A 144,179-nucleotide genomic window follows, 5' to 3' on the forward strand; every position below is an offset into this window, starting at 1 on the left:
TACGATTCACTCGTATTCACGATACGATGCGATTCAAAAATGATTTCATAACGATATGACTTAATTACAAAGAGATTTGGTTCAATATGATGTATCAAGTTTGGTACAGTTGTGATACGAGAGTTTCTTAGCCCATATCAGTATTTCAAAGGAGGTTAAATCGAAAGCAACTGGACTTAGTTATTTGTCTAGGAAGACGTTTCACCTCTCATCCAAGAGGCTTCATCAGTTCATGTACGCAACTGACCAGGCTGGGACTGGCCCAGCCTGGTCAGTTGCGTACATGAACTGTTCGATTTAACCTCCTTTGAAATACTATGACCTGGGCAAATGAGAATATGCACCGGCCTAGCCCATATCAGGTTTCTTACCTCAATACCACTATTCTGTTTTACTCTCTGTATCAATTTGAGGGATGTATTTAATATTTGGTTAATTTTTATGGGGCAAACAACTCATATTTGAAAGGTATAGTCTAGAGCTTTTTACTCAAAAATAAATGCTAGACTTATACAAATGAAATCCAGTTTACTCATCACAATGGGCTTCTAGACTGTGTGGTGGTAAGTCTGCATTTTGGTCTTTTGCTGTTTTAATAATAACTTTATTTATATAGCACCTTTAATGTTCCCACAGCCCTATGTTCCCTCAGCCCTATGTTCCCTCTGGACTCTCTCTACCTATCTGGACTCTACCTATCTGGCCTGTCTAGCCTCTACCTGGTCTTTTTACTAAACTTAACCAACTCCTTTCTTCATTGCCTAAACCCAACCAATGGTGGGACCAAAGGGCTGAGGGAACATAGGGCCTAATTTTCAGTGACAACAAAAGTTAGAAATGAGGGAACATAGGGCTGAGGGAACATAGGGCTGTGGGAACATAGGCATGACCCCCCTGCGGCTAGCTGTCCCAGATGCTAACCGCAACCGCGGCTACCACCGCTTCCCAGCTCTCTACAACCAGAACATCTACCACGGCCCTCCTCCTAGTTACAGCCGCTGACGGCCGATTATTGACCTATTGACCCGCCGCTTCCCTCGGACTGTTTACTTTTCTTGGCGGCTCTGACTACAGCTGCTGCTACCTGTCAGGGGCAGGACTCAGGAGGCTGCGCATGCAGCCACGCACGGCTTCCACGGTGGTGCATTCAGGTTGCCTCGGAAAATGAAATGATCGATGTAACCACGGAATTTGCCGATGTAGAAGGCTAGAAGAGATGCATCGCAAATTCAACCATGAATTTTATCTGATGTGCCCTGAATCTACCGGTGCAGTTGCATCGCAAACGTTTGTATTGGACCACCGATATGAATCGGTGAATCTCCACATCCCTAGTAGGGACGTGTCCCTATAGCGTCCCTACCCAATTCTACGCCCTTGCCTGTGGAACGAACAAGCCTGGCAAAACATGATTCAATCATCTTGAACGCCATGTTCAAGATGATTAGATTGTGATGAGCTAGTGATCCAATGTACCATGCTGAAGTTTGGTAGGTGGCAATGTAGCTCTAAGCTTGGTGCTGATGGTTTATTATGATGTCAGGTGTTTTCTTTTACCTGAATGAACCATGAGAGAAAGTTGGCGGAAAGTTAGCAGTGCTGTGCAGTGTCACTCCGCAATGGCGATACCTTCGCGACACGACTCAATATAATCCCAATGTGAGCGACGCGGCTTTCAACGTTGTGTGTAGCTTGGCCTCACCTTGATGTGAACCCAACTCCCAACAAGCGGTGTGTGTTCCTGCGCTATGGAGGCGTGGCTTCAGGGAGAAGTCTGAGGAAAGGGGCTTGGACTTTTGACTTGTGTATTTTCAAAATGTGGCCTGCTAGAACCGTTTTTCCAGGATCTCCAGCCCGTTTAAAGATCCTGTTTGCAGACCATCAGAGCCTCCGATGCACAAAAACAATTCATACAGTTTCATACAGGTCGTATGTTCAGTTTTATTTCACTCTACAGAGGGTCTGACTGAGCAGCCTCGGTCCTATAGATTATCACATTGTAAACAGGCAGTGCGGCTCGGGGGTGATATGTTTCTGTTCAGGAAGTTCCCTGTGACCAAAACCCACAACAGAGTGATTCCAGCTGCAACAATGTGCGGCTGTAAAACGCACTGTAAAAAGTCAAAACAGGAAGAACTTCTAGATCCCAGCACATCTGTGTGTTCGACAAGTATTTATGAGAGTTGGTGAAAAACACCAGTCTGGTCTAAGACTTAAGGAGCCCACTGTGGGGCAAACTTGTAAGAGCACACCAGTGGCAGGTGTACCTGTCCTTTGTTGTTATGGTAACAATAATCCGGTTGTTAAGTCCTGATCACAACTTTATTTCCGGGTCCAATATCGGGCCCATCGCAAACACAACAAAGTAGCCTACCGCATAGTCATGGTCCCATGAAAAACAATGAAAACCAGACATTTCCATGAACAGAGACGTTATTGATACGTATTAAGTTTATTTATCTGCTAATCGATGTAAACACAGTTAATGCTAAGTAGCCGCTCAGCTTCAGCGTTAGCTGCAGTTAGCCAGACAGCTTCCTTTTTTCTTTTTTCAGCCGAGTTAAGACTGAGAATTGTTGCTAATTAGACGGACCACGTCGGGTCCGGTGTTCAACACCCGCAGGTCAGACCTGGGTTTTAATTTTCAGGTCTGTTTATAACTGTAGCAGGCAGCAAAGACAGGAGCAGCTCCTGAATGGGGAGTGTGGCCATGAAAAGCTATGATTTCTTTGGAGGCACCAGAGTTGAACCAGTTAAGCACGGCTACTCTTTCTAGGCCTACTCTTTTTGAATTATATGAATTTAATCCATGTTTTACTCTCAGAGATGTGTCATGGAAGAAAGAGGTTATAGATTCACCGCTTCTGCCATTGTTTACAACTTGTAACTGCTGCCGCTTGGACCCGGAAATGGAATATTTGCCGTCACGCTTAACAGCCGGATAAAGACTCCTGCAGCTTTTCCTTGCAAGTAGCTTCATGGGTAACCACCATCCTGATGGTGTAGACCAGGGTTTAACTGCCAAGAAAATGATTTTATGTTAAAAGCATTTCGATCAGACTCGGCCTCTGTCTCTCTCAAAGCACTTACTTTGACCTATAACGACTGTGCGCGTCCTGAAAAGGATGAGCACCTCAGTGATAAAAGAGAGCAGATTTAAGAAAAGTCATAAAAATACAGAGATTAGAACTTAACTTAACTGCACCGTTCAGACTTATCTTGTGACCCGCTGCTGGCTGCTATCAGCAACCACTGATCTACAGCATCAGATGGAGACAGTTAAACCTCTTTAAGGCCCAGCTTGAGTGGGTGAAGTTTCACACATGCACAAAACCAGATCATTTACATGAAACTGTGATGAGAGAGATCAACGTGCAAGAATCTTTAATATCAAGTTATAAACTTAAAATCTTGACTTGTGGCTTTACAGCTGTAGCCAGTAACACCATGTTGGCGCTGAACTCTGCAGGAATGAAGAGTCTGAATCAGAGTGAGCTATCGTAGCCTTTAGCTGTGTCACCACCCCGCTGTGCTGCAGTATAAGCAGCTCCACAGAAGATGAGTGGTTGGGAGCAGAAGTCAATGGAACAAAACAACTCTTGAACTGTCACTGTTGCATTAGTGATTGAGCCAGTGAAGCTTACCTGACCACTGCTGATTCAAGCTTGTTAGCTTTGTGACAGTGTATCTTACAGCTCTAGTATACTGTGATTCGATGAGCTATGGGGTGCCACATGTAAAATTTAGACATTAGACTAAACATTTATATTCATATTTAACATCCCCATAGAAGATTAAGATTTATGTTGTATACACATTTAGAACAATTGTTTATAACATGTTGTTTTACATGAATTTCTGTCTCAAATGATAAGCTAAATGTGAGAAAAGTGAGCTACATGTAAATACTTACAATATATCTGAATGACTCCCACAATCATGCCTTACACAAAAGAGCTATCAAGGGGCGGTGCGTGGCGCAGTGGTTAAGGCGGCCACCCCATGTAGAGGCTACAGTCCTCAACGCAGGCGTCCCCGGTTTGAATCCCGCGTCGGGCAGACCTTTCCTGCATGTCATTCCCCCTCTCTCTGCCTCCCCCTTTCCTGTCTATCTCACTGTGTGCTATCAGATAAAGGCAAAAAAAGCCCCAAAAATATACTTAAAAAAACAAACAAAAGAGCTATCAATTGATGACAGCACGATAGCCTATTATGGCAAGCGTGGCTGCAGGCATATTATCAAGGGCAAACCCAACCAAGTTTGGGTACAAGTTGTGGAGCTTTGCTCCACCCACAGGGAACATGTTTCACATTTTGTGGAGTCCACACACATCTGCCTGAAACTGACTTAGGACAGGGCCCAAGTGTAGTCCTTGGTCTGGCTGAACAAGCAGAGGCATCTCCAGGATGCACATTTATGCATGCCTAGTTATAATTTGTTACACCATAGTGTTATTTTTTTTTATTTTTTTTTTTTATGTTTAAATAAGTCAAAGTAAAAAAAAATGTGAAATTAAGACAACAAATGTTACTGGGTCTCATTCATGAAACGTGAGCAGCACGGATTTGCGTGTAAACCCTGAGCAGCGCAGATTTACGTGGATTTCAGCATTCATCAATCTTTTAGTAGTGCTGATTTTTTTGTAGCTACCCACGAAATCTACACCTGCTCCGGACTGTGTGTAGCGCTTGTGTAAATGTAGAAATGCAAATAAATTCAGCTTGTCACTGTTGAAAATTACAATTTTAATCCGTATTACTCTCTCTCATGTTCAAAATACGCCGACGCCTTTGAAACACGTCATTTAAAACATGACAAACAATTAGAAATATTTGGAGAGAGAGACGTTTTAGGGATCGGACACGCACAAACACGTGAAGGCTTCATCTAATGATGAAAATAATCTGATATAAAACCGGAAAAAAAATGTTGTGTTTTTTCATATTTCATATTGAACTATTCTGGTTTTACTTCTTAAACGGTTCTTTAATAAACCAAGGATACTTAATTCACTAAATCTGTTTCTTCCCTCCAGCCTTTGACCTGCCCCAGTCACACCACTACTAACAGAAGAGAATTAAATATTTTGTCTGGACTCCACTTCACCCAAAATGACTTTGATCTGCGATCTCTCTCTTTTTTCTCTCTCTCCCTCTTTCCTCGTTTGCGTCATGGCCGCAGGTGAACAGGATGCACCTACCTCCTAATATGGTGGTCAGGATCTCCTTATATGGTTATTCATGTATGGAGAGCTATGCTAATTGCTGATCAAGGGGGCGTGTTGTTAGTTTACGATGGGTTGGGATTCATCATCTTACACACGTGTTTACGATCAAATCTGAGTTTCCCGCACCGTTCATGAATCAGGAGTAGAGTTTTAGTAGAGTGAGCTTTTATGTGCAAATCTACACACAGATTTACTAACGTTTCATGAATGAGACCCACTGAGTATAAAACATTAACATAACATGAAATTGAAACAAATTATGTGTGTTAGGGTGGTTTAAGGAATGAAATACATACATACAAATTTTGGGATCAATGCTAATGTGTTTTTTTATGTAAACCAAAATTTGATACAATAATAAGATACAATAGTTAACCAGCCAGCGTACCGTGTGAGTAGGCTATTGCAATATGTGGATAAACATTGTTTGTACACTGTAGACTGAAAGCTTTTATTTTTTGAGACATTTCAGCCTCATTTTATTCTTCTCTTTCAAAATCACTTATGTTTAATGGTTTATTTGTGTAACTTAGAAATACCCAAAATGTTATCTTTGAATTTTCTGTGCGCGTCATTCATGTAAAGGTGTCTGTCAAGAGTTTAACTCTGCAGACACCTGTGATCAGTTGTCACGACTGCAGGACCTGTCTGTTTCTTGCTCTGTTCACCAGCCAGTGTGCTGGTGGTTTTTTAGCACTTCTTTTGAGCTCTCTAATAAACTCACACATGTGTCTGCTATTAGTGTACTGAAGGTTTAAATATGTGTCATGATGTATTGTTGGGAGGAAACATGTCGTTCACCCAGAAAAAACACTGCAAACTGGAGCAAAACCTTTTCGCACTCAACACCACACATTATCTGTCTCTTCATGTTGACTTTTTTCCCACTGTTTCCTCAGGAGGACCCATTGAGATCCTGAAGTGCCCTCTATGTTTAGGCTTTTTATTATAGGGAAAATAAATGAACTAAAAGTCCAAACAAACATTGGACCTAATGAGGCTTAAACAGTTAAAGACAGAGCAAACACAACTGTCCAAAGTGGGGCTGGGGCTGCAGTGATGTAATTGCCAGTTTAAAAGCTGCAGCTCAACGGGCCAGCTGAGAATCAGGGTTTATGCGCTCCTGTTAAATATTGAGATGCCTTCTTAAGTATGAACCCTTAATTATCAGCACAGTGATTCCCACAGATCAGACTCCAGACTGCTGTGGTTTCTCTGACTCTGGTAAAAAAAAACAAAAAAAAACAACAACAACCACACCAGCCACACGCTGCAACTGACTTTCTTACCAAATAATGTTTATACGTTCAGTACTACAAATCAAACAGACACAAGCAGGGTGCTGATATTTGAAACATGTTGGAAGAAAAAAAAAAACTTGTTTCAAGAAAATATGCTCTTTTGGTGAGCACCAGCATCGCCTCTGCTAATTTAGCTGATTAAAGGTCCCATATTGTATAATGGTAAATGTACGTAAGTTTTTCGTTTCTGAGTTTAGATTCTGTAGGCTATTAATACTGTGATAGTACCAAAGCACTCAGAGGTGTATGCAGCCTGTGTTCTTACAGTAAAACAAGACGTCAGGAGTTCTTTGTGGTGTCACTACCATTTGCCATGCTGCAGTATGACTTTATCAACAAATGATTTCCTGTATTTTTATTAATATCAGTTCACTGTTCAGCTCACCAGCAGCTACTGGCATTTTTTTTTTATGTAGAATATTTTCTTGCTTGTTTCTCGATGTATGACTGACATTTGGAAATGAGTCAAAACACCATACATTTTATTGGTAATTTCATTTGTGTTTACTACTGTAGCTCTTCATGTCACACACTTTAGTGATGACTGAATTTTTCAAGTACATAAACATGAATTTCAGTCACAGTACATAACAGTTTAAAATAAAACACTGTAAAAGAGTAAACTATGGAAACTTTAAGTGTTGTGTGCTTAATATGAATGTTTCAAAACCTTAAGACAGTCATTTAAAAAGACCAATATAAAATTACTGCCACGTTCCTAAAAGAGACACTGCCACAGCAGCTCAGGACTTTTTCAGAGGCTCGGTCCTTTTCTGTGGTATCCCTGACATTTGCAGACCCTTAAGCAGCAACCAGGCTGCCAGATATTTAAACATAGCCTACAGCAGTTAATATGCAGTCTGCATTTGTGAGAGGTTGGTACTTGAGATTGTCGTCAAACCTCACTTTGACTCCTCCCATTAACAATAACATTAGTTTAGATTCAAAAGACATCACTGCAAAGTTTGAGCCTGGGAGACTCAACACAATAGTGTTTGTTCACTCAAAAGGAGGAACATCCCAACTAATGGTCATAAAGCAACATAAAGACTGAGTAAACAAGTCTATCTTTTCTTTCCATATAAAGCTGCTTGTAAGACACTAAGAAACAGAAACATCCAAAATCATTTTGTAAACACAGATGATTCATCTCATAGATGGCTATTCATGTTTGTTTTTCTTTACTTGTTGTTTATTTTGTTCATTTATTTTATTGGCCAAAAGTTTTTTTTGTAAATGTGAAAATCAATTTGCAAAGACTAAGTTGCAGAAATTGAATTCTCATTGTATAACTATTGTATTAATAAATATCACCTTAAACTGTATTATCACAAAATTAATTGATTAAATCATATTAAAGGGATAGTTCACTCAAAATTGAAATTTCACTCATTATCTACTCACCCTCATGTCGACTAAGGGTTGGGAGAAGTTTCAGAGTCCTCCGTGTCTTCTCGGAGTTACAGTGGGGCTCGGTGCAGCACTGCATGTCCATATGACGGTCGCAAACAGGGCTCACTTTTCTTCATCCAAAAAGACACACCAAAAAACATCCAAATGCCTCCATACTGCTGGTCTGTAATGTTTCTCTTGTATTGAAGCCCCAACATGAGAAATTGTCCTGAAAAAAATTAAATAAGCCTATATTTTAAGATTGTTTGTAGCGGAAGCTCCCAGTGTCTCAGTTCAAGTTCAGACGAGCAAAGACACACCAAAAAACATCCAAATACCTCCATAGTGCTCGTCTGAACTTGAACTGAGACACTGGGAGCTTCCGCTACAAACAATCTTAAAATAAAGGCTTATTTAATTTTTTTCGTAACAATTTCTCATGTTGGGGCTTCAATACAAGAGGGACATTACAGACGAGCACTATTTGGATGTTTTTTGGTGTGTCTTTTTGGATGAAGAAAAGTGAGCCACGTTTGCTACTGTCATATGGCAGTGCAGTGATTTTTGAGTGAACTATCCCTTTAATATATCCTGTACCAAAGTTATTGGTACAGAATCAACTTATCAGCTGTTCCAGATTTGATTTCCACAACTCCAGTCACTGCTCCAGTTACTTTGTACCACTTTGTACTAATTCTACTGAGCCAGTGGTCAACTCCTCAGTGACAGGTTGAGCATGTGTGTGTGTGTGTGTGTTTAGCTGCGTGTTGTAGAGCTGCCCTGTCTGTGAGCCGGCTCCTGGGATCTCATACAGTGACACTGTTGTGAAGTGTGTGTCTGCATACAGTAACTGTGTGTGTGTTTCTGTGGCTTTGTGTGTATGTGTGCGTGTGAGTGAGTGTGTACCTGAGTAGCAGGTGGCCCCCTGAGGCCCCGGGCTGGGAGAACACCTGCCTCTGCACCGCCTGCAGCTCCCTGCTGTCCCATGTGTTTCCGCTTCATGTTGTTGTTGTGTAACAGTTACTGTAACACTGTGCTGAAGGCTGAAGGAGGCATCACTTATACTACAGAAACGCACTGTTCCTACCACTAACACATCTAATGTTACATTATCAACATGTCTCTATGGATTCTGGACATCAAAATGAACAGCTCTGTGTTAAGTCATAAGCTTTTAGGGTTTTTTATTATCATTATTTTTATCATATCATGGGTGATTTTTTTTTCCTGTGATCATTTTTCCTGAACATGATCACATAACATTTTTTTTAATAATCTGCAGAACCATAAGAGAGCTAGGTGCCCTGCAATGTGAAAGGATACTGTCAGTAGGTGCGTTTCCATTACCCCTAGAAATGCGCAAAACCTGAATATCGATGGAAACACCTACATTTCGAAAAAAAAAACTCTCAAATATCGCTAAAAAGTTTTTACACTCTCATGAGGTGGTTTTTCAGACGTATCGGTATAAACGTGTATCGCCAAAGTGTAATAGAAACACTTTTTTTCGCATTTACACATCACCGGCGTCACCAGAGTTGTGTGTGTCCACGGTGTGTTGGTTTATGTGACTGGAGGGGACGCTGCCGGCGCCACACGGCCTTTGTCTTTCAGCAATCAAGCACTGCCTTCGTCTTTGTTAAAAACAATAACAGCAGAGAACGCTGTGCCGTCACCATGGAAACGCAAGCCGCTTACATCCATCTTCCTCAAAGTGAAGTCTCGCGGGGGCGAGAATTATGGGATATCGCGAGACTAGATTACGGCTCATTCGCAAAACACCTTTCAATGGAAACACCCGCAAATATCAAATGCACTTTTTCGAAGTTTCAGATTGTGAAAATCTGTAATGGAAACGCACCTAGTGATCACTTCTAGGTCAAATGAATCTGCAGCAGTAAAAAGTATTTATGAGCTCCAGCTGCAATCAGCAGTGATGTAAACACCACTTGTGGGCAAACACCTTAATTTTCTCTTCTTTTCCATGCTGTGATGTCTGTAAGAGAACAAACGCTCACACATCTGTCACCTTCCCAGTGCTGTTACACCAGAAACACAGCAGCAACACGTTCAGGTGAGAGCTGCTGCAGCCCCGAAATGAATTTCACAAACAAACAATCACCGATCGAAGCGTCTTGCACACAGGAGCTGCTGCAGTGTGCATGGCAGCTTAAAGATCACTCTTCAAATGTACATCTGTGAAGTTACTGCATGTGATGACATCAGTCCCAGCAGGTTTGTCTGTCTCTTCTCAGTCCCACTGTCTCCTCCGCTTCCATTTGCTATTTCCATAAATCTTGGTATGCATTTATTGTTGCCTTCAAGTGGGATTGTTTTTTATAGCGTTCATGAGAAGTCAGTTTCAACAACAATGTGCTCCTCATAAGTTTGCACAAGAAAAAGTTTATGAAAATTCCAAGTTCATAATTTGCGTGTGGAGTAATCCTGATAAAAAGCTAAGTCGCCCAGTTTAGCTAAGAAACAGTGCAGCCTCATGACCCTAGTATTCTGGCTGTGAGTCAGATGTTTTTCACATTTGATTTTAGATGCCTTTGATTTACTGAGTTACATTTGTTCAGAGAACATTTTTTCGTAACGGGTTGAACAATACTCTCCTGCACTAGCCTGTATGATTCTTTAGATCTTAAGATCTAAATGTTCTCTGAACAAATGTAACTGTCGTTTGATGGGTTTAAAGTGTTTTTTTTAGCCAGTGGGAAGTATTACCTACAGTATGTCACAATTGTATTTGAGCTGTTTTTATGTTTTTTCATCGTTAGCTGCTCTTTACTGACCAGCACAGGAAAACGTTGCAACCTTTACAGTACATCAAATTTATTCCTTCTCCTGCAGTTGTGGAAAGCAGCTCTTTTGTTTTGCTTATATTTCTTTAACTTCTTTTCTTCTACTAACTAGCTAACCCTAGCGCAGTTAGGCCACCTTTTAACTTTCCAATACAAAGTTACTGTAGCATCTAGTCTGCCTTTAAGTAGTGCTGTTCCGGGCACAAATGAAAAAGTTTTGGAGTTGTTGGATTTGATGAGTTTGATGAGGGAAACCAAGAAATCCCATTAGCCTCCGTAGCGTAGCTCTAAGCAGCTGCACTCAGCGGTTCTAAAAATACCTTACACCGACAAATAAAGGAAACAAACCTACTGCTGTGACTATACTGTAGCAATTATGGCAATGGGTCAATTTGCCAAAATGTTGAACTATCCCTTTAATAACAAGTGGTTAATGCTAAACAGTTATGTAGCAATAGCAAAACTTAGAAACATTAAAGGAAAAAAGAGGTTTAAAAGTTATTTATCTGTTGCACAGCCTCCAAACTTCACAACCATTTATCTTTCCTTCACCTTTTACGCAGATGTCCTGTTGCTAACTGCCTGAGAGCAGCGCTGCACTCTGAACAGTCTGACACACAAGTCCTAGTGACAGTTTAGTATGAGTTTAGCCCCTTAAAGTTTATCACCCACAAAATACAGCCACAGACGTCATCCCTGCTTCATTTATGCAGAAACACACAAAACTGGCTCAATGATTTAATACAAAAGATTCTTCAAATGTGCCACAATACATTAGCTCAAACGCCGAGAGGAACAATTAATTATCAATCATGATGCTCCACACTGTGTTGCACCAGGACATTTTGCCAATATTGATTTTTTCCCCCCCCCTCTAAGGTACGGTCTTCACGCTTCAGTCCTGTATGTGTCTGAATAATAGATTTAACCCTCTTCACCAGCCTTGAGTCAATCACAGTGCCGTGCTCTGTGTTTTCTCTGGCTCAGCTCTCTCTCCTTTCAGAGAGCCCATTCAGCTCGGAGCCATCTACAGCCGGAGCAGAGAGCAACGAATATGTTCTATTCCACTCAGCCTTTATTTTTAGGTTTGAGTAGACTTACAGATGGCCTACATAAAACTGAATAGGGCTTCATTTTAACAGCGGGGCAGAGAATTGGCCGACGTACCATTGTGTGGTCTCTATTATCAGAATGCGGGGGGAGTTCAGTAATACAGCCAGTCCTTCGCTGTCCACACACACAGCCAGCACGATTTTTCCATGATGATGTCTGAAATGGGTTTGTCCTCAGGGTTTGTGGCTGCACTGCTGCACTGTCGAAGGTCAACATCTCTGAAGAGGTGGTGCAATTGTTTGGCTGCTGATATTACATCTTGCCCCCACCTCACACACACACACACCAAAATAAATAATAAAAAAAAACAACGTTTCATTTACCAAGACCGTCGACCAATTCCATCTGCTTGAGTCTTCAGCTAAATTGAAAAAGACAGGAATAAAAGTACGGAGAGGAAGCGTTGAGAATTAAAGTGGAGATATTACAGAGGGCTCTCCCTCTGAGAACAAATTAATGCGAGCCTCGTGAGACGCTCTAAAGACCAAGACGACAAGAAAATTAATCAGGAAAATGAAGGATTATGAATTAGAAGGTGTCAAACTGAGTCTGTTGAGTGAGCTGGATATTTCGAGATTCTCACATCTCATTTTGACCAGTAACTGATCCCTGTATTCACCTCTGATATCTTATTTTATAACACTTAACTACATTTTTATTTGGCATTAGCTCTTCTCCAGCCATGAGATGAGATTTACATGATAGTTTTATCTTTAAAGATTGTCACTGAGTCGAATTCGGCTTCACAGTTATAATTCCATGGTTTACGGCTGACAACAGCTGACTGGGAGATGACTTCACTTTTCCACATTAAATCTCCAACAACTGATGTTTGCATATCACTCTTTAATTACAGTACACCCAGAGCTGTTCATCATCACTTGGAGGCAAAGTCTCTTTCTTTTTCCTCTCTTTGATCCTTCCCTGTCTTTTTCCAGTAGAAAGTAAGCGATAGTGTGGAAATGCAGCGTGTGTAGGTGTATGCGTGTGTGTGTGTGTATTGCACCTGCAGGTGTAATTAATTTACATTTGACCTGAGTAAAAGTCAAGTGGACACAGGTTTCTGAAATGAAATCACCTCTCTTTGCTCTGGTGTGTTTACAGCTGTCAGACTCCATGAGACTCTGCAAAGAAAACTCTGTCCTGTCTGTTTGTCCTCCACTGCTGTGAGACACAGCTCAGAGTAAAACAAGCATATTGTCCTGTCCTGTGACCGGGGCCTTTATCAGCCAGATACGTATACTCGTATAAACATTCGTGGGATGCCCTCGAACAGGGGAGCCACATTTTAAGTGCAGTTTAACTCTTTATTTTACTATTTAATTTTTTAGAATCTTATTTAGTTGTTGGTCTTGGATGCTGATTGTTGATTGAATTCATTTTAAGTCAGAAATCAATTTTTCATGAAAAACTGTTTTTTGATTGTAATTGTCCTTTAAATTCCCTGCTATCCTTCACTCATTTGTAGGTTTATTTTTACATCTCTGATGCAATCTAATGACATGTCTGCACACAAGTAGTTACACTATACAAGGCCAAAAGTATGTGGACACACTCAACCATGACAAACATACTGGATACTATAGGTTCCCCATATTTTTTGAAATATATCTGAAATGTTTAAACATAACATTTAATGAGTGGATACATGCTGAATGAGTCTGAGTCATAATGGCAAAATGTGGAGACACCTACTGCAGTGGGAAATACCTCGGAGGCAGTTTTGAGTAGTTTGGCAGCTTTTATTACCTTTTAGAGTCAAAAAGAAAGAAAGCTAAGTTTGAGAAAGTAAAAGAAAAAAGTTTTGTGTAGCAGAATCCGCTCCCAGAACAGCCGTCTTTTTGCTGACTTCAGACTTTCCACAAGATTTTGGATTTGCTCCTGTTCAGCCGCAAGAGCATTAGTGAGGTCCAGTGCTGATGTTGGGTGATAAGGCCTGGCTCACAGTCGGTGTTCTAGTTCATCCAAAAAAGGCTTGGATGGTGTTGGAGTCATTGCTCCGAGTTCCTCCACACCAGACTCTGTAACTCATTTCTGCATGGAGCTGGCTTTGTGCACGGGGGAACTGTCATGTTGGAACAGGAAACGGGCCTTCCCCGAAAAATGTTGCCACAAAGTTGGAACAACATTAACACGGATTCTGGGGACGGGATCCAGATTTGCCACCGCAGCACTTAACATAATCATCATTATATTATATTATTAACGTCAAACTAAAAGTGTGTCCACATAGTGTAGTGTCTTTGGAGGTGAAGCTAGGCTCAGACTTTTTCACTGTCTTTTATCCATTTCTTTCTTTTTTCCAGTAGAAAGTGAGTGAGTGAGTGAGTATGTGGTTTCCCAGTGCACGTGTGTGTACACTTTTAATTATTATCATTATATTATTAACATAAATCTAAAAGTACAGCAGACATATGTCCACATAGTTTTGGCTACATATATGCAGTGTCTCTGGGAGAAAACAAACCCGCTGCAGCTGCTGTGTCAGTCCTCACTTTATCTCCTGCTCTCTCAGACGAAACAACAGCAGCCAGCCGACTCTGCTTCCTGCCGCTGACATTTTCTCAAGGTGGCAGGTTCCTTCACAGCCGAGTTAATGAAAGAGACGCACCTCGCACCTCCCACTAAGGCGTCCGCTGAGTGAGGCGCTCTGCAGGTGGAGAAAAGTGACAGAAAACAGCTTCCAGGCCCTTTGGCTGTTTTAAAGAAAATGATGGAGCAGGTTACCTCCTCACCCTCAATCTCTCAGGTGGTTTAACGTAGGATTACACACAGATGCTCAGCCCTGAGCTCACGCACAACACTCCCATGATGTCACGCCGCCGCCGCCGTACGGGGTAAAAACCATGTATCTACCAAATGAGGTGCTTTGGAAAGGATTACATGTTTTTTATGAGAACTGAAATGTCTTCCCAGGGTAGTAAAACCCCTCAGAAACTCTCAGAAATGCTTGAAACAAAGCAGCGTTTCGTAATTCAGGAAAAAAAAAGTCATGAAAGTGTGGCAATGAGCTGTGAGGAATCCATCCCACATGATAATCAGCAGCTTTTTTTGCAGTCTTAAAGTTGATCTATCTAACAGCAGAGCAGATACAGTGAGTCTGTCTGCAGCTAATCCCGCTACTGTGAAACAGGTTCCTGGCTTTATCCTCCATAATCACACTGTAAGAGTTTAAACACAAGAGGAATCGCTTATACACACTGATTATACTGTATCCTCTGCGGAGAAGCAGATAGCTCTGATTGCATGTTTATTTCTTGACATCGGCGGAGCAGACAGCCCAGGAAGTAGACGTGTCCCTCAGACCGAAAACACAGATAACAGAGAGAGTATCAGTTATCGGTGAGAAGCCCAGGTCAACACATTCCCACAATCCAGTGTGGGTCAACATGAAACACAGTAGTCAGAGTGTTGGAAACAGCTCAGGCTGAAGAGACAGCGTGATGCCACTTACCAAACTTTTACTTTTATATAAATTTGCAGTTATATATGGGCTGAATTGCACCAGTGTAAATCTGTAGAGATGACAGCCATTGGTTTAATATGTGAGTTTCCATAACAACAGGAGACAAGAGCATAAAACAGTGAGGATAACTCATTTGTGAGGCGCAGGTGCATCAGTCTGACACATTAAAAAATGTCACTCTGAATATTATGGATGCTAAGTTTCTGTTTTTATGTTTGCTCACTACATAATTTTACACTAAAGAACTCATTAAGTTTTTCTGCCTCAATTATCTCAATCAATTTATGTTCTTTCTTTCTGTGGTTCCATGGCTTTTTTTTTTTCCTGATAACTCCCATATTTATTTCTGGCAAAGTACAATTACATTAGTCTAACTTCAATGCAACACTATATTGCAAGTATTTTTTATTATTTTATTTTAGTATTTATTTTATTCATCATGCAGGACTCATTGGGAGGAGAGGACATGAAATCTCTTGACTTTGACACTGCAGACTGGGGTTCACATCCTCCTCTGTGGGTTAAAACAGCACTTTAGTTAAGGTTAGAGAGTTTTAGCCAAGTCAACACGTCCTGTCTCGTGCTTCATGCTGCTGTGAGTTTCTCTGCAATAAACCAAGATTGTGACCTTTATCTAAACCAAATGGCTAAACCATAAGAAGGTTTATTAAAGCTGTGTGGTACAGCAGAGCGGAGCAATGGTTTACAGATATGCCCAGAATCAAAACTTTGTGGCTCGTATGTTATACACAACATTTCCCAATTATCCTCCCAACATAAACTGGGCAGCATTATCATTTCAGCCTGTTTCCAATACAAATAGACATTTCCGAATTTGTTTAGCAATAAGTGTAAGTATCGTGAAACATTACAAAGTGGAGCACATCAGAAAAGTAATGTCAGATCTGAATTAAAAACAGGAATGACTTCACTAAATAACTTTTTGAAGTGTTTCTTTGAGGGCGCTGTGGCAGGGAAGACATTTTGGATTCAAGAAGCGACTGAAGCGACTCACTGTGCCTGTCGTGAGGAGTCTTTAACCACCAGGGCCTCTGTTCCCTCTTTAACCACTGCTGCACTGACTGAGAGTGAAACCAAGTGTGTCCTTCAGACTGAGAATAGACACCGTCGCTGTGTAGGACCAAGAAGGAAGGTGGTGATGGAACAGAAGAGGAGGTTGATCAGCAGGAGCTTCTCTCCACATCACTGGAGGTAGATTTCCACATTATTCACAGTAGGAAAACAAACTTTATTCCATGTTCCTCAGAGAATAGAAAGATTACTCACAAAGTCTCCAACATCAGAGCTGCAGACAGAAAGTAAGTTAATACTTTTACAGCACATTCCACATGTTCTAACAGGCCTGTCATTACCTCATAATCTTTCCAATGGATCTATTTTATTTGTACAAGACATTAGATTCTAATCAAAGTTAATTAAGTTTCCACACTAATGTGAACAACATCAGGACTGATCTCACAACAGAGTTTGCTCAGTCAAGGACACACACACTTTCTACTGCTGCTAGTCACCCGTCAGAGATCCAGGATTATCACCTCCAAGAAACAATGCTCTGACCTCTCAGCTTGGCCTCAGCCCTCATCAATGGCACATCATGTTCAAATGAAAGAATGTGTGAATCAGTGATTAGCAAATCATGGCCCACTTGAAAATGTTAAACATAATGTAATACGCTGCCCGTCCCAAAAAAAAAGTCACACTCTAATATTTCATTGGACCACCTTTAGGTTTGATTACAACACACATTTGCTGTGGCATCGTTTTGGTTTCTGCAATGTCACAACATTTATTTCCATCCACAGTTGCATTCATTTTTCAAAGATTCTCAATGGGGTTAAGATCTCGACGACATTGGACCACGTTTCTTCCTTGAAGATGATGGTTCCCCACTCTCCTTCCAGTTTTAATAATGTGTTGGACAGTTCTTAACCCAATTTTAGTCTCAGCAATCTCATTGAATGTTTTATTTGCTTGATGCATGTCAATAATTTGACCTTTCTGAAACAGATTAACATCTTCTCCATCTTCCGACGTGGTTGTTGAAGAAATGAGAAGCTACTGACTGCATCAGTTAGGGTCAAATAAGTTGTTGCCAGCTGAAACATCATCCAAGCAGTAATTACCTGACCTATTAGCTTAGTGAAATCCGAGTGGCGACTTTTTTTTGGATGGACAGTATGTTTGAGGCCCACTCTCCTGACTCTCTTTCCCTTCAATTCATCCTGTTGTTAACCAGGTACATTTCGATACTGAGGTTTTTACCGTGTCGTTTAGCAGCAATCACGCAGATGGAAGGGAACTGTATAAGTGTATAATGTGGTTCACTTTGCTGCCAAAGTGCAGACATGTTTTTATGTGAATTGGATTAAGCCACATGATCCATCATGATGGGACGACCTGGGGCCCATCCTCTAGATCGGTAATAAATAACATGAACATGAATCCTTCATAGACTAATGCTGCTCTGAGATCAGACGTGAGGAGAGATCTACTTCAGAATACTAAATTACATCTACTGTTTGCTTTAGCTGGGATAAGCACCGCTCACCTCGCCTGCCCCGATCACACACCACTCTGTCTGTCCTCTCCTGTGTTTCTTTCCCCCGACAGTGAAACTCATCTTCCCCTGTTTGTAATTTTACTTTTGACACTGGAGTAGATTTGTGTTTATTGCTCTTTACTTTTACTAGAGTTGAGTTTCAGACTGAAGGTGTGGAGTTTAAAAGACAGAGGCATGTGTGGGTGTAATGAACAACACTATCAGGTTGCCGGACGGAAAATGAAGGACACATGTTGTGGGAGCAGCCGGATCCTTTTTGGGAGAATAAAAGTTTGGATGTTTCAGCATCTGCTGCTTCGATTCAAACCATTGTTGTTTTTCTAATCCTCCTTTTGTGACTCTGCTAACATGGTGGAAGTTTCCCCTTCAGTGAGGAGAAGATTTCACCCCATCCCACCCCCCAAGAATTCACGGCTCATCCCAGATCTGCACCATCACCATGCACTTTTGATTCAGACGCCTCAGCTGCACTTTATTACTGGTGATAAAGCAGGTTGTTACATTTGACCAGGGTACAGTGCGTTCTTGACCTTTCACTGCGCTTTCCTGCATGTTCGTGACAACGCTGTCGAAACGCTACAGCGTGACGACTTTTAAGTTGTTGCATCAGGTTGGCAAAGTCACCGGAGAGACGGAGGGAGGGAGGGAGGGAGGAATGGAGACAAAGGGGGAAAGACAAAAAAAAGAAGTGAGAAATTGAAGCAGACAGCAGGAGAGGCAGAGTGGAGCGAGGAGCAAGAGAGCGTGTGAGACGGAGTTTTCTTGGCAGAGCTCCCTGAAGCGCTGTACATTCCCGCAAGATTAATTGAAGCTGTTTCTGTTTTTGTTTTTTCAGCCTGTGAATTACCTCCAAGATTATAGAGAAACAGCTGTTCACCCACTTCCCCCGGACTCAGGCTGTGTGATTATGCATCGAGTGACAACCAAGACAAACATCACATCACAAGCGGCTCGCTGGAGCTGCTCCGGCGCAGCCTTCACGCCTTTCTGATGTTCGTTCCGTTTCACAAACTGTCACTCATTTACATAACTATTAATAAAACAAACCAGACAAGATGATTACAACGACAAAGGAATATTTATTAAATCTTTTTTTTTTTCATGTTTGTTTTGTTTGTTTTAGTTAGTCATAGCTGCTCCAACACGTGTATTTACAAAGAAATGGCCTTTTTGTAGAAAAGTCTAGTGAGGGGACTGAGCAGGAAACAGACATTAGAACAGTTTAGATGAGTACAGGAGAGGACGGGGCTCATATAGGCACAAGGTACAGTTACTACAATGTTCAAAGAAATGTGCAGTTTTGTGGCACATCCATGTCATGTTTGGGAAAAAAGGAAACAAAAACAAAGTTGTGGCTAAAGTAAGAAAAATTCCCAATGCAAGATGCACTGACAAAAGCACACATCCTTTACTTTTTTCTTTTTTTTTTTTCTTTTCTTGTTTCAAATACAAAGGATGGAGAACAGATGCTGCAAGCCAGGGACACAGTGCTGTTAGCTTCAGGCTACATGGTATCAAAAAAATCATGTGAAGAAGAAGTCCTCAGAGCACATCATCGCCACCGCCCTCCTTGTAGCACGGTTTATTCCAAAAAACATGAAACATCAAAATTTGATGTGGGGAAAAAAACAGACTTTCTCCCGCTGCCATTAACAAACAAACACATCGAGCGTCTACACCAAGAAAAAAGTCAATCACATCTTCCCGGATCCTTGCAACGTCGTCACAGCAAACTCTTAACCGCAACAAGCTGGAGGTGAAGATTAGCGAGAGACCACAAATGGAAACAAAGATCGTACACTGCACCTTGAAGACACGTTGGATGCAACAATACAATAAACAAAAGCAGTACTTTTTTTCTTTAAAAAAAAAGAGAGAGAAAATGGATTTTCAAGCTCTTGGAGATCCATCTGTTCTTTCTTCAGGCCCTTTGATTCATGATTGTTACCCGACCACACTGCATGTTTGATATGTGCCATGTCTGCACGAACACATGTACCCTCACAGGGTGCAATGTTGATCCTGTGTTTTTTTCTGTTTCATATAAAAGACATATAAAATGAAATAAAGCGTTTTTTTATTACAAACATTGACTCTTTTTTTCTTGCTAAGAACATTAATGTGTCAGTTCATCGCCCTTCAAAGAGGTGTGAAAAAAGAGAGTATCTAACACTGTATGTTACAACAGGCTAATTGTTGGATACACAGTATCCACAAAACTAACTGATTGGATTTTTTTTTCTCATTGTGGCATGGCTAAAAGGCAAAGATGTCAGTGACAGTGGACTTTCATATTGAACTAACTTTGTGTACGGAGGCTGAAAGGTGTCAAGAGGAAAAGCTTTTTGATAAAGTAGAAATTATTTGTGCACTCAAATTAAAAATGATTCCCTGATAATAAACATGTTAAGTTTAACTCATTCATTCCCAAGTACACTTACTCTTAACATGCTAATCTCCAATTATTTACCTTACTAATTATAAATGTATGGACGGAAAACGTAACGTAATTGAAAACAGTTTTTCTCCTAAGCTCCAACAGTTGAGATGTAACTTCATTTTAAATATATTTGATACTAAGATGTGAGAATGTTTTGGAGGTTAAGGTATAGAGGTAAATCAAATATGAGATTATCTCCTAAAATTCAGCAGTTAAAATGGAAAAGATCTTGATGTTGTGAATTTTTTCAATATAAATTGGGAGGGTGAATTACTATTTAAAGGGGCACTCATCAGCTTCCTTTAGTGAAAATGTCTGGAAAAAAATGACATATTCTATATTACTATATTCAGCTGGTTGAGCTTGACCTCACTGACACCAGTCAGTCTCACTACTGTGGCAGAGTGGTAGGGCCACCATCAAGGGAAATAAAAATCTGATGCTAGCTCAGAAAACATTTTTCTTGTAATATTGTTTCTCATAAATTATGAATGAAATTATAATTAAACTTTCATAATGATGCAACTTCTTTTGTATATTTATCACTTTATATTGTTATATTTTGACACTCTTCATAAAGTTAAAATTGTATTCTTCTATTATTGTCTTTACTATTAGAATAAAATTAGAAAATTCTGATTTACTTTTATAATAGCCTCTTTGCAGTTACATTTTATATTGTTGCCTTGTCTTGTAATTTGAACTTTCTGCTTTTCAAAATGATTACTTTCTTCTCATTGTTCTGATTATGATCATCATGTCTTTCATCTGATTATTTTAATCTCAGTCGGATATGTTTTTCCCCATAAAGTGGCCCGTTCCTCCTTTGCACTGTACCGTATGAGCAGGTACTGCAGTGGCTCTGTAAAACTAGCAGGGTTGTGGTTTGGTTTGGTTTGGCAGTGAGTGCACGTGAAGGTACAGTAACAATGCTGCTGCGGCTGACGTGTGAGGAGGATATGTTTACCGCAGATATCTGTTTTAAAAAAAAAAACAAAAACAGAGCAGAAGAAGAACACGAGCATTGATCTCAGCAGGAGCACTACGAGGCTTCACATCTCAGTCCGTCCCTCTTCGGGTCCACTGCTGCTAGAGTTTCAGTTTTGCCCTGGAGAGAACAGGACACCTCGCTCCATTTATTCCATCCCTCCTGGTGGTCGATTTTTCATTCCAGAAATAACCGGTACGAAGGAGGGTGCCCCTGGTGTATTTTCTGTACAGACGCCACTTTACACAACATCAAAGAATGCAACCCTAGACCAACACGTACACGCTGCTACCGCCACCTGCTCTGTGACTCAGTCACTGTCTCACAGAAACATCTTTAGCCACAGAAAACTTGTGCTGCTTTATTCGGGGAGAGTGACCCCCCCGATCAGAAAACAAAACAAAACAAAAAAAGACTAAAATCATTTCTTACCTCATGTTAAGCATGGACACATCCCTGAACTTTGTAGGAAATTTGCCTCTATATACAATAGTTGTGTTATGACAGTGATCCACAAAAGCAATAGTGTAATAGTAAAACTACATTTGTGACATTCGTTAATGACAAAAATTGGAAACACAAATAATCTATGATTTCTACGCCCTGATAGCATATTAGACTTGTTTTTTTCTTCTTCCTGGACAATTACAAAAAACCTCCATCAGCAATCGATCCAGACAGATACATACAGTGTTTTCGTATGATTGTATCAACTGAACTGTGTGTAATATGGACTAACTTGAATGGGACGTGTATTTGTTTTTTTATTGCCTTTCTGCTGTACTAACAGACTAAACCAGAACAGAAAAAAAGCACGAGGACTTCACAATAAATAGGAAAATACATTTTGCCTGGCAAAATACCATATTGACTTCTACGCTCCACTCAAATATTTTACTGTACACTCGTGTTGACTGCTACAATTGAATTATGTGATTTATTTAAAAAAAAAAAAAAAAACATACATTATTCAATCATTAAATCGCCTCTACCCAAACACTAAAAGATGAGTGCTTCTTTCTTTTCTTTTTTTTCCAACTCTCAACAGGGGTCCTCCACAGTCTGAGACGATGCATCCTTTTTAACCTGAGAGGAAGGTTAAGTCATCAAAGACCTGCCCTGTAACTCCGCTTGCCCTCGGCAACAGTCTCCTAGCAACAGCATCCCTCTTGTTTTTCCTTTCCGCTGGCCCGCTCTGTGATGTGTCGCTTCCAGATCTTTTTCGAAACCTTCTTCCACTTGGTTGTGAGATTTAATCATGATACATGTCGGGGGTTGGGGCATTTTGGGGTTTGGGGGGGTTGGGGGGTTTGGGAGGGGTGGGGGGTGTTCACGTGATCCTCCTGAACACAAAAAAATGTTAAAAGTCTGTAAACTTCAGAGGGATCCTGATGTGCTCCTTTGCCATTCGCGCCAAAGTGTGTACTGATTGTGTAGTTTGCGTTCAAATGTGTGTATATGTTTAAAAGCATGTATGTGTGCTTTTGCTTAAACACAAATAAACGTGTAACATCTGCGTACTGTGAACAGCAGCGAGGCGAACGGGTAAGAGACTCTTTCATCTCAGGTGGGGGCAGGGGGGGAGGAGGGGGCGCGACCATCAGCACCCACTGGAAAGTCAAGAATCACACTAGTTGGCATTTTCCAAAGTCAAAAACAACAACAACAACAAAAGGCTTCAGCACAGAAGTCCCATCCTCTCTCTGCTCGCCGAGAGAGATTGTCAGTGTTTCTTTTTTTTTCTTTTCTTTTTATGTTTTTTTTTTTTTTTAAAAAGTGCTCCTTTAGGGGGAGGGGTTGTAGGGTTAGGGGCGGCCTGTGGTCCAATCAGGACAGTCCATTCCTGCGGGGATTCCTCACACCAGGCGCTATAAAGACAAGATGGCGGCCAGGAGCATGAGGGCGGAGCTGAGCAGGAGGACTGAAGTCTGGCACCGGCCGACCGAATTCACATCCCTCCGAGCCGGCTCCGGAGACTCGTGACTGATGCCGTCTGAAGAGGAGAGACGGAAATGATTAATATTCACAGGCGGCATAGGAACTGAAGTTTTTGTTTTCTGTGTGAAAATATTGAAGAAATGAGACTCTGGAGGGGACTGCTCAATATGCAGAACAACACAAGCACACAGACATGTAGAATAAGGCTGCATTGCCAACCAGGAGAAGCCTGTAACAGGCCCCGGGCCCCCCTCCACCTTCATATTAATCATGTGTCAGTTGGTTTGTGGTAAATTGAATGAGTGCTTTGGTTAGGAATATGCACCCCTACAGCAGAGTAGAACGTGAAATGAAAAGCACTTTAAAGAGCAACACGACACCCAGTATTAGCTCTGACGCACGCCCCTTCACATATTCAGATAATACACCGAACCCAAGGGTCTGTGTTAAAATTACAAGCTGCTAAATACAATCCAGTTTAAAGGAAATTAGGGAGCTTTGGAGGCGCTGGTAGGTGGGGAGGCTGCGTGTCTCCTGGCTGCAGCTTCATACGTGATGGGCAGACTCAGCAGAGGCCTGAACAAGCTTATTTTTCAAAATGTCAAATTATTCTTTCCAGACACTTATCGTAGATAGTGGGGTCCATGGGGGCCCGTTGCAAATCTTTGCCCCGGGGGCCCCCGATGTGTTAATACAGCCAGTGGTGTACAGGCAAAAAAAGAAAACCGAACAAGCTGTCGACAAAAACAAAACCCAGAGAAATGGGAAAAAAACAAAAATGTTGACACAGTGGTGACAGAAGGATGGTCGGCTTCATCAGCTGATAATGACACAGCCAGGACTAAACACGAGGTGGCTCTGGCCCGCGTACGGCTCAACCCGCGTGAGCCCAGGCTCCAGGCTTCAGTCAGACCCAAGTGCACGTCTGTTTGAGTTTACACAAAGTACCATTTCCTACATATACAGTTCTTGGGATAATCCTATCCACAGTGCATCAACAGCACAATTAAAACTCACATCGATTCAGTCTCTGTGATACTGTTTCCTTCGCATGTTTTTTATTTTGCTGCCTTTGTTTTGATTTTTTTGCTCCAAACCTCATTAGATTAGAATCTAAAAGAGTCATGATGTATGAAATGGAAGTAAATTCTCAAGGAAATGAAAGGAAAAGGGAATTATCTGCAGACACAGCAGTTATGGGACACTTAAATCTCTCTCTCGCTCTCTCTCTCACGCACACGCACACACACACACACACACACACACACACACACACACACACACACACACACACGCGCGCGCGCACACACACACACACACACACACACACACACACACATAAACACACATAAACAGACTACAGTATGTGCTGTATATTCCCACCAACCTCTGGGTTCTAGGGAGTTGTGACTGTTGTCCTCAAAGTCGACCCCTTCCTGCACGCTCCCAGTGTTTTTCACACAATTGTCTTTGAGGAACAAAGAGGGGAGAGAGGAGATGTGAAGATTAGAGAAGTGGAACGTCACTTGTTCGACAGCCCGACCGCGAGCTGGTAGCACAACGGCACGGAAAAAAAAAACTTGGGCAGAGCGCAGACACAACAATCTGTGACTTACTTTGAGGCCTGACGAAGACTTTGAGTCGAAGGCAGCTCCGTCTTCCCTTCTCGTCGGTGATGGAGGCTGCGGAGACAAGAGTCGAACATGTTAAACACGTTGCCCACACTTTTCCGTTTGCCTCACGTGATCTGATCTCAGGCTGCGTGATTAGAGACTGAAAGGACTGGCAGCGTTCCCTGCTCAACAATGAGATCATGATGATTCCACCATCACTGGAAACAAAACACTTTTACTGCACACATTTTCATTATTTCACTTCCACCTTTTACGTCACGTACGGACAATATAAGAAAATACACTGAGATTAGATAGACAAACTCAAGACTCATTCTACCTGACATCTTACCAGCTTTAATCGAGACAATTTACTATAAAAGTGTCCTTGTACTTTTTAGGCTTTATCTGTGGCAGGTAACATTTTGAATTAGCTCCTGTTGAATGACAAAAGAACAAATATGACTGATTATGTTGAAATATGAAGCTGTTGGGCAGAATATCGTCTTATTATGACAGTACCATGCTTTGATGTCTGCCTGCACAACATCTTTTATTCACCATTATTTTCAAGCTAAAAAATCAAATCTTGGTACTTGATTAGATTTGCATGTACTCTTTTATCCAAATAGCTCCTGATTTCAAAGGCAATTTTGCCAATTTTAGTATGTTGTTTTTATTTCAGCAAAGTTCTTGGACAGATGCTTGTGTTTAGAAGTTTAGCATTTAATATTCAACGAGGTCTGGCTTTTTTTGATAGATGAAATAAATGAGCTCTTCTGGTCAATAAAGTGCAGAGGTTGCCAGGTTCATCCACAGCATCAGCAGAGTGATAATCACAGGCAACATGTGAGCAGTATGCTGACAGAACATATCATTACTTATTTTTATCCCATATTGTAATAGAGAAGAGAGAAAGAAAAAAGCAAGAAGAAGAAGAAGAAGAATCTTTCTCTGACCCACTTTTACAGCGTCTACAACATGTTATGTGGTGTTAAACTGCTGTTTAGCTACAGTGTGTTCTGTACATAATGGATGCAAACACCCTACGGTACATGTTGTCTCTCTGTGTCAGGTCACAGTCTGAGCTGCATCGCCGAGACAAAACTCTCCTTTTTGTATCAAATTAAGTTTACTGGTTTCTGGTAAAAAAGAAAAAAAAAGAAAAAGAAAAAAAAGAAGCCCACTCAACATTCTCTGCTCACATTCGCCGGAGCAGAGACCTCTTGACTCTGTGAAATCCATCTTCATTCATAAACATCAGCTCGGCGGCAGAAAGGAACAATACGACAAGGTTGGTTGTTTCTTCATCAATGGTATTCCACTCTCTCTTCCTCTGAACGCAGTCTGAAGAGCTTTATCTGTCTTTACCTCGCTCTGCCTGAACCTCACTCTCACACTGCTGTGGAAGCATCTCTGCCTTATTTTTTTTATTGTTGATATGAAACAACTCAATGTCACCCTCAGATTTCCATGTCTAATTTGGCCACAAGCTGCTGTTTCTGCAGATGCGTGCTCACCTACAAAATCTCATTTCCTCTGTATCCTGATTGTGAAAGGCAAAGATTAAAAAACTTTTTTTGTTTTTGAGTTGGTGTGATTATTTTGCAGAGCTAACAAAACTAATTAGTTTTCAAGTAGTGCTGGGGACCAAGTTGCTAATAGAGTGCTGAGGGTGTCTCCAGCTGTGACGAATGACTTCAACTTCTGTCTTCACTTTCGTCAAGAATATTTTGTCTCCAGCCCTCGGTGCGTTTTCTCCAACTGTTTTCCTCATGTGCATCCACACTCTGCTCTTCCCTGCTGCCAACTTGACTCACAAACACACACACAACCTGGAGTGTGTTTGGATATTCGTGACTGAGTGTTGGGCATTCATGCGTGCACGTATGTGGTTGTGGTTTCCCCGAGTATGTGCATCTGTGCACAGACGTGTCCGTAGATTGTCCACAGACACTCGCTCTTCTATCCTTTCACCCAGACGCTCCATGTGATGGATTCAGGCCCCGGCGGTGAATTCCGGATAAAAGTAAACCATGTCAGTGTTTCCACTGTCGCAGATGACTCGGGCTCTTATTTCAAAAGGCACTTTATCAGATGCCACGTGGCTGTGAGAGGAGATAAAAATCGTCTTTAAGACTCCTCTATGACGGGAATATTGAAAGCGAAGCAGCAGAGGGAGGAACGCGGTGTCCATCATGCTGCTGCTTCTGTCTGTGTCAGCGGGTGTCCAGTAACTTACCTCACGCCCCGACGGTGGCGGGAACAGACGGGACAACTCACTGTCTCAGTTTCTGCCTCTGAACTCCACTGGCCAAAGCTCTGTCTTTATCTCTCTCTGCCTCTCCTTCTGTCTCCTTTTCCTCTCTGTCGTTATCTCCCTCTAACTTTTTTTTGTTCTCCTCCCCTCCATTAAAAAGCCTGCGCCTGCAGTCTTGCGTGAACGTCTTCAGGGGCGGCAATATCAAGACGTATTAGTGGAAGAAATAAAGAAACAATTGTCCGGAGCTCCCATCTAGAACATTAGATCCATCTAATGTAATTATTCAGATTATGACTGCAGCTAACCAGTGCTTTGGTTATCAAATGATCCCCTGAAGAGTTCTTGATTAAATGATTAATCATTGAGTGATTGAAAAAAAGAAAAATGTTGTCATTGCAACAGTAATCCACATGGTTTTTCCCGATTTCTTGTTTTTACAACAATTTTAGAATTAATTAGATCTTTTTTTACCCATCCACTAAATAAGAGACCAAGCAAACTGCAGGTAACCATAGCAACGACGCATATGCTTCACATTACATTTCCTGTTTACAAGGAGGCTGAGGATGCAGAGCTCTACTCAGGGAGAGAAAACACAGCAGCTTGCTGCAAACCTGTGAAATGACTGTTTAGGAGTGAATTTGTATGTGACACACATCAGCCAATGTGATTAATATTCCACTGGTTAATGCCAAATGAGGCCACATGGTGAGCTTCACACACTGGGATGGAAATGACCTGCATGTGTCAAAAAACATGAGCAGACCCCACAGTGTTATGTTAGCATTAGCATTAGCTTGAGAGTGTGACCGATGTTGTTTGGCCTGCCCTGAGCAGGTTTCAAACCGGGTCTCCTGCACCATGGGTGACGATGCTAAGCGTTTCGCCAAGAGGCCAATGACCACTTGGCAAGTGAGTTAGCACGTCTTTTATGGGTGAGTGGGTTTAACTTCAGTACAGCTAGCCGCCACACGCCGTCACTGTCTTCTCCTGGTACCTCGTGACTGCGACTATACCCGCGGACCTCTCCCACAGCCTTATGTTCCCACAGCCTTATGTTCCCACAGTTCTAAGATTTTTCTCAAAATTAGGCCATATGTTCCCACTGGACTCTCTCTACTGTACCTATCTGGACTCTATCTATCTGGCCTGTCCAGCCTCTACCGGGTCTTTTTACTAAACTTAAAGGTACAATATGTAAGAATGTGGCCAAAAACGGTTACTGCAGTCAAATTCAAAACAAAGTGATCTGTTTTTTTCTCCCAGCCGTAGCGGCAGCTCAGTGGACCAGACCGGAGGCTGAAATGCCACTGACGCCGCCGTGACTGGGAGAGAGGGCTAGGTGGCGCAACATGTAAACACGTAAATTCAAAACATAAACATGATTTGCAGTCTGCAAAAAAAGATTTTGAATGCGAATACTCTGGCTGTACTATTGTTGTTGGTGAGTTCAACATGTTGTATGAACATTATTCTCTCTGTGACATATTGGGAGGATTTTACGGCCAGTTGCTTTAGATTTCTTACATACGGTACCTTTAACCAACTCTTTTCTTCATTGCCTAAACCCAACCAATGGTGGGACCGAAGGGCTGTGGGAACATAGGGCCTAATTTTCAGTGACAACAAAAGTTAGAAATGTGGGAACATAAGGCTGTGGGAAAATAGGGCTGTGGAACATAGGATGACCCCAGTTGAAACATGTATATTAACCTACAGGTATGTTTCCTCAGGATGCGCCCACACTGGAAAAAGTGCCAACATTGCCATTAATGTGCTACATTAAAAGCAAATGCCTCACTCCTGATAAAATGTGTCAAATCAGAATTCAGTGTCATCAGAGTTGTTGGTGCAGACAAACTTATGAATTGAGACTCCTGTGTATCTGTTTTAATTTTTTTCTTTTTTTCCTCTCTGGAAAATAATAAGCATAACAACATGACACATTTTCCATCCAAAGCCATCAGCTGTCACCCATTCCCAAACTGAAACCCTAAACGCGAGTCAAACGCGGAGCCTCGGCAGCAGTAGCCTCCTTCATCAAACAGCCTTTAACACGCAGTAAGAGTGTGAAGCTGCGTGACCTTAAAAAGCTGAAGTTAAACCATCCAGCGCCTCCGTCCATCCTCTGACCCAGACTGCCCGAGCTAACGGCTAAAAGCTAGCTCAGCTCAGTGAACTAACAGGCAGATTAATGAACGTCCTCCACTCATTACTTCTGTCAGTTTTGTAGTTTCAGGAAGAAGGAACTCCTCATAAGCTCTGTGTTATTTTGGGTCACTTTCCGTCGCCTGCCTCGCTGATGATGACGTCTCTTTAAAAAGCCCCCCTTTTAATTCCCTGTTGAAACAAACACGGTTTAAACTGACCACATGTGTTAGGCGGCACTATATCAAACTCACAGTTATCAGCTAATGTGGCAAACAGGCGGCTCTAATTATTTTCATGAATCTATTACCGCTAACGCCCAAAACCACAATCAACTGCAGATGACACCCATGGCTCCCTGTTAACGTCAAATCTAATTCTTATAGCAGCGACAGATTTATCAGAGGTGCAGATGTCAGTCAGACGTTACATAGGTGCAACTGCATCAGGTGGATCTGTTGACCAATCACAGACCGACCTGGGAGCAACAGTAAAAGCAGTTGTTTTTAGATCATAAAAGGAGAAATTAAAAGTATAAAACTATTTGAGCCTCTGGAGGAATGAAACACAGCTGCTCTTGTTTTCCTTTGGTTAGTGACCGTGGTGTAAGCAGCATAATGCACCCCGCAGGTGTCAAATATCAACAGAGCCCGTCTCTTACGGATGACCTAGATTTTTTATTTTTTTTTGGTTGATTTGTCTTGGTGCACGGTCGATCATTACTGTAAGTTATTGTACCTACAGTGTATGAGATGCATGTTGTGCAGCTGTTACAGGATCTTTTTCTTCCTTCTTACTCTGTTCTTCTTGCATCTCGTGTTCTCACCCTTATTCCTCTCTCTCCACACCAGCAAACCTTTAAAGATCTCAACACACACACACACACACACACACACACACACATACACACAATTATCCAACTGTCTCTCCTGCTCTGTCTCATGTCTGCCACTGAGGTCAGAGTCTGGGTTTTCTGTCCCGGAGCAAACGTGGCCGAGCTTCGCCATGACTGTAACTCCAGCTCTGCCGCGCAACTTTAGACTCAAAGAGCGCTGGCCGGGTCATCTTGACATCGCCTCGTCATGACGACAGGGTAAGCCTCCCAGTAACACGCTCATCATGACACACTGTGCACGTTCGGTCTTGTGCCGAATGAGCTGTGTGAACCCTGCGATTGTGCATTCGGCAGCACATGTCACCGCAGCGGCCTGGGATGGCGTGTGAGGCCGGGCTTTAGTGTAGCTGCGAGGTGAATTACACTGATTCCGATATAAATAACTACTGTAGGATCAGGTGTTTTTCTTGTGATGATCGGTTTATCTTGGGGGACAAAGCCCTTTGTCTTTGCTTTTCAGCTGCGAGAAGCCAAAAGGAAACCGTCGGGGGGAACTGGTGCTGGCGGGGTTCATGTCATTATCGATGTAGATCTGCACTGGCTGTACGGAGCGGGACCCGGGCGTTTGAAGCGCAAGGGCTTTACAGGGAGACAGTCATCCCTCTCACACGGGGAGAGCCAGACTCTCAACTGTCTCCTCTGAAAATTGGATTTCTATCCCCTGAGATTAGGATCAGGCTTCCCCCCGCTCCACTGCGGCTCTATTAGAAAAACATGCCGCCCTGCGAGACCATGAGAAGCTTGCAGCGCAGACCTCGCCGTCATCTCGGTGACCTTTGACCTCCTAGGACCAGCCGCCGCACTGATCCCACACCAGGCTTTTCCCCCTCCTCCCCACGGGTGTGTGTCAGTCTGCCAGACGGGGGGCAGGCCTGTAGCCAACTGCAGGTGTCATCTATTTGACTTGACCCCGCCTCCTAACCCCCCTCCACCTCCCTCTGCCTGGGGCGCATGACAATCACCAAGAAGGAGCACAAAGGACTGTCTGTCTTCAGTGAGACAAGCAGACATGAACCCCCTTTCTGTGTCATTTACATCGCCACTTAACAGATTCCCAAACCATATTATATGTACAACACAGGTATTAACTATCGCCTATTGTCAGCCGCTGCTAGAACAGGACACTGCTAACACACAATTTGACACTGATACCAGCAGCTGATAAAACTTACAGTAGTTTACTGTGATGCAGCCAGAGTCTCTGGACCTGGATGATGCTAATGGGAAGAAAAACAAAAGGGTCCATCTGGAAAAACATGTTGTTCCTGAACTACAGCAAGACATTTTCTTCTTCCGCATTGATATGAACTTCAAGTTTCCAAATGAAAGAAAACTTACATAGGCCCGAGACAGAGTCCTGTTGTCTGCACAGACAATGTTAAGTGCTAAGACAGTCGGAGTGCCGCGGGGCTTGGATAGACATCAAACTCTGGTACAAAACTTACACAGCTGCTTTATAAAAATGTCTTATTCAGAGGCAGAAGGTTCAAGGTCTGTGGAGCCTCAGTTCAGTCAGAAACCTGGTAGGAGACCAAGCAGCTGCACTGATCAACATTTTGTTATTAAAAATGGATTAAATGTCTGCGTGTAATGTGAATGGGGTCATACAGTAATGAAGAACCTACAGAGTCTAATGAACTCGGCAGTTGCCCCCAGGTCTGCGCAGCATTTTAGCCTTGTTAAACTAATTGTTTTTTGTTTTTTTCTCCCCGCTGTCCTCGGCTTTAATATTTTTTGGTTTTCTCTCTTCAACCTAGTTTTCAGTTACAAAAGGCAGCTACTTTCAGTGAAATAATATACCCGGTCTACATCCACACTTGCACCAAAAATCAGACAAAGGATCGTTTTGCATTGATTTGTTTGATTAAGGTTCTGACAGCTTCTTCTCAGCAGCAGCGGAGGCTCGTGGGTATTGTAGTATTTAGAGCCATATGTCATGACTGACAGAAAAAATTCTGACTTCTCAAAAATCAATCTGGAACAATGCAAACTAATAGCCATGAGATAAACTTACAGTGTTGTTACATTATCTGGGCGACTCCTGTGTTGAGGAATGAGGGAAATGGAAACTTCCACATTAGAGTTCAGGGGTAAACATCACTTCCTGAAGCAGTCCTTTTTCCTTTTTTTTTCAGCTACACAACTCTACACAATGAGGACAAATGTTGGTATTATGTTAATGCTCTGACTACAAGGCCATGGTATGTTCCCTCAGGTATCTTTGTCTGTTATGTCGTACCATACTCGGATCCCATGTCAGGAGGAAAACAGTGTCTTTGGTGAACAACGGTCTGATGGATGAGTCACGAATCTGAGTCAGCGAGAGATAGTCCATATGGCCTCAGACTGCTCAGAGCCATATGGGCTGTCTCCCCTCTCTCTGTGTCTTTCTCTCTCTCTCTCCATGAATGATCAATCATCATCCAAGATTGCAAGAACATCATCTTCACTAAGTCTCACATCAGCCAGAGCCAACCGCGCAAATGAAGCGGAATTAGGCAATCAGATTTTTCTTATCAACATCCAAAGTATTGCAACAACATCAGTAATTCTCTGGCAGGGCTAACAATAGACCGCAATTTCCCTAAACAGTCAGATTTTTATGCAACGGAGTCACGTAGACTGGCCAGCGAACGCAGAGGTCCAACAGAAACATGCAGTGAAGGGTGATACATCACCACAAAAAATACTGCAACTAAAATACAGGTTACGTGAGGACAACTTTGATGATCTTGTGAGTCCAGATGCTCGTTTATCGGACAGCCTGAGATCAATGAGGCAAAGACAACAGCGTGTGTTAACAATCAACCACTTCATCAAAGTTCACTGAAAATATTTCACGGTGATCTTAAACCTGCCTGTGTCGCAGCAAACCCACAGATCTTCATTTCAGTGTCTGGAGGAGACCACACAGACACAAAGTGGATATTGGCGGAAGAGTTTGGCTTTCTAATTTTAAAGGTCCCATATTTTAAAAGTTTGTGTGTTTTAGGTGTAATCAATAAGAAGACATGTTTGTGCTTTGAAAGGCCAAGAGGTACTTGTCTGGCTGCCTGATTTGTGAGTGATGGAATAAGGGCCCATTCACATGGAGCGTCTTTTGCGCGAGCGTTTTCATTGTTTTCAATGTAACCACGCGCCTTGCGCGCAAAATCCGAAGCGACGCCTTTTTTTCCGTACGTGTCCGAGGCGCACCGAGATGAAAATATCTCAACTTTTTCGAATGCCGCACGCGCACCGCATGTCATGTGATCAGAATCAGCTGCACGGACCTGCTTCACCAGCAGCAACAAGCAGCCCGGCTCTCAGTGCTTGCTGCTTTCAGAAGCTCCCTCTCGGCAAGCAGCAGCTCAGTTCTCCCCCGGTCCAGCCCGGATCTCTACTCCATAGCTGCCGTAGCAGCAGTGTGATACCACTACATTTAACCGCATTTTTTAACTTTTATTACACACAAGGTAGGGAGTTCACGTCTCGCCTGCCTCCCTCCTCTCCACACGGCAGTGAGTGAGGGATTCACGGTGCTTGAAATCTGATCAGCTCTGTGTTTACTCAATTCCTGGTTAAATGACAGAAGCACACCACTAAATGTAAAAATGTGACAGGCGCTTTTGGTTGCTTAGTAACGGCAGACGCGACCATAGACGCGAGCTCAGAAGCGCTTTGAAAAACGCATGCAAAACACTCCAGCTGGCGTTTTGCACGCGTTTTCAGGCGCTCCATGTGAATGGGGCCTAAGAAGTTGGATGATCTGAGATTGGAAACTGCTTTGCTGTGACATCACAAAGTCGCAAAAGTCCAAACAGCTTGTTTTAAGGCTCAGTTTCAGTGTCTGACTGAGGCCTTGATACTTTCTCAGTCCTAACTTCCTTTCACACCGATCAGATGAGCCAAAGTATTTTTCACATGAATTGTCTGAAACACCTGCTCTGGTTCTGGAGGCTGAAAAACTAAATGTTGTACTTTGTTGTAAAGCCAAAATAGTTCTCCTTTCCACTGACACTTGCTCTCCTTATTATTCCTGTTCTTGCTCCTGTTAATACCCATGAAGCTCCTCTGACCACAAGTGTCAGCTAAATTCCTAAAAATCTACCACAGAGCTGCGTGTATCTCTTTTAGTCCCTCTCCTTCTTTACCTTCAGGGCATTGACTTCACTTATGAAAACATGACTTCCCAGCTGCTTGTTTTCCCAAGTCTTCTCACGAGGAGCAGAAAGCTGAGCTTAACCAGTTAGCAACAAAAGATGCTTCAGACGAGACCTCGACAGCAGAGATGTTTTGCTCCCTCTGGCTCATATTTTGGCTCGGCCCTCCTTTCCAAGGGCTTGCAAAACAAAACCCAAACATTGCTGCTGTCTTTTTGCCAGATTGAAGAATGAAGCTGATATTGATCTCCTGATGTGGGTCCGATAGAGCTTCTTCTCAATGTGAATGTCTCTTAGTAGTCCTGATATTATGCCTGACTTCCAGCACTGATAACAAAATGACACATTTTGTTTTGGGTACCTTTTCCTATGGGTATCTACTTGTTTGACAAAAGTTTTCTTCTTTTTTTTCTTTTAACAAAATAAGCAAAGTTTTCCAGTGATGAATGTTATTTGCACACAAGAGGCTAAACAAGAACCTTGCCAAAATTAAAAACATATTTTGATTTGAATGTGAAAACATTTTATCTGAAAAAAGAAACAAAATGACAAATCTGACTAAATTCAAGGCAATAGCTGGCATATTTCAGTCGGTATCAAAAAAAGTGAAATAAATAGCTTATTGAGGTTGGTGCGTACTCACAGATATAATAATACTCTCTGCCGGGGCGAAACTCAAAACCTAAGGAGAAGGGAGTGAAGAGCTGGAACTTCTCGGAGAATTTGAGTGGTCCATTCGGAGACAGAGGCCTGTTGCACTCCCAGCGTTTGAAGCCCTTGGCCGTGTAGTCGCAGGAGCTGTAGCCGTCGTAGTTCACCATGTAGAGGATGTAGCGCTCGGCCCGCTCATCAGAGACCGGGCCTGTGTAGTGTGGACAGTACACGTCAAGGTAGTCGTTGATGCAGACGTCGATGTGGTAGTCACCCCGATAAAACCTGGAGGAGAAGACAAGAAGAAAGAAAGATGAGGTTAAGGATAAGGATCAGGTAAAGCATTCTGATTGGCTGGAGACATATAATAAAAGTACAGCTCATGTAAACACTCAGAGAAACCAAATCTTTCAAGGTTGGACGGTGGATCAAAAGTGGGTGGGGCTGGAATAACAGTTAATTGTGGTGAGTGTTTCCTTTTACAGAAGTCCTGTCTGCTTATTTTAAAGCTGAGTTTCCTAATACAGGCTGTGTGCATTATTCTGCAGATTAACCATTTGATACTTTCAGTGTTAATATAGAACCAAAACGAACGAAAACCTATAATCAAACAACATATTGACATCTACCTTTATATACGAGACCTTTAATAGTGCTATGGAACAATGTTTTAATGTATGTCTATATTTTGTTGCACAGAGACAAGAACAAGGTCACTGCAAGACATATTCCTACCAGTGGTTTCACACTATTCCAGTGAAGGCTGTGTGGCCTGGTGCTAACACTGGAAACACTTGTCCACAAAGTGGATCGAGTGCATCAACATAAACACCCGCGTTGTGGTGATAAACAGAGGACACACACAAAAACTCTTTGTTTACAGTGACATACCACAGGATGGATTTAAATCTGGCTTGAATCTAGATTTCAGGTCAACGGCTGTGACAGATATTTTCACAAAAATCGTGATTTCATTCTCACCACAGAAGCTGTTGACCACTTGTGGTTACATGACTGGGACTGGTTGTGTTTATAAACCACAGCGGGGGCAGTTTTTTTTTTTTTTTGTCTGTGTCAGCAATAACACCACCATGATTAATCTATGATGGGATGAGGTGATTGTTCTACATGCAAGCATAATTCCCACCATGGCGTCAGCGCGAGGTCATGTGATCGGCGATCTTGACCTTTCTAATGATTTATTTATCCAGTGAAAACACGCTGAGCATGCACACTCTGTGTCTGCAGCAGCCTCCTGCGGTTTGAACACATTGAACATTCAGACACCCTGAAGCGGCGTGTTGCTCAGGGGCACATCAGCCGCAGCTGTTTGAGTGTGCAGATATTTTCTCATTGATTGGTCCGTGGACTCTCTCACCGTTGTGCTCGTCGAAAATGCATTCTCCACAGTGTTAGGCGTACTCCAAACCTTGACAACACGTGATACTTTGAGTTTCGTAGTAAGGCCACGGCTGAGGGAAAATCTGCCTTACAGTACAGTACAGTATGTGCTCTGCAAAACTGAGGCCGGACTTTGAGAGACACATTGAGGCTACGACTCCTCTGGTTTTGTTTACAGACTCTCATCATGTCAGTCTCAATCATCCTGACTCTCTTGTGAGACTAAAATGAATCCCCACCCTCCCCTGCAACAGAAACCTCTTACGACACACGCTAGTCAGTCCTAAGCCATATATCAATGTTAGCGCTCTGCAAGTGATGACTTATACTGGTGCTGAAATTAAAGTCCCCTAGCGTTACAGGGCTAATCCCCTGGTTAGCATGTGCCTTTAGCAGCTTTAAGAGGATCCCTCAGTAGAATGAGATTTTCATTAGCCCAACATGACAGCTTGATGTAGGAGCCCCTTGTGGAATCTCGGAGTCTGGGAAAATGAGGCCTGTTCTCAAGCATCGCCTTGAAAGAGCCCCGAGATCTTCCGCCTGCTGTTTACTGTAAACCGAGTGGACAGGAGAAAAGAAGGGAAAGGGAGTGCGGCGAGGAGATATGCCAGGTATTCATTCCTGGGGAGCGTGATTGGAAGCACATATTCCCATAGGCGCCGTATAAGGTTGCATTTCTGAGGCTTTTAGCGGAGACAGATTAGGCCTGGACGGACGGATGGTTATGTCTCTGTAGCTGCTAATGGCCCGCGGTCCGGTATCACTGACATACTGACATACTGCGGATGTCTTCAATACTCCACCTCTGTTCATTGACACAGTGAGGACCGTCAGGGGAGACAAAGCTAGAAGTTTGGAGCACGCAGTGGGGCTGACGATCCGATACGAGTGACCTCATTGGAGCAGAGGAAGGAGGAGGGAAGGAGGGGGGAGGGGGGTTACCCTGACATTTCACTGGGCTACACCGGCCACGGATCAGATATTATTATCTACTCCTGCTCTTCTTCATCTGAGAGAACAGAGGATACAAGTCAGCTGATCTGAGACCAGGTGTGGCAGGAGGGGAGGGGTGGAGGGAGGCGCATGCAGCTGACATGTACGTTCTTGGTGCTCGGGGAGGCATGAGCAGCATAAAGAGAGGTGTGTGCTGGGCTGGCTGCGGCCTGCCGGGGGTATCAAGTTGTCATTACACAGATTGTAAATGTGCTGCAGGATTAGTGGCAGTCCTACTGGGTTTGCAGGGGCCACAACTGAGCGGATGTGTGTGCGCGCACATGATAGTGGGGTGTGTGGGTGTCTTGTGGCACCGTCAGCCGTATTCTAATCTTTTTCTCTCTCTAATTATAGTCTGGTCAAACGAGAAACCAAAGCTCTTGTTTTCTCTCCCACTTCTTTTTTTTTTTTTCTTCTTTCCCCCCCTGCAGCACCAGCTGAGCGCGTTGGCTCCAGGCAGGCACAGCATGGCTTCCCTCAGCCTCAGTTTCAGAGCTGCTGGCTGGATATTTTGTCTACCAGGGGTCAACCGGCTCCACGGTATCATGTCCTCAGCCAGCAGCACTGTGGGACAGCCTGTTTTGTCCTCCCACGTCTGTCCTAAGCCTTAAATGTTTAACTTTAACCTTGCGAGTGTCAGGGGCTGTCAATCAAACCTGACCCAGGAGTAACAACTGAGATTAGTCCGGATTAAGAGGAATCTCTAACTAACACCTCGGAGCGAGAACTGTGGGGGAAAAAAGTTTTCTGAAAGTGACGACGACCCCGTTGAGAGCTGGATATTTATATTCAGATACATTCAGATTGTGACTGGAGCGGGGGCAGTGTTTACTCGGGGCATCAACCCATCCTGTAAGCACTGTTGACACTTCTGGGGATTATCCAGAGAATTTTTCGGGGGGAAGACAAGTTGTTCTTGAATTTAAAAATATAATTTGGAAACTTTTAATACCACAAAAAAAAAAAAAAAATCTCTACAGCTCCTTTATATTGGGATGGAGGCAAAAGTTTCAAACTCTACCCAAATAAAACCATAGAAAATAAGTAAAAAATAAAATAATATCAGGCAGATATCAAAAAGTAAGACAACTAACATGTGATGTCCCAAATACAAGACATTTGTCAGGCATCTGACATTTTTTGGTCTAACGAATCATCCCAACACCTGAAACAACATTTATCCCTGTTTACATGCAAATAAACTGTATTTTGTAGAGTTGTCAATTTCCTATTCCATTCCTTTTTCTCCCCCTGCTATTCATTTATGATCACTAGACGTGTCAAACATTCGCAGCCAAGAGGCTAAAATATGGACTGGAGGTGTTACAAAAGATGATAAAATGCGCAATAGGAGTAGCAAGAGAGGACCAACACACGCTCCAGATGTTTGCCAGATGGAGGCTGCAACAAGCTTTTTGAGTGGCAGAGATGAAATATTGCCGAGGCGCAGAGCTATAAACACATGGCTCCGCTCAAGATGTGAGGAGATGACATTTCCACTCTCGCTGTCTTCTGGTTTCTTCTTTAAATTAGGCTGACCAAAGACTTTCTCCCGCTGATCTCCGCTCTGATCTCCACACTGAGGCTCTGATCCACACATCAACACCCCCAACACCCACCAACCAACCACCCTCCTCCCTCCGTAGACTGGCCCAAGGCGTGAGAAACCCTCGTTCATTTAGCGAGCAAGAAACCTTCAGCATTTCTTCATTTTCATTTCCAGCAAGATTTATTCACCTATTTTTTTTTTTTTCCCTGGATACCGTTGCCATTATGGGCTGTTTAGTGAGTCTTTAAGCCTTCCATGGGGCTGATGGAGGCAATTTCAACAGTTGTGTTTTCCTGTTGGCGTTGTTCTGAGCAGCAGGTGGTGGTTTGGGGGGCTTAAGGAGAGTTCAGGGTTTTGATCGGAAAAAAATAAAAGCAGTTCAGCAGTTCAACTGTCAGGAAAAAAATGTGTCGCAACGAGCCATTAACAAAATAAAAGCACCTAAATCCTAAATCCATTTGTCCTGGGGATTAATGATCCCTGATTGGCTGAATTACTCAGCCAGTTAGTGGAGGCTTATCAATGAATCAGGAGCTGGAGCTCTTAACAAAGCACACATCTATGGATAATCCCTCTTTTCAGTCAGTCACCCCCCTCCTCCCCACACACACACACAGACACACACACACACACACACACACACACACACACACACACACACACACACACACACTTGTTTACTTTCTTCAGCCCCATCTGGTGTGTTTGGCCCAACGCAGGTATGGCAGAGCCAGTATGGAGAGAAACAGAGAGAGAGGGGGGGTGGTGATGGTGATGGTGACGGTGGGTGGTAATGAGCAGAAGAAAAGAGGGAAAAAAAACAGGATTACTATTCTCTATGGTTTTTCAGCATTTGGGTTTTTTTCAGCCTCTTCCATTAGTGGTAGTAGAATTTATTCTGAGCAAGTTTCCTCTGGTAATCAACAAGTGCTTAAAAAACACAACTCCAGTCACTAAACTCTGAGTGAAGGAACTTTGTCTTCAATTGCCAGATTATGAAGCTCTTTCCATGAAATGTTTTAGGAAATTACTAGAAAATTGCAGAACCACAAACCGTTTCATTTCACAACATGAGGGTCTGAACGCTGTTTCAAAGACCTCTCTCCATGTGGCCGACAATTAAATTTGCAGAGGAAATGGTGATTATATTTTTTCTTGACATGTATGAAAAATAGTCTTACTGCTGGTATATACTGTATGTTTATTTATGGTATTTTAGTCAGTGTTGTGCTTTCTTCTGACACACCTGACACATATTCAGGTGAGTCATTTTTAGTTATTTCGCTGACATTAAAGCTGTCAAATATAAATATATAGTAAGGATAAAAATACTGGAAAATACAGCGAGAAATAATTAATCCCCAAAGGTCGGTAAAACCTACAAATTCCCAGAAAAAATACAACATCTCAGTGTCCTCAGTGGCAGCTATGGTCCTGAGAGGAAGGAGGAGAAGTGAAGAGAGGGAAGAAGAAAAACTAATTAGTTAGTTTGTCCGTGACAGTTTTGCAGTCCTAACAAGTACAGCTGAAAACAGAAAAGAGCGGAGAGGAGAGGAGATGGAGAGAAGGAAGTAAAGAACAAGAGGATAGAAAACAGAGAGAGAAGTAAAAATTACAGAATCGGGGTAGAAGAGGCTCTCCTCGCTCCCAAGCACAGAGTGAGTGGAAAAGAAAAGGAGAGGAGAGGAGAGGAAAGACAAGAGAGCAAGGTGAGAAAAGGAGAAGTACAATAGAAGAAAGGGGGAAGGAAGAACAAAAAGAAGCATGAGGGGAAGAAGAAAGGAGAACAAAAAACAGAGGAAATCAGAAGGAAACAGAAAAGATTAGAAAATAGGAGATAAATGAAATGGAGGAATAGAAGAGGAGAAGAGATGAGCAGGAAGAAGAACAGGGACCAAGAAAGGGGTGGAGATGCAAAAAAAAAAGTTGAGAGAAGAAGAGAAAGAGGATAACACCCTGTGGTTGTTTTCCTGGTGAACACAGCTGGGTCAGGCGAGGGGCAGCTTCCCAGGGTTATTCCACAAAGGAAGAAAAGAGGAGATGCTTTGAGCCCACAGAAACACATGAAGCTCCTGTCTTAACACACACACAGTGATAATATCTGCACTGAAAGACAAGAGAGCACATAAACCACAGACCTCATGCTGCTTCTATATCAAGCCCCTCTATTTACTCCTCCACACACCAATGTGTACTAACCCCAGTGTAGAAAAACAAGCTGTTAGAAGCTGCTCTTCCAACTCACGGCCTCTAGGGGGAACTCTTTATGGGGCCAAAAAAGGGGGGAGTCGGGCCTTGATCATGTGACATGATGTCACCAGATGGGGTCTGTCTGTCTGTCCATCATCCCGTTGCCCTCGGGGTTGGGATATCCCGCTCACCCTCCCCTCCACATGCACCATCATTCAGGGCTTTTTCGCCGCTGGCAGGTTAAAGCCATTATTACTTAGTTGGCTAATTATATACACACATCTGTCTGTGGAGTCACAAACACACACACATACACACCGAGCGTATTTAAATGTGCCTGCCAGGGGGCTCGGTCTGGACTGGGCGTTGACAGCAGGGAGATGGGAAAAATGGAGCCCGTGAAGTATAGACAGTTCTCTGTTTCTAGGGGTTTTTTTTCTTGCTGGAAACCGAATCAGAGAAGGCGAATAAATGGGCTCAGATTGGAAACACATTGCTGCTTGTGGGAAGGCACCTCAGGTAGTTAGAAAATAAAACAGAGGCTGGAGAGAGAGAGAGAGAGAGAGAGAAAGAGAGGAAGCAGAGACAGGAAAAGTGGGAGCGCGCTGGTCTCAGGGATCCTGGTGGTCCGGACTGTGCCAATCGCTAACTCGTCCTCCGTAACTCGTGCAGCTGCAGACGCTCTGTGTGCCAGGCGGACACACAGGCACAGTGTGTGTTATGTAAAGCTTCATGTATAGGCCGATCTCTGTCTGTGTGCATGATTAGCTCCTGTTGTTTTTCTACTTGGAGCACCAGCGCTCGGGGAGAAAAACACTGGGAACTTGGTGAACTGAAGCCAAATGACTACAGTTTGAGAGATGTTTTGATGTTTGCAATGTTACTTTTTTTTTTACGTTCCTTTTGAATGTAAACACCAGAAATTCAATCAAAGGTCCATCATTTACAAAACGTTTCAAGACGAAGTTTCTATAAAAAAACATATTTACTTAAGTTTTCCCAAAAAAATATGAATGTTCTTGTAAAGTAAAGTAAAGTAAAATAAAGTAAAGCTACAGTATACCCCTGGGCTTCGGTATTGTGCATGTTTCCATACAACAGGTGGATTCAGCTGAGATATCCTGACTTCAGGCCTACGGTTCCACTGATGCAACTAAACAATTGCCTTCATTAGACCCTTCTGGGGCGGCCTCATGTTTTTCAAACCCATTCCATGGATGTATTACAGGATCACATGACTCATGGCTCCCGGTCATTAGAATGAAAATTTCTCCCTCCTGATGCAGAGACGAAGAATGTTTCCTGGCGTCTGGATTTGTGTTCATGTTCTGAGTTTTGTGTTTTTTTTTTTTTGCTGCTGGCAACTTCTGTTTTCTTCTACTCCTTTACATTGTGATGACGAATCGCACGCAAATAAAACAATTATAATCCTACATGGGGTAAAAAATTCACAACTGACCTTGTTTACTGCTCCAGATGTTCCACAGATGTCTCTTATAGTGGTGGTTTATGGGAAAAGTATAGTTTTTTGGGGGGCGCAAATCTGCATCTGATTTCCTAGTGTAAAATCTGCGGCATGGCCCTTTAAACCCAACTAAATACGCATTTATTGGTATTTTATTACTGGAAATGAGAACCAGCAGACCGTGAGAGTTTTGAGTGAACTGACCCTTTAAGGTGAATATTTCGGCCTGTCTACGGAGTGAGTGAGACAAGTGATGGTCCCCCTGTCATCCTGTCCTACATGGACGGAGCTGGTTAATTACTGACAAAGCTATTCTGGTGTTAAAGAGGTCAAAGCAGCAGCAGCAGCATGGGGTTAGTGTCAGTCAACACACACACACGCGCACACACACACACAGCAGGGCTCCGTCATTCAGTCAGTGTAAAACCCTGAGGGGCCGACAGACTGACTCATAAAACCCCTCTGTGCCAAAGATGGTTGTTCGGGTTGCCATGACGCCGGTTTACAACAACACGTCGTTCCGACCACAGATTTTGCTGCTTTTTGACAAACAAGCGTTCGTATCTGCGGGTGTGTTCATGCAGAAACACATGTGGGAACACACACACACACAAAGACCTCCTCTAACGGCACAATGTAGACCTGCAGGAGTCCAGGAGCAGGTCCTGTTAAAATAACCTCACTGAAATAGTCCCATCAGCACCTGCCAGGCAGGTGTAGGAGCGACACACATGGAGCTACGTCTACATCTCACTGTGTTTACATGTGACTGCTGATGATGGTTCTGTATACATTACTGACCTAATAAGAGTTTAATTAAGCTTAGTGTGGACGATCCTGCAAGAGCACACAGACAATCACAGAGCGATCGGAGCTGCCTGTCGTCAGACGAGCCGCCGGCCGGCCGGGCTCGAGCCGATATCGATCTGACACCTTAGACTCTGAGCTGAGGTCAGAGGTTAGTGACAGCCCATTATTCAGCCTGAGAGCTGCATGGTGTTTGGTCAGTGTCTGAGCGCAGGTGATCGTCTGTCTCAGCAGCTGCCGAGGGACGGAAGGTGAAGTTTAAGAGGTCTATTAAAAAAACTCAGTTCCCCATGACAAACTTCATGCTTCATTCATTTCACTGGACTAAACTGGATTCGTACTCTCTCGCTCTCTTGCTCTGTCGTCCTGCTCTGCCTCTCTTCATCCTCTTTTTGATTATTTACTAAAAGTTCCTTGTTTGGTACAACTGTGTCTGTAGTGTTCTATGAAGTCACTAGAGCCGCAACAATTAATTGATTAATCAAACAATAATCGATCATTAAAATAATCGTCAACTATTTTGATAATAGGTTCAGGTAGTTTTTATAAAGAAAAAAAGTCCAAATTCTATGATTTCAGTTTCTTAAATGTGAATATTTATGGTTTCTTTGTTCCTTTATGACAACTGAATATCTCTTTGGTTTGTGGACAGAGTAAGACATTTGAGGACCTCATCTTGTGGTTTGGGAAACATTGATTGACATTTTTCAACATTTTTTAACATTATATTGACCAAACAACTAATCGATTAAACATTTACATAATTGACAGATGAATCAATAATGAAAATCATCGTTAGTCGCAGCCCTAGAAGTTACTTAAAAGAAGTTGTTTTTCTAAACAAGTAGATAAGTTTAAGAGCTATGTAATCAACTCAGCTAAAGTCAGAAGCACAGCCAATGTGTTTATGAGGGTTGTATTTGCTCACACTTATTGGGCTTGATCCACTGTTCTTATTTAATGGCTTGAGAAAGGAAAATCAAATGTACAGAGCCGTATAACCACTCTAACTACTTGCCATGTCTTTCTAGGTATAGATGGGACAGTCCTTTTAGTAATCAACATTTGTTCATTCTTTTTTTGTGATGCTGCATGCTGCACACAGCCTGTATTCAGACACTGAGACTTAAAACCCCTTAGGATTTTTGTAACTTTGTGATGTCACAACAAACCAGTCTGCCACGCCCCAAGCCCCGCCTACACAGACCCACCATGGTTTCTCTGCAGTAAGTGTTTCCCTGAAATCTGCTCTATTTTTATTAAACACAGCCAACCAATCAGAGGAAAGCTACAAATATATCTCCTTATGAAATAAAACTTCTAGGAAAACACCAAAAATGAGAATTCAACCAGAAGAACAATATAATTTGGCCCCAAAGAGGAATGTATAGAGAAATGTGTGGAGACATCCGGTGTCTGAACATCCACACACACACACACACACACACACACACACACACACACACACACACACACACACACACACACACACACACACACACAAACCCAGATGTGTGCTAGTCTAAGCAGCAGCAACAGCAGGAAGGCCCCACCTGAAGCATGTTTGACTAACATGGCCCTGATCCTGGTTCTGCAGGGCCTAGATTCTCACCTCTGACCTCCGTCTCCAGGGGCGATCCCAGCCCCCTGTGCTGCCCTATCACTTTACTGCACCCCAGGGAGCCGTGGCCCCGCCCGTCCTGGGTCCAACACACTCTGAACCCACAACCAGAGAGAGAGAGAGGGAGGGGGCGGTGAGGAGAGGAACCCACAACGTCTGGACTCAATCACCCGCCCATGACAAGCCTGCAAAGCTCTCTCACACACCAGCTACACTGCGCACACACACACACACACACACACACACACACACACACACACACACACACACACACACATATGCACACACCAACACCAGCACTTATCCACCAGTGAGGTCTCACACACATCAAAGTGTGGTGGAGCTGACTTGGTTGAGTAATAGGCATTCTGTGGGGAGATGGTGAAATGCTAAAAAGTCAGACTCGGAAAATTTGTTGTGTTCAAGGTTCTGAGGAGAGAGTGGGGGCGAGAAAGGGCGAGAGAGGATTACACTCAAGGTTTGGGGAGAGAGAGACAGAGAGAGAGAGAGAGAGAGAGAGAGAGAGAGAGAGGGAGTAAAAAAAAATTTCAAGTGACAAAGTGAAAGATTGACTAGTGAAAGAAGAAGCCAAAATGATGTGAGAAAATTTGAGGGATGTGAAAGAGGGAGTGGGAAAGAGCACATCTTCAATTTAAAACTCCCATAGGTGCCATAAGAGCTCGGAGGTCTGTGTGTGTGTGTGTATGTGATGGCTCTGTGTTTATTTTTTTGGCCCAATTTCACTGACAACGTGTCAACTGCACAGTCCTGCTACATCTATGGCTCCCAACCCGACACAAGCCTTTGAATAAGACACCCTGACAAACACAGAGAGTCCCTCGGTGTCCACTCACACTGGGACGTGTCACTCTGGACTAAAATGATTTTTTTTCTCTTTTCTGTGTATTTATATGGACAAATGCAACACGTAACTCTGCAGCAAGGCAGCGCTCCCACATGGCAGCACAGTGGGGGGGGGTGACAACAGGGAGTCTCTCAAGGGGCCTTCCTGCCAGGCAAGGGTCAAGTAATTGAGGAGGAGGAGGAGGAGGAGGAGGAGGATGAAGGCCTCAGCAGGCTGTTTGTATTATATACAGAAGATAAAAAAACGGAGGTGGACGTTCCAGACCTGCTTGAATTTCTAGATTTAATAAAATCAGTGAGTGTGTCACAGAAAAAAGCAGAATACGAGAAGTGTTTTAAACAGGCAGTCAGGTTTCCCTGTTGTTTCACCTCTGTAATTTTGTGAAATGACTGTGACTCACACATCGCGGTGGTCCGTCAAGAGTCTGCTGCCGAAAAAAAAAAAAAGTTGAGAACACTTAAACATTTTAGGAAATACTCTGCTGATCTGCTGTCAAGTTGTCAGCTGAGTGACAGGAGATCAGAGAGGACCGGACTGTATTCCTGCCCACCTCTCTACACACAATAGACTGTGTTTACAGAAAAAGCCATGGAGTTGTGTTGTGTAGCGTTGGTATGGGCATGTTGCTGCGGATACAGGTGTAAGAGGACGACCTCTGTTGTACTGATGCTTCTACTGAAAGGATCACAGTGGTACGGTTTGACAAGAGGGAAAAGACTATCGCAAAACAGGAAGGGGAGGTTTTTTTAGTTTTTAAGATTGATACAAATTCAAAAGTTTATAATCCAACAACAAGCTGTGAACTGGTTTATATACTGTAGGTTAAAATGTGAGTTAGCTGAACTTAGCTGATGATTGTCTTAGGAGCTGAGAACATGAAAATAAAGTGAGGCAGGTTAAGAACAAAACCTTTAAATTAACTCATATAAACCTGGTTTATGAAGTCGAATCAACAACATATTTCAATAAAGGTGCGTTTTTTTTCGCTGGCGATGAGTTTACGTATTAAGTCAATGCAAATGGGCGATGGAGCGAATATTTGCTCAGGCTCATCGCTCGAGATGATAAATCCCAAGTCGACGTCATTTCTCTGGTCGTCAGTCGCTTGCCGCTCAACGCTGATTGGTCCCGGTGTATACACAGAGACATGGCAGTGGACACCGAATAACTCAAGTCTGTTGATTTGTGCCAAACTGACGAGCGTTTGCAGCTGAGCGATATAGTGATAACAAAGGGGGCGATAAGAGCCACAGCGGCCCGGTGTGAACGCATCTTCAGTTAATTTCTCTCTGAGCGCACATAAACATCAATATTACCATCCCCGCTGACTCACATCACTATTACAATATCTGCTAAAATAATCACAATGTGATTTTTTCCCAGCAACAGCTTGAACAAAGCTGTTGTACGAGGCTGCACCCTGGAACTGTTATCAATTAGAGCTGTTTACAGGGGCAGGGATTAAGGTGGATACAAACCTTCATCATGATTCATTATGTTTTTATTACTATCAGAGGAAACATCCATGACTAAGCTTAATGGTTTATATATTAAAGACAGACACCGTGTTTCCATATTGAAAGTTTCATGGTTTGAATTAACGAGATATTAACACGACTCATGTTTTTACACAAAGTTTTCTGTGTGATGTGTGACAGCGTTGGATTATATTAAGTGTGACACTTAACGCACATACTCACACTACTGGAACAAAGCCAGTGAAAGAAGTGTGTGTTGCACAGAGAGAGAGAGAGAGAGAGAGAGAGAGACCAGTCAGGAGCCGGACAGCAGGCCCAGGAAAAACAGCACATGTAACATCATGTAAGGGCTAAACTTAGAAGCGCCCTCCGAGTGCCCCGCATGCCAGCGCCAAGCCGTACCACCTGGTCTGCTCAATCTGCCCCCGCTGGGCCCCCATAACGCCCCTCTGCCCCCTTCCCCATGACACAGAGTGGCTGTCACAGTCTCATCCATCAGGAGGCAAACCGGAGAGCCTCAGATCTGCACATATCGCCTTAAGAGAGGCTCGGCTCGGATTCACACCAGCCGCCTTTAGAAGTTCCTGGGCTCGGATTCAAGCGCTCCACCTTAAGAGGCCGTATTTCATATTCACACCCGCCGCAGCATTCCGGCATCAGCGCCGGCGGAGGCCATGTTCCTCATTCACATATTCAGCGCAGTGCGAGGCGTGCAGTCGGGGAGGTGTAATGGCCTGTCTTTTGGGACGTCCAGCCGGCGCATTTCAATGCATATAAAAGCGTCTCCTACTGCTGAGGAGCAAAAAAAAAAAAAAAAAATCAACCTGAGAGGCTCCCAAATTTCAAACACGTGTTACAGAACTGTTATCACACACACACACACACACACACACACACACACTGTGGAGGAGGCAGGAAGGTTTAGAAGGTGGCTGCTGGTTTGAATCCCTGTCTGAGCAGGAAAATGTGGAAGAAGAATAACAATCCTCTTCGCTGCATGCTCACTGCATGTAAATCCACCAAATTTGAATTCTTATGGACGCTACATCAAATCTGTAAGGATTATTTCTTTTGATTACTCTAAGTAGAAAAAACAAAACATGAATAATCAACTTTTCTTTTCTTAAGATGTATAAAGAAATAAAACTTATGCCAAAAGAGAAGAAAGGGAAAAAAAATATGGAGATACAGAGATTATTTAGAGCAGATATGGAGATTTAAAGGGACAACGAGGAGTTTTGGAAAAGCGAAGCGTTTTCACACTACATATATGAGCCTCCGCGCACACCGTAAAATTCTTTTGACCGGCGCAAGACAGACTCATGTTTTCATTCATCAATAATTAAAGTCAGAGGTTCAAAGAGGTTCACATACCGACGTAGTTCTGACCATGAACGGCGATTCTGCTGTGTTATTCTCATGACTCGTTGCGAAACCGAAAGTAAAAAACACTGGTCGGCTCGACCAGCATCTCCGCCACCACTAATAATAACAAAATAACGATAGAGACAGAACGATATATTCATCGAAAATGGGCCCATTAACAAGTGTGGGTAGCGGAGATTCATCCACATTAATGTGAGACTTTTTTATAACAGAATAGAAACTCCTCGTTGTCCCTTTAATATTGGAGATTTTCAAGACTGAGATTCATTTAAATTTCACCCAGTATGTTTTTCACTGAGCTGTCTGTCAGTATCCACAGGGAGTGTTTCTTTAGAAGACAGTAGATCTGTTCACAGTGTTCTTGAGATTGTCATATCAAATGTTTCCAGCACCGTTCACCTCCATCTCAGAGACTCATCTCGCTGAGTGAAATTCTACAACAATACAACATTATTTGGGTGAATTCGCCCTTTAAGTAATTGATAATTGGAAGAATTTAGGAATTGGAACTAACACAAATTCTCAGGAGTGTGTCTAACAGTTGAAGGCCGTAGTGTAGGTGGTGATGTGGTCAAAACTGTGATCTTAAAGCAGGGCGTTGCCAAAAAAAAAAAATCCCATGGATAAATAAAAGTTAAGAAAAACAGCAACCATAAAAATCTATCCGCCCACATGGACATGGACTTTGCCAACACAGCTCGTATTATTCTGAGCAAAAGGCCGCAGAGAGCAGCAGAACTGTGGATGGGTCGGGACGGGGCGGACCGACCGGCCAAGAGAAATATCAGCAGCTGCTGTCCGACAGCTGAGCAGCATTAAACCAAACCGAGCCCACTCACAAACACAGCCTTCAAACGGTTCCAGCAAACTACGTCCAACTTGTATCTACTCATCTATACGCCCTTCCACCTTGTGTGTGTTAGAGAACCTCGCACACACCCGTCAGCCTTGTCCGCCGCTCTCTCAACTCCACCGCTGACCCCGGATCGGCTATCATTGCCGTTTCCCCCCGCCACGATTAGCGTCACCTGGGCTGAATCTGGGCTGTGGGATCGGTTAGATGGGAACCACATGTCAGCGGCTGTACGTCGGTTTGAGGAAGGATTTACTGGCTCGATGTGATGATGGAGTGGGCCATAAAGGAGAGATAGAGCCGTTGTTGATAGATCACCTCACCGCCGGCCCGATCTCCATCTCTGAGAACACAGGCGGGCGGCTTTTTTACCTCCACACCTCGGCCCAAAGGGAAGGAGACATGAGACAGATGTGTATCTGTTTTTGTGACAATCTCGGCGTGTGAAACTTCCTTTTTCTTTTCCTTTTTCGCCCAACACCAGCGTGTGTGCTTTTTACACGTAGTACGTGTGCGCCTGGGTTAAATTAAGCATTTCACGGCAACCAAATCCACCCCTCTGCCTGCGTTTCAGGGAGCAGACTGCAGTGATTAGCCCCAGCCGCTGAACCTTGGGCCACCTCATTTAACACACCACTTGATGTAATTGTTATTGGAGTAGAGATACTAGCCTGCTATTCAGACTGCAACACACAGCAGCAGCAGCAGCAGCAGCACTCCTCTCCTCCCTGCCTCACTGTTTTGCTGGCGACTCTCTCATCGCCTGCCCTTGTTTGTGATTCAGAAAATGAGAGGAAGAAAAAAAAAGGGGGAGAGAAATCAAGATTTGGCAAAGGCAACAGAGCTCTAACAGAGAGAGTGAAAAATGTATGAACGGAGGCCAAAAGTAGAGATAAAGAGATGATTTGTTGAGCCAGAAACATGGAGAGAGAGAGAGATCTGAGCAGGCCACTCCTGACTCCTGATGTTCAGGTCAGAGTGTGTGTGTGTGTGTGTGTGTGTGTGTGTGTGTGTGTGTGTGTGTGTGTGTGTGTATGTTTGAAAGGGGCCACGTCCAGGTTACATACGCCAAAGATGTTGTTCCAACAGGTTTTAAATAACTGTGTTTAAATGTAAATCAGGTCCTAACTACATTTTACAATGTATTTAAACACATAATGTCATTACATACGGTACTTTTACTCTAAAAAAAATCAACACAGGTTTCTGTTGCTATATATAACCTGTGACGTCTGGATTCAAAAAGCATATTATGCATGTAGCCTGGCTCCAGGCTACATTCATAATTGTGTTTAAGTCGGGTGCACATTGTCCAGATTTAGAAACATGATCACAAATATTTGGATCAGAATGGGGATGCCATTTTTATACTGACATATTTATTTACTTTACTACAGTCATGGAAAAGGAGTGGAAAAAATAAAACAGAAACAAGTGTTTAGGAGATGGATGGAGCTGTACAGGTTGTTGTAAGTGAATCAAAATGAATTGTAAAACACATCAGCAGGGTGTTTATGTTATTCACTATTGATTGGTCAGGACGGCATAAGCAAACAACCTCTCTCTAAAACACAATTTAAAAGGGATTGTATGAGGTGAAACCAACTGGAAACTGTCAGAGGTAACAGACAGCGGTGATCTTCACAAATTGTTATTCCAAATTCTCTCAATAAAAACAACCTGACAGAGGGAACAATGAAGCTGTTTGAGGTGTGGTTTGTGTCCACAGTGGTGAACACTGATATTTTCATATGGAAATCTGGGAGCAACGACAAAGAACTTGAAATGCCGGTCAGGTGACTGTTTTCATTATTGTTGTAACATTTTGAGATTAATGATTCGAGTAAGTTGATTATAAACCAACAGAATGAGTTGTTTTATAATAGATGCTCCGCACTTTTGCCATAATTGTGACATACTGTACATCAGAAAAAAACACCCATGTTGTAATTATAATACTTGTATTTCATTAAATCTGTAAATGACTTAGTTGAGAAAGATAAAGAGACAAAGGAAGATGTGAGAGTGAAAAGAGAGAAGAAGGGAAAAAAAAAGCGAGCAGAGAGAAAATTGAAAATGAAAGATTTAAAAGAGGAAAGAGAGGGCAAGAGCTCAAACAGGGATAGAAACATGTTCAGTGGGAGTCTCAGGGTGGAGGGCTGGATAAATATACTCCAGTGCTCTGAATGACAGGCATTCTCATCTCTCATCTCCCCCCTGGGGAGACACAAAGAGCAGAGCGGGGCCGGACCTGCCATCTTAACCCTTCCTCTGCGCTCATTTTACACTACAGTACTATTCCACTTTTTCATCTTTCTGCCTATTTTTCTTCCCCCTCGCACCATCTTGGGCTGCCATCTTTATCCTCCGCCTGTAATGATCCTAATACCACCCCTAACCCACCCCTTCCCTGCCCTCTCCCTGCTATTACCAACCCCTCTCTCTCCCGTCCTAAATGGCATGTGACCGCCATTATCGCCTTGTGGAAAGAGGGGCGTCATCATGTGCGCCATCATTTTCATCCATAACCATTAAGGGACGTTGTAAAAAGATACGACCACTCACACGGTATACTCAAATAATGGACTGTAGGCACACGGTCGGACCGGAGCTGCTCGCCGGCATCGGCAGACACTGTCATTACTTTTTATGACTTTGAGTACTTTGGCCCTTAATGTACATCCTTCCTGTCCTTCAGCGTTTGAACCCAGAGGAGGAGGAGGAGGAGGAGGAGGATGAGGAAGACGGCAGCAGAAGAAGAGACCATCCGGTTATCACAACAGCCACAGGTTCAGCCTCTGCACCAATTAGCAGCGCTCTGAATCAGTGTCAGTGTTTGTCATGCAGAGTAATCACATCCCATTAGAGTCATGTGATGATGATGATGCAGGACTGTTTTTTTTCCTGTCAGGATGGATCTAGTAAAAGTCTGTACCAGGTTCAACGGCAAGTCGCACAATACTAAAAAATGTCAGTAAGATACATCATCTGAGGACCATGAGGTGATGTTCTGCCTCTTAATTAGGGTTGGGCATCGTTTGGATTTTAACGATTCCAATTCCGATTCCGATTCTCTGTTTCGATTCCTGTTCCAAACGATTCTCGATTCCGATTCTTTGAGGTGCAGGTCAACAGGTCACAACTTATTTCACAGGATATTTTTTTATTTGACAAACTCTTCACACAGGCTGCATGCATGCTTGGACTTCAAACATACATCTTACACAGCTTCTAAGACCTCCAAAAGGCCTCCAAAAATAGATTTTGCCAACTATGGTATTCAATTAAAAGGGAGGGTCCCTAACTAACTATAAAACTGAAACTTGGCAAGCAGTCTAACATACAAAGAGCTGCAGAACATTTGAATGTATATGCAACAAAATAAAACAAACACTGGAGCAGTCATGATGACAAATCAAAAACAGTTTTTGTTTAAGAAGATAATCATGTCTGCCTTCTCAGGCTGAGGAGGTCTGTACACTAGTGACGCGCGGTGCGGGTCAAGAAATGTTTACTTTATTTGCGGTGCGGGGCGCGGTGGGGCGGGTCATTAAAAAAACTGATGATGAAGTCCAGAGTGTGTTATCAGGGGCGCGCTGATGTTGATGGGAAAGCCGGCGGAGGTGTGAGGGAACCGGGTGAGACGGCGGCTGGGCGCATCAGCAGAGCGGGGTTGGTTTCACTGAGAGCAGAGAGCAGACCGGGGAGAGAGAGAGGTGGCGGCGGCGGCGGCGGCGGCGGCGGCGGCTGCTGCACTCGTGCTGCACTGTGACTCTCCCGCTCCTCACGAGCTCCACACTGACAAGCTACCGGCAACACAGCGCCTCTGTCTGCCCTTTCAAAGTAAAAGGCCGCTGTCTGACGTTTAATAGCAGCGGGGAGGGTTGTGAAAATAGATGCGGTGGTGCGGGGCGGGTCAAATTACTTAAAACTAGTGCGAGCGGAGTAAAACAAACAAACTAGTGCGGACATTTAGGAACCGAAAAAAAGGATCGAAATTCAAACGGCTTCTTAACGATTCCGGAACCGGACGTTAGGAACCGGTTCCTATTTGGAACCGTTTTTCGGTGCCCAACCCTACTCTTAATGATATAATAATAATAACTTTATTCATGGAAGACTTTTCTTATATAATATTCGGTGAAAAATAAGACTAGATAATGAGTCGGAGCACAGGCGACGTGAAGAAGTAGAGCTACATAAATCAAAAATATATACATATAGAATATTCTGCAAAATGATCTAACAATCTATGAAAAGAGAAATAAAGTATGGACATATCATACCTGGAAGAGCTGCACAAGTAATCAAAGCATATCTAAAAAGTGTTAACATAAGCGTTGTGGTGCTTAACGCCTACAAATCACATTCAAGTGTTATTTTAAAAATATTTCAGTGACATTAAAATACAAAAATCCATCATTCTAAATGAAATTGTGACTTATAATAACAAAATATGTGTCGATTGTTCAGCCTGATTAAAACCCTATCAATTAAACACCTATCAAACATCACCAAAGGCTGGTGTGAGTAAAGAGCTTTAAATAAAGATGTGAGTTCCACAGTGAGTTCCACAGTGAGTGGGCTCTAATAGCAAAAGCTCAGTCAATCTTAGTCTCAGACCTTGACCTGGGGGCGACCAGCAGGCCTTCTACCACAGCCCTCAGTCCTCGGGGGTGGGCACATACCGCACGTCTTTTGTGTAAACATATCTTAACCGAATCAACGCCGAGCTTACAGGTTGAATGTTGGACACAAAATCTATAAAGTATATTAAAAGTTGACTTTGACTGGTCTTCATATTCCTCGTGTTTACGCACAATTGGCAGATTTGATGAACGCCAACAAGAAAATGATGTTGTTTCCATGGTGCTTGACCTTAGGCTGTGATCCGTGAAGCCTTTGTGATGCTTATTCTGTTCTCCCTCGCACGTCCTGAGGCTGCGGCAGACAGGAATGCATTTCAATGGGAGACAAAAACAAAATAAAACACCTCAAAAATGTGCTGTTGACTCAACATTTACCGAATCAACAGTTAAAAGTTGGAAAGGAAATACCCCGAAGGAGTCATGGAGTGACACAGCAAAGGCAGAAACGACAGTAAAAATCTATGAAATGCACTGAAATACTCGATACTCCTGAAAAGTCAAACACGTCTGCCACTTTTTCAGGCTAAATTCATGAACGCAGCTCCACCCCAGAGCCGCTGAGGCTGGTGTGACACATGCTGGACAAGTGTTTCTGCTGCCGGGCTAACCTTCAGTGACCAACAATCACCAAGCGAACCTCCATCACTGACAGAGACGCAACGTGTGTGCGTGAAAGAGACAGTTTAGGTAAGAGGGCCAGAGTTTAAAATCACTCTGAGCCAGCATCAGTCAGCACACAAACACACACACACACACACTGCTCTCAGCACTCACCGCTTTAACACACACACACACACACACACACACACACACACACACACCGAACACTTCACAGGCTCAACACTTCTCAGATAGTGTTTACCCTCTGAACAACAGCCAATTACGTGGACAGGGAGGCTTTCAGCGGCTAAACCAAGGCCATTATAATCACACACACGCAAACATTTGGACATTTTTCACGTTATTCCACACACACTGCTGCCGGGGTTAAATTAAATAGAATCAACAGGGCCCACATCTCAGCGTAGGAATGAATACACTGTTAAAAACATTTTTCAACTCGTCATTTCTCAAACCGACCATTTCCTCCTATTTGTACAGTTTTTTCTGAGGCACGCCGGTGAAAACTGTCACACAAATAAAAGTGGTAGCATGGCCACATTAACCTCTATAGGGGCCCCGGGCTCCTGTTAACAGTAACAGTCTGCTCCTCACTCTCTCTCTCTACAGTGTTACTGTAGTCTTTTTCTATCTTGAGCGTTCCATTTGATGCTGTGTTTTTCTGGTGCATATTACTAACAAAATTAGACCAAAAATGTTTACATATGTGTTTAGGTGGACTTTCTGGTTGGTAACGAAGACTTTTTTTCTCAACTATTCCAATAATTTTGTATGTGTAGTTTTACGTTGAAAGTCTCAAATGGGTCTATTTTTAAACTTAAAGGTCCTATATTTCTTAATGCTTTTCCGTAAGAAGATATATTTGTGGGTTAAGAACTAAAAATCATCTAATTTAAAATGTACAACTCAAGAAAGACATAATCATAATCAAAAGAGAACTCTCACTTGACACAATATGGGACCTTTAAGTTCTTATATGCTATGGACTTGTTCAGCTGAAATGAATTAAAGGGCACTTTGTTGTCTGCGTCCCATGAGATGGATAACTGTTGGTCCATTTGCAGTAAAATGTCAGTCAGCAAAGCTGAGAGGTGTACTTAGGCTTTATCTTGTTGGTGCTTTTTATTATATAATGTCTAGATCTCCCATTTGATCTACTGTCGACTGACCATAACAGCCTTCAGAAGTAAAGATCAAAGCCCAGCAACGTTCAGCTGTTCACCACAGAAGAAGCGGTCGTCTCTGGATTTCTCTGACTCACCTTCCACTCCATTCATCATATCAGCTCAAAGTGTGTCTGCTGTGCAATTGTCTGTAAAGCTGTATTTAATGGGCCTGTAATTTCCCAATAAATTCCTGCGCAGATTCCTTCAGAAAACGATGTAATTTGAAACTAATCACAGGGAAAATGGGGACTTTTTCTTTCTGGATGGATTTCCATAGGGAATCAACTGCAGAAATCAATTCTCAATCTACACTAAAAATAAATATGTATGTTTAAATAAATATGTATGTTTAATATGTATGTAAATCAAATCTAGATTTGTCGATTTATATACATGTGAGTGTTCACATTTCAGCTGACTGACTGCTTTGACTTAAGACTTCTTACAGTTGCACATGATTTTCTGTTGAAAATTAATGGAAAAGAACCATAAGAATGACCCTGTAAAGATCCTCATGTGCTACTTTAGATTTTAGGTTTACATTGAACATTCTCACTTTGCCAGTGTCACAAAAACAGTAATTCACAGTTCTACCATTAGTGCAATCACATAAACTCAAGCGCTGCTGCTGTGAGGTCATTCACACGGATAACCAGTTGTGCGCTGAGAGTGAAGATGTCATCTCACACATTCAACCTGTCTGATCGCAGAGCCGGGTCATCACAGTTTAGAAGAGGTCTCAGTTTAACACCTACAGGTCACAAAGTGCACCTTTCCTCTGTCATTAGGCGCTAGCTGAGCCTAACCCAGGGAGTAACCCGAGCCCAGCCCTGCAGGCGGCTAATCCTCTCCAACAAAGCCTTTCTGCCGCTATGACAGCCTGAACCATCATCAGTCAGGTAAAGCAAACTGCTCCGACCTGACCACTATACACACAGGTGGCTTTGCTGACCGCTGTGTGTTTGACTAGGTGTGTGTTTGTGTGTGTGTGTGTCGGGGTGGTATGAGGTCTGAGGAAGCACATTTGATAAACAGAGTGTCCCCGCCCGCCTGTGTGGTTCCGTGTGTGATTCATTCAGAGTGTGTGACATGTCCGGACCTGTTAGGTTTCATCTGACATGAGACGGTGGGGCGCTGCGACCGAGGCCGTCGCCGTCACGAGCAGACAGACTGATTAGGTCGACTTTTCTCACGGCAGGTAAAAACTCAAATCCCCATAATCCCTCAAATGATTAAGCTCAGGTCAGGAGTGACAGCACACACACAGGCACTGACCTCCAGGAAAAAAAAAAAAAACCTCTTAATGAAGCTTGGCAGCTCATTTCTGAAATAATAAAGATGCTAATTTCTTCAGTTGAATGGCGACATGTTGATCGATAATGTCATTAAGTTCTTATTCTAAATCTTGGTGAACAGTATCATATGTTATCTCATAAATGTCTTGGCAACATGTAAAACTAATAATGGTAATATCAGGTTGCAGATCATCATAGCAACGGCTAACGTTACTAGAAACTAATGGGTTACCGTGACTACAGGGAGGGCTGATGTTTGGCTCTAATCCCATGAAACGACCTCCCTATAGACTGTGTCTCAGTCTGTGATTGAGAGTGTACATCTGTAAAAAAGAACAGGCCATAAACATAGAAATAAAAGGTTTTATCAGGTTTTTATCAAACGCCACTTATCAGGAGCAACTGTGAATTTGTTTCGGGACTATTTTCAGTGGTGGATTAATAAACATGGCGCTCTGGTGCATATTCCCAGCAGCCTGCGAGAGTGTATTCATGGTAATAACAGTGCAAGAGTGTGGTTCACTGATCTATTTGAAATTATTTTTCACCAACAATGGAGTGCTATGACACAGAGGAATAAGCTGTATCAGCCTTTACATGCACAGAGAATGAGTCACAGGATCAATTCATCGCTGGTTTCATGGGATTTTGCTGACAATAATAAACACAACATCAAAAGACTCATCCTGTATGTTTAAGACATTATAAGCCACAAGGTTATGCGGCACGAGTTTGATAATGTACTCTGAGGTGTTTGGTATAAAAATATCTGCATCTTCTTTAAAAAAATTGGAACAATTTATATTATAAACAAGTAGCTGAGCATTATGCTTCACTTCAATGTTATTTACTTAACTGGCGACCAGACTAGTCGAACCAACCTGTACTTTACAGCGTCTTACAATATTTGTCCTTAAAAAACATTGAGCAAGCTGGAAAGGTTTTGTTTTTTTCTGTTAAGCCTACCCAAGGCACTGGATTTAAATGTCTACAGTTTTTGACATAGATTAGGGTGACACTTGCATTTTAACTATGGGCCAGTGTGCGAAGAAAGAAATTCCCTCCCTAATAAATAATAATTACCACATTTAAGGAAGTATAGGCAAGAGAACAACTAGTGTGACATAAAAAGGAAGTGAAAGGTTTTTGTTATAGCGGGGCTGGTTGAGATTCTCGAAGAGACGCAGGTTCGCCAGAGGCAAACAAACTAAGAAAACAACATGAATTGCCTTCAACAAGCCAGTGAGAACAATTCTTCCAGTGTTAGGCGAACAGAGAGCGAGCTACGCATACACAGACACACACACATACACACACACATACACATACACATACACATACACATACACATACACATACACATACACATACACATACACAGAAAGTGTCTGCTACATTCCTGTGCTCCTCCTGGCTCCTGTCCCTCCACACTTGTCACCAGGCAGCGCTGGGCCCAGTGTGCCTGCGGCCTGAAGAGCCTCTCAGGCCTGTTAGCACGCAGACGGTGTCAGGTGACGAGAGCCGGCGCTGCAGGACGCGACTGCTGCAGCCTGAGGACTCCAAAAGTTTGCTTCCAAAATGCTACGGCAGCATGTCGAGGTGGTGGGGGTAAAGTCACATCAGCTCAAGGCTTTAATTGAACTGTTTTTTATACCCTGGTTAAAGAGGGTGGAAGAGTTCTTTTAAAGGGCATTTCCAGTCGTAATCTATGTTTACCTCAGATATCAGGTCACCTATGATCAGTTCATTTCATACCATCCATACTCCCAACTGAAGCGTGTGGACGTTTAAATTTGTTTTTATTCAAGAATCTATTGTTTTTTCAATGTTCATTAATGGGCTCTGGACTAATTTTAAAATTGTTCTGTGGTTGCAAGTAACGCCCTTTTGACTATCATTTAAATTTTAAAATTAGCTTTACAATTAAATGAAATCAAAATTCGGACTTACCGCAGCTTCTGCATTGTTCCTTTCCAGGTCAGAGAACACAACAGTAGAGGGACTCTGAGGCGTTTGTTAAATTGCGGATAAGGTGATAAAAAATTTAGATTTGTTGTATTTATCCTGATTTCATATAGTGAGGTTATAAGAATGCACTCTTCTTATTGGCTTAGACGTGTGTGACCTGATGTGTGTGTACTTTGGTTTAGTTGTGCACACTAGTTTTTGACCGTGCTCATGATTATTGGCCCTTTTTGGATTGCTGCACAGTTTTTATTTTGTTGCAACTTGAAGAAAGGTTTCAATAAACCCTTGTAAGAAATAAGAACTGTGGAGTTTTGTGGCCTAAGACACGCGTCAACTACATGCTCACACTCCATAGTTTTAGTGTGCGTTTAAAAGTAAAAAGAGACAGAGCCACACTAACAAAAGCATTTTTCACATTATGCAGAAATTAGATGCAATCTGGTTTTATACCCACGTCTGATATTTTTGATTCTGCCATTGTGAAATTTGAAATTGTATCCTGTTTTGTAAGAATTGACAAAAGACAAAAATAGAAAATAAATAAAAAAGGCTCCATGTGGTAAAAGAATGTATTCACACCCCTTGTTAGCCGTACAGACTGACAAACCGTGACATCTGTGTGGATGAGGCCAGAGCGCTGACAGTCAGACTCACAGCGGTGAGTGTCAGCACTGGCGGTGCTGGTGCTGGTGCTGGTGATGTTGGTGATGGGTAGGTGGGGGTCTTAATTGGAAGGAACTACATTTGCTCTTTTCAGCCCAGCAGCTGACGTGGAGCAGGTCTCAGACAGACAGACAGACAGACAGACAGACAGACAGACAGACAGACAGACAGACAGACAGACAGACAGACAGACAGACAGACAGACAGACGGCACCTGAGGGGAATGTAAATGACCTTTCTGACCTTTTTCACCTATCAGACAGCGATCTCTGCTTCCTCAAGATGGATCATTTAAAACAAAGGAAATAACGTTGTATTCTGAGGTTATGGCTTTAAAAAAAGAAAAAGCATGGCCTCTTTATCTGTTATCTACAGTGTTATGAACCTAAACTTAAAGGGATAGTTCAACATTTTGGCAAATTGGCCCATTGCTATAATCCCTGTAGTCATAGCAGTAGGTTCGTTACCTTTAATTGTCGGTGCAAGCTATTTTTAGAACGGCGGAGCAGAGCTGCCAGTTGCTCAGAGCTACACTACGGAGGCTAATGGGATTTCTTGGCTTCCTTCATCAAACTACAACAACTCCAAAACGCTGTTGTGACCTGCACATTCACCACGCTATGAGATAGCGGAACGTAACGAGACAGAGTTGTATTTGAGGTAAATGCGGAGACTGCTTACCGAAGAACTGCTCCCGACAGCTGTCTGAACTATCCCTTTAATCTAAATAACCCAAATCACACTCCTGGCACCTGCACACGAGTGTCTGACTTCACATGTCCATGTACTGCACTCGTTTTTGAATGGTTTCCCCAGCTGAGGTACGACCAGAGGGGGGATTCCAGGAGAGGCAGAGATCCCAACTGAAGGGTCACAAACCAGCTGTGCTCACTTGGCTTCGTTTCACTCAGGAGGTGGAGAAAAATGATAGCAGATAATAGATGAGGGAGCAGGGGGGGTAATTGACTTCTTGGTGGTTTGTGTGCACACAAATACTTGTCAGCTCTCGTCAACTAAAATGTTTATAAAATCTGTAGTAAGTACAAAATCTACACAGTTAGAGAATATTGAATATTTAGATGTAGCAGTGTATGTATAGTCTACACTGAATGGAACAGTATGTCATGTCGTGTCTTTGTATATCGTATTCGGGGTCCTGTTTATATTTCGCCACATGTTTCAGTGTAAACTGTCCCCGTGGCAACGGCGGTGAGACAAATCTTCCCTATTTAATGTTTCCTGGTGATTAATTGATTCTCTACTCCCACGTCCGCCGCCTTGCCAAACACTCTCTATGCCGTGCATTGTCTTCAAATGTGGTGCAGATCAAATAAGACAGGAGATCACAACACTGGATGATGAAAACAGGCAAAGTACCATGTGATAATAAATGCTAATGAATCTTGGAGATGGTTTTTAATTTTGAAATTCTTTCCGGCGCTGCATCATCCTGTATTTGTCTTCATGAAGAGGAATTTCCCCTGTTTGCAATAAATATTCACCTCCCTGCTTCCTCTCTTTCTGTCGATGATCTGACACCGGAGATGAGAGCTCATACTTGTACACACACACACACACACACACACACACACCTACACACACACACACAGATAGACGCACTCACACACCTCCAGGCTGTTCTGCTTCTCATTAACACCGCAGTAAAGTTCACAGATGTATGCACACAAAAAGGCACGCACGCACATCCTGAGGTATCTGCACACACGCTCGTCGTCGTACTCACAGTTGCAAATGAGGCTTCTTTCAGCGCAATCAGTCAGCGTGCACATCGGCCGATATTTGACACAAGTCTTTGTTTCTGACACACATCACAGCGGGCTGCGTTCAATCACTCACTAACGTACTCTGGCAAACAGCGGCGGGCCGTGCCAGCTCTGCCTCTGGGCCTCTCGTCATGACTGAAGCACTCAACTGCCTCGGCCGTAAATGGAATGGGAGCGACCGGGGTGGCCCGGCGGTCAGCGGCGGGACCAGCCTTTTGCGAAAATGACATGTCACAGATTCGGTGCCAGCAGCGACGGGGGCGGGGGCCGATATGAGCATCTGCGGCGGCGCTAAGTGGATGGTGCTGACAGTGAACGCTGCACAATGGGATGATGTTACAGTCGATGAGTTTTTAAATGGCCTCCAGTGGGTTTCTCGGCGCGGAAGAAAATCAGCGTGGGTCTGAAGGTTGGCGTGACACCGTTTCGGAGCTATGGCCGCGCGGCTGAGGCACGGCGCATGCGCCTGCGGGGGAGGAAACAAGTCGAGGCAATGAAAAGCAGTGATTCAGCACCATATGAATTATGATATCAGTATTGATTTAAAGACATAAAGACCTACTGAAAAGTATCCAAACACTTAAAGAGGAGGCAACGTGGAACAAGAACTGCCTGAGCTGGGATGGATCTGGAGATCAGAGATGCAATAAAAGTGCTGTTGAAGCCTGGAGATGGCTCTCCTTACCATTTCACTTATTGATTTTTGATTTGCACGAGCCATTTTGAAATGCCCTCTGGTATGATACCATTAATGGAAAAAAAAAGGGAGGGGTCAGGGTCTGAGGGCAATATTTTCATTATTGATTCATTTATTGATTACTTTTTCATTAATATAGTACATGTAGGTAGTTATGTATCAAACAGAGACCATGGTGCCTTCCAATAAACAGTCCAGCAGCCTTGAACTGAGATTATTGATGGAGATCATCATCTCCTCTTGATTTGACATGACATATTATGAGTCTTTTGGTGTTTGTGATGGAGTAGAAGAGGGTTTAAGGAACAGAAGTGTATCTGACGCTTTGTTTTGACCAACTTTAAACTTCTTTTGGGTATTTTTTGGGCACCGCAAAATTTCCTGAGCCACCGTGCCACGAGGTGTCAGCTTCAGTTTCTATTCAGCTGAAAATCACCAGAAGTTTTTGTTCCTCTTTTTTTTCAAATAGTGTGACAGCTGCGATAAGTCCTACTGTACCCTCCGAAGAGTAAGGAGCAGTGGCTGGTTCATGGCAGAAGGGGAGGAGGACAGGGAGGGAGGGGGCTAGTGAGGGATGATGGGAGGAGTGGGGGGGGGGGGGGGATTCACAGAGGAGGGGCTTTGTGGCCCTCTTCGCTGAGGCTCTAATCCGCCTGAGCTCAGGAGAAGGTGTCGGCGTGGAGAGCCGGCCTGTCAGCACCCACAGACTGCATCCTCTCCCCTTTTTATCCCTTCTCTTCCCCTCATCCCTCTCTCTCTCTCTCTCATTCCCTCCATCTCTGGGCTCCGTGCATTCCCACATTCCTCAGATAAAATGGCAGGTAGGGAGGAGGGGGAAGAGGAGGAGGAGGAGGAGAAAGTTGAAGGGGACAGCTGCGGCTGAAGGCGGCGGAGGTGCGTTGGGTAAAGCCCATCACTGAGGCCCTGATAAGCGTATCTCCCTGCCCCATGTGTGCCAGACAAAACCCATTTGTTTCTCATCGGTTCCCCTGATTTGGACCTGACAGCTCAGGGTGAGCTGTGGACGATCAGGGACAGAGACACGGAGCGCATTCCTGTTTCTTACCATGCATCAACGTTGCTAATGTTTTTGTACGTGACCGGATTTCATAGTTTAAAAAATGATATTATTTAAATCTTTATTATATTCACTTGTGTGTTTCAATAAATAAAGGTATAGTTCCCACACTGACTTTGTTTATGTATCATATTTAAAAATGTGAGTGTGGACTCTTTTTTGTTTTACGTTCATATTAAACATCCAATAACTATTTCATGGCCGCCTAAGGGCGGTAGAAACAATCTGAGAACACAACAGTCACAAATTATCACCTTTTACGTTGATGTGATTAAAATGTTGGTGTCTTATTAACAGATCATTTGGTCTGGTGTCTCTGTACAGCCGGTTTCTTTCCTTTTAGCTCTGTTTTAGTCTCCACCAGCGGCTGACTGAACCTCGTGGCTCTTTAAATGCTAAATGTTCTCACTTTATTTACTCACTAGCGATTTGTTAACTTTGTTGTACTGTTGTTTAGTGGTGCTGGGAAGGTAGAGCAATGAGAGTTTGCTAAAAACACACACACACACACACACACACACACACACACACACACACACACACACACACACACACACACACACACACACAAAATAGTGAGAGCAAACTGGAACAGTAAGACCAAAACAATCAGATGAAAGATGCTCGAAAAGATAAATAATTCATGCCTGCTGCTGCTGCTGCTGTTATTCGCAGTCAATGGATCTATTATTATTATAAAAAGATGAGATTGTATTCGTTATAACCAGATTTAGGTAATCAACCAAAAGGTGCCAAAGATTTGGAACCTCTCACCTACTTTTTTTTTTTTTTTTACTTGTGTTAGTTCAATCTGGGTAACAGCTTCCCTAATGCTTTCATGAACTGTCCCCTGAGAAAAATACCACCCTGTGTTCAGTCACATGGCTCCACTCACTCGAAGCAAATGACAATATGAATGAGACGTGTGCAAACAAACCTCAGGCTACATCCATTATAATTTGTGTATCAGATTTGCTAAAGTTTGACACCTGACGTCCACTTCTCCAGGGTTCGAGCCACTAAAACAAAGATTTTTTGAAATCTCTGCTGGAGCCACTTCAGTTCTAATACTATAAATAAATATAGAAATGCCAGAAATATAATACTCTGGAGTGGATATGCAGAAACTGAAACAAAGACAGACACTCTCCCTCACCTCCTGACTGGCTCTTATCAGTAACGACAAATCAACGCCAGGTAACAACCAGCTGTTTACTCACACGCATTGTCCTATCCAAACACACATTACAGTGCTCTGCTGTGAGGCTGAAATCCTTCCCTCTGTATTAAACTCAAATGTGCAGATGAAAGCTGGTCATCAAACAGCAAGCCCCCTCCGCCGCGCACAAATTCCAAAGCACTCAAAAAAAACAAAAAAAAAAAAAAAAAACATGTGGTGCGACCGTGACCGAGACAGCTGTCGCACAAAGCTGGACGTTATTCTAATAACTTACAGAAGTGACTGCACAGGCCGAGGGCCTAACGAGCAGGAAAAGAAGTGTGTGGTCGTGCAATTGCTCAACTGGCAGAGCATGGCACCGCCGCCGCCGCCGCCGCCATGGTGTCGGTGGTGAGGAGAGGAAGGAGGAGGTGAGGTGAGGGGAGGGGGGGGGGCTGGTGGTGGTGCATTCCCAGCGGAGCCACCGGTGCTAAAAATGTATCCACGCATGGTACGGTGAGGCACTTTGGATAAAAGAGCTTACTAAATGGCACAGGAGAACAAAGGAGAAGGAGAGACAGGAGGAGAACACGCCTGCTGTTAGTAAATGGACTCTCTCTCACTCCCTGTTCTTCCCTTCATCCTTTCTTTTTTTTTTTTTTTGTTATGTGTGTGGATGTAGGTCTCTCATCCCTCATAATCCCTTCCCCAAACACTGATGAGTAAGTCCTGACACACAGACTCATTGCCAGACTGGGTCCTGCCTGCCGGGGGGGATTTACTACCTAAATAAACACGGTGCACGAATACACACAGAAACACGCACACATAAAAATTAAATTGAAACAATAAATTCACACTGTCATCTGTTACCAGGGATGGATGTTGCTGTGATTTTTTTTTTCTCTCATTCTTGGTGCTGATTCAGTACAAGTGGCGAAAGATTACACCGCTATCTCACACCACATCCATTTACACAGACTCTACGGCATCGGTTTTAAACTGGTCATTAGTTAATCTCCGTCTTGATATTTGAAACAAGCACCAAGTAGGTGTTAAATCTCTGCTCCGTGCGCGGTGTGTCCAATTAAATCTGCATTCCACATCCTCTTCTTTTCCTACTACATATCCCCACTTTTAGGTGTAGCTACAGTTTGTGAAAATTAATTAGGCTACCACTCAAAAACTGCAGTGTTTCTGCCTTCTCAACCAAAAAGAGCTGATAACACATCGAAGTTATTTATATTTCTTTGTAAACTTTAAACGCGAAACCTAATTAGATTGGTTTGGAGGGTAATTTTGGAAATTGATACTGGATTTGATTATTGCAAATCCCAATAAACCCCAATCTAAGTAAAGATATGTCAAGATTATAACTTTCTGGTGCCAACAAAGTACTGTGGTTCGATACTATCCGTTTATTCCTACAGATGAAATAGCTGCACGTGTTTTCTCTGTGTCACCGCTGCCTGGAAGAGTTTCATTAGCATCGGTCTCGGCCGAGATGCATCAACTCGATGCCTGCCCGGGGACCAGTGTTACTACCGGGGTGAGACCCGGTCTAAAACAAAGTTAAAAATCTCATCTAAGACATTATAAAATTTTATGTTCCCTCCTAATGTGATACACAGAGCCTGAGAGACGAATAGCCCCCGGGAGGTTTTTTGGCTTGCCTTCACCACAGTGTTACTTCCTTCTTCCTGCCACGTCTTTGCCTCTTTGCCCCCTCTCTACCTCTCTAATGAGCGTGCTGCTTGCTGGAACATGGCCCACGTCCATCTATAACCACCCATCTGGGCTGTACGTCTTGCTTGTGTGGGTATGTGTGTGTCTGGCACACCTGCTCCACATACAACCGTGCGCACGGCCTGTTAGCTCCTCTCAGTGCTTTGCATTGTACCGTTAGCCAGCGTGGCGTTGCTAATCCGCGCTGTTCGGGGTTAGCTGGAGTCTCCTGCGCCGCTGTCTTTGCACTTGTGTGAATGTAGAGGAGAGGAATGTAGCACAGATGTTTCGCTGTGTGGGCCTGGATGTTGACTGACTGCATGCACGTTTGGCTCAGATATGGATTGTTAGTGCACCTACAGTACCTGTGTCCCTGCATTTCTGAATGGTGCATTTTTAAAACGGTATTAGAGCCACAGCAACGCTATCTGTTTGTGCTGCGTGTGAGGCGACAATCCCCTTGTTAGTTGTGTGTTAAGATTAACTGCCATGCCAGATGAGCTGTTTGCAAGACTGCTACCAGTGCTCCCTGCCTGTTGTGCCAGATGTTTTATCAGTTATTCTGTTTATTTCATATTTTAATCTTTTTTTATGTGTAGTTTTTTTTTATTATTTGCAGTTATTATTTGTATCTTTTAATGTCAGCTGAATTCTATAATCTCTGTCATATTTAAATGTGCTACATTACACAGCTGCTTCATCTGCAGATTCATAGCCTAGAGAAATGCACTTATTTAAGAAGTGATTGGATTTTTCTGGAACAGTCACCCATGATTTCTTTCCCCAGCTTTTAATCCACGACTGATAATTATTTTTGTTAACACTCATTAAAGCAGCGTCCTGTGACTTAGCGGCGACGCGCAGCAGCAGTGAATGACTACGACACCAGGGCCATGTTGTTCACTCTCCGTCAGCAGCTGTCATCATGGGTTAACATGTGACAGTGTCACCGCCGACACAATCTGATGATCGCTAGAAAACCAGCAATTTTATCACATCGGGCACATGTACCTTGACAACTTCCTCGGCCTGTATGGCTCATCCAGTGTGCACTGCAGGCGTGAAAATGACATGATGCTGCATGACACGGCAAGTGTGTGTTGTCCTGTAACTTCTGGCACGCTGTCGAAGCCTTATGGGGCTGTTGAGTGCTATCAGAGTCCTTTTTTTATATAAATACTTCCGAAATACAAGTTTTATTAATTTTAATGTCATTTTTTGTTTATTTTTAATCCTATCATTCTCATTCTTATTTACATTATAATTATTATCATCATTTTTTGCACCTACAAGTGGATACAATCTCATCAGAGACAGAGCCAGGAGATGTGATGGGGCTAAATCACTTATTTTAAGCAGAGGATTATATCTGGGCCTGGTCTCCAGTGTCGTGGTCAAGGACACTCACACATGAGTGGACACAGTGGCTTTTTGCAGGAATCAAACCACATGACGTGACACTGCGGCCACGAGCCATCACTACCAGGCCGCTCGGCGCAGTCCTTACGTAAGCACCCAAACCTGCGGCTCTCCGAGCTCTCCGAGAGGAAGACACGCAAACAACTGCAGCAAGAAGACAATGAGGCCATAACTCTTCCTCCCTGAAAGGATTGTTATTATGACAGCAGACCCATTAGCTAAATGGAGAAAGAGCATGTGCAGCATGTAACTCCGGCTATATAAATCTGCATCCCTCACCCTGACCTCTAGCCGTCCCTCCCTAGAGGAGTTGACCTGGGATAATTCCAGACACCCCCAGCGCGGCCTCCCCCGGGTCAGGTCACCGTAAATCTCCCCGCTGATCAGGAGGACCGAGTGACACCCAGGGAACGTCCCTTTTTCCCTCTGACGTTACGCCGGGTGGCGTCAGCGGTCGCCGAGGTATGTCAAGGACTTTATCATGACCAAAAAGTGCTGAGCTGGTCAGCTGGTGGCCGGGACGGAAATGACCCGAGTCACGTGTCCCGCTTTTGGTTTTTCCGCTCAGGATATTTATGTATCCCTCTGCAGGCCCTCGGCGAAGACAGAGACAGAGAGAGAGAGAAAAGCATTAACTGTGGCTAATAGCCATGTTAGCTAACGAGTCACACGTGCGCAGGGGTTACCGAGCGACTTCCCCTCCCTGCTTTAAAACAGATGAGGGCTGCGACCGCACAGACGCACAGTAAAAAACAGGGCGTAAATTAAAGCCTTCTCTTTCTCCTCTGCTGGAGAAGCGTAGGGTGAAAATAAAAGTCTTAAATCAAACGCTGCAGCCGCCTCCATCCACCTCTGTGGAAGCCAGACCTCAACAATCCCACAGTAATGGCTCTGAGCTCCATATCAAAGCTGGTTCACAGAAATCTCGGCAGCGTGATGTGCATGATTTTTATTTTTTGCTTTTCTTCGTTTAATAGATTCTAAATAATTACTGGTAGGAAAACATGTTTTACACAGCAGACATTTGTTGTGCGCTTTGAGCTACAGAGCCATTGTTTGCACAGTGAACAAAGAAGCGTAATAATTCGCTGTAACAACTGAAGTGCAGTGTAAACAGTAAAAAGTAGCTGAACTGGTTGAGTGTAAACTTTGTACAGAGGCAGCAGAGTGATGCTTATAATGACAGCAGATTAGTCTGTGGGTGTAAATGTGCAGGGAATTGAAGAAGAAAAAAATCCAAATATTTAATACTCAAATTATGTCCATTTTAATTGGTGTCACAATTCAGTGTATCAGTGTGTTTGGCTTTATGTCCTCAGGTCGATACATCAGGAGGAGCCAGCACTTTTTATTCACTTGCTAATCACACTTCTCTGTCAGAGTATTGATTCCAGCACTTTGGTTAAATGTAATCTACTACTCTACTCTATTTGAATTACATCTCATAATACAAACTATTGCACAAAGGAATGTGACTTTTTGAATACTTTACGTATTATTTAAATGCAGCACTGTGGTATACAGCCCGACCAGGGACAAGAGTTGAATATTAGCACAGCTATAAACACTCACAGAAGTGTCAAGCTTTGTTGTGGATGTAAACATCACATTGTGTCCAACCTGAGCTGTGGAAGAGAAGGATCCTTCCTCTGGCAGTTAAACCATCTTACACTATATAAGTACAATATAATACAGTGTTTCCGCTAGGATTTTTTAAGGAGTGACGGTTGGCTTATCTCCCATCATTTCTACTGTTCTGGAGACAGGATGTGGTATACACCGAGTATGAAGAAACATGGGCAAACTACGGCCAAATGCGGCCTGTTGGGCTTTTTAATCCGGCCCATCAAATATCGGTACAAAATTGTCCAAATTATAGCAAAGACCTCAAAATTTGATGCACTGGGAAAAAGGGTGACCAACAACTCTGCTCTCACTGAAACTGAATGTAAGTTTTCTTTTACTTTTGGGTAATGGCTTTATCATGTAATTTATATTAGTTCACACAAACAGTCTCAATCCGTCTGATACTGGCCCGGCCCATCCGTCAAATTTTGGAACTCATCATGGCCCCTGAATCAAAATGCATTAAAGAGTGGGTGTTGACTCTGACCTGTACACGTCCACAGGACTGTATCAACACACAGAGCCACTGGAACTGTGTCTGTCCCCACTAAGTGACCACAGGTCAATGATGGGACCGTCCTACTCCCTCCACCATATTGACGTCTAGTGTTTTATCGACATGGGCCGTCTGGACGTGTCACCACACACTGGCAGGAATCCTGTCCTTTCAAAGGGGAGTCACTGACAGATGTATTGAACTGTTTTGGAACATTTCCTCTGATCTGCTTTGTTTGGGTGTGTGTGTGTGTGTGTGTGTGTATTGATGATCTCAGGAGCAGAAGGGGAGGATGGGACGCAGGAGGTGGCAGAGACTATGATAAGGTCAGACCCCCTTACATCTCTGTCTGCAGATAAAGCAGGACACACACTCACACACACTCAGACAGCCATACCAGAGCATCAAAGACTGATAACACACCTCTGTGTTATCTTCCTGTGGCTTTGTCTCCGGCCACGGCACCACACACACTCTGTTGCGGCATCGTGGGGCTTCAACAGGGCGAAACTAGCTCAAAGTGTTTTACAGGAGCTCAAACACATTTAATCAGACTTTTGTTCTGATTAAAAGTTTTACTCCAAAAAAAAAGGAAAAAAAAAGAGATTTGTATCAAAAAGGTGCTATCATACAGTGACAAGAGCAGCAGGAGATACTGATAATGGTGCATTTCAAAGAATTAACTTCACTCAGCTCCTTGGGTAATGTCAGACGTGTCACCTAAATATCACATTTTACCAGTCGCACTGAAACAGAGGGCGGTGATGTGACACGTTTCAGAGGGAAGCAGACTAAGTGAGCAGGGTTTAGCTACAAGATGGATTTGAATCAATTTCAACAGGCAACCTGATCTCTCAAAAGTGGGCGGGACTTAGTGAATAAAGCAAGATGATGCATGGTGGAAAAGAAAAATTGAGCTGAAGGAGCTGCAGAGAATTAGCTGATGGCCTTGTCCCTTAGGATGAGCATTAACCAATCACATTAGACCTCAAATGCACGCTTTGTCTAGCTGCTCCGCTAGCCACCTCTGAGCTAATGGTAAAATACAGTTCCATGTGATGGGCAGGGTTAAATTACAAACACTCACTGGGTAAATGATTGAAAATATGTTTCTATTGCGAAACACATGCAAAATACAGTTCAGAGGGTTAAAGAATGATTTTCTTTCCCCGTGTTGAACATTTTGTTCACAAATGAACCATTTAAATCCATCCTGCTATTTAAAACTGCAGCCGACACAAGATCTTTATTTGCATCAAAAAATTCATAGAAACCCGAGACTGTTTGTCTCAGCGGCGGAGACCCAGCGACTCAAAACTCAGAGACAAGGTAAACTGAAAATCCTTGGGCATTTTGACAAAAGCTAAATCCAAACAATACTCTTATCCCTCATCCAGTACAAAGCCCATTCAGTCAGCTCTTTCATCTGTGCAAACAGGGCAGGGGGGAACAGAAAACATTTGATCAAGTCAAAGTTAATCTTCTAACAGTTTGAACTCACCGAGCCTTGTTACAATGGGACCCATCGAAGGATTTTGACTCAAAGTCTTAGAAAAAAGAAAAGGCAAACGTCCCTGGGTGATGAAAATGCATTTTTTGAGGCTGTTTCCATATCAAAGTCTCATTGTCTCCTCCTCTGTTCACCATATCAACACACACTTCTCCACAGCTCCTGGAAATTCCGTTTATTAAAAGGTGATAATGTAAAATGACAAAACAGATTCTGGGTGATTCTGTCCTCTCCGTCCCATGAAGAACCATGGGGTTATCTTAGAATTTCAAATGAATTTTACTGTCGTCAGACGACCAGATTTACAAGACGATGCGAGGATTCTTTGTGTTTATTTTGGTGGTTGTTACACATGTACAGTATGCATGGAGCTCAGAGATCCTCCTCGCTGCGCTCTCTGCGTATGTTACACCCTTCAGTCCTCTGTTAAGTTGTCAACACATCTCTTTACCAACGGCAAAACAAATTCCTCTGCAGCTAATATGATTTTTCACTCTGAATATCAAGTTTGTGCTTGTGAAAATAACTTTCCTCCAACTAGTTTTTACAGTTTCGGATGGAGCTCTTGAGTCAGACCTTATTATTTTTATACCGCTTTGTTTGAAATCAGCGAGAAGCGCATTTTAAAAACTGTGAAATCTTCTGCGTAATACAGCCGATATTTACTGAGTAACCTGAGTTCTTTCTTAAATATGTGTTGAGACAGAAGCCATCAGGTATCTGTGAGAAACTCGACCCTGAGCCGCATGAGGAAAAAAAAAAAACTGTTGATAAGGGCATAAACTTAAGTTATTAAAGGGCATTAAGTAAACAACCGGGCTGAACTTGACTCTTCGGGCCCTTGGCTGGCACACTGGGCAGCGGCCACCCGATCCTGGAGCCGCGGGGCCTCGTCACCATAAATCAAGAGGCACCCGAGACGCTGAGCTCGCTGGGTGAGACGAAGACGAGACCACAAGCAGACAGACAGGAACGCTGATGCACGTCTCTGATAACAGATCTACACACTCATATAGGACACACGCTCGCACATACACACACACACACACACACACACTGCATGTCCCTCAGCGTTCCCACTCGGCTCACAATAGAGCAGCACAGACAGCCCAACACAAGAGGAGATCACAGGACAACTGACATAGTTGTGTACACACTAATTAGGCACATTGGCCAAACCACAATGGGCTTTTTCATAGTCCCCATGCACGATTCGCACACACACATACACACACACACACGGGTATCAAGGATGGGATCTCTGCCATGTTTGCTATGATACCCTCTTTGATCTGGGGTGAGAAGTTCTCTGCCCTCCATAATAATGAAAAAAAAAAGAAAAGAAAAAGAAACGAGACAGCCGCGTTCTTGTGGTGGCAGCGTTTGTTGAGCGTTTGACAGTCGCAGTGTGAATGGAGGATGCTGTGTTTTGTTCCGGCTCTGTATGAACAGGCGTTTTGTTTGCAGGGTGACATTTAGACAATGGCAGCAGGACGGGTGGAAGGAGGGAGGGAGGGAAAGAGGGCGGGGAGCGTGAGGGTGGATCTGTTGTCGGCAGCGATCATATGAGCGACGTCTGAGGCTTTTGTGGACCGCTGAAGAACAGAGGGGTCAGTAGGTCGAGACCGAGTGACCTCTGCTGACATCAAGGCTCAAAACTGACACGAGGGGAGAGGAGCCGGCCGTGGTTCCTTTCTGATTTTCCAACTCAGCTCTGGTCGGTGTGTTTCATAGGGTTTATAGTGGACTAGGGCTGTCAGATCCAACTTCGCTATTCGAACAGAATTCAAATTGTTTTCAAAATGAGAACATTAAAAGGTGAAAACTGACATTCAAATGTGTACCTTCCGCAACGACGCAAATTCACGTAGTCTGTTGCGACGTTCAGGGTAGTAAACAATTTTTCTTTGGGAGTTTGAGTTTTTTTTAATTGCCCGTTTATTCAGCTGGAGTGGTGCACCTACGTGTTCCCACAGTACACGCACACATTCTTTTTTTCTTTTTATCGATCGATCCGCGGACCACTTTTGTGCCGATCACGGATCAACTTCGATCCATTGCACCACTATTTAGAATATTTCAATTTCCCTTCTTGAAGTTTTATATTGAGTTGGTAAAACTCAAGTATAACTTACAAATGTTACATGACAGATATGGTTGGAGTGCGCTTTAGTGGACTGTAATAAAAAAATTAAAAATTTGAATATACCGTATTTCCTCTAATAGAGGCCGAGGCCTTTATTTACTTTAGCTGCCCAGGGGAACCGGCCTGTATTGGAGACTGGCTTATATTTGAGAGAGGCTATTATTTCTTCCTCTGTTTCATGCTGGTGCTCAAATTTGACAGTTACCGTGCTCAGTTTTCATTCTGCCTACAATTAATTATATTTTTTTACACATTACTGTAGCAGGTACCGCAACAGCAGCGATCAGCTGGACAGGATTAGGCTAATAAACGCTGGAGCACAAGTGGTCAGAATGAATGACCATGAATGACCATGAATGCCGTGAATTTGTCACAGATCGGGTAGCGTCGCAAATCGGGTAGTGACACGCCATGCTGCTAAAGCTCTCTTCGGTCGAGTTGTCAGTGACTGTTTCCTTGAAGCGTGGGTTCATGTGGCACTTCAGATCTAGCTACTGCCATCTGCTGGCACTTGTGGGTTACTGCATCCGTGTTTGGCCGCCTGAGACCAGTGCATCCACAGTGACTGAAATTCAGGTTTTTTCTGTTTGTTTGTTTTTTTCCCATTGACCCGGCCTGTATTTGGGGCCGGCCTTTATTTGTTCGTGTAAACCACGCCCCCGGCCATTATAACAGACCCGGCTATTAAATAGATACCGGCTACTATTAGAGGAAATACGGTAATTCGAATATTTAAAATAAAATGCATTAGAAATTCGAACCTGATTTAGAGGGAAGACTGACGCTGTAATGTAAGTCGCTCTGTGCAGGAGCTTCAAATGTGAATTAAAGTGTGATTTTGTGTGATTTTGCGTTGAATGCTTTAAATCATTTAGTTTTGTGACTTTTTATAATTTATTTTTTTCTAAGACATAATTTTAAGAAAAAATCATCATTTTAGGAGTTGCACTTATATGCTGTTTTGTTGAAACTAGAATGAGATGATTGCAGCCACTCTCAAGAGTCTCATCATCAATCTGTGATGTTGCCAGGCAACCAGCAGAAGCTCCAAGGTGTCACAGGTCGAGAAACTCTAAAAAAATAAAAATGACGTCTTTACAGTCTGAGGAAACAAACTGCGTGTTAATTAGTGAGGTTTTCAGGTGGTGGTAGGTGGATTTGGTTCCAAGTTCTGTTGATACACCTGACCTGTCACCTACACCCACTCTCAGCAGGTGTAGCTGGAATATGGAAGAAATCTGTGGATATGGTGTTCTCGATTGGTGTTTTGCTTAAAAATATCTACAAGATGGATTCAGTGGCATAGAGAGATGAATGGAAAGTTGCGTGACACTTTGTTGTGATGAACTTTTTCACATTGGAGGAAGAGAAATGTTGGAGGAGAATGTTTTACAGAGCAATTCTTTGAACGCGGCTGTGGCTCCGCCGCAAAATTAACACCACGCAACCACCTGAAGCATCACAATGAAACACAATGTGAGCTGAAGTGGCAGAAAAACACAAGAGAGCCTCAGACTGGTGTGTGTGCGCACGGCGGGGGAAGCCTCCGACTGCGTGTGCTGAGCGACTTCCTGCCGGCTGTTTGTCCTCTTATCTGAGAACCAGAGGCCGATTGGTTTGTGATAAAACACACAGCGAGTCATTACACACACATGTAAACACTCAGGTGACTGCAATCACTCCTGTTTTGTTCTGTTGCAGTTCTTCACCACAGGTGGTGAGTCAGGTAAGAAGAGCTGCTGATACCAACAGACACACACTCACACACGCAGGCTGAGCAGCGTGAGAGGAGACAGGAGATTACAGGACCCTCTCTGACCATCCGAGCCCAGTGTGACTCAGCGTCTCAGTCGCAGTTTGAGAAGATGGAGATGAAGATTTGAGGGTCTTCACTAGGGGTGTACCAGAACCCCAATACGGATTCGGAAGCACACAAATAATGCTTTGATCCCGAATAGTTTTTCTGTCCGAAGTTTCTCCTCATTATTCGGCAGCAACAGGTGGCGGTAATGCTCACCGATACTTCCAGGGTCACCGTTCAACAACTTAGCATTTTTCATAGACAACAATTGGAAAAGAAGCGGCTATAAAACGGTGGATCATTTATTTTGAGTGTCACAACCCCCACGAAACGACTCGTTTCACTACCAGAATTTAATCCATTCAGTCCGATTACGTTTGGAAAGTCTAGAAGAGCCGCGCGATTAAATTATTTTATTCCCGTTCTAGTTAGCCGAGAGCTAAAGCGGAAGTTAGCCGGCTAGCTAGGCGTAGCACTAGCTCGGCTGAAGCCAGTGCGCTCACTTCCGGTTTCTTCCTGAATACGAATACGGATCCGAAGTTTTTTTTAAAAGCCCAATCCGAATACAAATAGTGCACTGGCTGTACACCCCTAGGGCCCTAGTTTGCTGGCGCAGCGCAGGTGGCGCAAGGTAGCGCAGCCGGTCTAATGCAAGTTTCGACCAGCGCAGCCTAGCGCAAAGTCAGATTGGAAGATTGGCAGATCGCGCTGCGCTGAGATAGGCGTGGCCGCGCAGCAGGGGGAGGCGTCACAGATTCAGCTTGGTGCAGTGGAAGTTTCGTCCGAAAATGTCCCGCCGAGGTTGCGCTGAAAGCTCGCCACCTCCAACCAGGTCTAATCTCAGCGCAGCGCGAAGCGCAGCAGGTGCAGTGGAAGTTTGGCTGACTGACCTGCAGTGCACACACGTCACCAAGACCTCACAGGCAGATCTCCACAGTTCCAGACACATTTCAATGCAATAAATATCCACAATAACCACTATTTAATGCAACTAACGGAATCAACACGTGAATTTATATCTATATAGATTGTCCCGTCACATCTGACGTCAGATCAAAGCAGAGATCAAAGGCTGTGGCACGCGTAATGGAAACTCCACCTGAATTAACACAGCAGGGACGAACTGGCACTGAAAAGCAGCTGTGGATGTCCCAAAAGCAGGACTGAGGGTGGATGACTGCATGTCGCTGCCGTGTCGAGATACCACTCTGCCCTTGTGATGATCGCTGTATTTATTTATTTACTTATTAATTCATGAGCGGAGAGCGACCGCATCACGCAGCCGTAATGAAAAACAAAACACAAATCATCATCTCTCTTAGCCCACCACAACAGCCTCGGTATCAGATAGTCAGTATATAGCCTACTACAGTATACTCAGCATCTCTATCACAGAAAAAAAAGAGAAAAAAAGAGACGGACAGAGAGAGAGAGAGAGGAGGACAGAGAGAGAGAGAGAGAGAGAGAGAGAGAAAGAGAGAGAGAGGGAGAGAGAGAGAGCGTGTCCTTTACATGGCGTGTGTTTATGTTGTGATTAGTGTAGCCTACACCTCTCATCTTATACACAGAGTTTGAATAAATGTGAGTTTCTTTATTAGTTTATTAGTTGTTGTTTCTTAGATTGCGTATAGGGGTTCTCAGTGTATCAGATCAATCCTGGTTAAGTATATTAGTAAACTCATTATTGGTCACTCTGAGCTCAGACCTCCGGACCAAAACAGCTGTTTCCTCCTGGGAGAGGTTCGGCCTCTGGCGTCGCTGTTTCCTCCGTCCATGTCCAAGTATAAAATGACAAACTTGCAGCGCGCATCACCCGCCGCGCAGTTAAAGGTGAGGAGAGGAGCTCCTTTGATTGGTGAAGATCTGACTCGGCTGTGTCAAACCCACTCCACGCCTTTCTCTCCTCCTCCTGTCTCCCTCCCGCCCTCTCTCCTCCCTCTTTGCCGTTTGCGCCGGTGGGAGGGACGAGGGGAGGGATTGCGCCGGTCTAAGTCTGACTGCGCGGCCCACCAATCTTGCGAAATGGACCTGGGCCCCACCCCGTTGGCGTGGCGAAGCTGCGCTGATCACAGACTTCACCTGGTCGACGAAACTAGAGCCCCTAGTCTTCACTCTGCTGGAGCTGCTCTGCCTGCCCTCCTCCTCTTCCTCACCACCTCCTCCGTTGGTTATCTGCTCATCCTCAGTCATTTACTGCTATTAAACGCTCAGAGATACTAGATTAAAAGTATTATCGCTTCTTTAATGTGCAGATTTCCTTTTTCAAACGGAACGCTGGAACATCAGACGGCCTTTCGCTTGGAGATGAAAAGTGAACATGGAGAGAAAGCTGCTTTCATTTGATCATTTATTTCCCTTCCTGACGCCGCTTGTCTGTTTGACCTACTTATATCAGCTTTCACTTGAATGTAGGGTGACAACTATCAGCTGCTGTTTCAATAATGGATTCATGTGTAAGTTATTTCAAACGCTAAAGCCACGTGTTTAATGATTCCCTGAGGATTAGCTTTGTTTTCCTATATTGAAGCATCTTATATGATAAATCGACTTCTAGTGTTATTAACCAATCAGAGTATATAGCAACTCATGCTTTTCTATCACACTCATGCACTGATCATACATCAGGTGCAACTTGTGGTTCAGTATTTTGCCCGAGGGCACGTGGAGCGGAGGAGCTGGGGATCGAAACATCAACCATCCAATCAGAGGACAGCTTTCTGCTTTCTGCTGTTGTATATGCACCTATATGAGTTTCCTTTAACGCGGAGGTCCTATCAGATTCCATAATGTTGCTGTGGGAACCAGTTTTTCTCTTCATCATGTCATTTATATTAATCATCCAGCAACGAGCCTGTGAGTTCAGTCAACGTGCAGCGCCTGTTTTCACTTCTCTGACCTCCTGTCTTCATTCTTTCGCCCACTTAAACCCCCCGGTCCATCGCAGGGGCACAGACAGGATATCACGGCGTCCCAAGCTTGGCCTTTATCCCCCTCCTGCCAGATTTAAGCACCTCATCAAGCCGGACTTACACCTCACCCAGAAATAGACACTTTCCATAGATAGTAAATAAAATAAACAGTTGTGTGTCTGCGTCTGCCTCCTCCTCCTCCTCTTCCACTGCTGCTGCTGCTGCTGCTGCTGCCCCGACCGAAGATCAGCTGCTCCAGGGCAGCGGTTAAAGAGAATCACATGTTTGGCCTGACATGAGAAAGCTCTGTCAGATGAGGGAAAAAGAACGACATTGAAAAATATGTGTGAGGGAAGAGCAGTGACTGGTTGCACTGGTTGCCTTCCAGCCCCGACTTCCATTTCCCAGCTCTGACCAGCTCGGTGAGATAAAGAGAAACACATTTTTGTGTTGAGTTTTTTTTTTTTTACTGTGTGTAATATATCGGGTGTTGATAAGACAGCGTGCAGTTGCCGGTCTGAGAAAAAAGAAGAGAGAAGTCTGGCGCTTCAGTTTTATTTTTGGGGTTAGTTTTCCCATCAATTTCACTCAAGTCTCTAAAAGGTCCATTAAGGCGAGCAGAGTAGAACAGCGACAGAGGGCAACCTGACATCCATCACCTCCGCTGCTTCACAACACTCACACTCCGAAGAAAGCTAATGAAAAAAAAAAGTTGGTGATGTTGTGTGTGTGTGTGTGTGTGTGAGTGTGTGCGTGTGTGTGTGTGTGTGTGTGTGTGTGTTGCGCCTGCGAGCACAGGCAAAGCGGCTTCTTTTGTGTACAATCCTATCAGTGTCACAAAGGTTACGCTCCCTCAAGATAACCCGCCGAGATCGCTGTGGGTTCCGGCTGATTTTTTTTCACTCCTCTCTTTTTGTGATTAGGTGTCAGCAGAATTTCCTTGGTGCGCGGACGACGGCTTTCATGTCAGGGGTTTCTCATGGTCTCATAGTGTCGAGCCGCCCATTCAAACACCATGCAAAGCGGCTGCAAAGCAAAGTACACATGTCTTTTTGTAGTCTAGTCGCACAAGCATGAATCCATATTTATCCAGGCTTTACTGAGCTCACTTTTGCACTTTCTATTGGCAACTGGGAATGGCCCTCTTTTTTTTTTTTTTTTAAGCACCATAAAGTTTAGACCCAAAGTCAAAGCTGCAAAGTGCAGTTCTCACATGCAGTAGCTACATAATTTGAGAATTTAAAACCCTGGGAAAATCTCTGCTCCATCAGAAAACTGATAAAATCATAATCTTATTGTATCTGAGCTCCATATCCTCTGATTGAAAACATATCTGCATATTTTGTGTCGAAGAATGTAGCAGAAAAAAAAACTTTGAGTGGGCACAGATGTGGCAGTGCTGGCAGAGTGCTCTTTGGCAAAGACACGCAGTGTCTGGAAATGAAGGATTTGTTCCTCAGCCACCACTTGGGTGGACTGTGGTTCGGTTGGTATGTATTTTCATTTTACACTAACTTCTCATTTAGAGCAGTAAACACGCCGGGAGGATCATCGAGGCAACTCGGGGCTCCTGAGACCCAGCTCATTGTCCTTCATGCCTCCACCTGCACCAGCGAATGAGTCAAGGATTTTGTTTCAAGAGTTTTTCAGGGGATCTGTATCACATCGAACATGTCGAACGAACTTTATCACTGAGACTGAGTATTAAAAATGCTGAGTTAAATTTAAAAAAAAGACTTTAACTTGGAGAGTCCCTTGAGTAACTGGGTTAGAGACCTGCTGTATATAACAGCACTTGCTGCAGGTTTATAAATAATGATCTTGAAATCCCAGCTGTTAGACTGAGATCTAATGGCAGCATAGAGAGGCTAAGAGCTGGGATTGGCAAGTGCAAAGCCAGAAGAAACATATCATCCTTACAGTTAATTTACTGGTGACAATAAGCTACAGGGTTTAAAATTTCCATCTAAATTATAAGATTCACAGACTGATGGGAAACATTAACAGTTTTTGGGGGAATATAATTTACTCCACAGTGACATACAGAAAATAAACAGCATTTTTATGTCCAGTGGACCTGAGTTTCACCTAAATTTCAAGGTTCCCAACCTGATGGGCCACAAAGGTATTTGCAAGTGGGCCAAAAATCACTTTCAAAACAGTACAGTTGGTGAAAGAAATGTTATTATTAAAAACAAAAATACGGATGAACAACACGTCTTCTTGCTTCAGAAGGGCTGTTACTTCATTAATCTCAGTGACAGTGCAATGCATCATAGCAATATGTCATAAATTTCCCCATCGTAGGACGAATAAAGACACAACCACAGCAAAAAAAAAAAAAAACACAGGTTCATCATCTGCAAAAAAGCTGAGCCTGAGCATCATCTACAAACACTGCAGTGTCGGATCAATCCTGCAACACTGTGCATTATTACTTTGTAGCATGTGGCTTGTGTCGAGCTGTAGAGCTCTTTTTGTTTTGTTATTTATGTTTCTTTATGGCTATCTTTTATTTGACTTATCGTTCCTATTTACATTTGTTTTTCTTGTATTTGTTGACGCCGTATCTCTTAGGTGACTGTAATTTAAGATACCCTACTGTTTACCTCACCAGCACTGAGTGGGAAGGGGAAATTATTGCTTCCATAACTTAAACCAAGTTGTAAATTCATGCCTCAAGAGGAGAATAAAGCGCTGTAAAATGTGTTGGTTTTTAATCTTCTTAACGTTACCTATGGCGACACCAGTGCATTACGTTATGTTTTTTTTTTTCTTTTTTTTTTTTTTTGATGCAGCCACTGTGGGTCTGAACATAGCCTCTCCCATGGTATTCACTGCATTCTGTTTGAGGCCTAAAATGTAAATGGGAATGTGATTTACCATGGGAACTTCATGGCATTCTTCTTGTTTTGGAGGACTGTGAAAGGAAGCGAACTTGAGCCAGCTAAAAGGAACAGTGAGGCCTAACAGCCCAGAAGCGGCTGCAGTGAAGCTAAATTGAGAACGCCGTATAAATCTTGGCTTTTTTAGAGAGTTAACATTAACACGCAATCACATACACACACACAAATGCGGACACACATAAGCACAGCAGCTCTGCAGCGAACAACTGTTTACAGCTGATATGTTAATAGTTCATCCCAGGCTGGTTTGCAGCCAGGGTGTCCACACACTGGCCTCTCCCAAAAAAAAAAGCTCTGGTTCTAATGAAGACGAGTTCACAAAACTCATTTACACATGGAGGACAGAGGAGAAACGCTGAAGGGTGTCCTGTAACTGAACAGAAGCCTGCCAGCTCGTCAGTATGTGTGCGGGGATGTGTGAAATGCGTGTGTGCAGCATGTGCAAAAGAGAGAGAGAGAGAGGAAGGAGATGGTGGTAGACAGTGAGAGACAACGAGAGAGAGTAAGAGAGAGAGCAGCACATGTCAAAGCCAAAAAGCCATCCCAGCACTAATACACACCTTGAACAGAAGTGTCACAGGAGAGGAAAAAAAAAACGGGGGAGGAAGGAGTATGGGAGTACGGGTGAAGAATGTGGGAGAGTGTTAAGAGCAGTGTGCAAGTGAAAATGGAGTGAGTGAGTTGGAGAGACTTAACTAGCAGCAGAGGAGACGGCAGCTCATCTCACGGCTGGAGGAGCGTGGAGCGGTGGGTGTCGAGGTGAGAGAGAGCCGGGGGGCTGCTGATGTGAGGATGGAGGAAGCTTTAAGAGGGCGAGGAAAGAGGTGGTGGGGGTTTCCTGGACTGTGATGTCACAGCGTGGAGACCTGCAGCTCTAAAAAGCTGACCCCAGGCCTGCCCGGCCCGCATCTTCCTGATCCTTATCAGAGCCGTGGTGCTACTAAACTACCGCCCTGGACTCTGTCACACAGAGTAAGCAGAGCCGGTGCTGACACTCTGTTAAATGCCTATATTTGGAACACCTTCTTTCAATCAAAGCTGTTTCTGATGTAACCTGAGTTTTTGGATCACGAGGCAGACCGTAAATACGAGCGTCCAAAATGAGATGACTTAGCCTCATTGTACCAACGGAGGAGCGTGAGATGTTGTAATTTTCTACTTGGCATAGCATAGCAGATGGTTGCCATAATAAATAAATAAAATTCCTTATTAACACTTAAGTGTAGAAATTGTGTAGTGTTAATTGATGTACATAAAATGATGTCAGTAACACACAGGGGCCACACAGGGGAAACACAACAATTATTTGTTGGTGTTTCAGTGTGTTAGCCCACCAGAGCAGGCATATTTCACATGCTGAGAATGCAACATTAAAGGGATAGTTTAACATTTTGGCAAATTGGCCCATTGCCATAATCCCTATAGTTTTAGGTGTAGGTTCGTTACCTTTATTTGTCGGTACGAGCTATTTTTACAACAGCCAAGCCGAGCGGCGAGCTGCTCAGAGCTACGCCACGGAGGCTAATGGGATTTCTTGGTTTCCCTCATAAAACTTATCAAATACACAATCATACAATTCCAAACCACTCTTGTGGACAAGTTGTGACCTGCACAATCACCACGCTATGAGATAATAACGGAACGTTACAAGACGGAGACAGAGTTGTTTTTGAGGTAAATACAGAGACTGCTTGCTGAAAAATTGCCCCTGAAGGCAACACGCATCAGCGGTTTTACATGAATTTACCTCGAAAACAACTCTGTCTGGTAACGTTCCATTATTATCTCATAGCGTGGTGAATGTGCAGGTCACAACTTGTCCACCAGAACGTTTTGGAGTTGTAGGATTGTGTATTTGATGAATTTTATGAGGAAAACCAAGAAATCCCATTAGCCTCCGTATCTTAGCTCTGAGCAGCTCGCCGCTCTGCTTGGCTGTTCAAAAAAGAGCTTACACCGACAAATAAAGGTAACGAACCTACTGCTATGACTATAGGAGTTATGGCAATGGGCCAATTTGCCAAAATGTTTAACTATCCCTTTAACACGCTAAACTAAATACTGATGGAGCTCAAGCGCTACGGACTTTATATAACATCTGTTGTGCACCTCAAACAGCAGTATCAATGCGCTGGAAGTATCTAATAGTGAAAAACATCCCGTGTGTCTGTATGGAAAGTGACTTCGGACAAATAAACTTGTCTTGCAGTTGATTAATTCGTGATAAAAACCCATCTCTGCTTCACAGACCCACAGTGTTTTCTCTGGCTTTCTCACTGTAAAGTTGTGGACAGATTATCCTCCTCTGGCCTCGAAAAAATATTCAAATAAATCAGTCTGATGAGGGAAAAATCACTCTATGGTTAAAACACACTGCATTAAAGTTGACAAGGGGTCACAAATATTTCATTTCACATCCGTGTGAGCCAAAAAAGATTTGGAACCACTGATTTATGGTAATAAATCAAAGAATTAGAAAACGTGTATATTAACGGTTTATAATACATCATGCAAAGTTAGGGGTGTTTTACTTTTTGGTTAAATCTGAGAGCTGGCTCAAGGACTCCTGGGACCCATTAAAAAGTTTAACAATCTTATACACCCATCATTAACATATTTGTGTGTTTTGTTCATTGGATCAGCAAGAAGTGTGTGTGAGAAAGCGCACGGCCGAAGGTAATGACCGAACACCAACATGCGAACCTCTGCTACTGCCACTTGTTTATTTATTTCCCTCTCTCTGGGTTTTCCCTTCATGCTCGGGCTCAGTCAGCACATGCTAACCGTAGGCCAAGGCCAAACACCCGCAGGGAGCGACCCTGTCCTCGTCACCGCTGCCTAGCACATTATGCGGCTTCTCTCCGCCTCCCACCTAAAACCCTCACCGCGCACACAAATATGCGTCCTGCTGCCCAGACACACACAAAATATGCTGAGACCAAATAAACATGCCGAGCCGGTGAGGAAATGCGAATAAATGCTGAGATGTGGAGCAAAAATTGTCCGGACGCTGAAGCCAAAGGCAGGGTGAAGTGATGCTGGCGACGCACCAACGCACACATACATCCGAGAGCCCGCGCCCGCACGCGCAAACACACACACACACACACACACACACACTTAGGTCTGCAGCAGAGCGAGGTGTCAGAGCCCGTTAGAGGCCTTTGGCTGGACGCAGCTCCAGAACAAGCTGGACAAAAGCGTTGCCTGTCTCCCCTCATTAAGTGATTTAAGATCCCGTGTTCCCCCGACTCCTTTCATCGCCGTCCAAAGTGAACACACTTAAAAGGCCCAACAAGAATGCCAGGGCCCGCTGACATGAATGGGGTGAAGAGGGGCAGGAAAGCCAAGTTCATGGCAGAGGACCAGGGTCTAAAGCTGAGCTACGCTAGCCGTTCCTATTCGGTGGGGGCATCTAGCTTGAATAAACTGGGGTACGGTGGAGGCTTGGCCCCCGGGTGGGAAACAGCAGCCACTTAATCCATTAACAGTTCTTCCTCCACAGAAGAAGCAACGTTTTCCCATGAAGGTTTAGTTCAGCAGAAATGTGCCGTCTCTACATTCCTGGCTAACAAGGCGGCGCGATCTGGGGAGGTGGGAGAAAGACGGAAAGATGGAGGAGCTGGATGGAACATCAGAGCGCCGTCCAAAATCAACCTCACAAGAGCATAGCTTTGGTTGAATCCTGTCATAATTATGAGTGATTAAAGGAGACTATCATATATCACACAGTTACCGGGGATCTACGATGTAAACGCCATTACGCTCTGAGATCTGGCTTGAGTCTGGATTCGTCAGGGTGGATATTCCAAAAAATGTTGTAGCAGTTGCTGCAGTAAAACTACCAGCATCTTCGCCAAGCGTTTCGACGCATTGTTGAGCAAAGAAAGAGACAGCAGCTTGTTTTGATAGAAACAGGAGAACAATTTCTGTTTCTAGAGATGTCAGTCTTAAAAAAGATAGGAAGAAGGAGAAGACAGCAGGGGGGATAGCAGAGGAGCTGCAGTAATAAATCTACCAAACATTTTGTCTATCAGTCAAACTTTAAAGTCCTCTTGTGAAAACAAGTAAAAAAAAAAAAAAAGAAAAAAAAAAAGTGTTGATGCTTGAAGAATTTTCCTAGATATGAGTCACCATCTCAAACCAAGAAAGAAAAACTGAGTTTAGAGACAAGCTGAGGAGTGTACAGTACCACAGGTTTTAGCAGCAGCTGCCAAAAGCTTTTCAGGAAGTGTTTGTCTATTATGAAGCCCTTCAAAATCCTGTCTTATTAAAACAAGTGGATTTTTATCAACTGTCTCGGATACGTGTCAGCAGCTTGAATGAGTGCCGAGACAGAATAACACAGAGACACAGATTTTACAACTCCACAAGCGAGTTTCTGCATCAGCATCTCAAAACCAGATGGATTAAAGCAGCTACATGACACGATCAAGCTAATTAAATCTGTATATGTAGCCAGTGACTTTAAAGGTCCCATATTCTATGTCTTTTAGATTATTAAAAGTCTAGGTACTATGTTAATACTGTTCAAGTACCATAGACTCAGGCCTCAGAAAAATGGCCACAGCCTGTGTTTAAACTGAACCTTAAAACCAGCTGTTAAGATTTCTGTAACTCTGTGATGTCACAACGAAGCAGTCCCCACTCTCGGCCATGCCCCAAACAACAGCCTACCTTTCGCAGCAAGTTTTTACCTGAGATCTGCAGTATTTCTATTAAATAACTCAGAGAACCTGTTTTGACCTGCTTTTACTGGAGCTCCAGAGAAAAGCCTGCAAGAGAAGTCGTATTTTTGGCTTTTAATACTACAAATACAAACTTCTTATTCTTCTTCTTATGGATCAACACTTAAATAAAACACAGTAAAAGTGTAAAGTAAGGGAGCGTTACAAAAATACAGATTCTAGGTCTTAATTATACAAATATCACTTGAACTGAGGTGACGTAAACAGACCTGTAATTCACCACCAGTCTGATACAGCACAGAGCTGAACCAGAGAGATTGTGGTGAGGGGAGAAAATCTTTAATGCGTCCGTTAAAGGAGAGGAACTAACTGGAGGTTTGAGTTTGGTCTAAAGTGGAGAGGAAACAGAGAATGCAGAAAATGCACTATTTGGATTTGGAGGAGAGAAGAAAAAGTTCACTGAGCAGCCAAAGTCCAATTAGTGTGGTATAAAATGTGGGATCCAAACATTTGTTTACAAGAGGCTGTTTTTTTTCCCTGAGCTCCCTCTCGGTCGGACGGAGGGACCCCGGTCAGATTCCACGGTGGCTGCACAACAGAGTGGGTGTGGCCACACCGCACAAACCTCGAGGCCTTTTGACATTACACTGCGCAACCATGAGGTCAGAGGAAGGCTCTTTCTTCTTCTGCACAAAGGAGTGATTTTTCACTCGCCCCGTGAGAACAGCGGCGAATAATGAACTCTCGGGCCCCTGGTATCACGTTCGGTTTCACACGCGTCAACTCCATTCTGGGGTGGAACAAAAGGGCAGTAGGAGAAACATTTGTGGGGAGGGAACAGCGTGCCCATGGGCATGCCATGATGCGGGGAGAGTCTGATGCATTTTGAGGCATCTGAATGGCAGAGATGCTCATTGATTCTTTCAGACACATATGCAGATGAATGTGCAGGTGTTGGTGAACCTGTAACTTATGGCAGCGACCCAGCACAAACTAAATCAACGCCATACAAAGTAGCTACTGACCAGGATTTACAGAACAGAGCGATATGAGCAGTATGATATAATGAGTCAAGCCTCAAGATTACTTGTCTTGGAAATTTAAGAAAAAGCTGTTTAAGCGGTTTAACATCGACTATTAAACGATTGTGTGCCCACGTAAACACTGTCTCTTCAGCTTCAATATGATGTGTCACCATTTACCATTTACCATAAATGTTGTCTTATTGCGGCGAGCATGTCTCAGAATATGCTTCATGTAGTTTAGGAAACTTTTCCGCTGTTGCTTTTTACACCCGTCTTTTAGGAAATTGAGTCAGAAAATCACTCCTATCAAAGGAATGAGGATGAAGAACATTTAAAGTGAATAATGTGACTCCCTGGTGTCATTTCCAGTCGCAGATATTTGAACCTACGCACCTGAGACTCTGGTATCAGACAAAAGAGAGTACAGATTCCTCACCTACACAGATGGTGTAGACAGGACAAACTGTCTGTATGTGGAGGCACACGGCTGCAGGAAGAAAACAAAATACCGCGCTAGACGCACATTTCATCAGAGGGGTAGGGAGTCCATTGTGCCCAAGACACAACTGGGACTAAAACCTGCGACCGGAGACCCGGCAGCAGCACCCAGCCACCCTGCTCCGTGTCATCTGCTCTGCTACACTATAAAGCATTTGGGAAAGGCCAGACGGATTAGGCTGCAATTACTCTGACATGAAACGCTGCACTTAATTCAAAAGCTCTCATGGCTGATTAATCACAAATTATGATCAAACATCTGATTTACAGGATAAACATATGACACCCTGATCACAAGTCTATGTCTGCATCTGTGTGTGTTTGCCTCTGTGTGCAGGCACGCATGGCCTGGCTGCATGTGTGGGTGTAAAAGTATGTGCATGTGTGTGTGTGTGTGTGTGATCACACTGTCTCCCCAAAGTCTGCAGACTCATTTTCCACAGCAGATTAAATGTGTGTCTGCACCCACAGAGCACACCGCCAAATTAAAGTAAGTCACCAATGTGCTGACATTCATCTGTGCAGCAGCTGAACCTTCTCTGTGTAAGGGATCACGACCAAAGTCATTTTCTCAAGAGAAGATCCTGAAATGTTTTTTTTTTCCTGGAGGATGATCGAACGCTCTCATCCAGAGACGAAGCGGAGAGCAGTAGGTCTAGACGTGATGCACACATGGAGGAAGTGACTTCAGCTGAAACCCGGCGGAGAGCGAGGGGAGTCAGCTGAGCGGTCAGGGGGTGAAAGTGTACTTTTTTGGGGGGGGGAGCAGAACAAAGAAGTGAAATCGGAGGAGGCTTAATCGCTCCCCCTCATATCTGATAGCAGAGCAGCAGGAGTCAGCAGCTGAATGACAGACATCTGGACAGCACGGAGAGCAGAGTGGAGGCAGCTCACAGCACAGGGACCTGCAGCACCGTGCACTATGACACATTTATTGGTCAGACTAAGACGTTTTTAAAGGGCCACATAACACATTTTGTTACGATAACGAATCAGAGCCGAGTACTGTTAATCTGACACTGTAAAAATAATTCTGTGATATAGTGCAGAACAAATTCCAGCTGCACTTTTCTACATTTGAGGATGTACATGCATCCTAATGTACTTCAGTTTAACATCGAGAAATTCTGAAGGAATTCTAACAAATGTGTTGGATTGCAGCAAATACAAAATTGTGATTTTCACAAAATCGTCACAAAATATGCGTGTTTTCAATGAATGCCCGAGCGTTGATTTTTTGATTTTTTGCCAGGAAACCTGTATGGACTCATTAAAAATACATTATAAAGTCTATGACTAAATTTAATACTACTAGACCAAAATTTGGGAGTCTGGCACTTTAATAATAGATGACTCATAAGATTAGGTAGGGAGTATAATGGGAAAAAGAAAGAAAAAAATCCCTGCTAGGAACATTGCAGCAAATTTTGTGGATTTTGCTACATTTCTGTATTTGACACAAGCAGGCTAAGGCGAAAATGTATGTAAAGGGAAAAAACCTTACTAACAGTGGGTTGTAGGTCAGTGGGGGAGTGTGTTGGTGGTTTGGCAATGGGGGGTTATCAGGTTAATATTTCACTCAGAGTGACTGTAATGTGAACATTTTAGACAAGAGTGTGGAGAGAAGGTTTGAGCCTCAATGAAAGAAAAGTAAGAAGGATGTGGGAGCGACAGACAGAGACATGAGACGCTGGAAGATATAATGAGCAAGCACAAAAGAGAGAAAGCACACTCAGCTCCCTGTAACCTTCTAACATTCATACTGTGGCAGACACTACTACCATGTGTGTGTGTGTGTGTGTGTGTGTGTGTGTGTGTGTGTGTGTGTGTGTGTGCCCTTGCCACGATGCATATAGAGACCATACAGATAGTGATTTATTCAGATAGTTGTTGGCATTTTGAGTTTACATCTCCCAGAAAGCAGCAGGCTGCTGCAGCAGCATGCATTCAGCATGCTGCATTAAGAGCTTTGCTCCCTTCAGGCAACAGGAATTCTGGGTTATTTCTACCCCGGTGTATCTGGCACAGTTTTGGTTATCTGCGCTCAACAGGCCAATGACAGCACAGCTGCTCCACGGCTCATTGGCTGCCACAAGCTACTGGGTAATGGCTTAATCCTGATTGGTCACTTTCTGAGAGGACACACCCCTCCATATATTTTTCTTTCTGAGCTTGGATCACATTAGCATATTTATCCAGTTTCACTGTAGGATAGAAGATTTTTAACCTATTTTTTGGAGAAATTTTTGGGCCTCCAATGACAAAGACATAATATCAGCAAATGTAGAAATAGCCTCTCAGCTGGTACAGAGTCATTCTTCAAACTCTTCATTCATCACAGGAATAATTATTCAAAGACAATTTGATCTCTTTAAAACAAACTTTATACCCACAAAGAGTCTTAAATCACTCCACTATACAAAATATTCAGAAAATAATGTAATTTCTGGCTGGATAACTAAAGAAGTATGTCAAACAGTGGTTCTGCACCACAACACCACATCTCCCACTACACTGCTGGGTTGCTGGGCAAAATTTAGAACAGGCCTGCCTCCATACAGGAGTGGCTTGGTGGATGGTAAATGTGTGTGACGTCTTAGCCGGCGTGTTTCTCTAACCCCCCTGTGTATCGCGTGTCTAGACCTCACCAGCACTACTTCTGGAAGGACCATGTGACCCAGAGGAGCAGTCACAGGACTTCACCGTCCTCACATCAGGGCCCCTTTTATTCCTTCTTCTTCGATCAATTCTTGCCCTTTATTCCAGCCTATAATCAGAAAGGGAAACTGAGGGAAAGTGACAGAAGTGGAACCTGGCGCCAACAAAACATGGCCGCATCAAAGCCAGGTTCAACCCTGCGAATGCCAGCTCGCCTTAGAATTTCTTTCCCCCATACTGCATGTGAAATACTGGTCATAAGACTCAGAGTCTGAGTCATTTTCAAAACTACAACTACAACGATGCAAATATTTAGAAGTTGAAAAATATTAGCATTTTTCTTACTTTTTTTTTTAAAATACGAAAATCCCGACGACAAAAAAGAAAAAAAAAATCAATGCTTAACGATGATTAATTAGGAAATATTTCCTTTTCATTAGAAAACACATTAAGTAGATTGAGCATTTTTATACAATATGCGATGTGTATTGATTGAATTCATTTTCTGTTCAAGTAACTGTAACCAGAGCATCATATTACATCCTGGAAAAGTAATTCTGTATTCTATGCGCACATATAATAAAAATATATAATTTTAAATAAAATACTATATTATTTTATAATCAATAAATTATTTCAGGCATAAACCTAAACTGAACTAAATTTTAAGATACATTTTTTGTTTTACTTTTACTAGAAATGTGTTTCTAGGATATTTTTGTTTTAAGAACTACTGCTGTAGAATCTAAAAAATTATCTTCTAGTCAGTACTAAAAATACACTATAAAAACTATTTTTGAAAAGTTTATAAAGCATGACAAGCGATTAATAAAAGAATAGTTGTGCAGATTCAGATAAGGATAATCTGATTATATTGATAAAAAAAATCTTTCTGTGCAAGGATTTAGGCGCTATTACTGATTAGAATATTCATAAATAAAAGGAAATAATATCTACTTGCATTATATATTTTTCCCCTCTGATGCAGAAATTTAAATTACTTGCCGTAAAAACAGCTTGCCGTCAGTTATGTACCCATCACACTGTAAAAAAGTCCAGTGACGAAAGACAAGAAAATAATCACTGAACTTCTGGTGACCAGGTTTTTGCTACTAACAAAAGTCCACTAAAACTTAATTTCACCTCCATCCAGAGACAGAAACATGAGCACTGAGCCATAAAGACTTCTGATGGAAACCTAAGCAGCCGGCACACTCAGGAAACAAATAAAACATCTTTATGAGCAGAATTTTATGATCTTAATGGGCACAGTCCCGGTCCAGTGGCCTCTAAGTGCTCGGCTGGACAGGTCTGTGTTTCAGAGGCGACTTCAAACACCGGCTACTGTCTGAACGACCACACAAAACTCTGCACAACTTGGTGTTTTCATTATGCCTGACTGCTGCATAATTAAAAGAACACTATCTCTGCCCGTGAAATTTCAATAAATTCCCATTAGCTGAGGCTAATGCACATTTTGCACATTAAGACACCGAATATGAAACTAATTGATACACAACAAACACTATATGAAGGAGTCATATGGTCTCTGTTATAGGAGATAAAGTGAAGAAAACAAGTTCTGTGAGTTTGTTTAGTTTTTATTTGTTTGTCTTCACAATTTGCATCCCCTTTCATCAAAAGTGGGATAATTACACTGTAAAACTCTATTTAAAATATATGAAAACTGCTAATGAGGTGAAATTGCAGCACTTTGCAACACAAATGAACATGTTTGATGCTTTTTTTTATTTTATCTTTTTTTTAAACTTTTTTCTAACTTAATTTTGTCTTTTTCACATATATTGGCCCTAATTGCTAGAAGATTTCACAATAAAAGGAATTATCTCACCACCACAGGTAGATTTCCCACTTGTTTTCTGGAAAATACATTTTGCTGATTGATAAAGAGATAAAATGACTGGTTGTGGTTGATGTATTTTTTGTCGTGTGTGCTAAAACTTTTTTATTAAATTGGTTAAAAGTGACACATTTAAGTAAAATTAGATTTATGTTAAATTTGTTCAATCAGAAGTACTAATGTTAATTCATTGTGGAAGCATGCTTCTTCTTTATTAATGAATAATTAGGATTTGTCAGATTTTTTTTTTCAGATGCATTAATTTCTTCCAAAAAAAACAAAGACAGTGAAACTTTGGGTGAGGCAGACAAGTTTTTTTTTGTTTCCTCAGAGTTCATCAGTCTCTTTGAAGCAGGACGGGACAGGTTATCTGTGACCTTGTCTTCTTTGTTAAACAGACAATACAGCCTTGTTGGGCCATTAGTTTTCCTTTGTAGGTGCTCCTCTAGGTGTGATATCCACCCTGTCAGCGCCGATACTGCAGAGGCAACCTTAAGAATGCACTACAGGGACAAAGGAAGAACTTCTGAGGCAAAAAAAAACCCTAAGGTGATTTACAACATTCCTCTCCAGTCAAAGTGGAGTCTGCAGTTAAATGTAAATGATCTAAATTATACCTCAGACTCAACCTGAAGCTTTAACACCACAAACAAGGAGGAACAGAAGCTGCGAGGAGGTCCAATAACCGAAGAGTTTCTCCTGCCCGATTCATGAGAACGTAGTACTCTGCTCAAGTGGAGACCTCTCATTGGTGGAGAAGAGGAGAGCAGTGATTGGCTGAGCCAGCGACATATTCTGTGTCGACTCAGCGCTGGGACCTGTTACGCCAGATGCCCTCCTCTCGTCCCCTGCAATGTTTGCAGCCCCACGCACGCGATCCCTCGCTCCGCTTGGCTGCACCCTCTCATCGCATTACTTCTGCTATTCTAACTCCTCCATCAATTATGCACTAGAATAACTCAGGGCCCTGATGGAGCCAAGACATAAAAGGGGATCATCAGTGCGAGCGCTCGCAGCGTCTGCCCCGTGTGTTCCCGCCGCGCTGCTGCCACTGTTGCCGCGGCCACTGATACGAGGACCAAGGTAGCGACTCGTATAGGGCAGCGGCCATGGCACACACCAACAGGGTCTGTGCATAAACAAACACATGGCAGGCTGCGCCATCATCATTGTGTTAGTAGGTCAATCAGATGGAGCGGCGGAGCGATGGCCCTCAGTGAGAGGCCGCTCGGAAAAGCTTGTTTTACTTGGTCCTGATTGTTGTTGATTTTTCAGAGGGAACTCACAAGGGACAAATCACAACAGGGAACTATTTCAAACATGTGTCACCATGACACTGGATGATTTCACTGTTTCCAATAACAGACCAAAAACTAAACAACTGTCTCTGTAGTTTCTAACTTGAGCAGAACCTGAGGAACTTTTTTTTGTTATTTGTTATTTGTCCCGTTTTGTTTTTTGAAGTTTTAAGCTTTATTGCTTATGGTGCCTTTTGGTGTTTTGTAGTGTCCTGTAATTTGTCAGTAATTAAGCCTTTGTAGCTTTGTCTTTACTTTTTTTGGTAGGGAACAAAATGTGTTTGCCGCAGTGTTTAATTTTTTAACAGTGCTGGTCATCGACCACAAATGGTTCAATAATTTTAATTGACAAATTCTGTAAAATTTTGCAAAACTATAAATATATCTGTCTCAAAACACAGTTTTTCTTCAAACAAGTGAAAAATCTGCGGACAAAGAAGGTACATGTTGCATGTTTTTCCAAACTGAATTGAAATTTTAAAAATGTTGCAGAAAAGACAGACTGTAGAACAACAGGTCACTATAATATGGAAAAAGAAACTACAATCATGATACTGGAAAATATTTCAAATAAGCTCACGATGACAAAAAAAACCCCTGAAACTTCTGTTTCATGTTTTGGGAAAAAAAATCAGACTTTGAGGACCAAGTGGCAGACGTAAGTGATTTCTTTCACAGACATGAATGACTTCATGAGAAGAAGATTTTGCAGTAGTTGAGTGTCAGATCAGAAAGATCAGAAACTGCTCGAGTGACATCCCAGGATTCGTAACCTACTTTTATTCCCTGAAACAAAATGGAGTCGGAATTTGGAAAATGGCTGCCTGTGCTCCCCGCTCCGCCGCACACCACAGAGAAAAGGCGCACAGGAGAAGTCTGCCACGTCTATGGAAAGTGTACAGATCTTGGCAGTCTGAGATTTCAATTAATGACCCTGCAACTCAAGTTGCGCGATGATAAAATACCAAAAACAATGTAATCGCAGTCATTCATCACCAATGAAGCACAGGCCAGGAAAGGATTGGAGTTAAAAAAAAAAAAAAAAGAAAAGAAAAGAAAAGCCGACATAATGTCGACCCCTCTATTAAAGTCATGGCGGTCCTGACCTGGATTTCTCCTGGTTGCGTGTGAAGGTTTGTCCAGGCTCTATCGTGAGATCACAAACAGCTTTTTTAATATTTCATGAGTCCCAAAGCACCAAGTGTGCAGAAATCCAACAGGAGGAAACACTTTGAGTCTCCACGGACCAGAGAGCCACACGAAAGGTCCCGCAAAGTCACACCAAGTTCATCAAACACCCGCTTCTTCACGCTGATGAATAACATTTGTTTTGTTTTTTCTATATTTTTCACCATGGGAGTCAGAAAGTGGGCAAAACAGTCTGAAACCACTTCTCTGTTGTGGTCTGACGAACACAGCTCCAGACCATCATCAGATAAACCCTCATACCAAAACCATTACACCAGACATCTGAACCTGAGAAACAAAAGCAATTAGATGGCAGCGGTGTCTCCCGCAAAAAGCATGTTCAGCTTCATCAGAGATGTTTTTCTTTTGTCTTTGTGGCCAAAAGAAAAACTGTGTGTCATTTGTGCGGCCCGGAGAAGCTTCATCGCTCTGTGAATCACACGTGATTCACAATAGTGACTGGAAAAGTCCTGCGCTCGCACATCGGCCTAGTCTAATTTCTTCCAAGATACACAAAAAGCGAGAAGTCAGCAGCCATTTAAGATCAGGAAATATCGCTCTGATGAGGAGGTGCACATACTTGCAGTTTCAGGCCTCCCTCCAAAGCCGCACTGACCCACATATAGTTCCAGAAACATTTACTTGGAGGTTTGGCCCCCGCTGTCAAAATGATCACATTTGCTTTTTATCAAGCATACATTTCAAGCCAATTTACATTTCAGCTGTAATCACACACGAGTCCAATCCGCTGACGTGCCAATTTTCTCATTATGTCCGTTTGTCTTGAAGCAGAGGAGACAGCGAAAGCCTCCCGCATCAGATGATCCACATCAGGTAATAAAACTACTGACATCAGAGCTGATGAGTCAAAGCTGCAGACGCGTCACTGGCAGACTTTGGGCCAAAAACAAAACCTGATAAGTTCACTCCCTCGCTCTGTCCCTCCGGCTCTGACCTGCTCATCCTTTAAAACTACAGACAGATGCACCTTTAACTTCTATACTACAAAACAATCTCCACATTATCAAGTCAATTTATATTTTGATAAAGGCACAGAGCGGAGAACATACCAGTGAAGTATTACAGTTTCAATTTTTTCAGTACAAACCATGCTGATTCCCAGAGTGAACAAACATCATTGGACACCAGATGTTACACTGGAAACAGAAAGAATTGTTGTGTGGTTGTAGAGAAAGCTTGAAACAAGTTGATCAGCATTGGAATCAGGATGAAATAACATTTTTGCGCATGAAGAAAAATGTAATTCATGGATCAATGATACACAAAACATATTTCACAGTGAATTCTTGAACAGGTGCAAAAAAGACAAAACCAGCAGTTTTCCTGGACTCCGGTTCACACTGCAGCTCTGCACAGACAATCTAAACCGACGCTTCGCCATTTTACAGTGTAAGTGCAGGCGGGATGGCCGAGCACCCACCCTGCTCTCCTTGATGCTGCATGATGCCCTACAAACAGCAGCCGTGCCCACTCTGTTAGCAGCTTAGTGGCTCTTTAGGAGCATTTTGGAAGCACTTTTCAGAAGCTTTACTGCAGTCATTAGGAGCTAAGGCTGATTAATGTGAATGGTCAGGCAGGGCCTGGCTTTCTGAGGGAAGAACAGAGAGGGGTGAAGGGTCCCACAGGAAGTGTTTTGTGTCTCCACACAAAGGGAGGGCTGACCTCTTAAGCCCCTTAGAGCCTCTTTGCTAATACCCTCACCGGTGCCTACAAAGACACAGGGGATGCCATTTCACCACTCACATTTAAACAGCAAACACACAAAAAAGCCCCACCAAGATTAAAACAGCAGAAAAGTGAACCTCTGTGCAGCGGAGTGAGACTGAGATTAGGCCTGAAGAGTCCCCCCACTAATCCATTGACTGTCGCACATATCAAACAGAGGAGGCCAAACTCAAACAGGATCGGATCTGAGCTCAATGTTGCTTTTTTCTGACCACAAGTGACTCTGAAACATTTGATAATCTTAAAATAATTGAAAGAATCTACTACATAGAAATCATTCAAACTTATTTCTAACACCAGTCAACAGTTTACAGAATTTTATAGATTCTAAGGTCACTTTCCTTCATCCATTGTATGATATCTCAAAATAAAAACTCATCTCCAGAAAAAATCTCAGCAATTTGTATTACTTGCAAACTTGAAAACAGGTTGAAGAAATTGATACTTATTCCTTTTGACTTCTTTTGTTTCTAGCTCAGGAATAATTGTAGTGTTGCTGTCTTCCTAAAACCCTGACCCTTGACTCCATGACATCCTTGAAACGAGATGATTTTGCTGAAACGATCACAGTTCACTGACACGATATGCCGCCAAGTCCTCGAGAGCAATACTCGAGTTCATCCGTCATCTAACAAGACACTGAGACAAAAGACATTCTTGAAAACATATAGGTTTGTACGGGATATTTGCTGAAAGGCTCGTTCTGCATGGTCAGATGAGATGAATTTGCTACATTTGAGTTTTTTCTAGTGTAGTGATTCGCCTTATTCTACATTCTTTCAACCTGCTTTAGAGAATGATTGAAAGCAGCTGACTTCAGTTGGGGTTTGGGTGAGGTAATCAAACTGTTCTGGTCTCTTTTGTTCTCTTATTTTAGGAAAACAGGTCTCATGATGACAAACACCACCAGAAAAATAAAGGATGATGCATCGATTTGCAACAGCTATTGTGACAACAGTGCGTGTGCTGTTCCAGAGCTTGAGAGAATTATTGCGTAAATCAATAAACCTGTCACACTTATTAGTAACCTCTCGTCACTAGTTCCTGTCAATCACGCCCTGGCAGCCAGAGGACCTGGCCTTATTAGTCAGGGTGTAGAGGGAGGGAGGGCCGGGGCAGCTCCTCTCTGCAGGCGGGGTCGAACAGAGCATGAGGAATGTTCCTCCTTTTTTGCAGAAAGCTGAGTGTAAAAACTCGCAGTTTAATTGACCTGAAGGTTGAGTCTTTTAAGTACATCCTGTAAGGTACGACCCAGAGGTGGGAAACTGACATGAAATGAGAAGGTGAATATGGGTTCTCATATCACAAGATGTGACACTCTTTCATTTCATGTGCTGAGAGACTAAAGTGCTGCACAGAGGCTTAATGCTCCTGCACTTTGTAATAAAATGGAAGGTAAAGCTCAGATAAGAAGCCTCTCATCCTCACTTTATTGATAGTGTCTGAGGCCCCCCTGTGCAGGAAATCACATTCACTGAGCGCTCTTTGATGCCTTTTAAGACTGACACTTCCTTAGGGTGGAAACACTGGTGGTGACCCCACCCCGGGACTCCACGACCTGGACACTGTCCCTCTGCCGTAGCCTCTGGCCTCTAATGAGGAAGTTTCTCTGTTGAGCTGTCCCGCCTGTTACAATCTGCCAGCCCCACCTCGGTTAACATATGCACACTCTCCAAAACCACCGCTTGTCTCAGTCTGCCTCTGTGCTGGGCTAAAAGCCGGCTATGGGCCGCTGAGTACGAGCGGAACAATAGTGGCCTTTCAGGCAGTCTGTGCCGGGCGCTGGGAGAGGGCTGCAGTCCTGAGACCCAGTCAATATTTGGACGTGGTTGCCTTTTTGTGTCCGTTTTTAATCCAAGCGGAACCGAGCGGCAGGGAGCCGGGGAAAAGCCTGAGAGGGGAAAGCGAGGGTAAACAGTGGGAACAATACAAACGGGGGAAACTCACAATGCCACTGGGAAACTATCACAACATCAGCTCGCCACCAAGAGAAAAATGGAGCATTGTTTCTTTAAGTGGAGATTAAAAAGAGAGCAGTGTAAGAAAAGCAAATAGCGGAGGTTATACTGCTATGAGAAGAAATATGCACAAGTGTCAAGTCATGGAGCTTTCTGAGGTATTACCTCAGCCAAAAATAATCAAGCATGTCCAGAAATTGAGAGGGAAAAGATCATTTGGATCATCAGAGAGTCAATAACCACATTTAGACCAAACATGAAAAGATTGTTTGATTGCCTTATGGAAGGAGAAATATGTTGCATCTGCTGGGGAAAGCTTTGGATAGGCATTATCAGGGATTAAAGGAAACCCCTGGGGTGACAGAGCTCTCCCTGAATACTGGAATCCCTCTCTCCCCAGCTGTCAGGTCGTTAGTCCCACCCAATGAGCTTCTTTGATGACGAGGGGTATCAGTTTCCATGGCGTCTGAGACACAAACAGTTTGGGAGATTAGGGACGGAACTCGGCCCTGATTCTGCGTTGATCCCACCTATCAGCAACAAATAAACACCTTGGGCCTCGACAACGCCTGCGTGCCGACCATATGGACCCGGGCGGGTTTTAATGAAGCAGCTAAATAGCTGGTGAGCAGGGAATTCGCTAATAGCCCCTTGTCAGAGCAGCAGTAAATACCCCACTCATACACTTTATTCCATCATTTGGTTACCGACACAGACGGCCGAGCTGACAAGGAACATCTGTGGCTCATTTTTCTTACATGAGCGTTTTCCACCACGAAAACGCTGCTGCTTTTGTTTTTCAGGTTTTGATTTCTGGCTTTGGTTGGAATGTTTTTGTCTTGGTGTCACTTTTCTAACAAAACCTGCTCAAAACAAGGTTTGTTAATTGTAACTTTGTTAATGAGTAACAAATTAGTTTAAAAGTTTTTTTTTATTATTATTATTATTGTTCTAATGTGGACACAGCCCTACTTTATAAAGAGTTTAAAAGTTGTTACTGATGGTTTCATCAATGTTTGTTAATATTTAAGATCATTAATGAGCTATTAGTAATTATTGTGCACATTAAAAATCCATTTATTAACATTTACAACTTCCTAATAAGTCACTTTATAAAGGTTTTAGAAGTTGCAACTAATGACAGATGATTAACAAAATACTTATCAATGCTTTAGAGTAGCTAATGGCACTACAAACTCTGACCTAAAAAGCCATTATCATTTATTTATTAACCATTTGCTAATTGCTAATAATGCATTTCCAATCTGACGAGAGCTGAATTATCACTGCAGTCAAACGCTGATTATTCTCTCATCATAATTATCTAAAAGCAGAGTGTGTCTGCAGCTAAGTTTGTACTTTGCTGCATTAAAACAGTGCACTTTATTATAAGCCAACAGATGTGAAACTATAAATATTAGCAATTCATTAATAGAAAGTTTCTTCCACTACAATAATACATCATGTTTGCGATTGTAAACATTAAGAAGTTGTTAATGTAAATTAGTTTTATACTGAATGTTCTGCAGCCGTCCTTCAGAAAGAGGGTCGATCTGTTCTGTTCCAACAACCTGGCAACCCAGAAGTTAATCTGACAAACGCCCTCTTACTGTCCTACTATTAAATAACAAAGCCAATAGTTATAATTTACAGACCCTGTACATGATCTGCTGCATTAGAAAGTGGAGCCGGGTGCTCGTCTACGTCCAGTGAAGCACGGACACTATACACTGTACTTTTCATCACTCCTCTGTGAGATAATCTGAGACCTCATGGCTCCACAACTCAGAGGAGTCAGACACAACAATGATTTGTCACATACTCTGTGCAGACTTTGAATTTCCTACATTTTGTCATACTTCAAAACACACTACAATTCCCAGAGCCTGCAAAGAAACTATGTGCGCAGTTTATGCACACCCACGTACAAACGGACTGAGACCAAACAATGCGAAAGATTTCACTACGTCCTCTGCACAAAGGGATAAACGACAAAATGGCACATTTATCTGAAGCTGTTTCAGTTTCTTTTTTTGTGGCATTTAAAAAAAATATATCACCTAGGAGCAATAACTAAGCTCCTGATACTGGAGTTTCATTTAATTTCATTAAGTCACTTATATGAGCACAGTAACTCATAGTCGGCTCGGAGCTTTTTAAACTCCAGGCAAGACTGAACCCTCCTCAGGGCTGTAAATCCCCCCACCGCTCCGACTCCTGCTCATCTGAGCCTCGTCAGCATCAGGCATCAGAGCAAGAAGATGCTTCTCAGAGATGAAAGCACAGCAAACATAAACGCATGTTTATCTAAATTACAAAAAGGCTCCTATCTGCCCCTTTGAAACAATAGCAAAAACATGAAAATGTCATCGCATTTCCATTTTTCACGATTCACTTCCCATTTCAATTCCAGAGCTCCTGTAGGGGATTTCATGAATGGCTGAGTATGGACTGCTGCTCTGGATACTGTTTTTCCCCACTTTAGTCGAATATACAGCGCTGACGGCAGAAGAGGGGGGTAAGAAAGCTCATCTGGAAGTTGGGTCTGTACCGCAGCAGGTTCCCAGGGCTCCAATACTGAGTATGGTTACATTAAACAGCAGGGATCCAGGGCCCGCGGGCTTCTATGGAATACTGTTAGGTTCTGCTCCGGGTCAGGGGGGCCCCCGGGTTTTGAGCGCAGCCCTCTCTTACATTATACAGCCCAGGTCAGGTTTAGATTAAAGTCATGAATGAGAAAAGGAGACAGTCATTTAGAGTTACTCATTTATTTAGCCCCCATTCTGCCCAGACAAAGCCCAGGCAGGGTGCCGTGCCGGGGCCGTCACCGGGCCCCATGGCCAGCGGTACTGCCCCGGTTTTGACCCTGACAACGGTCCCCTCTGTGCTGCTTAACCCACGACTCGCTTGGTTACTACCGAGTGTGTGACCTCAGCATGTGTGGATCTCTCACAAGACCGAGCACCACGCTGTGTCTTGGCCACTGCTGAAATACCCCTGTGTACCCCCTTATTGTCTGCCCCAGCGTGGGCCGGGTGGGTGGAGGGGGACACTTGGACGGGGAGGGGGGGGGGGCATGGCAACCAAGAAACCAGACTTAGGGACTGGGAATTGTTTGAAGGCCAAGAGGAGGAAAAAAACAAAACAAAACAAAACACAACAACCTGCAGCCTGTGAGTGGGACAGAGAGCTGCTATCAGACTCAGATATCTGTCTGTTAGCAGAGCAGGAACTCCGTCAGCCCTTTCATGTCACCACAGCATTTGCATTTGTATCATTAACATCCTGTCAGGTCAACTCCTCTACATCCAACTCTGCATATTATCGGCCTCAGGGTCACTGCTGCAGCCACATAGTGTGTTTTGACTCTGAAGCCCAGACCAACCAGTTCCTTGTCCGCTGAGCAAACACCAATTTCAATGCTTTTTTTCTTTTTTCTTTTATTGACTCATGCCGATACTGTGCCTTGTTATTACCGGTAAGTCCAATTACTGCTGTTCAATTGAAGCAAAGTGACACACACTCATTATCTCCATATGCACTGAGAGTGAGGCACTGAGTCACTCAGGGAGGCGCCCTGACAGACACAGGAGGTAGTGTGAGAGGACAAGTGTCACTTTCTAAGCCACACAGAGAGAATCTAGGCACATTTCCAAATATTTATAGGCAAAAAGTTGTGATAATTAGAAACAGGAAGAAACCTGAAGTTTTTTTTTTCTCTGCAGTTTCTCACTCAGCCAACACAATAATATACATTTCATCAGCAATAAATGCAAGGCAGTATGTCAGTGGGATGTGCATTATAATAATTAAAATAATAAACATAAGCTTGAAACAACTTGGCACAAAATATCTCCAGACTCCCACTGGATGAGTCTCCATTTGGCACAAAAACTACTCTGTCAATTCTAATCGATGGCAGCAGACTGGGGGCGACTCGGCTGCATTTGAACCCAGCGTGGCTCGCGCTCAGCGGAATACCGTTTCTCCCCCTGCGCTCTCGTGTATTTCAATTTCCACCAGGATGTGGAGCAAACACTGGCCGTTAATGCGTAATAGCGCATAATGGTGCGTATTAGCCGTGTGAGAAAAAACGCCTGGTTGTTCCACTGCCAAGCGTGATTTATTGTTGTACGGTTGACTGCGAGGATGATTCTGATGTGGAGGGTTATTAAAGTGTAACCTTCACATCAGTCTATCAATGACTACAACAGATAAAAGGCTGGAGATGAACGAGAACTAAGGAAGAAGCTCGTGTTAATTCAAACGCAAATGTTACAACGTGATGATCATTGTTTTAAATAGATAGATGAATTTTTTTTAACTGCACATTTATGAAGTGCTGTTGAAGTCACTCCCATGAAATATATGAAATTTGACTTTAAGCTCTTGCGATGCTGCAAACGGAGCGCAGAGTGTTACGGATCCCTCCAGACACTCCAAAGCCACTACTGTAAACCGCTTAGAGCGCACCTTCAGCCGGGTGAAGTCCGCCGCCTGCACCGGGGTGGAGGGAGGAAGCGGGCGCTTTATGCCGGTGCGTCCCTGAGAGAACTACAGGGACAGGCGGGACGGGTTTTTTACTTACTTGGGGTTGGTCCGGTTCCAGAAGACCGCGTACCGGTCGGACACCACCTTGGAAGCCGGGTCCTGGCCGTACACACACATCCCAATGATGAGGACGAGGAAGAGGATCATTTCCACCTGCGGCATGTTTGAAGGCAATCGATTACAGTCCCTCCTGGCTCAGGTTTACAGGTTCTGTGGTGGATGTGGTCGGTGAAACGCTGAGATGAGAGGGGAGATGTCACTTATTCCGGCACAGATGGAGCTCCTTCCTCCTTCTTTACAATAAAACTAAAATATCTTATTTTTAAAACAGAGATTTTGTTGTTGTTGTTGCTCCTCCACGCGCGTTTTACACTCAGTTTGTCCACTCTGCATCAAGCGCTCACTCTTCACTCTCTTTATGAGAAACACTTGTTCTGAAACAAGACAGTGAAAATCCACAGTGATTCTGTCTACAGCGTCCAACAGCCTTCCTCCGGCTCAACTCTGCTCCGCGCAGCGAACACTTTCTCCAACTCGGAGTGAATTTCCCAGAGAGCAGGCAGCGCTGCAGCGCGCAGAGAGAGAGAGGAAAAAACACGGAGAATTAATGTCCCACGACAGAGAGAGGTGAGGAGAAGAGAAGAGGAAACACCGCCGCGTGTCTCCAGCTCGGACCCTCCGCTCCTGCTCGGTGTGGATCTCCAAGACGCCGAAAAATAAGAAGAGGAGTCAGTCAAGCCCGCAGCTTCAGCTCCGGCTGATCCCGCTCCTGCCCCGACGGACGACAGCGCACGCAGTTAATCAAACGTCTCCGCCGCGCGCACACGCACACACTGTCCGGGTTAAATGACGAGCGGCTCACATAACCGAGAGCGCGAGAGAAGCGGTGTTGCCAATCTGGAGGAACCAAACCAAGTCAGCAGCGCTGAGGCTCCTGCGGCCATGCTCTCCCGGACCAACCCCCCTCCTCCAACTCCTACACCCCCCCTCCCAATCTGCCCCCCCCCCCCTCTCTCTTCCTCCCTCCCACACTGCAAAAAGTGATCGCCTCCGCACTTAAGGCTCAAAAACTGTTGAATCATGTGCAGTTGGTTTTGTTTTGTTTTGTTTTCTCACAGAAAGTGACGAAATTTGATAAATACTAAACAGATTCACCAAGTCTGGTTTGGTTCTAAGTCTTTTTAACACCTGTCAGAAATTAACCACAAAGCGGATCAGCCAGATTCAATCTCTCCAGTTCATTTTGTGCCGAGTGCACAGCGGCTGGAGGTTTTACTGTATCATTCTCAACTTTCCCACTTTTACAGACGGGATTTCGAGCGCAGCCGCTGCAGCGCTGTTTGTTTTTGCGGATATTTTTTGCAGTGTACAGTTTCACGGTTGCGCACAGTCTCATTGGCTTGGATTTTGAATGACGGGCGTCTCGCTTACAAAAACAACATCCCTCCTCCTGGGGGGTATCTGTGCTTCCCAGGGTCGGCAGACAGATCCCAGATCATTTCATACACAGGCTGCAAAACAAGCCCCCTTTTCACTGTCTAAACATTAATTCAATCGGGGGGGGGGGGATCTGTGCAAGTTGCACTTTCTCACAATCTCCTCCACTTTCTGTAAAGTTGCTTTTGCTTTGTGCCACAACCAAAGTCCAGCTGTTTCCAATGCTAATGTCATGAACTATGTTGTCAGCGAATTCATGAGTCTCCCATTGTTCTTCCCGTGCGTCAAACAGACTGGTTTCTTCAATACAGCGTTTTCTAACGTGCAAAACCAGCATGTATGACGAGCACCGCAGCTGGCAGGCTTTTCACTTGTTTTGGGGAAAACAATATCTCCGTGCATGACTTAAAAATAAATAGCCGCACATTTCTTCTGTCAGCACAATTTTATTTTCTGCATCTTTTATTGGCCACACATCCATCTCACAGACCATTATAAAAAAAAAAGGCTTCAAGTCTCCTCGCAGGCTTCGGAGCTGTAGGTCCGCAGTGACCCGTGTGCAGCTGCTCGGGTTCATGACTCAGTGCGCCACATAGCGGTGGTGATGGGGAAAACCCAACCGGACGCTGACTGCAGGCTCCACATGCACCGAATCTCCTGCATGAATTCAACACTGGCCTGGACTCATTAAAAAGGAGGCAGTTTAACTTTTCATCCTCTGGATTGTAAATAAAAAAGGGAAAATTAAGTATTTTCACAGCCTGAATATCAACGGCTGGACCGAGGGGTCCATTAGTGAGTCAGTGCAGAGACACTTGAGCTCAGACTATAATCCCCCTCATAACAACAGTACCACTGAGGAAGCTGATGTGGGCTTAACGGGAGGATTGTAAACTTTATTGAGACACTGAGCAGTCTCCTCAAACGGTGGCTCCTGTTCACAAACAGCCTGATTTATTCCACCTGAACAGGCTCCGTGAACTCCGTCCAGCCTGGTCCACAGTTTCTCTCCATCTGTCTGGCCCCTGATACCCCGGTGTTTACACTGACTTTAAACTGTTGGGCCTCACGGAGTCTGAAATGAAATAGCTTTTATAAAAGCGACAGTTAAAAGGACGAATAGGAATACTTTTTTTTTTCTTATATGATGAGGTTTTTCATTTTACCCGGACACAAGCTCTAGGGTGAGCACCTGCAAAATGAAGTGAAATAGAGAGGGCACTGGGTTGATATCACATCAAATGCTTTATATATATCACATCAAATGCTTTATTGCCTGTGACCGAGCAGCACTGGAGCTGAGAGCTCCACAGAGCGAGATAACTGCAGCAGGTTTGAATCCACTAAGGGCCTTTATAGTACAAAATATGCATGTTACCTTAACATATGTTGAAGCTGTTGTATGTTCAGGCCCTGTGGCTGCTGGATGTTCACCAACTCTGACTGTAGTTCAGAGCTGGGTATGTCGGGAGTGCATCAAAGCAGAGTTGAGTAGGAGTGTTTCATAAAGCCGAACCAGAAAAGCAGGTTTTATTGTGGAAACGTTAACAATCGGAACCAGCAGTAAACAGTTTCATTAAAGCAGGTTAGAGCTGCTGATATCAGGATACGTCCAGTCTGGTTTATATAACGGCTCTGAAACATCAAGCACTGATTAGATCAAGTTAAAAAACAGAATTAACTGTGATGTTCAGTAGCACATATTAAACAAAACAGCAAACACCACGCACTGTAAACCAACAGTGAGCTCAGGTTTAGATAAACCCACGAGTCTGATCTGTTTGCTCAATGCTAATGCGAATGCAATAATTGCAGATTATCCAAAATTGATAAGTGTAAAAAAATGATGCATTAAATAATTTTGACACAGAAAACATAAGCAGCCTGGTGATTTCTCCTGTAGCAAGGATGTGTGTAGAGATAAGATAATGGCCTCCATATAATTGTTATACTGTTTTTAATAACTTCAGAGTGTCCCCTTCATATCTAAAGGGTAAGTGTCAGGTTTTAATAATGTAAAACAAAATCATTGAAACTGCAATATTTAAGGAGAAACTTTGGCAGATTGACTGTAACACCGGTCCTGACGTGCACATGAGCCTGAAAATGAATGTGAGCAGAGCTAGGCTAGTGTGAAAGAGATCGGAACCGTAACGTAAGTCAGGTTTATTTGAACCTCCTTAATGAGGCAAAGTCTCCTGAAGAAGAGCTCAAAGCCATAGCGACGTCCTTCACTCGCATAAAAGCATCTGTCAAATAAGTAAATGAAATGTTAATGTAAAATAAGAATGACTTACTGAAATAAACCTGGCTTCACAGGTGCTCTGATTTAATAAAACCCCTCTCTGTATTTTTTTTTCTCTTCCCGGCCCATCTGAAAACACATGCAAATCAAACTTGACAGCAGTGTAATCATCTTGCAGTGGGCTTTTTTACAGTAAAAACATCACACACCGCTGGGGTGTCGAGATGAGGTCACAGCATGTGTGTGTGCATGAACATGTGTGTCCTGTGAATGCAGTGTATGGGCTACAACCCTGCAGGCCTGTGTGCTCGTCGTGAATGCATGTGTTTTTTTATGAGTGTGTGTGTGTGTGTGAGTGTGTGCACATCAGGCCGATCATCCACCTCACACAGGCAGACTAATCCATGAGCTATAATCACCTCATCTCAGCAGCTAAAGTGCCTGTCCTACTTCATTTATGCCTGATGTATGTCTGTGTCCCCCAAGACAATGGAGTCATTATGAATTAGGGTCAGTGGGGCTGCCAGCACAACACACAGCGGTGCATTCTAATGCCTCTCATGGCCTTATGAGTCCACTGTAACACACACACACACACACACACACACACACACGGAGGACTGAGAAGTCTGCATGAAGTGTGTACTGTATCACACAGGTTTGCCACAGGACAAAAACTCACTCGGCAACAAGAGCTGGAGATTGTTCGGATGTTTCCTTCCTGTTGGTGTACAAATGCTCTGTACGAATCTGTAATAGAGCAGCACTGTCAAAGTGTCACCGAGTGTTTATGCTGTGACACAGGCAACACAACCCCTCAGTGCTCTTCTATTGGCAGTTGGTAAACACACTTTAATGACGTTCGGCTCTGCAAAGAAAAATCAATTTTTAATATTCCTATCTTGTTCTAAGTACAAATTGTTTCTTTTTCCCAGCAAAAGCTAAATATCTGTTGTAACCACTTGAGTTGTTTCATGGAAAGTTTTTTGTTAAAATAAAAAATATATATTTTAAAGCCCCAGTGTGTAACTTATTTGGCTTTTTATTAGCAAAAATCAAATATTGCTGTTTCACTGAAGTTGAATCACACCCGCATACAAATGAAAGCTTTCTCGTACCTTAGAATGAGTTGTTACAAGCCGTTACAAATACATAAGTGGGCGACGCACCGTCAGGCAGACGGCCGTCGGAAAACCAACCGGATGTCATTTTACTACTACAACAAGAGAAAGACGGTAAAACATGGGTCAGGTAAACAATACGATATCACCATGACAACATATTGTCACGTCTGTATTGTTTTGCCTCGTGCTGGCGAACCACTTGTTTACATCAGGGATGCAAACGGGTCACGACCAAAAAAGAGAGGAATTTCCCAGGGGGGGGGTGCTCACCATTAACAAATAAGTACATTACAATATCACGGAAAAGTCTATTTCCAGTAGTTCAACCCCAACCAAGTATTGAGTGCATATAGATGGACATAGTTTTCAGAAGGCCAACATTTCTATATTAAAAATGCTTAAAAAAAAAAAATCCTTTGCAATATTTCCATTTTGGAGATACTGATTTTTAGGTCTTCACTGAATGTTAGTCATAATTATTACTATTAAAATAAACTGAATAAATAAAGACATGGGATGTTTCATTCAGTGTGTAATGGACATATAGGCCTATATAATGTGTTAGTTTCATTTTTTTAATTGAACACATTCCACATCGCGGATGCGACGTCTCTCCTTCACCTCTGAAACAGGGCAGAGCTCCGTGGGAGACACCTGCCTGAAACATCAACGTAGGGAACCGTGCATGTCCGCGGCGCGCAGCTCCACGGACATGCACGGGGGAAAAAACGGCGTCGCCATCGCACCGACTGCACGCGGATATGCGCCGCTTTAATGAGCGCGCATGTCGCGCGTCTACATTGGAGGTAGGCTGTTATCAGTATAATCAGAGACAACCATGAATGAGTTCGCCTCAGTTTCACGTGATTGTCACTGTCAGCCTGTTAGAAAAACATTTTACTGACCCCAGCTGAGACGCTGAGACCCCCCCCCCAAAAACAAAAACTCTTCGGATCTGAACAATTCACACAAGTCACCTAATTGGTCATGAAAAAAGCGAGTTTTTTCGGTGCGCTGTTTGCATCCCTGTTACATAGACGCTCGTTTACATGCAGCGTCTGTTGTCTGTCTGACGTCTGCCCGATTTCACGTGAATGCAACATCAAGAATACGTTCCGATATGCAACCGCACCGCTAGATGGGAGTAATTCCTACAATGTACCTTTAAGGTTACTCAAAAAGCCAAGTATCAATATGCAAGTCAGCTGTTATATGAGAAAAAGCGACCAGGCTAAGACATATACACCTACACTGGCCCATTGGTGACAATGTATTTCATGTCCACCAGCAGCCAGAGGTGACAAGGAGAGCAACGAGCAGCAATGAAGATGGAGCAGGCGACTGGTGTATGATGGATACTAGAGGTGAAAAATTGAAAAAATGTTTCTGATGCTCCAGATGAAAAACCAAAAGTCATGCAGGGTAAGGATTGCTGTGTAAAATCTCAAAAATCACAAAAGGTCCAGATGAAGTGTACTGACAGCACTGACAAGACAAGACTTTTAATTTTCAACTACCCATATTTGCATTCTGCCTAGTGTCAACTCCGTATCTGTTTGCTTCTCCCCCTCACTCTGTGCCCACATGTACAGTATGTTAATACTGCTGAACTGACAATAAAGCTGCTCTCATTTACATGTTTTTTTCTGTAACTGTTGTCAGACAGCTGAACAAGTTGGAGATAGTGTCTTAAAAGCAGTCCAAGTAAGGCTGCGTGCATTCTCAAGCTGCTGCTCTGCTGCTGAAATCCTGGTTTTATAACAACTCGTAGTCGGACAAAATCAAGTTAATTAAAAAGACAATGGCTTTGATTTCAGCTCTGTGCACTAAAACGATCAACTGGGGAGAGGTTTTACAATATCACTTGCACAAGCCACTTTTCCACTTGTTAAAAAAACCTGCTAAGACTTGCTAACATCAAGGATTTGTCAGCAACGGGAAAAAAAGGGTGCAATCAGCATTCATACCAAGGTTAAATGACTCTGCAGTTGATGCAGGTATTTCTGAGTTGGCAATGACATAAAACACAACATCTGGGTGAACCTGTTCATTTCAACCTCTTTCTTGCCGTAACATCTTCCCGAGCATAGACGTTTCATCTCTCAGGCACATTGCACAATGTTGTGAAACCAGAAACGCAGCATCTATGCTGCACACAGGGACGAAAAAGAGCGAGCACGGCTTCCAACTAAGTTTTAAAGACATGCAATCATCAGTGGAAGGCTCTCACAGAGGCCCTGACACTTTTACAGGAGCAACAGCCCGGGGATGAGATGTGACAGATCCATTTTACCAGTTTACACAGTTGCGAGCAGCTTGCCCTCTCTCTCCACTGTGTGTGCTGTGTATACACGGCATGTGATGTGATGACATCGCTGCACTCTTGTGCTCCATCCCCCATCTGAACGTAGAGGTAGACTCAACAGGTGGTGACTAATTTTACCAGGTTTACCTATGTTAAAAAATATATCTGCTTTGTTTGGTGGAAAAATAGCAGCCCTTGGTGCACAGCCTCTGACTGGATAACAAAATAGAGTCAGCACAGGGGAAGGTGTGCCTCTCACAATGGGTCTGTCAGGGTCTGTCCAAAAAGTCTCGTTGCTCACAGCTTCTTGCGAAAGAAAAAAAAAGTCTCTAAATCATTTGACAAAATCGCCAAGTTGACAACACTGCAGGTTGCTAATGCCGCGCTGATAGAAACTCTGTGGACCAATTCACTATGAATGAGCAAACAGCCTATCATGCAACTCTATCACTCAGTCACGCATTTGTGCTTATAAGCTGGTTTAAAATGTGATTGCCAACCAATGCACAGCTGAGGTCACATATTGATTTTAAAAAATCTTTTAATCATCTTCAAAGTATTATTTACATGGGTTGGTCCCTTCTTAATATCTGAACTGGGGGCCCCCACCCCCTGGAATTACCTCACCCTAGCAATAAAAACTGCAGTCGATATTAAGGAGCTGCTGAACACCTGTCTGATTTAGATGCACTTGAACTCATGATGCATTTTATTTACTGTGTGATCGCCTTGTGTAACTTCATTTGTGTTTCTTTTTTTATTCTTTTGTTGAACCTCATTTTTTATGTATTTTAAAATGTCTTGACTGTACAGCACAGTGCAACCCTGGTGTCAAAAGGTGCTGTATAAATAAAGCTTAACTTGCTTATTCATAAGCCTGACCCATCTGTTAATGTCCAAGTCCAAACAACAAGAGCAAGTTAGCTTATGTATTATGTATTTTTGTATGTAAGATTTTTGTATAATAAGCCATAATGAACATACATTACATCATTCAACTATGAATGTGAAATATGCATTTATAAATCTAACATCATTGAAAGCTTGTATGTGTTTCTATTCTTTAAAAATATTGTAGTCTATTCACATCTTACACTTTACAATATGACAGCCATAACATACATATGCAGTAGCTGTGTTGAGTTTCTATAGGCCAGTGTTTTTGAAAATTGCTGCATTTTCTTTCAAACATAGTTTCTAGTGAGATCAGGCCAAGGCTGATATTTCAATTTTTCATTTAAAACCATCAAATCACAGCTTGCTCTGCTTCTTTTCTCTTGTTCAAAGCCCACAGTGTGTTCTGCTAACCTGCCTGCACTGCAGATTAATGCCTGGTAGTGGTTATGGTCACTTAACATTCAACAGGCCCTGCTCTGCTAGTTTTCAGAGGGCTTTTTGGAAAAAAATGTCAGGTCAGGCTCTGTTATTGGAATAAACTGTGCATTAAACACAGACTGATGAGTCACACGCTTCCCTTTCTATGTATATCGTCCTCTCACTGTCCGTTTGACTTCATTTAACTTCCTTCTCTTTTCTTCGTTTCCAACTCCTTGTAATGCTATCACCATCCCCTCATGGAAAAGTAAATGTTTATCTCTCCCCCAAGGGAGCGGTTTATTCCTCCATCTCTCTTTCTGTTCATCGCTCTGTCTAAAACTCCAATGTGAACCTTAGCAGCTGGCCTTGAACGCGGTCCTGAGCACAATGTTGGTGTTGAGGTTGGAAGAAGAATAGCCTCTAATAAAGAATTTTGGCTGTGGTGAAAAATATACAAATTAAAGTGAAATAGGAGTTGAGAGAGACGGGGTGTGAGGAAGATGCTCGTTGACAAGGCAGCTCGGATCTAGAAAGACGTGGGAGGTCTGAGTTATTCCTGTCGAATCTGCACTTGTAGGTCTGTGTGTGGCACCTGGTTGAACTCCTTTTGTATACATGACCTCTGCAAACACAAATACACAAGCTCACACAAAAGCCTGAGAGTGTGTAAACTCACACAAAGACAGGAGTCTCTCCCTCTCGCCGTCACACACACACACACACACACACACACACACGCTTCACATGTTTTATGGAGAAAAAAAACCCTCCTCTCCATCCCTGTTTTCTCAGTGATGTTTCCCTCCGTGTAGGTAAGTAATGTCTGTGACCCATGGAGCCTGCCCTGCTTAAAGTCATTCAGACTGAGGGCTGCTGACACTGGAATGCTAGCTATGTCAGTGGGGGGAGGTTCTCCCCACATTTGTACATTTATACCAGTGGTGTGCAGAGAGGGTGGTGGTGGGTTCAAGTGCCCCCTGTTTCGTGGCTTTTGTATTCCACGGCATATGTCATTGTCTCTTGTCACACCAGAAGCACTTGGGTGGCCCAGATGACCTTGCGATTCACCACGGAGCACCTTTGCCCCCCAAGTGCCCCTTTATTTGGCTCAAGCATCCATCCTCTTGACAAAGTGTCCCTGTGGTACACCTGTGACCGGCCCAAAAGTGCCTCTCTGGTCAGTCCTGCTGCCCTCTGGTCACGCCAAGTACATCTGTGGTCACCCAGGGTGCACCATCAGCTGGAAACAAGTGTCCCTCTGGTCAGTTCATCTTCTGTTCTGCCAGAGCGGTCGTTTCAAAGACGTCTTTGTGTGAGAATGTGACAAAATACAAAGAGGGAGAGGCGTCCTTTTATTCCCTCCTGGCCATCAGGCTTCATCCACACTAATGAATAAAAATGCATCACTTTTGCAGCGTTACTGCGTCTGAGGTTGTTGTTTTTTTGATATTTCTGTTTTAGTTGAAAAGCTCTGCGGTTGGGTTTTAATCTCAATGAGACTTTTGGAAACAATGATGTAGACACCCATGTCCACTCCCTGATTGGGTCTTATCAGTCTCAGCCTACACTTCCCTGATTCCTCTCAAGCCTTTTCCAGATGCAGTCTGTGTTTTCCACCCGCCATGACCGCCTTTGATATGTGCTAAAAGAAATCTCAGGTCTTGTTTTTTGTCCTTGCTGTTTCTCATACATAGTATTTTCCAAAAACGCAGGGTAGACAAGCTGCTTCCTCGCTGCATGCCCTGAGGACATGAAAGGTAATGTAATATGCTATGTTGTATATGATATGTAGCCTCAGAGAACCACTGATTCTACAGTTTATGGGGGAACCGAGCAGGGCTGATCCAGGATCTGATCTGTGCAGCCCTCATTCAAAAGCCTGGAAGAGACACAGCTGCGGGTGACTGCTCCAAAGACTAAATGAGAGGGTGTCATCCGAATTACAGCCAAATCTGCCTCGGGGAGTCGCACAGTAGAGAGCTGAAGGTCCAGAGCTCATCTGCTCATTGATCAGCCCTTATTGCCCTTTCAATCAATCCACTCACTCCCATTCTCATAACACAATTTTGTCAGCCTGAAATTAGTTTATTTCTAAAACCACAGGAGTCGAGATTAGATTTGGGGAGATGGATAAAGACAGGATGATTTACATGTACCGAGTCACAGTTTGTGCTGGTGCTCGGCGTCTTAGCTCCTCTTAAAAACCAGAAAAACATCCAGTACAGTGGTTTGGGGCTTTAAACAAAAGCAGAAATCAGCTTGGCAAGAAATGACCCTTTGAAGCAGCTCTTGAGTTAATCTGTATCAGAGTGATTTATCATACATGCAGCACTCACACCTTTCTGTTCATCAAATAAAAAGGTCTGGATATTAGCTTAGCCAGCTTTTATTCATTAGCCTTTGATCTGAGGCACTTTAATCTGAAGTGGGTACTTGATCATAACAGGACATCGGGGAGCAGTGAATCGGACTACTAGAGCAAAATCGCTCCAAGCTCAGTAGAATTGATCTGAAGCCAGTGATCGAAAGGACTCATCAGCTCATGTGTCGGAGGGATGAATGAGGCAGGGGTGCAGGGTTCAGTGGGGCTTCTATTGGCAGGTCAAGAGCTCGACCTGACAGTGTCCTGGATGGGAGGGGGAGCACTGGGGCTATGGAAGGGCAGGAGGGAATACATTGTCTGGCTTCGCTTCCGACAGATATCTGATCCCCCTCTGGGGAGGCCTGTGCGAAAATGAAACAGACACTTTGTAATAAAGCTGGTGGCCTTTATCACGGGTTTTGAAAATAAATGTCTTGCGTTGGGGTCAGCTTGAGGAAGAGCCCCCGATATGAATAAAGAAACATAACGTAAACTAGAACAATACTTGGAGAAATGATTTCAGCATAGGGAATGAAAAAACACTCAACAGCTCAAATAAACGACTGAGCTGCGGTGTGTTGATGTAAGTATATGATACTTTGAATATAAATGACACAAGATATAAACATAACCCACAAAATTGATCCTTCCTTCAAGAGTTGCTTGAGGGCTACAAACTTTTATTAATTAATTCATCTTTGACTTTAATTAATTCATTACTGACTATTTGGTCTATAAAAGATTTAAGAAGAGAATCAGAAAGTTGTGAAAATTACCACATGACTCAGGTTGACATTTTCACACAGTGTTGAAGTTCCTCTTCACATGTTTAAAACTATGGGACCCCTCCTGCTATGATTAAAGGTTTGTTTTTGTCACGGGGTTCTTTAAGGATTTTAATGTTTTGAACTGTGTGCTAGAAAAAAGTCAACGGAAAAGTCGGAAAAGCATATTGAAATCTATATGCAAGAAACAACAGCATTCTTCAGTAACTCAGATGGGGACACATTGTTCCTGCTCTGCAGCCAAACACCAACTGACTGAGCTGGGCAAAGGGAGCCCCCTTTTAAAGTCCGAGCTCCTCCTACTGAGCCTTAACTACATGGAATAAACGGAGGAAAGTAGAAGCATGTATGGCATGTATGTGTGTGTCTCTGCTAGGTCACAGTTTAACTGTTGTCGAACATAAAATGTGAAAAAAAAATGGAACAACAGGAACTTCACATATCTACACATTAAAAAACCTGAATGAGGCCTCTGTGCTCCACTCATCACCACTTCTTGCACTAGGTTGACAGTGCTGAGGTGGAAATACTCACTGCACGTGTTGCTCTTGATATGTCTTATGTTATATAAAACACATATTAACAAGGTTAAGCCATTGATTTTCATTAGAGGAGTTGTTAAAGTAACCTACTGCTACTGGTGGTACTGTAGCAGCCAGGCAACAGAGAAGTAGCCGGTGTTAACACTCGTGCTTCTCTACAGCGGTCAGCCGCCACACTCACATGATGCAGGCGTTTGCAGCATGATGGAAGAAAATTCCTGCATGTTCCAAAAATGTGGAGGGTTTATATAGCAGCATATGGGTTTGGATTGCGATCATACAGTATGTGGGATCAAATTTAATGCCCACCTATATTTGGCCAGCTCATGTGAAGCACAGGCCTCCAGTGTTCATGGTTGTTTCATCTGCAGTGAAGAGAAAACTGTGTTACTGTCACAGTGAAGCTGCAGAATTACAGTCTATGACGATAGAGCCTCATGCACCACTATCAATGCTGAAGACTCATATGAAAAAGAAGGTGACCAATTAGGAAGCAGCTGATCCTGAACAGCAGCTGACAGTAGTATGTACACACCACATGTTGCCTTAAGGGGAAAGCACACTGATTAAAAGAAACGCTTATGTAGTTCATATTTAACATACAGCTGATTAACCCTAATGTGGATTGAAACGTGATTTAATCAAATCCACGGAGAGCCGAGCACGAGCTGTCAACCCCACTCTTCCTCATTTGTATATCTGTGACTTTCAAAGTTTGGCTCGGCACCAGGAATTCCTGCGCAGCTTCCTGCGAGCAAAAAGCAAACCATCACGAAAACTGTCAAACAGCCAACGGGAACCAGCTGCCAGGTGTAGCAACGATGGCAGCCATTGGTGTGACATGTGGTAACAGCAGTATGTGGGCGACACACATGATGCCACTCTAAAGATCACCTGAAACCACTCATCAGCGTTTATCATCATTTCTCTGCTTGGTGCAAATATAAATAAAGATCTGTGCCAGGTGGTGAATTGAGATGCAGCCTTTATCCACGTGTCATATGAAAACACAGCCTCATAATGTTCTGTGCATAAAACAGACAAATATGGGCTATGTTTAATATCTGATGGTGCTTGGACCCCAAGAAGAGTTTTTAAAATTAACGTTATTTGTCATCTTGTCCTTAACATTCAGCTTAAGTTATCCCCAGGGCTAAACTTTTACATTTCATTTTAATTTTTCCAGTGGAAGTTGTCTTTTTTTTAACACAAAACTTTTGATATAACGACATATTTAAAACATGCCCTCGCCCACCTAAATCTAAAATATAACTGCTCCATATTGGGGTGCGCATGCATAACTTGTAGATGTTATTACACCACAGCTACTTCACAACTCTCTGCTTCTCCTAATTAGCAGACAGCCTGCAGAGAAGTGTGGGGCCGAGGTGACTCCGCATTGGCTGTGGCTGGTAATGATGGATCACAGGCGTCTGTGCCAGCCCAGCAGAGCGGAGCAGCCAGGACTCAGTGGAGAGAGAGCTGCAAAGTATCTGCATGTTAGCTACTGACTCTGCCTTGTAGTGAGTCAAGGGATCTGTTGCAAAGAGTAATACAAGTTAGTATTGTTTCTTACAGAAGTTATTTAAGATTTGCCTTCAGTCCAGTGATTAAAGCTTTTCATAAAGGTAGATTCCCGCCCTATATTAAAATAACACAGTATCAAAGCCTCAGTCCACAGAGAAATCTACACAGACTGTATTCAGAAACTGAGCCTTAAAGAGGAACTATGGAGTAATTGGAGTAATTCTGATGGTTAAATAAATGGCTTAAAGGGGTAGTTCAGAATTTTTGTAGTGGGGTTATATGAGGTACAAAGGGCCATTAAGTATAATATCTGCAGTAGAAAGGTCTCTGTCCCCCTCACTGAGAAACACTGACGCATTGTGCTACACCAAGACACAGGCAGTACACTGTTGTGAATGAGGGACAATTAATCAGCAGAAAATAAGTTTTCGTGACGTGCTATATCACTCCGCCTATCAGCTGTTTGGATCAGCGGTGTGTGGAAGAGGCGGAGTGATACAGCACGTCCCAGAGCCTGTCTGCATGGAGGAGTACTGAGTGAGTTGGGTAGTTCCAGATGAACTAACTTTTGCTAGCTGATCCATTGTAAATTTTTCCCTTAGATCGTACTCTTGAACTGGTGTATTACTGTATTTTAAGACGGGACTTCTCATTACGAGGGAGAATGGAGGCTCTCTTCCTTCCACCTGTGTGTCACTTATAGCGGCTGAAAACTAACCGTGCAAGATCAGCACCGCCGACCCGGTGTCCCAGCTCTCGTCTTTGCGGCACCCCAACACAAACCCGCCCGTAACCCATAATCTCTTGTTTATGACGGACTACACAAATATACACGTTATAACATTGTATATGATACATTACGTTATCTACAGCTCAATGCATGGATTGATTTCTCGCTGGATTTGTTGTAAACAAATGCACATGGCAGAGAGGAGGGTTAGCAAAACAGCGGAAAAGCGACCAGACTTACATGAAATAAGCAGTCAGGACTTCTGTAACGTTGTGATGTCACAACAGCCCAGTCATTTCTCCCAGCCATGCCCCAAGCCCCACCCATCTGGACCCACCACCCAACCTTGCAAGATTATGTCTGTATTGCAGATTACAGGTATAGAGTGCCGAAGCGGAAGCAGGAAGTAATGGCGCCATGGGTCCTTAACTCGGAAAAAGTCTCCATTTAAGTGAATCGTTATCCGATTGAATTGTGCCATGAGAAAAAAATATGACCTCTACCTGTTTAAAACATCATGTTTCGTGCCGAGAAATCAGCAGTTTGTTGTAAAACTATTGTAAAATAAAATTCCAAAGAATCCATAACCAGAAAGACTACAGGTCGCGTAGGTGACGTCACACACCAAATGCCGCCCTTTCTCGTGTCAGTTGGTGACGTATTTTTTGTGGGACACCAGATCTGTAGTCCGTAGAGCGTCGTCACACAAAATACATTCTTCTGTTGCCGTTTTACGATAAACTGCTGATTTCTCGGCATGAAACATGATGTTTTAAACAGGTAGAGGACATATTTTTTCTCATGACACAATTCAATCGGATCACGAAATAAAACTTTCACTCCCATTCACTTACATGGAGACTTTTTCCAAGTTGAGGACCCATGGCGACGTTACTTCCTGCTTCCACTTCGGCACTCTATAACACTCAGAAAACAGTCAGCCAATCAGAGGAGGGGCTCAGAGCCTCCTCTCTTCTGACTGGATGACTGGCCTGTTGTAACAAGAGCTCTACAGAGAAGCCCGAGAGAGCAGATGTAAAACTGCTGGAGGGTTTTTGGCTCTAAAAATCACAGATATATCTTCTCATGGATCAACACTTCAAATAAAACACATGAGAAGTGTAACTCTCTGTGGGCTGAGTGCATTTCTCAGTGGTCTAACTTATTTTATACTTTTACAGTATTAAAATAGAAACTAGACATGATGTAGGCGTAGAATTGTCAGCCTCATCTGTGAACTTATTAGGATTATTTGACTCCCATGGATGTGGTCATTTTTCTATAAGGCCAACCAAATATAATATTACATTATGTTAACACACATGAAGCGTCCTAATTAGTGTCTGAGCACTAATGTTATTAGATTAGATTTTATTGTCCTTTCCTGGATAATTGTTTTCACTTTCCATACAGCCATGAGAAATTTCACACACCACTTTCGATAATAAAACCACAAACGTATATCCACCACCATACATACATTCCCACAATTACATATATTAATCTTACATATTACCTATTATAATCTTGCAATTACCTTCAACGATGGGTGAAACCATATGCTGTGAGACTTTCACTTCTTGCAGTATTTGAATGCCTATAATCACCCTGTCATTCAATCCAGACAAAATATAGTTTCTTAAACAAAAAGTGGCCTCAGTAGTCAGAGGGAGAATTTACCAGAATACTGGCAGTCTCCCACGGGCCGCAACAACCAATAACCTCTTTTTCTTTCTTTTTTTCATTTCCAAAATTATGTTTCCAAATATCCCATCAGAACGCACTTGTCCTGTTGATACGAATATGGTTCCTACTCACTGTAAACTTCCGAGGTTCCTGTAAAAGCAGACCGGTGTGGCAGTTTATGGCGATGCCACTTGTAACAGTTTTCACAACAAAATTGAAACATATATATTTGAGGGAGGCAGAGAAACGACATAAGGAGCAGGAAATCAAGAAGCAAATTGCTTAACTCCCAAAGGAAATGTTTTTTTTTGTTTGTTTTTTGAGTTACAGTCCACTATGTTGGAAAAAAATAAAAATAAATAAACATTAGGGCTGTCAGAGTTAACGCGTTAATCGCGATGAGATTAATTAAAAGAATTAACGCGATTAAATTTTTTAATCGCGGTTAATCTCGGCCCATTTTGTCCTCTGTCTGCTGGACTGGAGGACTGGAGTGTGGGACCTCCAGTCCAGTAGGTGGCGGTAAGGCACCTTCAAGTTGGTTGCTACACAAATATACACAGTCTAACTATCCACAGCTCCATCCATTGATTTTTTGAAGGCTTTGTTGTAAACAAATGCACATGGCCATGTATTGATTTTTTTGACGGTGTAGGTTGTCAACAAATGCACATGGCCAGGCAGAGGTGTAGCAAAGTAATGGGCAATTTCCACTGGATGCAATTCTCAATTCTGTGTGAGTTTCATGCATCATGTGTTATGATTAGGTAGGCCTACTAGGTCTGGTCTAAAAGTTGTTTGTCTAGAGATTATAACACTTTGGAGTGTTGAAAGTCCAAAGCGCCATATATAATATTTTTAATAGAGATTAATCGCGAGTTAACTATGGGAAAAATGCGATTAATCGCGATTAGAAAAATTAATCGTTTGACAGCCCTAATAAACATACAAAACGACTCACTGTAAAAAGATGTGACACAGTAGGTGTGATTGTGAGAGGAAATAAGCTTAGAAATAAGCTTAAAAGAGAAGGACAATAGAAGGTACAAAGCCCATTGTGTTGCTTCAAGCCTCCAAAACATGTTTTGTTATTGCTGTTCCCACTGCAGGGACAACAATCATCTGATACTGAAGAGAACGTTGATGATTATGTACAAATAACTCCTCTACAATATGATTGCTAAATGGATATATAGACATTGAAGCTTGACGGACACTAGAGTCCCTGACATCACTGAGTAATTGTGAGGAAATATAGTCAAGAGGTGCAACACTACTGCAGTGATGTTTCATATTTCACAAGTACTCGAAGGATACATAAATTGTGTGAGGGCTAGGTATGTCTTTCAGTCGGCAGGAAATGCATTTTAATCTGCAGATTTGTAACTAAAACAAACACTTGCCTTGTAGGGCTTGCACAGTAGAGCAACAGAGGGGAAAAAAATCTTGTGTATCCACTATAATTATCACTGTGGCCAATAAATCTAATAAATGATGGAACTGGTGTAATTGCATCAGGGAATTCAGTGTGAGGAGCTGGGTGAGTATCACTCCCACTCCTGGTGATCATTCAGTCTTCAATGGAAAAATGATCTCCACTTTTCATCACAGCGCTGCGTCTAGAGGTCCACATGCCAAAGTGCAACCGCTTTTTGTATTTCCCCGTACATTCAGCTTTTGAGCATTTGACAAAGTCAAATAAAGACTTGTTTTATGTATTGTTCACGTAAGGTCATGCAAACCAAAGGAGTGGAAGCCCTTGGCAGCAAATCACAGATTTTTTTTTTTTTTTCAGCTTTTGCTCAAGGACACTTCAACAGTGAGTGACACATTGATTGCTGTAAAGATGAAATGTGTGATTTCCAAGTCACAAAATGCCCTTAGTAGCTATCAGATCACCCTGCTGCCACAAACAGACACCTTGGTCTCATCCATGGTCTTTATTTTCCTGCACAGAGGCTCGTCTCTCACAAGTCTCCTTGAAGACAGATTTAGCCTCCAAAAGGTGATGTATTTGTTAAGTTAATCTACTTTACAATCCTGAAAGCCCTCGTGGTGAATTGTCAGCAAGGATTACAGGGTAAATCTGTTAGGGGGCTGCTCCGAGTGAAAGCAGGGGTCACATTTTTTGAGGAGGAGGTAGTCGCTTCGCTACAATGTCAGTGATTTTATCTTTCACGCTCAAATGGGACAATTACAATCAAGCGCTCAAAAGATTTTCATCACCTCTTGGCTCCAGAAAGCAAACGTGTTTCGAAGAAATCACGGCCATTGGTTTAACTAACAATTTCTCCTATTACCAGAGAAAGACGTTGATGCTGACATTAACCTGACGGCAGGGATCCACAATGTGAGTAAATTCCTCTCAGTCCCTGGTTTGTGTCACACAATGGATTCAGTTGAAGTGATTCAGAAAAGGTTGAACGGTAGCAGCGGAGATATCTCAAGGTAATTAGTATTTCACTGGCTTAGGTGCCTGGTTATTGTAACCTCGTCATGAACAAACAAAGGATGCTCATTACGTGCTGAACTAACTGAGGTTATAGAGAGCAGAACTCAATCTATCCACGTCGACAAAGGAAGATTAGCTGCGTGAAAACTTTCTCTTGCTTCCAGAGAGAGAGCTCTTCTTAAGGAGTGATGAGGACGAGGTCAAGGCGGTGATCATCATGATAATTAAACTGATCTAAACTGAGCTAATGAGATTGTTTTATCTGGAAACAAGACACCAAGTAAGTTCTTTCATGGCACTGACAAGGTAAAATTCAGATCATTTATATCTTCAAAAACATTACTGTCTTCATGCATCAGCTGTGGTATCTTCTCTATCTATGTCAGTAACTGAGGGACTCAACAGTTTCTCCATTATATCCTCTATCACAGTAAAGAAGCTGTTGTACGGCTGAATGATCATTTGTCTCTCTATTGAAATTTCAATGAGTGTTCGAGTAGAAGCACCAAAATAAAAATATTACAGGTTAGAGAGTCTTGTATCAAAACATTGTGAAGCAGATGTTTGTCATTTTAGGCCCTGTTTACATGACAACGCTCGCAGATGAAAACAGCTAAATATTTAATCGGATGTGCCTTTCTTTTAGACGGCGATGGCGTTTTCAGGGCTTGAAAACGCAAAAAAGTGAAACCACCCTCCAGAGTGGAAATCTTAAAAACGCTCCGCCGTTGCGTCCCCATGTAAAGGGTGAAACCGCAAAACGTCTGCTCTGATTGCTATGACCTGTGGAGGGCACGGAGGGCAGTATTACGATGTCCGGTGTACAGCCTGCTGGAAATGAAGAAAGAGAAGAAAAAGAGGGAAAAATTCTAGGTTGTACCATGAATCTATTATAAGATAATATAATACATCCATGGGTTGTACACAGGTGTGCAGACTTGGTGGTGTTGTGTGTTGTGTGGCCTGGCGTGCATACAACATTAGATTCCACAGACTTTTGAGTCACCATATGCACGCAGATTTCCACCCCAAAAACGTTTGTCTAAACGCGAAATAAAAAGTGAGGACACAACGCCACTTTTGCGTTTTCTGTTCAGATCGTTTCCGTGTAAACGTAGTCTTAGAGTCATTTGTGCAACAGCGTTTTCAGCAGATGAGACCAAGGCTGAATTTCTTTCCCTGTCCGTTAATACTCGCCCAGCTTGACTGACATGGTTAAAATAAAGGCTGGCTTTTCTTCTCTGTGTGTATAACTGGTAACAGTAACTACTAATTACAATAATACAACACCAATGTGTTTGGCTGATGTTGCCATCACAAGTTGGCTTACTGCTTACTGGTGCAACGGATCGTTGTTGATCTGTGATCCATTCGGATCGCTCTCAACGGATTTGGGTACCGGAGACAGGATGTTGACTAAACAACTGTCAGTTGGTTTTCTCACTCTTTCTCGTCTCTCTGCACCGAGAGATAAAACAAGCGCACCTAGTTACGTACATCATAGGGATGCAAATTATCGAGTAATTCATTAATCGATAGTTGATAGACCTTATCGATCGATGATCGATTAATTGATAAGCGGCGATTTTCCTGAGAACCTAAATTTAAGGGGAAAATTTAAGCTCAACATTCCTTATGGACTTTACACTAGTATTTGTTAGTTTATTTTAAGAGCACAGCACAATGAAAATGTTTAAGTAACACGTTATTTAACCTTTAAATAATGTTGAGGATCAAATTATGTGACCCATTTTTACATTTAGGAACAGTAAAAACACCCTAAACATTTTTCCTCTGACTTTAAGTTGAACGTTGTTCTTGGCCAACACAATATCTACAGATTAAATGGTCTTTCCTGCCACTGCACTATGATTACTGCATAGATATATATACGTATATATATCTATGTGATTACTGTATTTAACTAGGCTACTTAAATCACAGTAGCATAAACTGATTTGTTGAACTCAGGACAGTCGGAAGACAGAGAGCTCTGAGGTTGAAGTCCTATCATAATGAGATGAGATGAGAGAGCTGCGTTTCCATTACAGATTTTCGCAAAATAAAAGCGATATTGCAATTGCAAGTGCAATTGCTATTTGCGGGTGTTTCCATTGAAAGGTATTTTGCGAATGAGCCGTAATGCGTCTTGCATTTCTATGGTGACGGCACAGCGATCTCGGCTGCCGACAGCTGTTGCTGTTTTTAAATTTGACGAAAACAGCGCTTGATTGCTGAAAGGCAAAGCCCGTGTGGCGCTGGCAGCGGCCACAAATAAGGACGCACTCACACGGGCCAGTTGTTCCGTACCGTGCTGAAGCTCTAATGCCCCCTCCTCTGTCCCCGCCTGCCCGCACTCACACCACCTCCAACCCAAGCTGATCAAGCACGGTTGCCTCCGTTGATATAGAGGGACTATTTGTTTACCAACACGGCGGATGTGCGCTTTAACCTGACTGCAGAAAGAACAGAGTCTTTTAAACACCAGCGGTGATGAGGCGCTGACAACAATATACAGTAGGTGGTTGTGTCCACACATCCGTACTGGTTTATGTGACTTAAGGTGACATTTCGGCGCAGGAGGGAGTGGAGTCCGTTTGAGCTGCGTTCAGGCTGCATTACAACTTCTCAGGCAGCTCCGTGTCGGCGGCTTTTTGACTCGGTACTCACTGGTCGTCTGTGTGTATAGCTACAACAGGTGTTGTCTCTTTTCACCTCCTCTCCCTCTCTCCCTTGTGTGCTGCAGTGCGCAGCGCTGCACACGTTTACACAGAGATCCGCTACATTATGTTGGCTTTGCTTGTTTACAGTTCACAGTAAAACTCCCATTGAAAAGGAACGATTAATTGCAAGTAATTTAATTTAATCGATTAAATTCTTATCGACAATTAATCGATAGTCGATTAATTGTTTACATCCCTAGTACATCACACTCTGTCTAGCGTGCAACATCATACGCCCGGCAGCAGCAGATGAAAAATGGAGGAGGAAGAATTAATTTCGAAATAACATGATGTTTTTGCCACTGCTTAATAACTGTTCAATAAATACAGTTTTGATAAATTTGTTTAGTTATGATTTCACCCTTTTGGCATGAATGTTTAAAATCAGCATTAATGCAGTATGAACAGTAATGTTTTAATGTAGACACATAGAATCATCTTACTGACATGATATTGTATGCATCAAAGCGTTAATTCAAGGCTAAGGTAAAATATCGGGATATATATCGTGTATTTGTGACATGCCCTAAAAATATCGGGATATCAGTAAAAGGCCATATCGCCCAGCCCTAATCGAGACTGGTGGAAATTCACTGGCATTGTACCGACTACTGAAATTCTGGTATGGTGACAAGCCTAGTCTACTGTTAGAACTTGAGGTATGTGACTCTGAATGGACTGAGCTGTACTGTATACTGTTATTGTGAGCTGTAACTCACAGGCATACACTCCTGACCAAAATCATAGCCCTTGTTTTTTTGACCAAATCACAATCATATGAACATCATCATCCAACACTAATAATTGTCAAAACACAAATATTTTTGCAACCAGAGACATTTTTCCACCCTTATGAAATAAAATTAAATGAACATAAAAACACCCTGTTTTTTTTTTTTTTTTAATGTTTACAGTATGGTACTAGCTATACATTGGCATCCTATTGCAGCTCATTTTAACCCCTAAAGGAAAGTGTTTCTGTACTCACGGTTCCTTCGGAGACGCAGAGCATTGGTGGAAACCGCCAGTCCAAACCTTCTGTCATTAGCCATGAACAAAACAGGTGTGCAGGAACACAGGTTCTCTGGCAGATGTTGTCCTGACTCCTGAGCAGCTACTGCAGCAGCGGTAATAGGAGCGTCCGAAGCACACTAGCAATAAAATCAACAAACTATCTGTCAGTTAAGCATAAGTGTTCATAGTATTCCTCTTTTCAGGGTTCATAGTTCATACTCACTCAGAAGCTTGGTAGAAAACGTATTCCCACGCGCGCATTCAGTCTGTTGTCCAGTCTGCAAAAGCAACAGCTAAGTTAGCTAACAACGTTCACGTTTGTCATGAACATTACTCACTGAAAACCATTCCTAACACGGTTCACTTACCCGTTTTACAGGGTACACAAACTTATAAAAACGCCGGCTGTTAAAGCAGAAGTAAGTGATATATTTGTGTTAATATAAGTCTTAAATAGTTATATCTTCCGACAGCAATCACTTACATAGAGTGTTTGGACTGAAACACGGGTCTGTCAGTCACTCTGCTCTGCTCTGAGCCGAGGAGAAAACATTTATCGTATCCTACAGTTTTTATCCAATGAGGAGAGAGAACGGCATGCAGGGCTGTGTGTGCAGCCAAGGGACGCCGTGAATGTGGCGACGTAGGGACGAGGAATGTTATGGTGCGTTCAAGGAAACTCGTATTTTTCCGACCGTGAAGTCGTACCAGTTCGATCTGGTAGCCTACGAGTTCACCGGTCGGAAGTTACGAGTGGCCGTTATAGTGACTTTCACCAGTAAAACAGGTCGGAAAAACACGAGTGGGTTGCCTGGAACGCTACAAAGTCGTAAGTTGTGACTTGAAGCTGTAATTTACGATTTCAAAAGCCTGCCTGGAACGCAGCATTAGCGAAAACGACCGGACCACTTACTTCTGCTTTAACTTAGATGAACTTAACAAACATACAAAATAATATTAAAGGGATAGTTCAACATTTTGGCAAATTGGCCCATTGCCATAATCGCTATAGTCATAGCAGTAGGTTCATTACCTTTAATTGTAGGTGTAAGCTATTTTCAGTACGGCGGAGCGCAGCAGCTGGCTGCTCAGAGCTACGCTATGGAGGCTAACGGAATTTCTTGGTTTCCCTCATTAAACTCATCAAATTCAACATCCCAAAACTCCACAGCGCTTTTGTAGACAAGTTGTGACCTGCATAACCACCACGCTATGAGATAACACGGAACGATACGAAACGGAGCCGTTTTCGAAGTAAATTCATACAAAACCGCTGATGCGCGTTGCGTTCAGGGACAGTTTTTCAGCAAGCAGTCTCCGTATTTACCCTGTATTTACCTCGAAAACGGCTCCGTTTCGTATCGTTCCGTCATTATCTCATAGCGTGGTGGTTGTGCAGGTCACAACTTGTCTACAAAAGCGCTGTGGAGTTTTGGGATGTTGAATTTGATGAGTTTAATGAGGGAAACCAAGAAATTCCGTTAGCCTCCATAGCGTAGCTCTGAGCAGCCAGCTGCTGCGCTCCGCCGTACTGAAAATAGCTTACATCTACAATTAAAGGTAATGAACCTACTGATATGACTATAGCGATTATGGCAATGGGCCAATTTGCCAAAATGTTGAACTATCCCTTTAAATGTCTCAGTATTTTCACTGGTATCACCATTTGTGCCCTCATTGCGTTTCCACTCTACCTTAAAGGTCTTGTTTTTTCGCATGCGTTTTTCGTATCCGTCATCCGACAAAAAACAGCCTCCTTGCACACTGAGTCCGTTGCGTTTTATTCGCATGCGGTTTTATTTTGTGTTCCAAATTTCGGAGAGGGAGACAAAAAACGTCACGTAGTGATGCACTTTGTGGTTCTCTCACTTGTTGAGAAATGAAAGAGAAACATTAAAATATTGTGTCCATCCTGAGAGGACGCCAATCTGCCTGCTTGTAAATGAGCAGCGGAACTATCATGATCACTTCAACAGTTTAGGATGTCAGTGGTCCAGTTTGATAGATATTGATTATTAGCTCACACATTAAACAGAAGACAGACAATTTCCATGATCCTGAACAGCAGCTGGCGCACGCACACACACAGACACACACACTCAGCAGTGAACAGCGGCTGGCGCACACACACACACACACACACACACGCAGACACCCACTCAGCTGTGATCCCCCCCACCACACCCCCTGCCCTCTCTCTCCCTCTCCAGCCTCGAAACGCAAAAGGCTTTTCACGGATGCGAAAAACGCATTAAATCGAACCTGTTCCGAAAACTTTTATGACGGACGAAGGTTTCGGACTCGGTGTGTAAACATGATCGACACAACATGAGGTCGAATTTATTTTTTGACGTGCGGCAATTTCGGACGAAAAAAACTGACCCGGTGTGCGAAGGCCTTAGGTTGTGGCTCTGATTGGACACCTGGCTAACCAATACACAAACAGGAAATAAAAACGAGAAGTTCAAGGTCTACCTAAAACAGAGGAAATCTCTACATTTTACCAAAATTACACATTTCTATCAATGAAACAAATTAGGCTAGCCTACTTCTCAGGAATGATAACCTAACTGAAACCAGATAGCCTATTTCAACATTTGCCATGTAAATAGCCCACTTAAGTGAAACATTGAAGAAATGAAAATAAGCAGGGTAAAATATAGGCTAGGCCTACTTCACTCAATGTGTATAAAAAGAGTTTGATTTTCAGTGGCTGTTGGATTATTCAACCTAGGTAAAAAAAAAAAAAAAAAAAAAAAAAAGATAATAATAAAGAATGACGAATAGGACATTGTTTTTGTACGACTAACAATAAATTGTTAGTTCCATTATATTCCATTACCACTGACCTTGCTATTTCATTGGAAAACAAACAATGATACCAGCAGATCAAAGACTTGTTGGGACTTTATGCAACTTTTCAGGAGGTAGACTCACTGAACAGAAAAAGATAGTTTGGTGGTTTATGGTGTTTATCTGTGGGACCACAAAACAGTGTACCATTCAATAAAAAAAGAAGAAGCAGCATTTCATCTATCAGGATAATTATGTGATTTTCTGCAAACATTATAAGGACAGTTCCAGGCAATAGCTTGTCCTTGAGAGTCTATTACTGCAGTCAAACAATAAGCCCTGCTGCGCTAGCAGAGCCATTAGCTTTGTATTGCATCTGCCTCTTATTTCCACTTTATGAATATGGTTTGTATTTCATCTGCCAATTTGGTCAATGAATAAAATTACAATAAGCAGTTTCATTGTTTCTCTGCCTCCTGACAAACTGATGGAACTCGACTGTTGATGATGGTATATTGTTGTTATTTTTCTGTAACATTAAGGCGTCCTCATGATGTGTGTGTGTGTGTGTGGTCATGAATACATACATTCATTGTTTTCTTATGATAATAAGACCATTACATTGTCTTGTAATTACATCTGATGGTAACACTGATACTAACATTATTCCTCCCTTTCCCCTCTGTCAGGTCAAAGCGCTGTGTCAGCAGCAGTTCAGCACCTGCTGGGGATTCAATGCCTTGCTACGTGACACTTCAGCAGGGCAGATTCTGAAAGGCAGAAGCACGACACAGAGTGGTGTATCAAAATGAAGAAATTATGTGATTTGGATATTTAGCACTTTTATTCAAAACACATTCTGTAGCAGCAACAATCTCAGTTCTGTGTCACAATTTTAACAGCAGTAGTGTTGGAGCTAGAAAGAAAATCTGTAGGATGCAGCAATTTAAGTTCAACTTTAAATCATGCTCATTTGAAGAATGAAAAATTAATGAATTCAATAAAACCAGCCATCAGGGGCCTTAAGCAGAATGTGGTTGATAGATGATTGGGCCTTTTTTTTTTTTGCAAAGCATCTTAAAGACTTGAAGTAGCCTAACTCTTCTCGGACTAAAGCAAGGCATACACTAGATTATTTTAGAGCTGTACAAGTAAACTGTCTGCAATGTAGGTTCACGGTTTATGTGCTCACACTGTATGGTCCAGTCGTCATGCACAACCATAGTGCTCCTACTGATTGTGTAATTACGGCACCTGTGGTCTGTTTGAAAGCTCTGAGGCAGTTTGGTTTAGCAACAAGGCAGAAGAAGCTGCAGCCTTGATCATTTGTGCTGTCATATAAACAAAAAGCTCTAAAAAGAGAGGTGCTAAGTCATGAGGAGGTAAACTCAAATATGCAGCACACTGTTGCTCGACCAACCCGACTATAGTTTCCATCTAGTGTTGTGTCGTGATGGCATTTCAGACACTTTCTGCAGCCTCAGTAAGGAAATAGGCACCGATGATGTGGGATTGTCTCATGGCTCTGATTCAACTGCACTTGAGCCTGACGATGGACAAGAAAAATTTTGGACATGCGATCAGCAGATGATCAGTCCATGAATTACTTAAAATACATGACTCAATCATCAGGGAACAGTGATTGTTGTAGAGTCTGTGAGGGATGTAATAACATCTCCATCCAACTGACACAACCCAAACAGTGTGGAAATTCAGTGTTTGGCAACGCTGCGTTACTTGGCAACAGGAAAAGTACAATTTTACAATTAATGATGATAATAATAACTTAATTTGTATAGCACCTTTCATACAAACAATGCAGCTCAAAGGGCTTTCCAATGAAAAATAAAAAAAATAGGATGAATAAAAAACAATAAAATAATAAAATGGAATATAATAAAATGGGGGAAAAAATTAAAAAGTAAGACCCAATTAGTGAGTGAAATTGAAAACTGATATATACAGTATTAAGTGTGAATACAGTATATATAATGAATAAATGAATCAGAATAGAACATTTTAAAAGTGCAGCAGACAGTGGATGCCAATCTTGTTAAGTACTAGTGTATAGAGAAAGGTTTTAAGCTTTGTTTTGAAGGTATCTAGCGAGCTGGCGTCCCTGATATCTATGGGCAATGTGTTCCGAGGTTTGGGGGCATATTTAACAAAGGCTGCATCCCCAATCTTCTTGTGCAGCCGCTGTTGCTGGGAACCTCCAATAAACCAGCAGCAGATGATCGCAATGTCCTAGGGCACAGATAATGCATTTGGTGATGTAGTTTGGTCCTTGCCCGTTCAGAGCTTTGTATGTGAGGAGGAGCACCTTGAAAGCTATTCTAAATGTTACAGGAAGCCAAAGCAGAGCAGCTAAAACAGGACTAACATGTTCTCTTCTCTTGGTTCTGCTTAATAGCGCAGCTGCAGCGTTTTGGAAAAGCTGAAGCCTGTCCGTGACTTTTGTGGGGAAGCCAGTAAGAAGTAATCCAGTCAGCTCAAGATGAGGGGAAGATGAAGACATGGTTACAATGCCCCAGCCGTCCGTAAGATGACCTACTGACTAAACAATAAACACAGTCTGAACCAGCATCATGGGATAATTGATAGTTTTCTTTGAAGATTTGCACACTACAGAGAAAAATGTTTGAAAGGCAACATATCAGTTGGATGTCTCCTGGTGGCGGACAGTGGATAGCAATGTACATGCTTCACAGAAAACATATGTAAGGGATGTTGCATGTGTTCATCAGCACAGACCGGCCTTTCATCAGTTAATCCCTCTTGATTTAGCAAGCAAGCACATCTATGTCAACTGACGTCAGCCATAGCTACTGATATGAGTGATACTCTTAGTTTTCAGAAGTTTCCCTCAGTAAGAGTTGGTTTCAGAAACTTTATGAAGACAACTGTTTTAGTTAGTGACTTTTAGTGTGAGAACTCTGAGTGGTGAGATGAAATGAAATTCTGTGAGAATATATAGCTGCTTGTGTTCACGTGTGTAGGTGCTGATGGTGTGACATGACGTGCCGCTTCTGCTCTGACAGTCCATAAGTAGGTCATTGATTCGTTAGCTGTCAGATTCGATTATGGAGAGCACATGAATGATGAGTTTTAATCATGTCAAACTACCATGTTTGATCTTATTGATCTTATTATAAATCATCAGCTGGAGCTCAGATGACTTAAGAATTGTTTCCCGCCCTCGCTGTCTCTCGCCCTACTTCTTAAGGTTAGCTGGTATTATCAGTGACCAATCAGATTTCACCACTCACGTTGTTGCCGTCAAACTCCTCTCTTCACTTCAGTCACTTCACTGTGTATTTCTCCTCCACACCTCCACCTCCAGCTAGGTCCTCTTCTTCTTCCCTTCCCCACAGCCATCATTGTCTAGACCCACAAGTGTCCTATACTTGGCGCAGACTTTTCACATATGATGACATGACAATAGTCTAATTGCCGAAGACTCTCACATCTCTCACTTTTCCTATCTTGTTCTGTACATATAAGGTAAGATAAGATTAGAATGACTTTTAATCCCCAAAGGGCAATTCATGTAGGGCTATAAAAGTACATCCACTGCCTCAAGATGAAGACTCCGCGTCTTCATTTCAGTTACAGAAATTATTATATCTCTGTGCATGCTCTATTAGTGTTCGTGTCACCCTCTCCTCCACCCTTGGTTAAAATAACTGATGTGATTGATGAGTCACTAGAAGTGGTGTCATGGTCATTATCGTTCTTATTGAGTGGGTCTGTCAGAGTCAGACGCCGACAGAAGAGGAGGGAAAACACTCACAGAAGAAAGTTGGTGTGCTGCTGAGCTGAGGGAAGCTGCTCTTACAAGACTGACTCACAGTAAATAAAACCCTTATCGCAGAAGAGATGTTTTTTTGTGTCTGTCTGTCCTACAGTATATGTTAAAGGGATAGTTCAACATTTTGGCAAATCGGCCCATTGCCATAATCCCTATAGTTTTAGGAGTAGGTTGGTTACCTTTAATTGTCGGTGCAAGCTATTTTCAGAACAGCAGAGCAGAGCCGCGAGCTGCTCAGAGCTATACAGAGGCTAATGGGATTTCTTGTTTTCCCTCATCAAACTCATCAAATACACAATCCAACAACTCCAAGTTGTGACCTGCACATTCACCACGCTATGAGATAACGGAACGTTACAAGACAGAGTTGTTTTCGAGGCAAATGCAGAGACTGCTTGTCGAAAAACTGTCCCTGACGGGAACGCGCATCAGCGGTTTTGGATGAATTTACCTCGAAAACAACTCCCTCTCGTAACGTTCCGTTATCATCTCATAGCGTGGTGAATGTGCAACTCAGTCACAACTTGACCACGAGAGCGTTTTTTGTGGCAAATTTATGGCAATGGGCCAGTTTGCCAAAATGTTGAACTATCTCTTTAACTTGATTGAAACAAACTTTGAATGAGACAGAGCAGTACGCAGAACTCAGTCCAGAGGAAGTGACAACACAAGTCAAATTCACCTGGGTTGAGATCTTGGTCCATTCTCTGGCATCTGTGGCACTTGAAGGCATCATAGGAGGGCTGTGGGGCCCTATGGCATGGGAAGTCCTTTTCACACTTTCTCTTCATACAACATTACACTGCAATGTGGTCGCTGGCTGGATTCAGAGTCACCGTAGTGGCTGGTGGGTAAAGTGCAAAACTGACTGTCAATGACTATCAAGTGGTTAGAGTCAGGCATCAAAAGAAACAAACAGTTGAAAATCTAAAGTGCAGAATTTCACTTCTGAGAAACAAAGTGATGCTCAGTGGATCACTCTGTCTGTTGTGGTGCCTTTACATATCACTATCCTCCACCTCACATTTTTCCCAGATGAATCAAAATGTGTCATCAAACTCACACATTAAAACAGTCGGTTACAAAGACTTGCTCTGGTTTGGGGGCACCCACATCTGGGACCTTACTTTGGGCAAGTTACAGTTTTCACAGCACAGACAGGAAATTCACTTTGAAGTATGTTGGGTTAAAAGGTGCGAGACCCTGTGCGCACCCACTGCCACATTTATGCACCGGTTACATGCTGTGGCCTGTTAGCAGCCGGAGTAGCCACAGGGCTCAGTGTAAATTAGGCTAATACCCTGACAGGAGACAACAAATTATGTACCCAGTACTGCCTGTGTTGTGACAGCAGTTAGTGGTCTGAGTATTAAAAGTAGAGGGGTTATTACTAGTGTTGGCACACACTCTTTACCCAGTGTTTGGGATGAATGCCAGCATGCCATCCCATTAGCTACAGCTTTAATTCACCAAAGAGTTTCAAAGAAATAATAGGTGACAGGTTCTATGTTTCTGCCTCTCTCCAGCCCCTGTGCAGCTTCTTATTTTGCCACCTTCTCCTCCTCCTCAGCCATTTTCCTGTGTAAGGGCGACAGATAAGAGAGGAGCAAATGAAAGATGATGATGATTAAAATAATACGCCTCTTATCACAGCAAAGAAAGTCTCCACCGTGCCCGCTGAAGAGCCCGTTTTCAGACAGTCGATATTGCCTCTTTGTTAAAAATGAAAAGTATTGATCGGCTTTACCTCAAGCCGCTCAGCTGATTGAGCCTGAGAAAATGTGTATCAGCTTGCCAGCGCTCGCAAGCAGGGCCGAGAATGATAAAGCAGGCGAGTTCTTCTGAGGGGACCGCATTTCCTGTCAATGTGATTTCAGGGAGCGGAGCCCGGGTTCGCTCGTCCCGTCCAGTCCTGTAAGTCACACTGATAACAGCTTTATCTCTGAGACAGGCCTGTCCTCAGTCACACCTGGACATCCTCCAGGTTTTAGATAGACCTGCGCCGGGCGATGTGTTCAGGAGACCAGCCGTGACCTCTTGTTTACACTTGCGCGTCCACCCGGAGCTGCTGAGGTGTCTAAATTGAAGCAAAGGCTGCTCACTCCCACAGTAATCAGTCTGGGAAACATCCGCCAGCTATCAGAGTCGGTCCAGACACAGGCTGTCATTGAGCAAAAGGTAACGTGTTGACAGACTGAGGTCTGTGTTCACCAGGACTACAGTTCCATTCATAAACGCCTGCTCACAGCTGGATGATTAGATTAGTGTGACCTGTAATCGAATGACAGGGTCTGGTGACACACACACACACACACAACACAAACAAACACACTGCACCGGGTGATTCTCCGCCCAGTATCAAAACATCACATGCGCATACCATCACACTCGAGTATGTGGGATAAAACTGGAGCAGGAACACAAACACACATCTCCTTGGTGAATACTTCCCATCACCGTGTCCATTTGCAGCTGCTCCGAGGTGAGATAATGAGGAAAGTGGAGGATGAGACAGAGAGACGGAGATCACCTGCTACATACTGATGAGCCATGTCACTACTTTCTATCTATTAGTGGCTGACGGGCTGGGACTGAACAGAGCGTGAGGTTTAACAACTGAATCTTTTGTCTCTGTTCATGATTTGGATCAAAATTAGCCTCCACGAAAAAAGAAAAGAAGAAAAACCAACCATCATCACTTCAGCACTGTCACAGGTGGACTACACTCACAGCTTCATCAGTTTATCAGTCGTCCTGGTCAAATATTACTTCAATACAATAAAATATTTGGTAATGCTTTAATGTACAGGCCGTTAATTACGTGATAATATCAAGAAATAATAATTAATTGCATCATAATATCTAGAAATAGCATAGGAATAAAGGTCAGTTGAAAAGCATGCTATAAAGCCAAAAGATTGCCTATGAAAAACATGACATTACTATGAAATTGACCGCTATTTCTAGGCTATTTCTTGACATACGCAATTCATTGTTATTACTTGGCTATTTCTTAGCTATTTGTTGACATTATTACGTGATTAACAGCCTGTAAATTAAAGGGTCACATACTAGAGTACTTGCCATTGAACGTATTAAAGGGACAACGAGGAGTTTCTATTTGGTTTTTAAAAAGTCTCACGTTAATGTGGATGAATCTACGCTACCCACACTTGTTAATGGCTCCATCTTCGATAAATATATTGTTTTGTCTCTGTCGTTATTTTGTTATTTTAATTAATGGTGGAAATGCTGGCCGAGCCGAACAGCGTTTCCTTACTTTCGGTTTCGCGGACGCTCATGAGAATAACGCCGCCGTATTGCCGTTTATGGTCGGGACTATGACAGTAACTGAACCTCTTTGAACCTCTGACTTTAATTCTTGATGAATGAAAACATGAGTCCATCTTGCGCAAGTCTAAGAATTCTACGGTGCGCGCGGAGGCTCATAAATGTAGTGTGAAAACGCTTCGCTTTTCCAAAACTCCTCGTTGTCCCTTTAAAGCACTTGGAAGTGTCAGTGTATTGTATTGTTCTACAGTGAACCTACGGACCCTGATCTACCTTGACCTTATGAAACCTGAATTGTAGAAAAGCTCGTAGAAGATGCTACAAAGCTGGAAGAAAAAGTCATAAATGATACTTAGCTACTACAAACTGACTGATCAAACATATATCGGGAATTAAATGAATATTACATACTCAATATGCCTCATCAAGGTATGTGGAATGGTGACTGTCTTTAGTCATTTGTCAATATGGATCTCTCCCAGGACAACAGAGTACCTAAGGCAAACTCAGTACGGTGTTGTGTCATTCCTGTGAGTCTGGACTCTTGATTGTAAAGTCCAAAAATGCAGCTTCTCTGCTCTAGTGCGAGCACACTGGCTGGCTTGTGTGTGGGTGACTGCTGCTTCACTGTGGCTGTAGCTCCATCTCTCTACACAGAGCTCTGCAGGTCACGGGACGGGAACGTTGTAATTCACTCCATTATAAATTAATTTCTGATTTATTGTTGACAGAAAATGTCGATAGAGTGTCTTTGGGGCTGTCCCATTTCTCCACACTTGGCTCAGTGCGCTTGGTTACGCACACACTTTGGTGACGTTTTGCCGGCGGAACGTATATTTGCATATAGTGTGCAAGCATGGATTAAGTGGTCAAGCGTGTGGGGGGATATTTAAAAGCAATCGGGACACACTTGACAAGTGCAGCCTGTGCCGTTGCGCACAGCACACTAGCACAACTACTACACACACACACACACACAGCAACAGTTTTAATAAACGGTGCTGCTGGATCAGTCTCATCTACTCCTAAAGTGTCTCTATGCGCAAGATTCAAATCATAAATGTGTAAGCCCAACTCCGTAAGTAAATAAGACAAACAAGAAAAACGAAAATATAAAAACATGAACAGAGCATGATGAATATAAAATATGACATTAGGTCATAATTATTAGATAGAAAGTTAATTTCATTTTATTGAGATTAATTCAATCGCATTTCCTAAACGTGACTTGTGGCTCTGGGTGACGGCGGACTTCACCGTGGTGCATTGTGGGATTTATACTTGGCCAAAGACCGCTCGGATGCGGTCTTACCATAAGTGTGGGTAAAGTGCAAATCAAGCGCGCTGCACTTTCGGTCGTTGGAGAAATGGGACACACTTGCGCACTGACACTAGGCCCATGAACGCGCACGCCAAGTGCCCAAGTGTGTAAGTGTGATCGAGTGTGCATATTGGGACAGTGCTATGGTGGAATGTGTCCATTTTGTGTAATGTTGCTGGTGTGATGTCAATATGACATCAACAGGTGTTTTCTGTCTGTTTCTGTTGCACACACACCATACGTCCAGTTCCTTTTCAGCCTTATGGTCTGTATTAAAGGTGTTAGTTACAAGTTTTATTCCTCCCGGCCAGTAGCCTGCTCTCGCTCCAACCTTCAATTGTACTGGTTGCCAGGTAGGCCTATAGGGAGCGGCTAGTAGCTAAAGAAAACGCTAACCGTATTTAACGAAAAAAACATCTGAATCATTTCACACTAACTCACCTGCAGATGAACCCGACAAACCCGCAGCATCTCGCCTGCACCGGAAACGTTACAGTACCAGCAGACCGTTAGTTAGCATTAGCATTAGCACAATGCCATTTCTCCACAGAGCTATCACTATCTGGCATCCCCTGAGCTCCGCCTCCCGTGACATCAACGTGCTGTTGGCGCAGAGATCATTTCATGCCGACGTTGCCAACATAACCAGATGTAAATATTTATATATTTTGGACCCGTCAAAATTCAAAAAACAATTATTTATATAGTATAAAAAAATGTTTTGACGAAAAAGTTCTAGCTATAACCTTTAACTTAATTTTTGCCTCTGGGCTTCATGAAAACACAGAAAAAGGTTGAACACCAAACACACAAACAAGCAAAGCCCCTGAGGGCACCTACAACTTCTCTTTTTTGAAAGCTAATGTTTCAGTGTGAAGCTGCTGAAAACTGTGATGTCTAGTAACACTAGGACCAGTCCGATCACACAGTGGGCTCAGCCAGGCTTAGATAATATGAACAAATCCACAATAGTGAAAAGGTGCTTACATGAAGAATGAACTGAGGCTCATGCAGCCCTGAAATAGCATCAACCCATGCATAGAAAGTACTGAGATTATTGCAATGTATAGAATTAAATCAGCTCAAATAAAATGTAATATTTTCATTTACTTATATTAAGTTATCTGTCATGGGCCTTTGCTCCTTTGTGCCTTTTCTCAACACTAAGGGTTGTCAGCAAGTGAACAATAAAAGAAAGAGGAGCCAGTATTTTCAATAAGAATATTCAAGCAAGTGGAGTTACTTCAACCTCAACCTCCACTGGCTGCTACCTACACTCCCTGACGTCTGAGTAATATTGTGTTTGTCTAGCCTTGACACAATGAATCACACAAACACTGAAGCCTGAGAGAGAAGTTCAAAGCCACTTACTCTCACTCTTTCATACACCTGGACAATCACAACATAAAGTTGGGGGTCACAGAGCTGCAGGTCAGTCAATCGCATCATTGTCAGTCACTCTTCATCCAAACATAAAGTTTTATTGTGCGCACAATCATGTACAAACAGTGGTACAATAAGGCGAGCTGCTCATTTTCAGAATACTTCTCCCTCATTCAGTGTAAAAGAGGTGTTCGCGATGGACACTTAAATGATGACAGAGTGTGAGCGCTAATGCATGTAGTCTGATTAAGTAGAGAAAAGAGAAGGAAGATGAATAGAAGCAAATGGCAGAGCACAGTTACCACTGAGAGAGGATGAGGAATGAAAGGAGGAGCAGAAAGAGGTGAGATAAGGAGTGACAGGGGTGTGAGGGGAAGAGAGCTAGAAGGGAATGGGTATAGAAAAAGGAGGAGAAGGTTAAATGGTGAAACAGGAGAAACGCCAGAAGATGGAAAAGGCAGAGGGTTTCGCGAAATTTGAGACAGAAAGTGGAGGAGAAATAAAAGCAGGAGGACAAAGACGTGTCAGGGTAAGAGGAGGGCAAGGAATATGAGAATGAAAAGTAAGAGATAGATGGTAGAGGCTAGGGAGGGAAGAAAAGAGGGATGAGGAGGAGATGACTGACAAGGAGGAGGAGTATCCGACTGGCACTGAGGCTCCAGGCTGCATCGGCGGGCCTGTCTGCGGGTCACGGAGGCCACAGCTGAATCCACAGATCTTCCTCAGTCAGGAGGATGACCTCTCATGATGAGGAGGTGATATATCATTTAGGCCATAAATCAGCATGTCTGAACTCCCCTGCACACAGTTCACGCCCCGGACAGTTTACTCTGCCGCCCCAGCCATCCATTATGTGGCAACTGTCAAGATTCAACAGCAGCAGATACACTGCTGATACACTGGTCAGAGTCATCCTGGGTCTGGACTGGAGACACACTCTTAGTTATCTATCAAAACACAGACATTTAGACACCAGATCTTCTTCTTTTTGTGCTTGTCATAAGCTGATGGTGATTATCATATGACAAGATTGTTGTCCTAAGATGCTGGCTGAGCAACACTATATCCATAGGGCAGATAAGAAGCCACAGTGAGTTTCTATTGGAGGGTGTCAAGCAGTGATGGGAATAATGGCATTATAAAATAACGGTGTTACTAACAGCGCTATTTTTTTCCAGTAACAAGTCATCAAAAAAGTTACTGTTTCCATGTTGGAACGCCGTTATGTGCTGTTACTCTTGACTCAACAAGTCCCTTCAATAATATACTTGTTAAAGTGTATGTCACATACACATTTTTTTCCAGTCCATCAACTAGTCAGAAAAAGGCTGTTTATCTGAAACTAACCAACTCTCTCACTCAGTATTCCTCAGGCTCCGCAACACAAGGGAGGTTAAGGTTATGGGACATTTTTGAGCATTTTATTAAAAAAAAAAAAAAAAAAAAAGGCAACGCAAACACAATACATTTCCTGGTAATTAGTTACTTTTATAATGTAGTAATTCAGTTACTAACTCAACTAGTTAGGCTTTTAAGTAACATACCCAACACTTGTGTCAAGACAGTCTGGAGTGCATGTTAAGTTCAGTGGAAGATAAACTGATGGAAATAAGAGATAACATTAGTGTTGCCTTCAATGTCTAGAAACAGCTCTTAGGTTGAGGAATTATGATTATTGATGCTGAATTTGTAACATTTCAGATTCAAATGGGTGAACACACAGCTGCCAGTGCTACATTAGCTATGTAGCAGTAGCATCAGCAGTGATTTGGAATTGAGGTATTACACAGCTGCACATAACAAACACACTTAAATCATTAGTAATTCAACATGTTGCGTTTGGACATTGCATTAAAGGCTCTGTGGAGATCACCTGAATGATCTTATTTCAAATACACCTGTACCTGGAAGGTGCGGCAGCTATTTGGTTGTGGAGTACATCTCCAATTTCATTCATAAATAGTTTTGCCAAAAACACTGCCAGTGTTTTTTTCCCTGTCCACCTTGTTGTGCCCAGAATTTGGATAGAAGGTGAGCAAAGAAAGCAAAAATGGATATTCTGTAAACTGTCATCAGGTTAGCTAAGGTTGGGGAAAGACTGGTTTGATTTGTTTCAACATAGACTAGGCTACTAGAACATTTCCCTACACTTAAGTGTAAGTGTTTTAAGGGGCATTAACACAGTGTAACTTAGGGCCTGATTAACTAAAGGTGTGTGTGTGTGTGTGTGTGTGTGTGTGTGTGTGTGTGTGTGTGTGTGTGTGTGTGTGTGTGTAAAAACATGCACAAACTTACCACCCACAAATAAATGTGCAAGCTTTGCTAATGATGCACGGTGATGATTGCACTTTAAAACCTAATACTGCTGCTTGTCACTTTTGCAATTACTCTCAGTAGATCACATGCAAAAAGTGCACCAACCAAACGTGCAAAATCCAACTTCAAACATTAAATCAGACCCTTAGTTAAATGCTTCCATTTGCACCATAAATTAAGATTGAAATCTCATCTCATTTAAAGAAAGAAATTAAAAACAGAGAAATTAAAATGTAACAGCATAAAGAAGTAATATATCTCCCTGAGGTTTTAGTTTTCAGTATTTGCTTTGCTGAAAAATGTCTAATCTTGCAACCCGAACTAGACATGTTGAACTGACGGTGCTTTGCATTTATGTTTCAATGAGTGCTAGTGGAATGATTATGTACAGTCGTATTTTCCAAGTGGCAACAGCAGAAATGAAGTGAAACCACATGAGGATTCCTCCTACTGTCTCAGTCTCCCACTGTGTTAGTTTAGATAAGCTAACCTCTCACACTTAAGATAATCAAGCTTAATTATCTGAAAACTGGAGAATGTAAACAGTGACTTATCTGGTGTCTGAAGGGGGCTGCTTGGCTCTCATGTTGTCACATTGTGTCCCTGTTGGCATCTGTAAACACTCCTCACCTTTTACAGAACAGAACAATAAAGATGAAATCATGTTTCAGCCGTCAGTTGTTTCCCTTATGGATTATGGGAGGATTAAGATATTCATTTACTTCCACACATTACTGTTTTTTTTCTTCTTTTTTCAGAGGCTTCTGCTATGTGAGGAATCTGACTAATGAAACACATATTCCACAAGGCACTGTCAGCATCAATAGATAGATTCCTATCAATTTGGATCATTTCTGAATTTGAAGCTTATGTCTAATTGAAGCGTTTGGCAAATTGCTCTAGTAGGCCATATAGCTACACTATAGAAACTATGGCGGATATGAATAGCAAGTAAAGACCAGGTACTGGAAAGGAGACAATACTAGACTACAGCACAGCAATAAAAGCCTTGTTAAGAAAAAGGGTTTCTGTCCACTGAAAGAGGGCTTTTAATCTGAAATGATCAAAGAAAGTGATGAGTTTGCATTAGTATGCAAATTTGCAGCAGCACAATTCAAACAAGACTTCATCCTAAAACACTGTAGTGACCATTTATACTCAGAGTATCAAACAGAGAGAATTAAAGATAAAGAGATGCCTCTAATACAAGCCTCAGTCTGTCACATTGTGGCATTGAGGTTAATTAATGGCTAACACTCTCTTTGAGGAAATACGCTGGTTGGAAACTGTTGTGGCCACAGTTTACCATCATCTACAGCTACTCCCAGCAGGATCACGCTGCATAACATAAAGCAGCACAAGTGTAAAATACTGTTTCTTTCGATCAGAGAGCGATAGTTACACATATATTTATTTTTTATTTATTTATTTATTTTTTACATTTTTATGAGGGGATGGGTACAGGGGGGTGGGAGGTTAGGAGGTTGAAGGGGGCATTGGGATGAGGGTTGAGGAAGAGGATTGATGGGTGACAGGATTAGAAGCAGGGGCAGGATTAGTGGGGTGGAGAGGTAACAGTGGGTAGTGGAAGATGGAAGGGGGAGGGGGGTTGGGGGAATGGGGAAACCTAAGCAAGGCTGTTCTTCACTCAGGGCTCCGCTCCATAGTGCAGTGGGTCAGAAACACTTGGTCACAATGGGCATAATCAGTCGGAACAAAACTGTGTCACGTATGGATCCCAGCGCCGGACTGGAAATGAAGGGTTACGCGGCCTACATTTCAACTATAGAGACTTACTACTGCCACTGTAATTTGTATACAATTTGTTCCCATATTATGCTAACAGGAAACAAAAAATATTCACATCAGACATTATTAAACTGCCTCACTAATAAAAAAAAAAAAATAGTTTGGGAATGCGGTATGGTTTGGGAGCATGTTAGCTTAGCATTTTTAGTATATTTGGATAAAATTCAAGTGTGTTTCCACTGCAGGAACTTCGGGGTAATTTTACAGGGCCAGCCCCGCTGGTGTGTGTCTCCACTGCAGGAACCTCCCCCACAGGGCCACTTACAGGAACTTTTACGGGGGCCAATGGAGTACCTAATCCAGGGTAGGTAGGTTCGGCCCTGAAAACCCCTGGGTGGGGCTTGAGGTTAACTGATAGGCTAATTGGCTAAACCTAGAGCAGGCTCTGACGCCATCAGAAAGCACCAAAACAAGCGGCATTTTTAAAATCCAGCAGAAGGGGAGCATTGACACCGCTGTAAACAACAAGAATAGAAAACAGCGAGAAGATGTACGACAAATTGACCGACAGAGAGGTGCAGGAGATTCAAAGGGGGTTTGAGTCATAGTGGCGAAATAAAAAAATCTATCAGGACATATCAGTGCATCATTGTAGACAGTTTCTGAACGACACACGGGTGCGAGTTCTTCAACTTTCCATACAGTATCTGATTATGATGTAGCTACTGCCCAGCCCTTATGTGTTCAGCATCAGGAACCGTGACGGTAATTGGTCATGGTTAGATCAGTTCCTCTTAGTGTGTCCTATAAGGTGACTTTGTGTTTGCATTATGGGTTCATTTCAAAGTCTGCAGACACATAAAATGGGTCATATTAGGTTCCACCCTACTTAGCAAAATGTGTTATTTATTATGTCCCTTTGTACCTTTTGTAAAGGACCACATCATTTCAGAGGCTATATTCTTTTTTTCAGATGTTCTGCAAAGTTGCGTATCAATGTGCTAAAAGTGTAACTGTTGATGCATCTCCCCTGATACTTGTGTGGAGCAGTGTTCAGAAGTTAGAGGGGTAAAGGTTAATATCTAGAGCAGGGGTCACCAATGTGGTGCCCGCGGGCACCTGGTAGCCCGCGAGGACGATCTGAGGTGCCCTCAGCACATGTTCTAAAAAATTGCATTTGTCACCATGAAAATCCAGTAAAATGTAATGTTATTGTTCTAAATGCTGGGCAGAGCACAAAAGTAGGAATAGTGTGATAATTAATGTTTTAAATTAGCCGGGACTTTAACATGTTAAAGCAGATATCAGTGGAATGTTTTTGTTAATATAAGTCCTAAATAGTCCTATTTTCCGTCAGCAATCACTTACATGAAGTATTTCAGCCTAAACACGAGTCTCTCAGTCACTCTGCTCTGCTGTAACCCGAGGAGAAAATTTTCCTTGTGGGATACAAGTGTTATCCAATGAGGGGAGAGAACGGCATGAAGGGCTGTGTGTGCAGCCAAGGGATGCGCGTGAATGTGGTGACGTAGCACGAGGACCAATTGATGCCTGACAAGGGCGGGGGCTGCTAACTCATGGTGCGTTCAAGGAAACTCGTACTTTGTGTTTTTCCTTCCTGTGAAGTCATACCAGTTCGATCTGGTACGAGTTCACGGGTCGGAAGTTACGAGTGGCCGTTATAGGGAACTTTCACAGACAACAGGACGGTAAAAACACGAGCTACGGGTTACCTGGAACGCTACCAAGTCGTAGTGACTTGAAGCTGTAACTTACGGTTTCAAAAGCCTGCCTTGAACACAGCATTAGCCGAAACGGCCGTGCCGATGATATCTGCTTTAATTAAGATTAATTAATTACACAAAAATGAACGTAATCGCACTTATTTTTGCACCGCGGAACTTTTCTCACTGGATGAGTTTCAGGCGTACCGATTATACTGGAGCACAACGATTTAACGAGTTAAAAAGCCGCCGACATTGATCACTATACCTGAGGAGTTATGTAGTCTGAACGCAGCTCAAACCGACCCGGTGTCTCAGCACGGTGACCAAGCTTTGATAAACAAACCGGATCCACGTCTTTACAGTATTCTCCCGTATTTTAGCCGGCCGCTACCGGAGCTTAATTGAAGAAAAAAAAAAAAAAGCGCTCGTCGCGGTGGAGCGGAGAACAGTGGAGTTTCCTCTGCTGCAGCTGATCAGCTGTCATGTGGTCAAGACGTAGCTACAGACCTGTGCAGATAAGACTTCAACCTCAGAGCTGTCTGTCTTCAGACTGTCCTGACCTGTCCCTAAACATCACACAGGGACAACATGGAGCTGTCTGTGTGATTGGTTACTGAGTTTTATTCATGTTTACATCAGGCTTACATCAGGAGTTCAACAAATCAGTTTATGCTACTGGTCTGTTGGTCTTGGTTAAGTAGGCTACCACCTTGAAAAAACAAAAACAATGTTTTGTTGCTTAAGCTTATGTATTCATTATTCAATGCTATACTATAATCCATGTAAAAATATATATAATTTTGGCCAGTAAAAAATCTTTCTGGACTGTAGATTTTCAAGATGAATCTGATTATATTTTTGTGAAGATGCATTTTTATT

The 144,179-nt window shown here is 43.0% G+C and overlaps 1 protein-coding gene across 1 annotated transcript; it reads right to left on the reverse strand.

The window, feature by feature from the left end:
• Positions 1 to 18,944: 18,944 nt before the first annotated feature.
• LOC146977602 (ephrin-A5b-like) lies at positions 18,945 to 103,652 on the reverse strand. Its single transcript, XM_085793951.1, has 5 exons — positions 102,698 to 103,652; positions 34,956 to 35,248; positions 24,868 to 24,933; positions 24,639 to 24,719; positions 18,945 to 23,306 (listed from the first exon to the last, which is right to left on the reverse strand). The coding sequence occupies exons 1-5, from the start codon at positions 102,820 to 102,822 to the stop codon at positions 23,182 to 23,184; spliced, it is 690 nt and encodes a 229-aa protein (XP_085650077.1). The 5' UTR covers positions 102,823 to 103,652; the 3' UTR covers positions 18,945 to 23,181.
• Between the last annotated feature and the right edge of the window lie 40,527 nt (positions 103,653 to 144,179).

The sequence above is a fragment of the Trachurus japonicus genome, chromosome 12, assembly GCF_045865225.1.
Source record: "Trachurus japonicus isolate A0001 chromosome 12, Traja_1.0".
Taxonomy (NCBI): Eukaryota; Metazoa; Chordata; class Actinopteri; order Carangiformes; family Carangidae; genus Trachurus; species Trachurus japonicus.

What these genes read in the sequence shown, in the direction of transcription:
- LOC146977602 (XM_085793951.1), bottom strand. Translation starts at nt 102,822, where the DNA reads ATGCCGCAGGTGGAAATGATCCTCTTCCTCGTCCTCATCATTGGGATG. An exon ending in AGTCTTCGTCAGGCCTCAAA is followed by an intron (nt 24,720 to 24,867) that starts GTAAGTCACAGA and finishes TGTTCCTCAAAG; the next exon opens with ACAATTGTGTGAAAAACACT. An exon ending in CAACTCCCTAGAACCCAGAG is followed by an intron (nt 23,307 to 24,638) that starts GTTGGTGGGAAT and finishes TCTCCTCTTCAG; the next exon opens with ACGGCATCAGTCACGAGTCT.